Source organism: Ylistrum balloti, unplaced genomic scaffold, assembly GCF_031769215.1.
Source record: "Ylistrum balloti isolate Yb309-2 unplaced genomic scaffold, AGI_CSIRO_Ybal_v1 Utg371108, whole genome shotgun sequence".
Taxonomy (NCBI): domain Eukaryota; kingdom Metazoa; phylum Mollusca; class Bivalvia; order Pectinida; family Pectinidae; genus Ylistrum; species Ylistrum balloti.
Window position 1 is genome coordinate 308,114 of NW_026782609.1, and position 144,179 is coordinate 452,292.

At 37.4% G+C, this 144,179-nt stretch overlaps 5 protein-coding genes across 5 annotated transcripts; 2 read left to right on the forward strand and 3 right to left on the reverse strand.

The window, feature by feature from the left end:
* Positions 1–284: 284 nt before the first annotated feature.
* LOC132560756 (intraflagellar transport protein 70A-like) lies at positions 285–21,910 on the reverse strand. Its single transcript, XM_060225433.1, has 16 exons — positions 21,823–21,910; positions 20,283–20,348; positions 19,309–19,518; positions 17,357–17,413; positions 16,456–16,524; positions 15,596–15,767; positions 15,265–15,393; positions 14,435–14,637; positions 11,957–12,022; positions 7,931–8,050; positions 6,930–7,006; positions 6,214–6,424; positions 3,240–3,311; positions 2,096–2,199; positions 877–1,085; positions 285–595 (listed from the first exon to the last, which is right to left on the reverse strand). Exons 1-16 carry the CDS (start codon positions 21,874–21,876, stop codon positions 471–473), a joined length of 1,944 nt encoding a protein of 647 aa, XP_060081416.1. The 5' UTR covers positions 21,877–21,910; the 3' UTR covers positions 285–470.
* A 219-nt stretch (positions 21,911–22,129) lies between these two features.
* On the forward strand, positions 22,130–38,956 carry LOC132560755 (zinc finger CCHC domain-containing protein 7-like). The gene is made up of 10 exons (XM_060225432.1): positions 22,130–22,173; positions 23,439–23,903; positions 24,533–24,684; positions 25,569–25,742; positions 26,767–26,802; positions 27,094–27,183; positions 31,459–31,549; positions 31,956–32,150; positions 32,453–32,614; positions 37,749–38,956. The coding sequence occupies exons 2-10, from the start codon at positions 23,444–23,446 to the stop codon at positions 37,916–37,918; spliced, it is 1,530 nt and encodes a 509-aa protein (XP_060081415.1). The 5' UTR covers positions 22,130–22,173; positions 23,439–23,443; the 3' UTR covers positions 37,919–38,956.
* Positions 38,957–43,130: 4,174 nt separating this feature from the next.
* On the reverse strand, positions 43,131–67,098 carry LOC132560754 (inactive rhomboid protein 1-like). Its single transcript, XM_060225430.1, has 14 exons — positions 66,944–67,098; positions 66,157–66,490; positions 65,610–65,723; positions 65,292–65,398; positions 64,775–65,014; positions 63,761–63,872; positions 61,529–61,603; positions 60,858–61,019; positions 59,631–59,719; positions 57,198–57,264; positions 47,467–47,652; positions 46,435–46,535; positions 45,370–45,523; positions 43,131–45,182 (listed from the first exon to the last, which is right to left on the reverse strand). The coding sequence occupies exons 1-14, from the start codon at positions 67,096–67,098 to the stop codon at positions 44,739–44,741; spliced, it is 2,340 nt and encodes a 779-aa protein (XP_060081413.1). The 3' UTR covers positions 43,131–44,738.
* A 9,254-nt stretch (positions 67,099–76,352) lies between these two features.
* LOC132560740 (glycoprotein-N-acetylgalactosamine 3-beta-galactosyltransferase 1-B-like) lies at positions 76,353–81,639 on the reverse strand. Its single transcript, XM_060225415.1, has 4 exons — positions 81,534–81,639; positions 81,290–81,400; positions 79,549–80,213; positions 76,353–76,508 (listed from the first exon to the last, which is right to left on the reverse strand). The coding sequence occupies exons 1-4, from the start codon at positions 81,637–81,639 to the stop codon at positions 76,353–76,355; spliced, it is 1,038 nt and encodes a 345-aa protein (XP_060081398.1).
* Positions 81,640–94,270: 12,631 nt separating this feature from the next.
* Positions 94,271–102,942, forward strand: LOC132560758 (kelch-like protein 10). Its single transcript, XM_060225435.1, has 6 exons — positions 94,271–95,093; positions 95,393–95,540; positions 96,320–96,489; positions 100,759–101,030; positions 101,356–101,447; positions 102,546–102,942. The coding sequence occupies exons 1-6, from the start codon at positions 94,286–94,288 to the stop codon at positions 102,703–102,705; spliced, it is 1,650 nt and encodes a 549-aa protein (XP_060081418.1). The 5' UTR covers positions 94,271–94,285; the 3' UTR covers positions 102,706–102,942.
* The last annotated feature ends 41,237 nt before the right edge of the window (positions 102,943–144,179 follow it).

Consider the following 144,179-nt stretch of genomic DNA (forward strand, 5'->3'; position numbering starts at 1 on the left):
CTCAAGGAATAAAGCCGCTAGACTGCTGAAAACTTTCATCAATGTAGAGATGAACAGGCAAACAGAGAGGAAAATTACAGTAAACCCTAGTTTCGCATGTTGGGGACTAATAAAAAAAACAAATCTGCAGAATATGTTCATGTGCTTATTCCCCAAGCAAGACTAATAACCATGAGCTTTTCTCACAGTCAGGTTTGTGTGTGTTTGCTGATAACATACACTTGAATTTCACAATAAAAACACAACACACCTTTCAAACATCTAATTTAATTGATTTCCACATAAAAGATCACAAGAAAATCTCCATAGTTACAGCTGAACATACTTTATCACAGATACTTTTTTTAAACGTTCCCATGCTGTTGTGGAACGCCAACTTTTGACGGTGGCTAGGACAAAACAGTGTGTCTCTTACGGTAGAGTCTCTTGTATGAATGAACAATAAATAAACAGTACAGACAGACAACTATTCAGACTAACTGAAGCAGTAAGTTTTTCAGGATCCTAGCTTCATACGTGACAGTATTTTTGCCTGGGTGCATTGGTTCAGCTTCAAGGGGCTGTTCTATCATGGCTTTGACATCTCGGCCATACACTGAAAAAGCAATTAGTAACAGAAATTCAACACAAAGTTTTCAGGAGGCAAGATCCACATTTTCTTCTGACAAACCCATTTCTTTGTCAAGATAACCAAATAATTACACACTTGAAATGATTGAAGACAACAAAAATATTTGAGATGCCTCAAAAAGTCTGAGTATAAAAACTTCAAATCAGAACTTCTGACATATTTACATTATCTTTTCTTAATATTATTAAAGACAATTCATTATTGTATATGTACATTAACCATAAATCCCTGTTCAGAATACTCACTTTCACAACACTCCAGGAAAGCAACACACTCCTGGACCACAGAGTCCCTCATCATAATCATGTGTTTGGACATATTTTCTATCAAAGAAAGGAAGCAGCGTTTGGCATAATACCAAGTGTCTGTACCAAGCTTCTTCTGGTATGGTTCCAGACTCTTGATCACCCGAGAGATTCCAAATTCATAGTTTCCTTTAGCACAGTACAGAGTTCTGTAAGGAGAGGTAACAGTATCAACATCAGGTGAACAAATCAGCCATCTACATTCAATGGAAGATTTACACTAAACAAGAGCATATGTACACCTACTCAAGTTGTGTGGGTGAAAATAAAGGAATCAATCTACAAATATGGATGCCCTCTCCCACCCTTGCATATTTGTATTATTGTTTGATGAATTTTTCAAAGGTGTCACATGTGATCTTTGACGCTTTAATGTTGAGAGTTTCTCAAGATATGACATTAATTTTGAATGTGAAGCGACATGAGAGAATTGATCATGGTTAACGCTAAAAGCCAACCCCCAACCTCCCCTCCTTCCATCCCCAATAAAATGGCAGAAGGGTCTTAGATAGACATTTTCTCCTACATCCTATCTTTTTCATTTCAAAAATGGTCGTCAAGTGTTACCTTTGATCCTATAACCTTTACAAACCTACAAATGACCACTAAAATCTGATCAGTAAAGAACTTGTAATACCATTGTATTAATTAAAATTGTAGAGAAAGGTTCATTAAATGCATTAAGCTGTTGATTTAATAAGTGGTCAAGGGTAACCCTTGACCCTAACCTTGACTGATGACCACCAAAATCAAATTAAGTGTAATACTTCATGGTGTTAATATGAAACAAAACCTGCTGGATGAATCATGAGATAAATTGTACATGAGGGTTGTGTTATAGGCACACACAAACAAATTGAATTATTGTGTTATATACCCTCCTTAAATCAATCAAGGGTATAATATAAAATTTACAGATGTTTTAATTATTCCCTAATTAAATGTCCAACATGTCCGAATTTCTTCAGAAATGCAGCTCATTTTAAAAACTGTGGCTACCCAGTGGTACATACCCTATAACAAGATTTACGATACACAAGAGGAATTTTTCTTTTCTGGATCGTGTGGCTACCCAGTGGTACATACCCTATAACAAGATTTACGATACACAAGAGGAATTTTTCTTTTCTGGATCGTGTGGCTACCCAGTGGTACATACCCTATAACAAGATTTACGATACACAAGTGGAATATTTTCTTTTCTGGATCATCATAGGCCACTTGTTCCTCTTCCTTCTCAATCTTCCTCATCAGTTCTTCTGCCTGGAAAAGTATAGAAACATTTATTAAATTTGATTTACATTTCATGATAAAGCTTGATCAAAAACAATACATAAGAATTAACAAGAGATCCCAGAGGGATCTTGGCGCCCACCATTTGAGGATCTGTTTTCAGTTCTTGAAGATTTGTTTATTTTTTTTGTTTGTTACAGGTGTTGTAAATGTTCATGAACTGGTCTTCATTGAATGTACTCAATGATGGCACAAGATATTTTTATTAAGCACCTATTAGCAAATATCATTTGAAAAAGATCCCAAAGTATTATTAGATAGCAGTCAGTTACAGGTGGATAATGGACAATATGCTTGTGCTGTATTACTGTCGACATCCAAGATGGCTGCCTGTGGGCAACCTTGATTTCAAATCAGTCCAAAAAAGGTACAATGCACAACTAGGGACCAAGGGAAACCAACATCTATGAAATATCAGAAGGATCCACCCAGTACTTCCTCAGGTATAGCAGTAACAATCTTTTACTCTCAAAATCCAAAATGGCTGCCTGTCAGCCATCTTGATTTCGGATCAGTCCAAAAAGGTATAATGCACAACTTGGAACCAAAGGGAACCTGCATATGAAATTTGAGAAAGATCCATCAAGTACTTTCCAAGAAATAGCGGTAACAAACTTTTACTTCCAAAATCCAAGATGGCCACCTGCCGGCCATCTTGAATGCGAATCAGTTCAAAAAAGGTACAATGCACAACTAGGGACCAAGGGGAACCTGCATATGAAATTTGAGAAAGATCCATCCAGTACTTTTCCAGAAATAGCGGTAACAAGAATTGTTTACGGACGGACGGACAGACGACGGACCACGGACGCAGGGCGATTTGAATAACCCACCATCTATTAGATGGCAACAATTAATTTAATTACGAACAATCAGCTTAGTAACACCCAACATTTTTCTGATCTAAAGCATTCCTATCCATTTTAAATTAGTAGTAAAAAGAAGAAAGACATTCCAGTTAACATGAATAGTTGATTGAAAACTTGGGCATGAGAGATTCAATGACTTACCTCCTCATTCTGGCTGGTCATGATGTAGGATACACACAGGTTAGCCAGAACTATAGCGCTCACATTCAGGATCTGTCAAACATAAATCACTACCTATAGACATTGTCAAACACAAATCACTATCTATAGACATTGTCAAACACAAATCACTATCTGTAGACATTGTCAAACACAAATCACTATCTATAGACATTGTCAAACACAAAACACTATCTGTAGACATTGTCAAACACAAATCACTATCTGTAGACCTTGTCAAACACAAAACACTATCTGTAGACATTGTCAAACACAAATCACTACCTATAGACATTGTCAAACACAAATCACTATCTATAGACATTGTCAAACACAAATCACTACCTATAGACATTGTCAAACACAAATCACTACCTATAGACATTGTCAAACACAAATCACTATCTATAGACATTGTCAAACACAAATCACTATCTATAGACATTGTCAAACACAAATCACTATCTGTAGACATTGTCAAACACAAATCACTATCTATAGACATTGTCAAACACAAATCATTATCTATAGACATTGTCAAACACAAATCACTATCTGTAGACATTGTCAAACACAAATCACTATCTGTAGACATTGTCAAACACAAATCACTATCTGTAGACATTGTCAAACACAAATCACTATCTATAGACATTGTCAAACACAAATCACTATCTATAGACATTGTCAAACACAAATCACTATCTGTAGACATTGTCAAACACAAATCACTATCTGTAGACATTGTCAAACACAAATCACTATCTGTAGACATTGTCAAACACAAATCACTATCTATAGACATTGTCAAACACAAATCACTATCTATAGACATTGTCAAACACAAATCACTATCTATAGACATTGTCAAACACAAATCAGTATCTATAGACATTGTCAAACACAAATCACTATCTGTAGACATTGTCAAACACAAATCACTATCTATAGACATTGTCAAACGCAAATCACTATCTATAGACAATGTCAAACACAAATCACTATCTGTAGACATTGTCAAACACAAATCACTATCTGTAGACATTGTCAAACACAAAACACTATCTGTAGACATTGTCAAACACAAATCAGTATCTGTAGACATTGTCAAACACAAATCACTATCTGTAGACATTGTCAAACACAAAACACTATCTGTAGACATTGTCAAACACAAATCACTATCTGTAGACATTGTCAAACACAAATCACTATCTGTAGACATTGTCAAACACAAATCACTATCTGTAGACATTGTCAAACACAAAACACTATCTGTAGACATTGTCAAACACAAAACACTATCTGTAGACATTGTCAAACACAAATCACTATCTATAGACATTGTCAAACACAAAACACTATCTGTAGACATTGTCAAACACAAATCACTATCTGTAGACATTGTCAAACACAAATCACTATCTATAGACATTGTCAAACACAACTCACTATCTGTAGACATTGTCAAACACAAAACACTATCTGTAGACATTGTCAAACACAAATCACTATCTATAGACATTGTCAAACACAAATCACTATCTATAGACATTGTCAAACACAAAACACTATCTGTAGACATTGTCAAACACAAATCACTATCTGTAGACATTGTCAAACACAAATCACTATCTGTAGACATTGTCAAACACAAATCACTATCTGTAGACATTGTCAAACACAAAACACTATCTGTAGACATTGTCAAACACAAAACACTATCTGTAGACATTGTCAAACACAAATCACTATCTATAGACATTGTCAAACACAAAACACTATCTGTAGACATTGTCAAACACAAATCACTATCTATAGACATTGTCAAACACAAATCACTATCTATAGACATTGTCAAACACAAATCACTATCTATAGACATTGTCAAACACAAATCAGTATCTATAGACATTGTCAAACACAAATCACTATCTGTAGACATTGTCAAACACAAATCACTATCTATAGACATTGTCAAACACAAATCACTATCTATAGACATTGTCAAACACAAATCACTATCTGTAGACATTGTCAAACACAAATCACTATCTGTAGACATTGTCAAACACAAAACACTATCTGTAGACATTGTCAAACACAAATCAGTATCTGTAGACATTGTCAAACACAAATCACTATCTGTAGACATTGTCAAACACAAAACACTATCTGTAGACATTGTCAAACACAAATCAGTATCTGTAGACATTGTCAAACACAAATCACTATCTGTAGACATTGTCAAACACAAATCACTATCTGTAGACATTGTCAAACACAAAACACTATCTGTAGACATTGTCAAACACAAAACACTATCTGTAGACATTGTCAAACACAAATCACTATCTATAGACATTGTCAAACACAAAACACTATCTGTAGACATTGTCAAACACAAATCAGTATCTGTAGACATTGTCAAACACAAATCACTATCTATAGACATTGTCAAACACAACTCACTATCTGTAGACATTGTCAAACACAAAACACTATCTGTAGACATTGTCAAACACAAATCACTATCTATAGACATTGTCAAACACAAATCACTATCTATAGACATTGTCAAACACAAAACACTATCTGTAGACATTGTCAAACACAAATCACTATCTGTAGACATTGTCAAACACAAATCACTATCTGTAGACATTGTCAAACACAAATCACTATCTGTAGACATTGTCAAACACAAAACACTATCTGTAGACATTGTCAAACACAAAACACTATCTGTAGACATTGTCAAACACAAATCACTATCTATAGACAATGTCAAACACAAATCATAATCAGGCTTAAGATATTTGCAGTGTTTAGAAAATAAAATATGCCTTAAATATTTGATAACTAATTACTAATATCTTTTCTCATTTATCTTCATTCAAGGACAAAAGAATAATCCAGAGTACCAGAAATCTCTGAAGTAGCCATCGACACTTACATTGTCGTAATTCTTTTTCACAATCGGTTCATAAAAACCAGAGGATTCTTTGTATTTGTTTTCCTGCATAAACAGTACGTGGGCCACATTGAGCTTCCAGATGTCATGTTCATTGCAGAACTCCACAGATTTCCTGAAGATTTTTTCCACCTGTTGATAGTTCTCCATGTCCCAGTAGATCTTTGCCTGCTGCATCAGCACAGGAATGTACCTATAATACGATAATGGAGTCAAATACAGAATATGGAATGAATACAGGCTTGTCTTGTGTCATGTCATGGATCAGTTAACATAAATTGTTGTCTCATGTCAGGTCATGGGTCAGTTAACATAAATTGTTGTCTTGTGTCATGTCATGGGTCAGTCAACATAAATTGTTGTCTCATGTCAGGTCATGGGTCAGTTAACATAAATTGTTGTCTTGTGTCATGTCATGGGTCAGTCAACATAAATTGTTGTCTCATGTCAGGTCATGGGTCAGTTAACATAAATTGTTGTCTTGTGTCATGTCATGGGTCAGTCAACATAAATTGTTGTCTCATGTCAGGTCATGGGTCAGTTAACATAAATTGTTGTCTTGTGTCATGTCATGGGTCAGTTAACATAAATTGTCATGTCAGATTGTGGGTTGGCAAATATATTTGTCTAATGTCAGGTCATGGGTCGGTAAATGTATACTGTTGTCCTGTGTCGATCATGGGTTAGTAAAGACAAACCTTTCCAGTGCCTCATCATAGTCATTGACAGCTCTCTTCACTGCTTCATCATCATGGTTCTGTCTGGCCTCTTGGACCTACAACAAACAATGGTGACAGGTATCAGTGGTCAAAATGAGGTTTAATAATTTAACAGACCATAATGTACAGAGAGGGTACTCACAAACAAGCCCTATCCCTACTTGGTCAATATGTTTTCAGTAGGGAAAGGTTCTTATCTGCAGTAAAATGCAGTATGTTGATGTACTAAAACTCGGGTCAAGGTGAAACACCACAACGTAAATAATAATGTGCTGTCATGTGTGTGACTTTATATTAGTATATATAAACATGTGCTAAAACACAAATCAAAATATGTTTATAAATACTTGTGATGATGAATGTGAACCCTTTTCTACCTTAAGAATGCCTGGGGAATGCTTATCTTAACCAAAACATTGTTATGTAGTAGTTCTTTTGAATTTAATATAATGCTTTTTTTTATTCTGCTGAACACTTCTTACTTCATTAGTGGTATGGACTACAACAGGATGTCAGTGATTTCGTGAAGTTTATTTCTTGAATGAGACAGGATACTGATAATTCTTATAAATCAGAGTGAAAAACAGAATACAATTTAGTTTACAATATCCTTAATAAAGTATGACTGTCTCCAAGACTTCCCCACACTTGCCTTCGACTCGTCCACACTTGCCAATGACTTTTCCAACACTTGCCTAGCTAGTGATAAGAATGGCAGAACTGCCCAAGGCACTAATGCTATCTGATATGCCAACACACAGCAACACTATATTTACCATTTCCCAAGCTATCCCAATCTTTCCTTGAATCTGAATGGTAAAATCAGCACTATTGGGTATATGGGAAGCACAAGCTGGGTTTGATCAAACAATGCTGTCATTCTAAAAGTGTTGGCTACCAAATGCAATTGAGTGGTCTTTAAATGATATGTTTTCACACATAGATCTTTTAATGCATGCTACATACAATAATCAATCTACCTGTTTTGTCAACTTGCGGAGGGTTTCTGTTTGACTTGTAGCCATCTCATCCAGTTTTCTATAGGCTTCCTCTGGTGAGGTCTGCCTAGTTATCACAGCTTCCAGAAAGTCGTACATATACTGCAAGGAAGTTCATATAGTAAATAAGGAAAATCCATACACATTATTCTATAAATTGAATCTAGGTAGAAAATAACAATAGGCAAAAATTAAGTATTTTAAATGGCCATCTTAGATTTCAAGAATCTGCCAATCAAAATCATTCCTAAAAATGTGCATTAAAACCTCTAGTGTGATACTGTCTCCTTTCCATAGTAATCACTTCTTTCACTCCTCCCTACTATACATTAAATGTCCTGGTGTGATACTCTCTCCTTTCCTCGATAATCACTTCTTTCACTCCTCCCTACTGTACATAAAATATCCTGGTGTGATACTGTCTCCTTTCCATAGTAATCACTTCTTTCACTCCTCCCTACTAAACATTAAATGTCCTGGTGTGATACTCTCTCCTTTCCTCGATAATCACTTCTTTCACTCCTCCCTACTGTACATTAAATGTCCTGGTGTGATACTGTCTCCTTTCCATAGTAATCACTTCTTTCACTCCTCCCTACTATACATTAAATGTCCTGGTGTGATACTCTCTCCTTTCCTCGATAATCACTTCTTTCACTCCTCCCTACTATACATTAAATGTCCTGGTGTGATACTGTCTCCTTTCCCTAGTAATCACTTCTTTCACTCCTCCCTACTATACATTAAATGTCCTGGTGTGATACTCTCTCCTTTCCTCAGTAATCACTTCTTTCATTCCTCCCTACTATACATTAAATGTCCTGGTGTAATACTCTCTCATTTCCCCTAGTAATATCACTCCTCCCTACTATACATTAAATGCCCTGGTGTGATACTCTCTCATTTCCCCTAGTAATATCACTCCTCCCTACTATACATTAAATGTCCTGGTGTGATACTCTCTCTTTCCCCTAGTAATATCACTCCTCCCTACTATACATTAAATGTCCTGGTGTGATACTCTCTCTTTCCCCTAGTAATATCACTCCTCCCTACTATACATTAAATGTCCTGGTGTAATACTCTCTCTTTCCCCTAGTAATATCACTCGTCCCTACTATACATTTAATGTCCTGGTGTGATACTCTCTCTTTCCCCTAGTAATATCACTCGTCCCTACTATACATTAAATGTCCTGGTGTGATACTCTCTCTTTCCCCTAGTAATATCACTCGTCCCTACTATACATTAAATGTCCTGGTGTGATACTCTCTCTTTCCCCTAGTAATATCACTCCTCCCTACTATACATTAAATGTCCTGGTGTGATACTCTCTCTTTCCCCTAGTAATATCACTCCTCCCTACTATACATTAAATGTCCTGGTGTGATACTCTCTCTTTCCCCTAGTAATATCACTCCTCCCTACTATACATTAAATGTCCTGGTGTGATACTCTCTCTTTCCCCTAGTAATATCACTCCTCCCTACTATACATTAAATGTCCTGGTGTGATACTCTCTCTTTCCCCTAGTAATATCACTCGTCCCTACTATACATTAAATGTCCTGGTGTGATACTCTCTCTTTCCCCTAGTAATATCACTCCTCCCTACTATACATTAAATGCCCTGGTGTGATACTCTCTCTTTCCCCTAGTAATATCACTCCTCCCTACTATACATTAAATGTCCTGTTTGATACTCTCTCCTTTCCCCAGTACTCACTCCTTTCACTCCTCCCTACTATACATTAAATGTCCTGGTGTGATACTCTCTCTTTCCCCTAGTAATATCACTCCTCCCTACTATACATTAAATGCCCTGGTGTGATACTCTCTCTTTCCCCTAGTAATATCACTCCTCCCTACTATACATTAAATGTCCTGTTTGATACTCTCTCCTTTCCCCAGTACTCACTCCTTTCACTCCTCCCTACTATACATTAAATGTCCTGGTGTGGTACTCTCTCTTTCCCCTAGTAATATCACTCCTCCCTACTATACATTAAATGTCCTGTTTGATACTCTCTCCTTTCCCTAGTACTCACTTCTTTCACTCCTCCCTACTATACATTTAATGTCCTGGTGTGATACTCTCTCTTTCCCCTAGTAATATCACTCCTCCCTACTATACATTAAATGTCCTGGTGTGATACTCTCTCCTTTCCTCGATAATCACTTCTTTCACTCCTCCCTACTGTACATTAAATGTCCTGGTGTGATACTGTCTCCTTTCCATAGTAATCACTTCTTTCACTCCTCCCTACTATACATTAAATGTCCTGGTGTGATACTCTCTCCTTTCCTCGATAATCACTTCTTTCACTCCTCCCTACTATACATTAAATGTCCTGGTGTGATACTGTCTCCTTTCCCTAGTAATCACTTCTTTCACTCCTCCCTACTATACATTAAATGTCCTGGTGTGATACTCTCTCCTTTCCTCAGTAATCACTTCTTTCATTCCTCCCTACTATACATTAAATGTCCTGGTGTAATACTCTCTCATTTCCCCTAGTAATATCACTCCTCCCTACTATACATTAAATGCCCTGGTGTGATACTCTCTCCTTTCCCCAGTACTCACTCCTTTCACTCCTCCCTACTATACATTAAATGTCCTGGTGTGGTACTCTCTCTTTCCCCTAGTAATATCACTCCTCCCTACTATACATTAAATGTCCTGTTTGATACTCTCTCCTTTCCCTAGTACTCACTTCTTTCACTCCTCCCTACTATACATTTAATGTCCTGGTGTGATACTCTCTCTTTCCCCTAGTAATATCACTCCTCCCTACTATACATTAAATGCCCTGGTGTGATACTCTCTCTTTCCCCTAGTAATATCACTCCTCCCTACTATACATTAAATGTCCTGGTGTGATACTCTCTCTTTCCCCTAGTAATATCACTCCTCCCTACTATACATTAAATGTCCTGGTGTGATACTCTCTCTTTCCCCTTGTAATATCACTCGTCCCTACTATACATTAAATGTCCTGGTGTGATACTCTCTCTTTCCCCTGGTAATATCACTCGTCCCTACTATACATTAAGTGTCCTGGTGTGATACTCTCTCTTTCCCCTGGTAATATCACTCGTCCCTACTATACATTAAATGTCCTGGTGTGATACTCTCTCTTTCCCCTAGTAATATCACTCGTCCCTCTACATTAAATGTCCTGGTGTGATACTCTCTCTTTCCCCTAGTAATATCACTCGTCCCTACTATACATTAAATGTCCTGGTGTGATACTCTCTCTTTCCCCTAGTAATATCACTCCTCCCTACTATACATTAAATGTCCTGGTGTGATACTCTCTCTTTCCCCTAGTAATATCACTCCTCCCTACTATACATTAAATGTCCTGGTGTGATACTCTCTCTTTCCCCTAGTAATATCACTCGTCCCTACTATACATTAAATGTCCTGGTGTGGTACTCTCTCTTTCCCCTAGTAATATCACTCCTCCCTACTATACATTAAATGCCCTGGTGTGATACTCTCTCCTTTCCACAGTACTCACTTCTTTCACTCGTCCCTACTATACATTAAATGTCCTGGTGTGATACTCTCTCTTTCCCCTAGTAATGTCACTCCTCCCTACTGGTAGTCACTGTATACTATATATCAAAAGATCTACTTTACTTCCCCGTCCTACACATATTGTCTCTGAATAGGTTTCTTCTTTTCCTTGATCTATCTTTTCATTTAATAAACAACTCATCCCATTGTAGCTGTTTATAAAGTAAGGCGTGTGAACCATTTAAACAATGTGACACTCCTCATCCAAAGATCTTCTTAGTTAGAAAATATGGCATTTAGTAGCAATATACAAAAATATATGATTTATAAAAATGTGATACAATTCAAACACAAATTGAGTTAACACAGGCAAGTATTCCCTCCTGTACAGACAGAAAGATAAAAGAGATACATGTACAGGTAAAATACCTATAGAGTAAAATATTTACAGGGGACAAATTATAACAGGGAGCAAATACTTACAGGGGTCAGATACTTGTAGGTTAAATGAGCATTTTCTGCCAACACATCTGCAGCCAGGTCATAGTACTGAAATAAGTATAAAGTCAGTTATAGTGAATATCATCAACACCAGTATACAGTTATAGTCTATATCATCAACACCAGTATACAGTTATAGTCTATATCATCAACACCAGTATACAGTTATAGTCTATATCATCAACACCAGTATACAGTTATTGTCTATATCATCAACAGTTATAGTCTATATCATCAACAGCAGTATACAGTTATAGTCTATATCATCAACACCAGTATACAGTTATAGTCTATATCATCAACAGTTATAGTCTATATCATCAACACCAGTATACAGTTATAGTCTATATCATCAACACCAGTATACAGTTATAGTCTATATCATCAACACCAGTATACAGTCTGTTATAGTCAATATCATCAACACCAGTATACAGTTATAGTCTATATCATCAACACCAGTATACAGTTATAGTCTATATCATCAACACCAGTATACAGTTATAGTCTATATCATCAACACCAGTATACAGTTATAGTCTATATCATCAACACCAGTATACAGTTATAGTCTATATCATCAACACCAGTATACAGTTATAGTCTATATCATCAACACCAGTATACAGTTATAGTCAATATCATCAACACCAGTATACAGTTATAGTCTATATCATCAACACCAGTATACAGTTATAGTCTATATCATCAACACCAGTATACAGTCTGTTATAGTCTATTCCATCAACACCAGTATACAGTCTGTTATAGTCTATATCATCAACACCAGTATACAGTTATAGTCTATATCATCAACACCAGTATACAGTTATAGTCTATATCATCAACACCAGTATACAGTTATAGTCTATATCATCAACACCAGTATACAGTTATAGTATACAGTTATAGTCTATATCATCAACACCAGTATACAGTTATAGTCAATATCATCAACACCAGTATACAGTTATAGTCTATATCATCAACACCAGTATACAGTTATAGTCTATATCATCAACACCAGTATACAGTTATAGTCTATATCATCAACACCAGTATACAGTTATAGTCTATATCATCAACACCAGTATACAGTTATAGTCTATATCATCAACACCAGTATACAGTTATAGTCTATATCATCAACACCAGTATACAGTTATAGTCTATATCATCAACACCAGTATACAGTTATAGTCTATATCATCAACACCAGTATACAGTTATAGTCTATATCATCAACACCAGTATACAGTTATAGTCTATATCATCAACACCAGTATACAGTTATAGTCTATATCATCAACACCAGTATACAGTTATAGTCTATATCATCAACACCAGTATACAGTTATAGTCTATATCATCAACACCAGTATACAGTTATAGTCTATATCATCAACACCAGTATACAGTTATAGTCTATATCATCAACACCAGTATACAGTTATAGTCTATATCACCAACACCAGTATACAGTTATAGTCTATATCATCAACACCAGTATACAGTTATAGTCAGTTATAGTCTATATCATCAACACCAGTATACAGTTATAGTCTATATCATCAACACCAGTATACAGTTATAGTCTATATCATCAACACCAGTATACAGTTATAGTCTATATCATCAACACCAGTATACAGTTATAGTCTATATCATCAACACCAGTATACAGTTATAGTCTATATCATCAACACCAGTATACAGTTATAGTCTATATCATCAACACCAGTATACAGTTATAGTCTATATCATCAACACCAGTATACAGTTATAGTCTATATCATCAACACCAGTATACAGTTATAGTCTATATCATCAACACCAGTATACAGTTATAGTCTATATCATCAACACCAGTATACAGTTATAGTCTATATCATCAACACCAGTATACAGTTATAGTCTATAACATCAACACCAGTATACAGTTATAGTCTACATCATCAACACCAGTATACAGTTATAGTCTATATCATCAACACCAGTATACAGTTATAGTCTATATCATCAACACCAGTATACAGTTATAGTCTATATCATCAACACCAGTATACAGTCAGTAATAGTCTATATCATCAACACCAGTATACAGTTATAGTCTATATCATCAACACCAGTATACAGTTATAGTCTATATCACCAACACCAGTATACAGTCAGTAATAGTCTATATCAGAAACACCAGTATACAGTCAGTAATAGTCTATATCAGAAACACCAGTATACAGTCAGTAATAGTCTATATCAGAAACACCAGTATACAGTCAGTAATAGTCTATATCATCAACACCAGTATACAGTTATAGTCTATATCATCAACACCAGTATACAGTAATAGTCTATATCACCAACACCAGTATACAGTCAGTAATAGTCTATATCAGAAACACTAGTAGAGAGTCAATTATATTCTATTTCATCATAATCTTGTTCTGATTAAACACTTACTTCATATTTCACATATAGCAGCAACAGATTTCCAAATGTTTCTGGTGGAAAAGGATTCTGCTGTAAAAGAAATTGCATCTTCTCAAATCCCTTTGTTGGCGTCTGTTCCATGTTCATCAACGCCTGGTTGTGGAGTGTGACAGCATCCAGTTCCTCCTCAGACCGTGGGGGCATGTCTGTCAATGCCTCACAAGCTGCCTCAACTGTGTAATAAATTAATGAAATAATGACAGAATAGATACATATACAGGAAAATTGGTAAATATTAAATGACTTAACAGTTAAAATTACAGGCACAAAAGTAATATACAGCACACTGCCAGTTCATCCAACTTGTATAGCTTTCATTGACCTACTTTCTGGGTCCGTTCAAAGACTTGACAATGGTATATAGCAAACTGTGATGTCAGCCTATATATAATTCATGAAAGTTCAATCAAGTACCTTCACTGAGTAAGTAGTTATGGCCATGCCAATGACCTTTACAACAAGAACTTCACTTTGATCCTGTGTGTACATGGATGGACGGCCATTTCAGTGTAGGAGGGATCACATAAAAAATCCACCCATCACAAAATAAGTCAAGTGTGACAAATGGCCCTTTAACCTTAACTGATGACCACCTAAGATTACAGTACAGATCTTGATGTCAATGTATGTGTTATGTTGTAAACTGTAAATTGTGGTATATAGTGTAAATTACTTGCTTACTTATTGTAGTTTGAACTATGACTAACTAAACTTGCTTCCCCACATCAGAAGATGCTGGAATAAAATAATTTGCAAATTAGTATTTATGATAATTTGATGGAAAACCGAGAGACACTTACAGTTTTTCAGCTGGTACTCTATAGCAGCTTTGAGGTTGAAGGCTTCAATGAGGGCAGTTTCATGAAGTATCAGTGTATTTCCAACACTACGGACATCAATTCCCTCTGTTGTCATCCCCACACTCAGTTCTGAAAAATCATTCAAGACAGTAAGTGGTTTTAATTATATATCTTATTCAAACTTTGAAAAGAGATGCAATTTTCAGAACAATAATGATCTTGGAAAGAACAATACCATTCACTTCAGTTTGTTAAAATGTGTAGAACTTAAATTTTGGAACACCAAATGAAGAACAGAGATAAATTGGAAGTGACCATGTGAGAGATTTACCTGGATGTTCTCTGATGCCCTTCTCTATGATATCAGCGATGTGTTTGAGGGCAGGTGCATACTGTTTCAGCTGGTAGTGACACAGTGCTATGTTATAGGAGAGATCTGGACGATACCCTAGGATCTGCATGGCAGTAGTGAACTTCTGACAGGCTTCCTCAAATCTGTTGTCCTAAGGGTTCACAAGGATATAATTTATCAATTAAAAGTATCTCCTATTTCTGTCAGAACCACTAGATTACACCATGAAAGATTTCCTATTTCTGTCAGAACCATGAGATTACATCATGAAAGATCTATTTCTGTCAGAACAACTAGATTACACCATCAAAGATCTCCTATTTCTGTCAGAGCCATTAGAACTACGAAAGAAAGTTTTCAATACTTTCTTATTGGTTTGACATCCTTAGTAAACCACATTTTCACTACCTATTCCTATTTTGTGAACTTCTGTAATCAGATGCAGAACTTTGCTATAACTTGTTTTTAATATTTCAAAATGTCAAGAGATTCATGTATAATAAAACTGCGCTATCCCCTTCACAAGGTGAGCAGAATGAAAAATCTCTGATCATTTCTCTGAAAAAGTCTCTAGAATCTACAGTCAGATGTCTTACTGCATCACTTGTCTAAGATTAAGTCATTCTTCATAACAAATCTGAACTTCAGTTAAACCTCTAGTTACACATCTCACAGAAAATGTGGAGTCTAGTCAAACCTCTTAGGTCTGAAGATTTGAAACAAATGTAAGGGGTTGAGATATAAGTACGGGCAGCAGGGAGTTTATTTTCTGTGATCAGTAACAATCCTGGTCTTGTGTGGAAGTGACAACCAATACCCTTGATGTAAGTAAGACATACCTTGAAGAGAAGACATCCCAGATTTATCTCTGTGTCTGGATCATCAGCAGGACACTGCTCCACCAGACTCTGAAATCACACCACACAAAAATATCATCCAGGCTTCCTTTAATTACCTATCTTATTGAGAATGCCTAGTTACATACTGTTAAATCCAAAGTTATAAAAAAATTTTTGAATTTAATTAAGAGATTAACCAAAAGTTGAATTCCTATACAAAGTCAGGTAAGAATTATACTTTTAATAACAAGGGATATTAAACTTGAAATTCATACATTTGTTATACACCACATTTTCCGGATTATATACCACACATTTTTCCCTTGTGAGTCGGGTGTGCGGCTATGTGTAGAGTTCTTAATGACGACCTGGCCATCACATGCATTGATCGATAGGTCATTGGGTTATAGGTCAAATTTTAGAATGACCACCATGCTTGTTTTTTTATATGAATAGCTTCATGTATTTTGCAAGAAGAAATAATATGGGACTATAAGAATTTTGTCAGCATGCAAGGGCCTTCCTTCATATTTAACAGTACAGATACTGATGGAGAGATGTTTAGTAAACCATACTTAACATCTGGCCCTATATCTGTACGTAGACAATCTGTGAAGGCACCAAAGCCAAACAAGTTTGATATTTGTTATTTTACATTTTTTTAATTACAACAATAAAATAAAGGATTATCTGTGTATAAATCATTTGCAAACTTTAGTAAATGTTTCACTGACAATCTTGACAAACTGCCCTTCGGTGTATGTTACATCAAAGAACTTTGGTCAATGCAACAGTTACCACTTCATAAGAAAGGGTGTTGATCAAATAAAAAAAATCACCAAAAACTGGCTCTGTGGCTTATATACCAGTGTATAACCCAGAAATATGGAATGTTACTTACCTTAGAGCCAGGGAGATCCTCCTCTCCATACTTGATTGCTGCCTGGAGTTTTGTTATCTGTGAAAATAAAACAGGTTATCAGTATAATTGTTAATATATATACCAAATACATGAAACATATATCAAGTACAGAACATATGACTTCATCAAGGAACATTACATAGAAATCAGTATTCATCACATCTCCTGACACAGGAAATTTACGCAAAGAATTTGTACAAACTAATGCACATGCATGAAAAATAACATCTAAGAAAAACAACAGAACCACAGCATGAATATTCTTAATAGATAAACTATCTTGTACTTGTCTAGATAGAATTAATTTGTTAACAAGTTATTATATGCAAATATCCACATTTGACTGTTCACTCCATTAGTATGCTTCAAGATTTAATTATAAGTGATGGCTTTGGTGGGATGTTGGGACATCCAGCCTGAATCTAACACACCTGATTGGAAAGCAAGAGGAGATAATGGACGTTTGTACCAGAAACTTTAATGATATTGGATTTAAGACGGGATACAAGTTCAACATCTTAATAACAGCTTATATAATTTGAATTTCAAATAAATAACCACAAAACCAACTTAGATATACTGTAAATTTTATAGAGGTTATTACCTCCCTTTAATCAATCACAGGTATCATTTTAAGATGTGCCATCTCATTATAATATACATGCTTTATATGATTATTTACAACTTGAAAAGATTTATAAAGGATTATCCTGTTAACCTGTCCATTTGTACATTTCTGTACAACAAAATTCTGCTGAAATGAAAAGCACACTCTTAATAATGATCTTTGTGGGTGACAAGATTTTGTCCAAATACTCTCCTTACCAAAGTTTAAGTAGGGAGATATGAAATTTTGTTCAGGACAACTTTTCTCCTTACCAATGTTTGTGGAGCTTTGAGACATCTTCTCTCCTCTCTCTCTCTCATAGCCAATGTTGAGGTTGGGAGATATGGAGCTTTGTCCAGTATTAACCTTCCACCTTACCAATGTTAAGGTATGGAACTTTGTTCAGGACAAACCTCTCTTTTACTCATGATGTTTTGGAGGATATGAAGTATTTCTGAAATTGCCTCTCTTTCTCACTATAAACGTTTTATTTGAAATTTTTTCCTCATTTATGAAAAAGCCTGGTACATAATACCATCCCTGTCTAAATGACAAATGTAGGAACTAATGTGGTTTGGCATTGAACAAAGATCTCAAACTCTTTGTATAAACAATATATTCAGTAACTATGAATTTAAATTCTGAGTGTTAGTTTTTAACAAAATGGAAAACAAACACAAAAAGCAATGAAATACTGGTAGATGTAATTAAAATATATCAACACAAGTACCCAGTTAGGCACATTTTGAGGTTTTGTATATCAATAAAACAGTATTACAAGCCTCCCTGAAGCAAATAATTAGCTAACATCTGTTACAAAAGAAAAGTAATAATAATACAAAGGTACAGAAGTGTGGTCTCCCTTTCAAATTGTAATATTGGCATTCCTTTAGAAATCTCTGAATAATTATTTGCTGACAATGTTTTTTCCCTTCAGATTTTAAGAAACAAATTTTAACAACAATATCAATAGTAACAAAAACAAACTTGCCATATACTTAAATCCAAATTTTTGGTGCTGTAAAAGTAAGGAATGTAGTTTTATATCATAAAGTGTGTAAACACATTATTATCACAGAGAGTCAATACATTGTGTAAAGTATGGTAACACATACAGCTGCTTCACATAAAAGGACACCATACGTTTTGCTATACTCACACATTTCAATTAACCAAACACAGGTAGAAGTTACCCACAGGATGTTTCTACTTTCTAAGGTGAAAAACAGATTAGATTTATGCTTCAAGCAAACAAAAATAATCAACAAATGTAGAGTACTAGGCACTTCTAATGAGATATAATATGATAGTATACAGTGCCTACCTGTCCTTGATACTGAGGGTTGTCTATCTGGCAGGCAACCTTCATGGCCTCGGTGAAGAGACAGGCTTTGTACAGTGACTGAGCATAGTACAGTTTGTACTCTTCCACCTCTGGGTGCATGTAGCTAAGCTGTTCATAACAATCAGAAGCATTTACAAAATCCTGCATCTGGAAGTGGCAGTACCCAAGTAATGAGAGGGCGGCTCGAGACTGTGGATAAATAGTAACAGTATTAATATTCTTCATGTGCATCAGACATATCTCAAGTTTTGCTTCTATTGTTGGTAGAAATCCTATCCTGTATAAATGGTATAATTAGAACCTGGTATGTCTCTATTGGTGAGAATCTATTGTCTTACCTCCATGTCCTCTTATCATTGGCTTCACAATCTGGTCAACAATCTACTTATGAATTTAACGAGCTTTTACAGACCTTCAAAGCAATCATAAACTGTTCCCATCTCTGAGAAAAATTAGCCAAAAATGAGACCCAATGGGCCTGCATCACTCATATGGTATTCAATGCTTTCCACAAATACATCAACAATCCATCAATGAGAAGAAATATTTTGAAGGTTTTGACAATTCCACTGCTGCACCACATGTGGCTATTTCTTTGTGACCTTGAATATGAGTCCTGGAGCCCAGCTTCTAACCAAATATACTTCTTGACCTTTTAGTTATGTATATGAAGTTATTAGAAGGATCTAATCGATTTGACACCTGGTTCCTTGAATATGGGGTCCAGGCCATTTCTTTCAATAAACATGGTTGGGCTTTGTCTAAGGTACCTTCCAATCAAATCATGATTATAGGATTTTTGGTTATTGGGAAGAAGTTATTTGAGGGTTTCAATGGGCCAGATAAGCTCACAGAACTGTGTTTTTTTAATGAACATATATCAGGGTGGATTCACAGAGACTGAACTAGGATTGTTTTCCAAGTTACAAGTTTACTCTTTCTGGAGAACTCACCTTCTGATGGCTTTGTAATTGATTGTTAAGGATTTGCACTGCTTCATTGTAACGTTGTTCCCTGATCTAATTAAAAAACAAACAGCAATAGTGACATTCATAATATATAAATGATTACATGTCTAGTGTTTGATATTGCAACCAACATGAATTAGATACTTTCAAAGCTTGTGCATAAAATTTAGGGAAATGTCAAAATCTCAAAATCTCTTCATATCATATTTTATGTATATAGTGTTATATGTTGTATGTATGTGGGTGTTTTAAGAATAAAATAGATATGAATTGACATAATTTACAACAGTTTTAGAGCTGTGATTGGAACCCTGTAAAGGCCTTTATTTTGGTACTCTATATATCGAGGGCAATATTGTCTAGGTCAGTACTGCAAGTTAGTCAATTACACATTGGTGTGCTATGGTCACCTTAAGGGTATAAAATGTCTGATTCCTGCATTCCAAGTTAAACTAGAAACAGTTTTTCTATGAAGAAAGCAGGAAATACACTTTAACCACAATAACAAACAGAGGTTTGACTTAGATACATCTCTATCATCCAAAATTATATGATGAAGTTTTCAAATAAATATTGGTAGAGAAAGAAGATTTCACAGGTTACATATTTGAGTAAACATGTTTTTTTTTTATTTCATTCCTCAGAGAGGAAGAGGTTATTAACCCTTATATGAAACCTCTGTGAGTACTAAGCTACATGATGAATAAACTATTAATCATATCCTGTCGCTGTTGTCTTGACCGACACAACAAATACAAATGAATCATGTAATGACAGCAGGAAACGTCTCTCATTTTAGATATGTAATCATTTGTATCTATGGTATTTTGTCTTTTGTTGATATATACTGCTGGGATTGCACTTGTACTTAACTGGTTGATGTATTTCTTAATAATTTAATTTCTCTTTTTATTGTTGGTTTTCTGGGTAATAGTGGTTTTATGGGCAATATATTATCTAAAAGTTTTTATTTCTTAGTGCCATGGTTATCTTATTCCTTTACAAACGTGTAATAATTATTTCTTTTAATCAAACAGAAATTTGGTTGCTTTTGATCTTACCTAAGTGTGATATATATTTTAAATTGCAAGTAGTATCATTGGGATAAGACATTCTGGGTGAAATGTAGTTATTATACGACGAAAGATTTAGGAATTCTACATAAATGACTCCTGCTATTTTAGTAGTATAATGCTATATTTCACATACTGAACGTATGATTCCTGTAACAATATACAGTACATTTAATTTGTATATGCTAAATACTGTGTATACCTACAAAAACGTAGTCGGACAAACATGCATTACGTGCTAAATTCTGTTCATTCTGAGATTATGAATAAGTCTACTTTTTCATCGAATGGAATTATCATCATTATTATTATCATCTCTGAAATACAAAAATGTCGCTTGAAATAGTATACTTGTACAAGAGTCAAGACCTAGTAAACAGGGATATATAATTTACTGTTGTCATGATAATTTTAAAACCGAGCCAGAGCATTCACTACGCAATGCACGTTACCATTCCATATATAGTTGATGTGAACTCCCCTTCTTTCACCTGGAGATGCGCCATTATGTCTTAAGAATTTTTTGTGAACGAAAAGAAAGATGAATTACAGAGATACAAATATATAAACCTGTTGGAAGTTATCATTAGCAACTGCTTCTGGAATGCAGATCTGTGTTAAAATGGAATATCAGCTTTAGTACATTCCACTGTGAGACTCAAGCGTCCTATCGACCTGTATGATGAACATTCGGAGGGTCTCATGAACTTTCTATCATTTCATATGTAAAACATGAGACGTTCCTACCGCTAAAATCAACGTGAGTCTTTCTCGTGGCAATGAGAAAAATTTGTCAATTTGTGGTACGTGAAATATTGAAAGAGTGAAGGAATGTAAATATATACATGTTACCATATCATAGTGAATATCTGTAATATTTATATGATATGTATGTTATTGTGAGTGGGAGGGTGTATGATAAGATAGTTTGATCATCTTATAGTCGGGTGAAGTTCCACTATTTCCCACTCTTTGATCACCTGGACCTTGTCGTAGATGTCCAACATTTTGTTGACGTGTTTTCACATTGCACATGCCATGTATGATGGAAATAAGATATGTCTGCGTGACAAAATTATCTCTGCTATGACTGGCAGTTTATTTGGCAATGAAAAAAACATTTATGCATACATAAACTGTATGCGTAGTAAACCTACCAAATGCTATTCAGTGTGACATGTAAGGGGTTTGTTTTAAGTCACTTCTTGGGATTTGAGATATTGAATCCGTTACAAAGTCAAATATATCTTATACCAAGATTGAAATAAAACATTTTTGATATGTTAATCACCATCTTCCATACAACAACTTTGGAAACTTCAGATGTGTTTTTATCCCTGATAAAGGGACTTTGGCGTCCATCGACTGAAATGATTTTCGAGACACCAAAATTTACTCTACTGCTCGCGATTTTACTTTATAAATTTGTGTTTGTTTTTTGTTCTCTGTATGTATGTGATGTGATTTTTGTGACTAGATAAAGGGACAGGTTGCTTCGAAAATTTGACAATTCTCTTTATTAGGATTTATTAGTATAAATTATGGATGTAGGCTTTCTAAAAAAAACACCTCAATATCCATATCTCTTGTTTGTAGAGGTATTATTACTTCATTGATCATATAGCTAACATTTCCTCTCTGTCTTGACTCGGCAATAACCACTGGTCAATAATTACATTGCTACTGTTATACTATCAACAATGCTGTTCCCTATTGCTGTCTTATTCTGTTCAAATGTCATGTGTACCTGCCCCATGACTTTTGATAAGAATTCATGAATTGGTCTTGCTCTCTGAGCTTAAAACAGGATATTCAGTAAAAATAAGTTCTCCTTCATGCCTGAATGTGGGCTTTTCAATCAATTTTGATCATGTATTAAAGCAAATCATGATCCTGAAATGTTTGGTAACCGCAGGTTCATCTATTAAATAATTTGCCATTGACATCTTTGATGGGTTTAAGTTATACCTGGTCTTATGCTTAAGGGATAATGTTAAGCAATACAGTACATGCATATTTAAAGGCTCTTTAATCTGTATAGATGTAAATAAGATAATTTATTTTGCAGCAATCATGTTCTATGAGTCCGATCAGCACAGCTACTATGACAGCAATGAGTACAATGATGATGAAAACTCAGAAAGTGATAGAGAAGAAATAGAATCTGCATTGTATGCCCAAATCCACTTCCACCATGAGGAGGAGGATAGAAACTGTTCCTTTAGAGGCTACGCCACATCTATCCAGACTCGGTGTCCTGAGTTAACCCCAGTCAATGATGATCTGCAGGACACACTCCCTGAGTCTACAATTACAAAGTCCGGATCATCTTCAACACCCATATGTATACAGTCATCACCATCTACGAGTGCCGACAATATAGTGTTGTCTGAAGAAGAGAGTTTGCGTAATTCATCTGATTGGTCTGACTCAGACAGTGATTGTATGATCTTAGACGACCCTGTGTCTAACACTGGAGATATAAAGGTGCATGTTAAGGAAAACCAACAGCCCATTCTGCAAGCAATGTCAGGTATAGTAAGAGTTTATATTGTTTAGTTAACATCATAATTTGTCCCATGGTTTGGCTTGAGTCAATTATAATCAAAGTTAGATAAATTCACAATGTGGGATGATTGTTGGTTGATAGAGTAGAGCAAATCCCAAAAATATTGCTATTCCTTCACAAAAAATTGTCTTCAATGTTAATATTTCAGTTCTTTGTAGCATTTTTAGGTCATCTGACCGAAGGGTCTGATGACCTATTGCGATCGCCTTTTTCCAGCATCATATGTCGTCCGTTGTAAACATTTTCAACTTCTTCTCAAGTTCTACATGTCTCATTGAGCTGAAACTTACCTGAAATGATCGTGACATGATCCTAACCAAAGTTTGTTCATTTCGGGTTGGTCCGAAATCCAACATGGCTGCCATCTTGAAAACACATTTTCGACTTCTTCTCAAGTTCAAAATTTGAAATCTTGTATTTTATGTCAGATGACCGTTAAGGCCCATGGGCCTCTTGTTAGAATAAGCCTCATAAGAAGTATGTGTTGATGTAGTTCTACTATCTCCCCTTCTTTACTGAACCTTATCTAGATTCATATACTTAAAATGCTTATAATTGTTTTCATATATTTCTTTTAAACTGGATGTTTTCAGATAATGTTGCATGGAAGATCTCAGAAATGGATGAGACATCATACAACCACAAGTCTAACCCCACACCAAATCGTTACTACAACCCCATAACTGTACGATGTCACAATTGTAAGGAGATGGGACACATATCAAATGTTTGTCCCAAACCTAAGGTATGGAAACAGGATTCTCACATATAATTTATAGGACGATCCTAAACCTAAGGTATGGAAACACGATTCTCACATATAATTTATAGGACGATCCCAAACCTAAGGTATGGAAACACGATTCTCACATATAATTTATAGGACGATCCCAAACCTAAGGTATGGAAACACGATTCTCACATATAATTTATAGGACGATCCCAAACCTAAGGTATGGAAACACGATTCTCACATATAATTTATAGGACGATCCCAAACCTAAGATATTGAAACATGATTCTCACATATAATTTATAGGATGATCCCAAACCTAAGGTATGGAAACATGATTCTCACATATAATTTATAGGATGATCACATGTTTTCTAGGGGAAAAATAAAAATTAAAATGGAATTGGAACAATATAGCCATGGTTGCATTAATGTCAGCATCCGATTAGCTGGTTAGATAACACCACCATATAGCTACACTAAGGGTAGGGAGGGGCACCAATTAGCTGGTTAGATAACACCACCATATAGCTACACTAAGGGTAGGGAGGGGCACCAATTAGCTGGTTAGATAACACCACCATACAGCTACACTAAGGGTTGGGAGGGGCACCAATTAGCTGGTTAGATAACACCACCATATGGCTATACTAACGGTATGGAGGGGCACCAATTAGCTGGTTAGATAACACCACCATATGGCTACACTAACAGTATGGAGGGGCACCAATTAGCTGGTTAGATAAAATCACTATCACATATCAATCGATCAGTGAACACAGTCGATAATGTGAAGCTTTTATTTACCAAACTTTAATTTTGAAGAATGGTTCATTTTAGTGATTAAGTAACTATTTGATGACCTGATATTTAAAGTATTTTTTCTTTCACTCCAGAAAGCAGAGATTTGTCATCTGTGTGGAATGACTGGTCATTTCTTCCGTAAGTGTCCTGAAGGAATATGTTATAACTGTGAATCACCAGGGCACATCTCCCGTGACTGTCCTCAACCATGCAAGCAGCGTGGGCAGATCTGCTTTCGTTGCCTCATGCCTGGCCACTCCAAAAATGTACGTTTCACCACCATAACCACCAGTATCATCAAATCTTAATGCATATGTTTTTATGAATTGTTGTATATGTTTTTATGAATTTCACTGTATTTAACACACAAGATGTTTACCAGACCGTGTCCACCAACATGTCAGACATATATTGTTGAATTTCTACAGTAGGACAGTTATAGATCTGGTATAGATCTTTAATGAGAAACATTCGGGAGGCTATGAGATAAAGATTTACTCTCCTTCATGATAAGAATATTATATTTCTGGGTTTTTTTAAACATTGAAAAACTCCAATATGGGTTCATCCATCTATCTCAGGATATAGGTAATTAATGGTGTCATCAGAAAATTACTGTGCACAATGGTCTGAAATTAATGTTTGTCATATAACTTACTATTTTTGTAGTGTTATAGGCTTATTTCAAATATTATAAAATGTATGTAGTAACACTATTTTGACACCTTAACTACAAGCATGACACTACATTATTGTATCCACAGTAAAAAAAAACATCCTGCTGAGCACAAAATTCACCTTTTCTTTCAAATTGTATTTTTTTCTCTTATTTTCAAAGTATGAGCTACATGACAAAGCTTTTCCTAGAATTAGATATGACACTCACCTTGGCGTGGAATCTGTCCTATGACTTATTTCAGTAATAATTTAGGTTTATTCGTGTCCTGGCTACAACTCTTTGTGTATTTACTATTTAAAGAAAAGCCATTGTTTTAAAGCATATGACAGGAATCTTCTCCACCATTACATATAGATGTTGGATCTGTAAGATTTTATATTAAGTACATCTCTATAAATTATATTGGCTTTGTGTAGATTAGGACTTTCTTACCATAAATTGGCTTATCCTAATGTTCCTTGTTGGTAATATATGTATGGGATACAGACTGAAGTTTAAGAAATATTCAGAAGTTTGCTAATGATCATTGTCTTGGCTATTTATAATTTATGAGTATTTTGTAAATATTTATATTTGTATATGAGAAGAGCTCAAATTGTTTTTTATTTCAGGTATGTCCAGACATTTGGAGACAGTTCCATGTGACAGTAAGTCATGTTATTTCCTGTTTGGTTGTCGTGATATTCAAATGTTCTATCCTGTTTATCATAGTAACCACTGAGGTAGGAAAATTTGATACAGTCACATGGTGCTCATCAATAGGTTTATATATTTCTGTCCTATAAACATGTATAGTATATAAACTCTGATAACCTCTACTATCTTCAGTGAAATATTACTTTCAAAACAAAATGCAAGAGAATCATGATAGTTATTATGTATATTATTGAGGGAAATACATTTTGCTTATCAACAACTTTTCTACCTCATATTTTCAGACAAGTGGTGGACCAGTGCAGAAAATTAACATGAAACCAAATCCAAAAAGATTTTGCAGTAACTGTGCCTCCAGAAAACACTTTGGTTTTGTATGTATTTCATATGGTTAATTTGCATGTATTACACAGGTTAATTTGTTATTACACAGGTTAATTTGTATATATTGTACAGGTTAATTTGTATATATTGTACAGGTTAATTTGTATATATTACACAGGTTAATTTGTATATATTGTACAGGTTAATTTGTTATTGTACAGTTAATTTGTATATATTACACAGGTTAATTTGTATATATTGTACAGGTTAATTTGTATATATTGTACAGGTTAATTTGTTATTGTACAGTTAATTTGTATATATTGTACATGTTAATTTGTATATATTACACAGGTTAATTTGTATATATTGTACAGGTTAATTTGTATATATTGTACAGTTAATTTGTATATATTGTACAGGTTAATTTGTTATTGTACAGTTAATTTGTATATATTACACAGGTTAATTTGTATATATTACACAGGTTAATTTGTATATATTACACAGGTTAATTTGTTTATACAGTTAATTTGTATATATTGTACAGGTTAATTTGTTATTGTACAGGTTAATTTGTATATATTGTACAGGTTAATTTGTATATATTGTACAGGTTAATTTGTATATATTACACAGGTTAATTTGTATATATTGTACAGGTTAATTTGTATATTGTTAATTTGTATATATTACACAGGTTAATTTGTTATTGTACAGTTAATTTGTATATATATAATTTGTATATATTACACAGGTTAATTTGTATATATTGTACAGGTTAATTTGTATATATTACACAGGTTAATTTGTATATATTGTACAGGTTAATTTGTATATATTACACAGGTTAATTTGTATATATTGTACAGGTTAATTTGTATATATTGTATAGGTCAATTTGTATATATTACACAGGTTAATTTGTATATATTGTACAGGTTAATTTGTATATATTACACAGGTTAATTTGTATATATTGTACAGGTTAATTTGTATATATTACAGGTTAATTTGTATGTATTGTACAGGTTAATTTGTATGTATTGTACAGGTTAATTTGTATATATTACACAGGTTAATTTGTATATATTGTACAGGTTAATTTGTATATATTACACAGGTTAATTTGTATATATTGTACAGGTTAATTTGTATATATTGTACAGTTAATTTGTATATATTGTACAGGTTAATTTGTTATTGTACAGTTAATTTGTATATATTGTACAGGTTAATTTGTATATATTACACATAATTTGTATATATTGTACAGGTTAATTTGTATATATTGTACAGGTTAATTTGTATTATTACACAGGTTAATTTGTATATATTGTACAGGTTAATTTGTATATATATATTTGTATATATTACACAGGTTAATTTGTATATATTGTACAGGTTAATTTGTATATATTGTACAGGTTAATTTGTATATATTGTACAGGTTAATTTGTATATATTACACAGGTTAATTTGTATATATTGTACAGGTTAATTTGTATATATTACACAGGTTAATTTGTATATATTGTATATATTACACAGGTTAATTTGTATATATTGTACAGGTTAATTTGTATATATTACACAGGTTAATTTGTATATATTGTACAGGTTAATTTGTATATATTACACAGGTTAATTTGTATATATTGTACAGGTTAATTTGTATATATTGTACAGGTCAATTTGTATATATTACACAGGTTAATTTGTATATATTGTACAGGTTAATTTGTATATATTACACAGGTTAATTTGTATATATTGTACAGGTTAATTTGTATGTATTGTACAGGTTAATTTGTATGTATTGTACAGGTTAATTTGTATGTATTGTACAGGTTAATTTGTATGTATTACACAGGTTAATTTGTATATATTGTACAGGTTAATTTGTATATATTACACAGGTTAATTTGTATATATTGTACAGGTTAATTTGTATATATTGTACAGGTTAATTTGTATATATTGTACAGGTTAATTTGTATATATTGTACAGGTTAATTTGTATATATTACACAGGTTAATTTGTATATATTGTACAGGTTAATTTGTATATATTGTACAGGTTAATTTGTTATTACACAGGTTAATTTGTATATATTGTACAGGTTAATTTGTTATTGTACAGTTAATTTGTATATATTACACAGGTTAATTTGTTATTGTACAGTTAATTTGTATATATTGTACAGGTTAATTTGTATATATTACACAGGTTAATTTGTATATATTGTACAGGTTAATTTGTATATATTACACAGGTTAATTTGTATATATTGTACAGGTTAATTTGTATATATTACACAGGTTAATTTGTATATATTGTACAGGTTAATTTGTATATAGCTACACAATTTGTATATATTACACAGGTTAATTTGTATATATTGTACAGGTTAATTTGTATATATTACACAGGTTAATTTGTATATATTGTACAGGTTAATTTGTATGTATTGTACAGGTTAATTTGTATGTATTGTACAGGTTAATTTGTATGTATTGTACAGGTTAATTTGTATGTATTACACAGGTTAATTTGTATATATTGTACAGGTTAATTTGTATATATTACACAGGTTAATTTGTATAATTTGTATATATTGCACAGGTTAATTTGTATATATTGTACAGGTTAATTTGTATATATTACACAGGTTAATTTGTATATATTGTACAGGTTAATTTGTATATATTACACAGGTTAATTTGTATATATTGTACAGGTTAATTTGTATGTATTACACAGGTTAATTTGTATATATTGTACAGGTTAATTTGTATATATTACACAGGTTAATTTGTATATATTGTACAGGTTAATTTGTATATATTGTACAGGTTAATTTGTATATATTGTACAGGTTAATTTGTATATATTACACAGGTTAATTTGTATATATTGTACAGGTTAATTTGTATATATTGTACAGGTTAATTTGTATATATTGTACAGGTTAATTTGTATATATTACACAGGTTAATTTGTATATATTGTACAGGTTAATTTGTATGTATTGTACAGGTTAATTTGTATGTATTGTACAGGTTAATTTGTATGTATTGTACAGGTTAATTTGTATGTATTGTACAGGTTAATTTGTATGTATTACACAGGTTAATTTGTATATATTGTACAGGTTAATTTGTATATATTACACAGGTTAATTTGTATATATTACACAGGTTAATTTGTATATATTGTACAGGTTAATTTGTATATAATACTCAGGTTAATTTGTATATATTGTACAGGTTAATTTGTATATATTGTACAGGTTAATTTGTATATATTGTACAGGTTAATTTGTATATATTGTACAGGTTAATTTGTATATATTACACAGGTTAATTTGTATATATTGTACAGGTTAATTTGTATATATTGTACAGGTTAATTTGTATATATTGTACAGGTTAATTTGTATATATTACACAGGTTAATTTGTATATATTGTACAGGTTAATTTGTATGTATTGTACAGGTTAATTTGTATGTATTGTACAGGTTAATTTGTATGTATTGTACAGGTTAATTTGTATGTATTACACAGGTTAATTTGTATATATTGTACAGGTTAATTTGTATATATTACACAGGTTAATTTGTATATATTACACAGGTTAATTTGTATATATTGTACAGGTTAATTTGTATATAATACTCAGGTTAATTTGTATATATTGTACAGGTTAATTTGTATATATTGTACAGGTTAATTTGTATATATTGTACAGGTTAATTTGTATATATTACACAGGTTAATTTGTATATATTACACAGGTTAATTTGTATGTATTGTACAGGTTAATTTGTATATATTGTACAGGTTAATTTGTATGTATTGTACAGGTTAATTTGTATATATTGTACAGGTTAATTTGTATATATTGTACAGGTTAATTTGTATATATTGTACAGGTTAATTTGTATATATTGTACAGGTTAATTTGTATATATTGTACAGGTTAATTTGTATATATTGTACAGGTTAATTTGTATATATTACACAGGTTAATTTGTATATATTGTACAGGTTAATTTGTATATATTACACAGGTTAATTTGTATATATTGTACAGGTTAATTTGTATATATTACACAGGTTAATTTGTATATATTGTACAGGTTAATTTGTATATATTGTACAGGTTAATTTGTATATATTACACAGGTTAATTTGTATATATTGTACAGGTTAATTTGTATATATTGTACAGGTTAATTTGTATTAATAGTACAGGCTATTTGTATGTAGTGTACTTTATACTACATCTATATCCTGTCAATGTGTTCTTTATACCTACAGGAATGTGTAGAGAACCGGATGGAGAGGCATGAACATGGGAATTACCCATTTATATCGACTTACACACATATAGATGAAAGATTCCCGAAAGGTAAACATGCAGTTTTATAGCCACTTTTCCAAAGGCTTTACAAGGGGTAACCAGTTTCACCAGAGGTAGACATGTATATAGCTTTACAAGGGGTAACCAGTTTCACCAGAGGTAGACATGTATATAGCTTTACATGGGGTAACCAGTTTCACCAGAGGTAGACATGTATATAGCTTTACAAGGGGTAACCAGTTTCACCAGAGGTAGACATGTATACAGCTTTACAAGGGGTAACCAGTTTCACCAGAGGTAGACATGTATACAGCTTTACAAGGGGTAACCAGTTTCACCAGAGGTAGACATGTATATAGCTTTACAAGGGGTAACCAGTTTCACCAGAGATAAACATGTATATGAACACATAAAAACAATTTGCTGATTACTCTATATGCTTTGTTTATTATAGGTAAACCTTCAAGGATACATCTAAAAAAACCAAACAAGGAAAGGATATCTGTGAACCAGGAAAAATCAAATTGGGAAGTTATGAAAGCCAATGGTACATATAAAGGGAAAAAAAGGAAGCGCACAGAGGAGTCCGGACAAAAAAAAGAAACAGTGCAACGAAAACATAGGAAACGAGAAAGGAAACGAAACAGAGGTAGGGAACTTTTTCTGAACATTTTCTTTAGGTTGGTAATGTCAATAGAATAAAAGTTCTTATAACACAACCAGTATAAGAGTGTAAATCTTCAGTAATGGTTGTGTAATAAGAACTTTTATCCTAGAGGTAGAGAACACATGTTGGTAACTCATCCTGATTAATCTGGTGTCCAACTACAGACATCTGAAGTATTGTTTTCACAGTCCTCAGTGAGATTTGTTATGATTTGTGTTGATTTGAGAAAGTGATATCAAGAATGGCGAAGCTTAAATATGGTGTTTTTATTTTACGTTTTGTAGTGGAAGATGCACAGCAGGAGCCAAAAACACAAAAGAAAAAGAAAAATAAGCAAAATCGTAGAAATCAGGATGCAAAGACCAGCATTGTAGAAGGTGAGACAGAAAACCACACACAGACAAGCCAAGTGAAACAGAAGAACATACTAAACCGATTTAGCAAAGGTAGGATTTTATAGACATACTACTTCAAACCCAACATCCACATCATAAAATCTCCCCCACAACTGTAGCTTTACCTTAATATACTTCACATCCACTCTTACACCACCAAATCTCTCTGACATCTTAACTGACAGTTTACCTAAATACACTTCAAACCCAACTTCCACATCACAAAACCTTCCCCACTACTGTATCTTTACCTTAATATACTTCACATCCACTCTTACACCACCAAATCACTCCAACATTTTAACTGATATTTTACTTAATCCTACTTCACAGCAAATAACCTCCACCTCATCATAACTGATAACTTGACATTAGCTTTACATTAATACATTCATACATCAAATCTTATCTAGTCTTTACCAACAGCTTTACCTAAATCTGCTCCAGACCCACATCCATATCAAATCTTACCTAGTCTTTACTGACAGCTTTACCTAAATCTGCTCCAGACCCACCTCCATATCAAATCTTACCTAGTCTTTACTGAAAGCTTTACCTAAATCTGCTCCAGACCCACCCTCCACATCAAATCTTACCTAGTCTTTACTGACAGCTTTACCTAAATCTGCTCCAGACCCACCTCCACATCAAATCTTACCTAGTCTTTACTGACAGCTTTACCTAAATCTGCTCCAGACCCACCCTCCACATCAATTCTTACCTAGTCTTTACTGACAGCTTTACCTAAATCTGCTCCAGGCCCACCTCCACATCAAATCTTAACTAGTCTTTACTGATACCTCCACATCAAATCTTACCTAGTCTTTACTGACAGCTTTACCTAAATCTGCTCCAGACCCACCTCCACATCAAATCTTACCTAGTCTTTACTGACAGCTTTACCTAAATCTGCTCCAGACCCACCTCCACATCAAATCTTACCTAGTCTTTACTGACAGCTTTACCTAAATCTGCTCCAGTCCCACCTCCACATCAAATCTTACCTAGTCTTTACTGAAAGCTTTACCTAAATCTGCTCCAGACCCACCTCCACATCAAATCTTACCTAGTCTTTACTGACAGCTTTACCTAAATCTGCTCCAGGCCCACCTCCACATCAAATCTTACCTAGTCTTTACTGACAGCTTTACCTAAATCTGCTCCAGACCCACCTCCACATCAAATCTTACCTAGTCTTTACTGACAGCTTTACCTAAATCTGCTCCAGACCCACCTCCACATCAAATCTTACCTAGTCTTTACTGACAGCTTTACCTAAATCTGCTCCAGACCCACCTCCACATCAAATCTTACCTAGTCTTTACTGACAGCTTTACCTAAATCTGCTCCAGACCCACCTCCACATCAAATCTTACCTAGTCTTTACTGACAGCTTTACCTAAATCTGCTCCAGACCCACCTCCACATCAAATCTTACCTAGTCTTTACTGACAGCTTTACCTAAATCTGCTCCAGACCCACCTCCACATCAAATCTTACCTAGTCTTTACTGACAGCTTTACCTAAATCTGCTCCAGACCCACCTCCACATCAAATCTTACCTAGTCTTTACTGACAGCTTTACCTAAATCTGCTCCAGACCCACCTCCACATCAAATCTTACCTAGTCTTTACTGACAGCTTTACCTAAATCTGCTCCAGACCCACCTCCACATCAAATCTTACCTAGTCTTTACTGACAGCTTTACCTAAATCTGCTCCAGACCCACCTCCACATCAAATCTTACCTAGTCTTTACTGACAGCTTTACCTAAATCTGCCCCTGATCCGCCTTCCACATCAAATCTTATCTAGTCTTTACTGACAGCTTTACCTAAATTTGCTCCAGACCCACCTCCACATCAAATCTTACCTCGTCTTTACTGACAGCTTTACCTAGACCCACCTCCACATCAAATCTTACCTAGTCTTTACTGACAGCTTTACCTAAATCTGCTCCAGACCCACCTCCACATCAAATCTTACCTAGTCTTTACTGACAGCTTTACCTAAATCTGCTCCAGACCCACCTCCACATCAAAAAATCTTACCTAGTCTTTACTGACAGCTTTACCTAAATCTGCTCCAGACCCACCTCCACATCACATCAAATCTTACCTAGTCTTTACTGACAGCTTTACCTAAATCTGCCCCTGATCCGCCCTCCACATCAAATCTTACCTCGTCTTTACTGACAGCTTTACCTAAATCTGCTCCAGACCCGCCCTCCACATCAAAAAATCGAACAAATGATTTAAACACACACTTACCTAAATCTGCTCCAGACCCACCTCCACATCAAAAAATCTTACCTAGTCTTTACTGACAGCTTTACCTAAATCTGCCCCTGATCCGCCCTCCACATCAAATCTTACCTAGTCTTTACTGACAGCTTTACCTAAATCTGCTCCAGACCCACCCTCCACATCAAATCTTACCTAGTCTTTACTGACAGCTTTTCCTAAATCTGCTCTGACAGACCCACCTCCACATCAAATCTTACCTAGTCTTTACTGACAGCTTTACCTAAATCTGCTCCAGACCCACCTCCACATCAAATCAGTCTTTGACACCTAAATCTGCTCCAGACCCACCTCCACATCAAATCTTACCTAGTCTTTACTGACAGCTTTACCTAAATCTGCTCCAGACCCACCTCCACATCAAATCTTACCTAGTCTTTTTAGTCTTTACTGACAGCTTTACCTAAATCTGCTCCAGACCCACCTCCACATCAAATCTTACCTAGTCTTTACTGACAGCTTTACCTAAATCTGCTAGTCTTTACTGACAGCTTTACCTAAATCTGACCCACCTCCACATCAAATCTTACCTAGTCTTTACTGACAGCTTTACCTAAATCTGCTCCAGACCCACCTCCACATCAAATCTTACCTAGTCTTTACAGACAGCTTTACCTAAATCTGCTCCAGGCCCACCTCCACATCAAATCTTACCTAGTCTTTACTTACAGCTTTACCTAAATCTGCTCCAGGCCCACCTCCACATCAAATCTTACCTAGTCTTTACTGATACCTCCACATCAAATCTTACCTAGTCTTTACTGACAGCTTTACCTAAATCTGCTCCAGACCCACCTCCACATCAAATCTTACCTAGTCTTTACTGACAGCTTTACCTAAATCTGCTCCAGACCCACCTCCACATCAAATCTTACCTAGTCTTTACTGACAGCTTTACCTAAATCTGCTCCAGACCCACCTCCACATCAAATCTTACCTAGTCTTTACTGACAGCTTTACCTAAATCTGCTCCAGACCCACCTCCACATCAAATCTTACCTAGTCTTTACTGACACCTCCACATCAAATCTTACCTAGTCTTTACTGACAGCTTTACCTAAATCTGCTCCAGACCCACCTCCACATCAAATCTTACCTAGTCTTTACTGACAGCTTTACCTAAATCTGCTCCAGACCCACCTCCACATCAAATCTTACCTAGTCTTTACTGACAGCTTTACCTAAATCTGCTCCAGACCCACCTCCACATCAAATCTTACCTAGTCTTTACTGACAGCTTTACCTAAATCTGCTCCAGACCCACCTCCACATCAAAAAGTCTTTCTGACACCTCCACATCAAATCTTACCTAGTCTTTACTGACAGCTTTACCTAAATCTGCTCCAGACCCACCCTCCACATCAAATCTTACCTAGTCTTTACTGACAGCTTTACCTAAATCTGCTCCAGACCCACCTCCACATCAAATCTTACCTAGTCTTTACTGACAGCTTTACCTAAATCTGCTCCAGACCCACCTCCACATCAAATCTTACCTAGTCTTTACTGACAGCTTTACCTAAATCTGCTCCAGACCCACCTCCACATCAAATCTTACCTAGTCTTTACTGACAGCTTTACCTAAATCTGCTCCAGACCCACCTCCACATCAAATCTTACCTAGTCTTTACTGACAGCTTTACCTAAATCTGCTCCAGGCCCACCTCCACATCAAATCTTACCTAGTCTTTACTGACAGCTTTACCTAAATCTGCTCCAGACCCACCTCCACATCAAAAAATCTTACCTAGTCTTTACTGACAGCTTTACCTAAATCTGCTCCAGACCCACCTCCACATCAAATCTTACCTAGTCTTTACTGACACATCAAATCTTACCTAAATCTGCTCCAGGCCCACCTCCACATCAAATCTTACCTAGTCTTTACTGACAGCTTTACCTAAATCTGCTCCAGACCCACCTCCACATCAAATCTTACCTAGTCTTTACTGACAGCTTTACCTAAATCTGCTCCAGACCCACCCTCCACATCAAATCTTACCTAGTCTTTACTGAAAGCTTTACCTAAATCTGCTCCAGACCCACCTCCACATCACAAAATCTTACCTAGTCTTTACTGACAGCTTTACCTAAATCTGCTCCAGACCCACCCTCCACATCAAATCTTACCTAGTCTTTACTGACAGCTTTACCTAAATCTGCTCCAGACCCACCTCCACATCAAATCTTACCTAGTCTTTACTGACACCTCCACATCAAATCTTACCTAGTCTTTACTGACAGCTTTACCTAAATCTGCTCCAGACCCACCCTCCACATCAAATCTTACCTAGTCTTTACTGACAGCTTTACCTAAATCTGCTCCAGACCCACCTCCACATCAAATCTTACCTAGTCTTTACTGACAGCTTTACCTAAATCTGCTCCAGACCCACCTCCATATCAAATCTTACCTAGTCTTTACTGACAGCTTTACCTAAATCTGCTCCAGACCCACCTCCACATCAAATCTTACCTAGTCTTTACTGACACCTCCACATCAAATCTTACCTAGTCTTTACTGACAGCTTTACCTAAATCTGCTCCAGACCCACCCTCCACATCAAATCTTACCTAGTCTTTACTGACAGCTTTACCTAAATCTGCTCCAGACCCACCTCCACATCAAATCTTACCTAGTCTTTACTGACAGCTTTACCTAAATCTGCTCTAGACCCACCTCCACATCACAAAATCTGTCCTTTCAGCTTTCATTTCGCATTGCAGAATTGTCTAAATATATCTGATGTGTGATCATGTGATGTTGATAAATTTGGTTTTATTTAAAAACGTTAGAGGCCCTAGTACAAAATCAATTATATCATTATAATACGTGTCTCCATTTCCATAATCCTAAAATTATATTTCATTCAATTTTTCAGGAAAGAAGAACTATGTTTCCAAAGATAGTTGGCAGGCCTGTAACCCTCAGTATGAAAAGGACAGGACATGTTACAGTGATCAGGGTTTTAAAGCATCTTACAACAGAAAAAATAACTTTAACAGGGGTTTCAAGACATCATTCAACCAAAACATAATACCTCATCAGTAGGACTAGTCACAGTGTACGACTTGAGATTGAAAACAGGATTTCTTCAGGAAGGATTCAGGTTGTCCAAACTACAACATCAGACATTATCTTAAATATTTTAATATGTATGAGTCACACAACCTACTACATGTGTATAAGTCACACATCCTACTTCATGTGTACAAGTCACACAACCTACTACATGTGTACAAGTCACACATCCTACTTCATGTGTACAAGTCACACATCCTACTACATGTGTTCCATTCACATAACCTACTACATGTGTAGAAGTCAAACAACCTGCTGCATGTGTACAAGTCACACATCCTGCTACATGTGTACCAGTCATACAACCTACTTCATGTGTAAAAGTCACACAACCTACTTCATGTGTACCAGTCACACATCCTACTTCATGTGTACAAGTCACACATCCTGCTACATGTGTACCAGTCATACAACCTACTTCATGTGTACCAGTCACACAACCACCTACATGTGTACCAGTCACACAACTTACTACAACAGGTCTGATTGTTGAAGCAGACGACAGGTCTGATTGTCGAAGCATTACTTTTAAAGACTTTAAAAATGTGAAAAAAATTCTATCCTAAGGACTTAGCAAAGTGAGTTACAACTTTATTTTGATGGTTTTATACAAAATTAAAGATTGTATTAGCAGTCATGGGACATTTTGTTTAATAAGAGATGCAGAAAGTGTATCCTTTATAAGAAATACATGTGATTTTGTATTAAGTTATTTATTACTAAACCTTCCTCATTTGTCTAGCTACATGCAATGTAGAGTTTAACTCTGTGATCAGGTATTGTCTGGTGATAATATTTATTGTATGTCTGCACACTGAATCTGGATATAGAGGGTAGTCACTTACAGGGTATGTAAAATGGCTACATTCTGGGGCTCCACCTTCATTTTATATGTAGGTATCACAGGATCATGATTGAATAACATGAGTGACACTATGATGGTATTAAGTGTTAAATAGAAATATCTAACTTAATATGGTGTTTATTTGAATAAAAGTAAGAAGTTTATATTTCCACGTGTTTGTATTACATTCTGATAACTACTTATATCACTTGTTGTTGATTTTGTTGAAAAATCAATTTCTTCAGTTAAAATTGATAGCATAAATTTCTGACTTATAATCATCACACTTTATGTTAGAATGTTTGGAGAGATTTCGTTTTCTTTGTGAAGATCAAAGCTGGTCAAACCAACTTGTTACCCTGTTACTACACCAAAAAGATTTTTAGAAGACCCTTTTACTTCATTGACCCTTGTTTAAGACAAAATTCATCATGCTCTCTTGAAAAACTGTCTGGCTCATTATGTTAGCAGCATATTGATATTTATTAGCTAGTGTCCTTCCCTGACTGGGGTGCTGATGTGTCCTTCCCTGACTGGGGTGCTGATGGTTACACTAGTGTCCTTCCCTGACTGGGGTGCTGATGTGTCCTTCCCTGATTGGGGTGCTGATGGTTACACTAGTGTCCTTCACTGACTGGGGTGCTGATGTGTCCTTCCCTGACTGGGGTGCTGATGGTTACACTAGTGTCCTTCACTGACTGGGGTGCTGATGTGTCCTTCACTGACTGGGGTGCTGATGTGTCCTTCACTGACTGGGGTGCTGATGGTTACACTAGTGTCCTTCACTGACTGGGGTGCTGATGGTTACACTAGTGTCCTTCACTGACTGGGGTGCTGATGTGTCCTTCACTGACTGGGGTGCTGATGTGTCCTTCCCTGACTGGGGTGCTGATGGTTACACTAGTGTCCTTCCCTGACTGGGGTGCTGATGTTTATACTTAGACTTAACAAAGCTCTAATCTCTATGAAATAAATTCAGTTGTTTATTGATTGGCTAGAAAATTATACCTCATGTTATTAGAAACCATTCATAACCATGGTCTGAGACTGGTGCTTGTAGCCTTCAAAACCACCAAATGTTTCTGTGTAGAGGCTAGTGAACAAAGTATATAATCCTAGTAATTAAGTATAAGTCTAAAAAAATCATGCAGAGGATGATTCATGACATGTCAAAAAATCACTTTTTATCAGTTTCTTTGTAAAGATAATACCTGGTATGTATGTATTGAATTAATGAGTATATATAAAAATAATTCTTTGCAATACACTAATCTGGTTTTGAAATCCTTAAAGCCAAGCTTATTAACTTGTATAAAATACAAATGATAAAATTTTGTTTCAACATACACTAAAGTGCATTCCATCATATGGTATAAACATTTTCTGTCTCTCAGAAAACAACCAAATTAACATTGACACAATCGATCATCATGTTTCACCTCATGAAATAATCAAATCTTACACCAGCTCTTAAACCCTTTGGTTCATCTTTCTCAAAACTGCTGTCAAAATATAATGACTTTCTGTTGGTCTGCTCTGATGGTTTAAGAAACGATGTTAAGGTAACTGCTGCCTTGGTTGTGGTAAATACAATTTTTTGGATGCTGGCTACCAAACTACTGATGTCGGCTGTAGAAACAGCATCTGCTATATACTGCACACTTGAGATGTGAAAGCTTATAAGGTACCAAGTGCAATGATCTTCTCTGACTCTCTACAAAGTCTTAGCGTTAGAAAATGGGGGACTACGTCTTTGTTAAACAAGACATTAATACTACATCATAGTCATACCTCAAACTGTCATATAATATTTTGCTGAGTTTCTGGGTATAAGGGAATACCATGTAATTAAGAGCCAGATAATACCAGAAAGTTGCTTTAGTGCTATTATCTGTCAATTTTAAACTTTATTTCACAGAGTTTTAACGGTATGTGAACACAACATGGAAGTGTCAAAATGATTGGAATCAATATGTAGAAACATTTCATTTTATTTGATAAAACCAACTATCAGTTAATGATCTCCACTTTCATTTAGAGACGGGCACTGAGACATGATATTCCTTACCTGTCTGTGGATTATGTAATAGGAAGGAGTAATGAAAACCGTCTTGCCATGATTGACCCATCAATCTCTTAACCTTACACTCTACCACTTGAGATAAATGGAAATTCCCACAAGCTGGGCTACTAAGGCCACTGTACTTTCAACATTACTCCCCCTTTGAAAAGTCATCAACCCAAATGACAAAAACAACCCATGATTGATATCGCCAAGGAAGCATCTCAATCTCCCACAGCTTCTATTGGTCAATATCACCCAATCTGTAATGGGAAGGAATAATGAAAAACTTCCTGCCATCACCAGGGTTTAACCTTTGACCTTTCGGTTTATAGATGGACACTCTACCATTCTGGTTGTGGCAGGACGTTTTTCTTTACTTCTTCCTTATACATATTTGGTTGTGTTGACCAATCCAAGGGTAGAAGCTGTTAAACACATCCATATATCATTATTATTATCATTACATTCTTAACGCCAGTCAACACATAAAAGGTCATTAGGGTCATGAACCAGTTAGAGATGCAGATATCCAGAAGGAAATAACATCAAACGAACTAAATGGTAAAAGACAAATGCAGAAAATCTTGGATGGTTATATTATCACAAAAGATTGAATTAGTAAGTCATATCCTATAATACAAACCAACATCTTTCAGGTAACCTCGAATTTTATAAATCTCAACAGTTTCAAAAAGGGTCTTAAGACTTGTAATGTTAGGATAAAACATTTCTCCAGTAGACAGAAGGTCAATGCAGTCCAATAAAAAATGTTTAACGATGAATGGCTCATCACATGCTATATACACCAAGGATTATCTTTGCCTTTCAACATACATGTATATAAATGTGTAAGTTAAGCATGGCCCATCCGAAGACAGGCAAGGACAACTCAGTTTCGGTGCTTGTCTCTATAGCATGGAGACCATTCACTGTTGATTGGTTTTACGGAAAACAATTTATTATCGGTATATTGATTCCATTCCTCCTGCCACTGAGCTGTTACAAAATGTTTGATAAATGGTTTAAAATCAGTAAAATGAAGTTTAAAAACAACAGGTGGTAGTGATAAAGTTTCCTTTGCGGCACGATCTGCCTTTTCATTGTCTGGTATTCCCATGTACCCAGGAACCTAGCAAAAAAAATACCATCGTTTGAGGTAAGTTCATGATATGAAAACATTGTTGATATTTCTGTTGCTAAGACTTTGCAGTGTCTGAATAGATAACAGCTCTCATTGCTTTGTTAATTTGAACATATTTAAGGGTGAGGCAGATGGTTTGGGCTTCTTCAGAGAATATTGAGGCGTTATTGGGTAGCTGGCGTCCATAAGCTTCATCTTGTGTAACCATGGCTGTGGCAACCTTATTATTTTTTTAACCATCAGTATGTAATTGTAGAAAATTTTTATATTCTAACTGCAATTTTGAGAAGGATGAACGGAAGGTGTAACTGTCAGTGTCTGATTTAACCCAAAAAGTTAACTTCAGTTGAATTCAAGAGCCATGGTGGAATTTCTATCGTTCCAAATGATTGAATTAAGTTAATATCAATATTTGTGTTTGTAAAAGAGCAGAAATCCAAATACCGAATGGTAGAATGGTTTTTAGTTTGTTTAGAAACAACGCCTTGCTCCATCCAATAAGACAGGCTAGAGTCAACTGGCAGAACAAGGCAATCACCATCTATGCTGCTGACAGGATAAGGCACTATTTGGCCCAGGAGTCATCTTATGAAACTACCAAACATTTATAACAACCTGATAGATGGCTCCATCCCATGATGGGGATGTAGGTTGCCTCCTTACATTTCCAGACGTTTGTTGGCGAGATAATTTCTGCATAGAAATAGGAAGAGTTTGAAAACCGTAACTAACCAACCAATAACTGCACAGAAGAGCAGGTTACCAGAAGTATGTAGGTGTGGCTTATAGGCCTATAATGTTGAACATAAAATATTCACCTGATAAACCAAACAAAAACCGTTTAAGGGCTATGTAAAACTTGCCACATGCATAAATGATTTAATGACAAACAACACATAGAAAATCTACTTTTCCCTTTATTTAATCAATAGAAAATCAGTCCTAAAGATGGCAATGTTTTATAAAAGTCTGGTTTTGACACACTTTTATTTTATAATAAATATTATATATCACAGATTAGGAGTATACAAAATTAAGGTACACATTTTTTGGGTAAAATTATTTAGATATAATTTTCTTTTTCAAGTAGTAAAAAATGTTGCAGAAAATAGAGATTTGTCTGCAGATAAAATTAAACTCCATCCCAGAATTATAAAGGATATAAAAATTCTACAAAATATAAAATACAATATGTAAACAGTGATTGCTCTGACTGAAGATTGATATATAACAAGGTCTAGGTGGTAAGATGGTCAAATACACCAATACTACAATAGACTAGCTGTTAGATAAATGTAATATCAATTTTCTCTCATACTCGGAGATATTTAAAACATGAAATTTATCTAAAGTTACGGTGTTAACAAATCCCATGTTATTGTAAATGAGGACATGTAAATATACATGATGAAATATTATGCTAATTTTAACACATATATTTACTTCAATCAATTCTCAGCTCTGAACTTACAAATACAAAATCAGTACACATGAATATAATGTCGAGCTAGCTATAAGATGTAATAATATCTGCACCAAAATTAGATAATATACCCTGTACGTGATAGTAAATAAATTTTACCAATTTTCTATTGCTTAATAAAGTATAATATCACAGCAAATACGCATTATGCACATGAAATTAGTTATTGCTATGAAACTAGAATACTGACATGTTAAAAAAGACCCCACAATGTGTCCGGTTCTAAACCTGGACTTAACAGAAAGGTTAAAATGGTTTAGGAATACTGCTAACATGACTAATGGCACTGAATCTGTGTGTTTTGTGATGGACTCTACCTTGTTATTCCTATCATCTTTTATATCCTCCTGCTGCGGAGCAGTTCTTCATTCAATACAAATCAGCTTTGATAGAATGTTGACATTGACATCGGAGTATTCATACACTTTTTGTTCATTTTGATCTCTCTGGGTTAGATGTCATAAAGTATTATCATATTAAACATGTATATTGACCTTCGACCCAGTGACTTTGTCTTTTTGTAAACTTATTTGTCAACTTTGTTTCACAATGTCATAACAAAATATTTAACAGTAAAATATCATAAAAATTGATCTTGACCTTTGACTATGAGACCTTGAATTCCGGGCCCTAATAGGGAGCAGATCAAGCCATTACAGGTGTACAATGAACTATGACATTTGACATAAAAGTAAACCTACTTGTAGTACAAAAATATCTATATAGTGTTTCAGTAACTTACAACATCTGCCTGATCAAAAGGAAGTTGATCATACCAGATTCAACAGGTTCTGTGAGTTCAAACTGCTGAATCTCAATGTTAGAATTATCCAGACACAATCAAGTTTGTACTTCAATTCATAATACTATTGTATTAAATTTTTCTAAAGAAATTTTCAGTCCGACAATGGATAGTGAAAATAATACCCCGTATACCATCGTAACATAATATCTAACAAAAACTCTCACAAAATAATGTTGTAAATGCTTAGGATTTCAATTAAATGTATTAGATTTACATTCTATGTAAAACATCCACTATATATATAAATGGCTTTGTTCAACGAATAAAAATCTCATGGTCAGTTGAATTGCTCTGCTCTTGGCAAATACTTGCTTTTATTTTTGTTTCAACAATCAAGGTAGTTAAATACTATTGAGTCCACAGTATAACACATTTATACTGACAGTATAAGGCTTGACAATTTACAGCAGTATCTAGGTAAACGTGGACGGCATCACAGAAGCTGCCAGTAGTTACAGGTGAGAACTGTAGGTGGACTCACGATCAATGCCTACTTCCATGTTTTTACAGAAGTTTGTAGTAAATGGAATACAGTTGAAATACTGACAGCCAGGACAGTTATACAGGGGAAGCACATAAAACAGTACAATCAGAGTAATAAACAAGGCAATGGCGCCCCCTAGTGACAAAATTATCCCAATGATCTTCCTCCTCCTGTCCCACTGACCAAACGACACGTATGGTATGAGTGCAAAGGCTAGCAGGAAGCCAAAAAGAAAGCCGCTGACATGAGCCCAGTTGTCTATCCACGGCAACAATCCAAGTAGGAAGAGGAAGAGGATAAAACCACCAATCTTTAAGATGGCAACTATAGGTCGCTTCAGCATCTGTATATTTTGTAGGACCTCCACCAGGAGACAGGCCAAAATACCAAACTGGGCCCCAGCTGGTCCCACCTGTTGTGATGAAGAGTGGACATTAATACGTTAATAAAAAGTTGTCATTCTAACAAAGGACTGATGACAAATTTCAACTGTCAGTATAAGAGGGCAATCTAACAGACAAAATCTTTTTTGCAATCTATCTCCTAATTTAATGAAGAACCAAAAAATGAAACTGTAACCAAAATCTGATTCAACCTACCTCTACATGATAAGGTAAGAATATTGAGCTGGCAATGTTACCAGCGATTCCACTGCCAACATATATTATTGCCATCCTTATACAGCCAGTTAATTTCTCTATGTCTCTCATGATGAGGAACTGGAATCCTATGGTAATCACCAGATGGAAGACTCTGTAAAAACCAAATTAAGTACAATTTTATTACGGCCAAATCTTTGCTTGCAAAATTGTCATCTTGTGTTACATCACAAGAGAGTTTGATATTTCTAGGGATTAATCAAGACAGAAAAGGTCTTCCAGAAAATCTGTTGATAAATAACCCTTATTCTACAATCACTTGATAAATTACCCTTATTCTACAATCACTTGATAAATTACCCTTATTCTACAATCACTTGATAAATTACCCTTATTCTACAATCTCTTGATAAATTACCCTTATTCTACAATCTCTTGATAAATTACCCTTATTCTACAATCACTTGATAAATTACCCTTATTCTACAATCTCTTGATAAATTACCCTTATTCTACAATCTGTTGATAAATTACCCTTATTCTACAATCTCTTGATAAATTACCCTTATTCTACAATCTCTTGATAAATTACCCTTATTCTACAATCTCTTGATAAATTACCCTTATTCTACAATCACTTGATAAATTACCCTTATTCTACAATCACTTGATAAATTACCCTTATTCTACAATCTGTTGATAAATTACCCTTATTCTACAATCTCTTGATAAATTACCCTTATTCTACAATCACTTGATAAATTACCCTTATTCTACAATCTCTTGATAAATTACCCTTATTCTACAATCACTTGATAAATTACCCTTATTCTACAATCACTTGATAAATTACCCTTATTCTATAATCTGTTGATAAATTACCCTTATTCTATAATCTGTTGATAAATTACCCTTATTCTATAATCTGTTGATAAATGAATGTTACTCTAGGATCTGTTTATAACTGACTCTTATGCTATATGCAAACTGCTGATAAATGAACCTTAAAGTTGGGAGTCATTAGGACTGTCATATTTGTTCCCCAGGTATGCAAGTTTAACTTACCCTCCGTGTAAAAACATGGATGTCCATAGCCTATAGAACTGATCTGGTGCTGTGTCATCAGCGAAAGGAATCATTCCGCAGATTTGTGTTAAACAACTCACCTGGACAAATGACCAAAACCAAAAATGGCTGATTATAGACAAAAGTGACAAAGTGTTGGTGTAAAGTGGTGAAAGTATGATCATAAACTAGAAATAATGGCTGATTATAGACAATAGTGACAAAGTGTTGGTGTAAAGTGGTGAAAGTATGATCATAAACTAGAAATAATGGCTGATTATAGACAATAGTGACAAAGTGTTGGTGTAAAGTGGTGACAGTATGATCATAAACTAGAAATAATGGCTGATTATAGACAATAGTGACAAAGTGTTGGTGTAAAGTGGTGACAGTATGATCATAAACTAGAAATAATGGCTGATTATAGACAATAGTGACATAGTGTTGGTGTAAAGTGGTGACAGTATGATCATAAACTAGAAATAATGGCTGATTATAGACAATAGTGACAAAGTGTTGGTGTAAAGTGGTGACAGTATGATCATAAACTAGAAATAATGGCTGATTATAGACAATAGTGACAAAGTGTTGGTGTAAAGTGGTGAAAGTATGATCATAAACTAGAAATAATGGCTGATTATAGACAATAGTGACAAAGTGTTGGTGTAAAGTGGTGACAGTATGATCATAAACTAGAAATAATGGCTGATTATAGACAATAGTGACATAGTGTTGGTGTAAAGTGGTGACAGTATGATCATAAACTAAAAATCTTTTTATTACCATAAGTTGTCATACCATCACTGGTAAGGAAAATCACCACCTCACAAGGCTTTAACAAGTAGGTTTTCAAAAAATTGTTTATTATCCCCTCTCAAAAAACATTCATGCTTTGCTTTGGTTGACACAAAAGTAGTAAACTTCCCTACGATTTAAAATTATATTAAATTTCATTACACCACTTTTGTTAACACATCTTTTCATATATTTTAGTAATATTTGTTCTTAAGCTGTGTCACTTTAACACATTACCTGTGCACACAAGTATTTATCCTCATGATAATAGCCTTTGATAAAGTCACAGTGTTCTCTTGTCGTCATCATACACTCTCCCTGTATCCCATGGCAACAGGGTCGGCCGCTAATCTCACAGGTCATGTGACGTCCCTCACTCACAACTGTGGTGTCAGAGGATGGTCTACTTGTTTCCTCACAATACTAGAAAATATCAAACCAATCAATTAACAATGGTTTTCATGTCTTTGATAAATATAAAACAAAGCCTTCAGACAATCAGGGGAATGGACAAGATCAGGGGAATGGACAAGATCAGGGGAATGGACAAGATCAGGGGAATGGACAAGATCAGAGGACAAGATCAGGGGAATGGATAAGATCAAGGGACAAGATCAGGGGAATGGACAAGATCAAAGGAATGGACAAGATCAGGGGAATGGACAAGATCAGGGGAATGGACAAGATCAGGAGAATGGACAAGATCAGGGGAATGGAAAAGATCAGGGGAATGGACAAGATCAGGGGAATGGAAAAGATCAGGGGAATGGACAAGATCAGGGGAATGGAAAAGATCAGGGGAATGGAAAAGATCAGAGGACTGGACAAGATCAGTGGAATGGACAAGATCAGGACAAGATCAGTGGACAAGATCAGGGGAATGGACAAGATCAGAGGACAAGATCAGGGGACAAGATCAGGGGAATGGACAAGATCAGGGGACAAGATCAGGGGAATGGACAAGATCAGGGGACAAGATCAGTGGAATGGACAAGACCAGGGGAATGGACAAGATCAGAGGACAAGATCGGGGGAATGGACAAGATCAGGGGACAAGATCAGGGGAATGGACAAGATCAGGGGAATGGACAAGATCAGAGGAATGGACAAGATCAGGGGACAAGATCAGGGGAATGGACAAGATCAGGGGACAAGATAAGGGGAATGGACAAGAATGGACAAGATCAGGGGAATGGACAAGATCAGAGGAATGGACAAGATCAGGGGACAAGATCAGGGGAATGGACAAGATCAGAGGACAAGATCAGGGGACAAGATCAGGGGAATGGACAAGATCAGAGGGATCAGGGGACAAGATCAGGGGGGACAAGATCAGGGGAATGGACAAGATCAGGGGACAAGATCAGAGGAATGGACAAGATCAGGGGACAAGATCAGGGGAATGGACAAGAGGACAAGATCAGGGGACAAGATCAGGGGAATGGACAAGATCAGGGGAATGGACAAGATCAGGGGAATGGACAAGATCAGAGGGATCAGGGGACAAGATCAGGGGAATGGACAAGATCAGGGGAATGGACAAGATCAGAGGACAAGATCAGGGGAAGATCAGGGGAATGGACAAGATGGACAAGATCAGGGGACAAGATCAGGGGAATGGACAAGATCAGGGGACAAGATCAGGGGAATGGACAAGACCAGGGGAATGGACAGATGGACAAGATCAGGGGAATGGAGAAGATCCGGGAATGGACAAGATCAGGAATGGACAAGATCAGGGGACAAGATCAGGGGAATGGACAAGATCAGGGGACAAGATCAGGGGAATGGACAAGATCAGAGGACAAGATCAGGGGAATGGATAAGATCAAGGGACAAGATCAGGGGAATGGACAAGATCAGGGGACAAGATCAGAGGAATGGACAAGATCAAAGGAATGGACAAGATCAGGGGAATGGACAAGATCAGGGGAATGGACAAGATCAGGAGAATGGACAAGATCAGGGGAATGGAAAAGATCAGGGGAATGGAAAAGATCAGGGGAATGGACAAGATCAGGGGAATGGACAAGATCAGGGGAATGGACAAGATCAGGGGAATGGACAAGATCAGGGGACAAGATCAGTGGAATGGACAAGACACGGGGAATGGACAAGATCAGAGGACAAGATCAGGGGAATGGACAAGATCAGGGGACAAGATCAGGGGAATGGACAAGATCAGGGGACAAGATCATGGGAATGGACAAGATCAGGGGACAAGATCAGGGGAATGGACAAGATCAGGGGACAAGATCAGTGGAATGGACAAGACCAGGGGAATGGACAAGATCAGAGGACAAGATCAGGGGAATGGACAAGATCAGGGGACAAGATCCGGGGAATGGAAAAGATCAGGGGACAAGATCAGGGGAATGGACAAGATCAGGGGACAAGATCAGGGGACAAGATCAGGGGAATGGACAAGATCAGAGGACAAAGGGGACAAGATCAGGGGAATGGACAAGATCAGGGACAAGATCAGGGGAATGGACAAGATCAGGGGACAAGATCAGAGGAATGGACAAGATCAGGGGACAAGATCAGGGGAATGGACAAGATCAGAGGACAAGATCAGGGGACAAGATCAGGGGAATGGACAAGATCAGAGGACAAGATCAGGGGACAAGATCAGGGGAATGGACAAGATCAGAGGACAAGATCAGGGGACAAGATCAGGGGAATGGACAAGATCAGGGGAATGGACAAGATCAGAGGACAAGATCAGGGGACAAGATCAGGGGAATGGACAAGATCAGGGGACAAGATCAGGGGAATGGACAAGACCAGGGGAATGGACAAGATCAGAGGACAAGATCAGGGGAATGGACAAGATCAGGGGACAAGATCCGGGGAATGGACAAGATCAGGGGACAAGATCAGGGGAATGGATAAGATCAAGGGGCAAGATCAGAGGAATGGACAAGATCAGAGGACAAGATCAGGGGACAAGATCAGGGGAATGGACAAGATCAGGGGACAAGATCAGGGGAATGGACAAGATCAGGGGACAAGATCAGAGGACAAGATCAGGGGAATGGACAAGATCAGAGGAATGGACAAGATCAGGGGACAAGATCAGGGGAATGGACAAGATCAGAGGACAAGATCAGGGGACAAGATCAGGGGAATGGACAAGATTAGGGGACAAGATCAGGGGAATGGACAAGATCAGGGGACAAGATCAGGGGAATGGACAAGATCAGGGGACAAGATCAGAGGAATGGACAAGATCAGGGGACAAGATCAGGGGAATGGACAAGATCAGAGGACAAGATCAGGGGACAAGATCAGGGGAATGGACAAGATCAGAGGACAAGATCAGGGGAATGGACAAGATCAGGGGACAAGATCAGGGGACAAGATCAGGGGAATGGACAAGATCTGGGGACAAGATCAGGGGAATGGACAAGATCAGGGGACAAGATCAGGGGAATGGACAAGATCAGGGGACAAGATCAGGGGAATGGACAAGATCAGAGGACAAGATCAGGGGACAAGATCAGGGGAATGGACAAGATCAGGGGACAAGATCAGGGGAATGGACAAGATCAGGGGACAAGATCAGGGGAATGGACAAGATCAGGGGACAAGATCAGGGGAATGGACAAGATCAGGGGACAAGATCAGAGGAATGGACAAGATCAGGGGACAAGATCAGGGGAATGGATAAGATCAAGGGACAAGATCAGAGGAATGGACAAGATCAGGGGACAGGATCAGGGGACAAGATCAGGGGAATGGATAAGATCAGGGGACAAGATCAGAGGACAAGAACAGGGGAAGGGACAAGATAAGGGGACAAGATCAGGGGAATGGACAAGATCAGAGGACAAGATCAGGGGACAAGATCAGGGGAATGGACAAGATCAGAGGACAAGATCAGGGGACAAGATCAGGGGAATGGACAAGATCAGGGGACAAGATCAGGGGAATGGACAAGATCAGGGGACAAGATCAGAGGAATGGACAAGATCAGGGGACAAGATCAAGGGAATGGACAAGATCAGAGGACAAGATCAGGGGACAAGATCAGGGGAATGGACAAGATCAGAGGACAAGATCAGGGGACAAGATCAGGGGAATGGACAAGATCAGGGGACAAGATCAGGGGAATGGACAAGATCAGGGGACAAGATCAGGGGACAAGATCAGGGGAATGGACAAGATCAGGGGACAAGATCAGGGGAATGGACAAGATCAGGGGACAAGATCAGGGGAATGGACAAGATCAGGGGACAAGATCAGGGGAATGGACAAGATCAGAGGACAAGATCAGGGGACAAGATCAGGGGAATGGACAAGATCAGGGGACAAGATCAGGGGAATGGACAAGATCAGGGGACAAGATCAGGGGAATGGACAAGATCAGGGGACAAGATCAGGGGAATGGACAAGATCAGGGGACAAGATCAGAGGAATGGACAAGATCAGGGGACAAGATCAGGGGAATGGATAAGATCAAGGGACAAGATCAGAGGAATGGACAAGATCAGGGGACAGGATCAGGGGACAAGATCAGGGGAATGGACAAGATCAGAGGACAAGATCAGGGGACAAGATCAGGGGAATGGACAAGATCAGAGGACAAGATCAGGGGACAAGATCAGGGGAATGGACAAGATCAGGGGACAAGATCAGGGGAATGGACAAGATCAGGGGACAAGATCAGGGGAATGGACAAGATCAGGGGAATGGATAAGATCAAGGGACAAGATCAGGGGAATGGATAAGATCAAGGGACAAGATCAGAGGAATGGACAAGATCAGAGGACAAGATCAGGGGACAAGATCAGGGGAATGGACAAGATCAGGGGACAAGATCAGGGGAATGGACAAGATCAGGGGACAAGATCAGGGGAATGGACAAGATCAGGGGACAAGATCAGAGGAATGGACAAGATCAGAGGACAAGATCAGGGGACAAGATCAGGGGAATGGACAAGATCGGGGGAATGGACAAGATCAGGGGACAAGATCAGGGGAATGGACAAGATCAGAGGACAAGATCAGGGGACAAGATCAGGGGAATGGACAAGATCAGGGGAATGGACAAGATCAGGGGACAAGATCTGGGGACAAGATCATGGGAATGGAACAGATCAGAGGAATGGACAAGATCAGGGGAATGGACAAGATCAGGGGAATGGACAAGATCAGAGGAATGGACAAGATCAGGGGAATGGACAAGATCAGGGGAATGGACAAGATCAGAGGACAAGATCAGAGGAATGGACAAGATCAAAGGAATGGACAAGATCAGGGGAATGGACAAGATCAGGGGAATGGACAAGATCAGGGGAATGGAAAAGATCAGGGGAATGGACAAGATCAGGGGAATGGAAAAGATCAGGGGAATGGATAAGATCAGGGGACAAGATCAGTGGAATGGACAAGACCAGGGGAATGGACAAGATCAGAGGACAAGATCAGGGGAATGGACAAGATCAGGGGACAAGATCCGGGGAATGGACAAGATCAGGGGACAAGATCAGGGGAATGGACAAGATCAGGGGAATGGACAAGATCAGGGGACAAGATCAGGGGAATGGACAAGATCAGGGGACAAGATCAGGGGAATGGATAAGATCAAGGGACAAGATCAGAGGAATGGACAAGATCAGAGGACAAGATCAGGGGACAAGATCAGGGGAATGGACAAGATCAGGGGACAAGATCAGGGGAATGGACAAGATCAGGGGACAAGATCAGAGGACAAGATCAGGGGAATGGACAAGATCAGAGGAATGGACAAGATCAGGGGACAAGATCAGGGGAATGGACAAGATCAGAGGACAAGATCAGGGGACAAGATCAGGGGAATGGACAAGATCAGGGGACAAGATCAGGGGAATGGACAAGATCAGGGGACAAGATCAGGGGAATGGACAAGATCAGGGGACAAGATCAGAGGAATGGACAAGATCAGGGGACAAGATCAGGGGAATGGACAAGATCAGAGGACAAGATCAGGGGACAAGATCAGGGGAATGGACAAGATCAGAGGACAAGATCAGGGGAATGGACAAGATCAGAGGACAAGATCAGGGGACAAGATCAGGGGAATGGACAAGATCAGGGGACAAGATCAGGGGAATGGACAAGATCAGGGGACAAGATCAGAGGAATGGACGAGATCAGGGGACAAGATCAGGGGAATGGATAAGATCAAGGGACAAGATCAGAGGAATGGACAAGATCAGGGGACAAGATCAGGGGACAAGATCAGGGGAATGGACAAGATCAGAGGACAAGATCAGGGGACAAGATCAGGGGAATGGACAAGATCAGAGGACAAGATCAGGGGACAAGATCAGGGGAATGGACAAGATCAGGGGAATGGACAAGATCAGGGGAATGGATAAGATCAAGGGACAAGATCAGGGGACAAGATCAGGGGAATGGATAAGATCAAGGGACAAGATCAGGGGACAAGATCAGGGGAATGGATAAGATCAAGGGACAAGATCAGAGGAATGGACAAGATCAGAGGACAAGATCAGGGGAATGGACAAGATCAGGGGACAAGATCAGGGGACAAGATCAGGGGAATGGATAAGATCAAGGGACAAGATCAGAGGAATGGACAAGATCAGAGGACAAGATCAGGGGACAAGATCAGGGGAATGGACAAGATCAGGGGACAAGATCAGGGGAATGGACAAGATCAGGGGACAAGATCAGGGGAATGGACAAGATCAGGGGACAAGATCAGAGGAATGGACAAGATCAGAGGACAAGATCAGGGGACAAGATCAGGGGAATGGACAAGATCGGGGGAATGGAGAAGATCAGGGGACAAGATCAGGGGAATGGACAAGATCAGGGGAATGGACAAGATCAGGGGACAAGATCTGGGGACAAGATCATGGGAATGGAAAAGATCAGGGGAATGGACAAGATCAGGGGATAAGATCTGGGGACAAGATCATGGTAATGGAAAAGATCAGGGGAATGGATAAGATCAGAGGAATGGACAAGATCATGGGAATGGACAAGATCAGAGGAATGGACAAGATCAGGGGAATGGACAAGATCAGGGGAATGGACAAGATCAGGGGAATGGACAAGATCAGAGGACAAGATCAGAGGAATGGACAAGATCAGGGGACAAGATCAGGGGAATGGACAAGATCAGGGGACAAGATCAGGGGAATGGACAAGATCAGGGGACAAGATCAGGGGAATGGACAAGATCAGGGGACAAGATCAGGGGAATGGACAAGATCAGGGGAATGGACAAGATCAGGGGACAAGATCAGAGGAATGGACAAGATCAGGGGAATGGACAAGATCAGGGGAATGGACAAGATCAGGGGAACGGACAAGATCAGGGGAACGGACAAGATCAGGGGAATGGACAAGATCAGAGGAATGGACAAGATCAGGGGAATGGACAAGATCAGGGGACAAGATCAGGGGAATGGACAAGATCAGAGGAATGGACAAGATCAGGGGAACGGACAAGATCAGGGGACAAGATCAGGGGACAAGATCAGGGGAATGGAAAAGATCAGAGGAATGGACAAGATCAGGGGAATGGACAAGATCAGAGGAATGGACAAGATCAGGGGACAAGATCAGGGGAATGGACAAGATCAGGGGACAAGATCAGGGGAATGGACAAGATCAGAGGAATGGACAAGATCAGGGGAATGGACAAGATCAGAGGAATGGACAAGATCAGGGGACAAGATCAGGGGAATGGACAAGATCAGGGGAATGGACAAGATCAGGGGAATGGACAAGATCAGAGGAATGGACAAGATCAGGGGACAAGATCAGAGGAATGGACAAGATCAGAGGACAAGATCAGGGGAATGGACAAGATCAGAGGAATGGACAAGATCAGGGGAATGGACAAGATCAGAGGAATGGACAAGATCAGGGGACAAGATCAGGGGAATGGACAAGATCAGGGGAATGGACAAGATCAGGGGAATGGACAAGATCAGGGGACAAGATCAGGGGAATGGACAAGATCAGGGGAATGGACAAGATCAGGGGAATGGACAAGATCAGGAATGGACAAGATCAGGGGACAAGATCAGAGGAATGGACAAGATCAGAGGACAAGATCAGGGGAATGGACAAGATCAGAGGAATGGACAAGATCAGGGGAATGGGCAAGATCAGAGGAATGGACAAGATCAGTGGAATGGACAAGATCAGAGGAATGGACAAGATCAGGGGAATGGACAAGATCAGGGGACAAGATCAGGGGAATGGACAAGATCAGGGGAATGGACAAGATCAGGGGAATGGACAAGATCAGGGGACAAGATCAGGGGAATGGACAAGATCAGAGGAATGGACAAGATCAGAGGAATGGACAAGATCAGGGGAATGGACAAGATCAGGGGAATGGACAAGATCAGGGGACAAGATCAGGGGAATGGACAAGATCAGGGGAATGGACAAGATCAGGGGAATGGACAAGATCAGGGGACAAGATCAGAGGAATGGACAAGATCAGGGGAATGGACAAGATCAGGGGACAAGATCAGAGGAATGGACAAGATCAGGGGAATGGACAAGATCAGGGGAATGGACAAGATCAGGGGAATGGACAAGATCAGGGGACAAGATCAGGGGAATGGACAAGATCAGGAAAATGGACAAGATCAGGGGAATGGACAAGATCAGGGGACAAGATCAGGGGAATGGACAAGATCAGGGGACAAGATCAGGGGAATGGACAAGATCAGGGGAATGGACAAGATCAGGGGACAAGATCAGGGGAATGGACAAGATCAGGGGAATGGACAAGATCAGGGGACAAGATCAGGGGAATGGACAAGATCAGGGGAATGGACAAGATCAGGGGACAAGATCAGGGGAATGGACAAGATCAGAGGAATGGACAAGATCAGGGGACAAGATCAGGGGAATGGACAAGATCAGGGGACAAGATCAGAGGAATGGACAAGATCAGGGGAATGGACAAGATCAGGGGAATGGACAAGATCAGGGGACAAGATCAGGGGAATGGACAAGATCAGGGGAATGGACAAGATCAGGGGACAAGATCAGGGGAATGGACAAGATCAGGGGAATGGACAAGATCAGGGGAATGGACAAGATCAGGGGAATGGACAAGATCAGGGGAATGGACAAGATCAGGGGACAAGATCAGGGGAATGGACAAGATCAGGGGAATGGACAAGATCAGGGGAATGGACAAGATCTGGGGACAAGATCAGGGGAATGGACAAGATCAGAGGACAAGATCAGGGGAATGGACAAGATCAGAGGAATGGAAAAGATCAGAGGAATGGACAAGATCAGGGGAATGGACAAGATCAGAGGACAAGATCAGGGGAATGGAAAAGATCTGGGGAATGGACAAGATCTGGGGACAAGATCAGGGGAATGGACAAGATCAGGGGAATGGACAAGATCAGGGGAATGGAAAAGATCAGGGGAATGGATAAGATCAGGGGACAAGATCAGGGGAATGGACAAGATCAGTGGAATGGACAAGATCAGGGGAATGGACAAGATCAGGGGAATGGACAAGATCGAGGGAATGGATCAACTGTAAAGGAGACAGAATCACAGAAGTATGGAGTGATAGTTTTATTTTTCCTTTACATCAAATCTATTTAAATGATTACATATTCTAATACCAAGTGAACAAGAAATGGTATCAAGGTAACATACTGCAAACTGTTAATAGTTTCCAACTTCTCACCTAAACTAAAATACCAAATATGGACGAAGATCATGATAGAGTGGAGGTATGATGCCATTCTTAGGATGTGTCAGTCCCATATCCTACACTCACACATAAAATGTGGGACTGGATTTGCCTGATCTAAAATATCTGAGATTAAATGACACACTAACTACCAACAAATCAGCAGTTCTCTCTGGACATACTCTGAGGAGATCTAAAACGACTAAATGACCTTAACTGGACCATCATATTTATCTTCAGAATCAATGTTACGGATGAAGAAACTTACCGGCCACTTTGTGATAGAGTTTTTGTCCCACACAAACGGTTCAACTGAAGCAGGTTTGGTACAGTAGCTAGAAAACAGAAAATTTCAGTAACACACTTCTCTGTAACAATCTGACTACATGTCCCCCATCCCTACCCAGAGATACTCTGACATCCCTACCCAGAGATACTCTGACATCCCTACCCAGAGATACTCTGACAGCCCTACCCAGAGATACTCTGACATCCTTACCCAGAGATACAGAATCCTCACATTGTATAATGTCAGTCCTCTCACCACATCTGTGATATTATAAAATTTATTTGTGTCCCATCTTCACACAACATCTGTGATATTATAGAACTTATTTGTGTCCCATCTACACACCACATCTGTGATATTATAAAACTTATTTGTGTCCCATCTTCACACAACATCTGTGATATAAAATTTATTTGTGTCCCATCTACACACATCTGTGATATTATAAAACTTATTTGTGTCCCATCTACACACAACATTTGTGATATTATAATACTTATTTGTGTCCCATCCACACATACTTAAGACCAACACCCACACATACTTAAGTCAAATTGAAATTTGAAATCAATTTTATACAAAGGGACGAATGAAAAGTTAATATGTAAGATTCAAAATTATGCTAGACATAAGTCAGATGTTTCACCATAATGTATCTGCCTATGTTAATTTAGTACTGACATCTACTGGGAACATTTATGTATTGACCAGTGGCCAGAGGTATTCTGTCGTTACTGATCTACTACACATGTTCATGTATTAGTTTGTTCCCTGATTATTTAAGTCAGTTACCTAAAGCCTATCTAAGCAGTTTGTATGATAATCAGTGTAACATTATCTTGTTGTAAACAGCCGAATCTATCGCCATTTATGTGTGCAAGACCTTGTTGACAACTCATGTATACTTCAATCCATGTTTACCTGTTAGCTAACGTGTATTAGTCCTTCATCAGTTAATTAACATGGCTAGTATAAATACAACCACCTTTCTAGCCAGTATGTATCGCTTCCTGAAGGCATGTGAGTGTTCCATCTCTCCATAGCCTACATCACAATAAATCTTCAACACTCGAACAGCGTTTGGACTTCTTCATCTCCACTCATCACCACACAAGAACAAAGTATCATTTTACACACCCAGAACATTGTAACGGTTACTTAGGACCCCCTCCACACACCACATCCAGAAAATAGTAGTGCTTATTTAGAGTCCAACCCACACATACTTAAGAATCCCACCCACACATACTTCAGACTCACACCCACACATACTTCAGACTCACACCCACACATACTTAAGAATCCCACCCTCACATACTTCAGACTCACACCCACACATACTTCAGACTCACACCCACACATACTTCAGACTCACACCCACACATACTTCAGACTCACACCCACACATACTTCAGACTCACACCCACACATACTTCAGACTCACACCCACACATACTTAAGAATCCCACCCACACATACTTCAGACTCACACCCACACATACTTAAGAATCCCACCCACACATACTTCAGACTCACACCCACACATACTTCAGACTCACACCCACACATACTTCAGACTCACATCCACACATACTTCAGACTCACACCCACACATACTTAAGAATCCCACCCACACATACTTCAGACTCACACCCACACATACTTAAGAATCCTACCCACACATACTTAAGAATCCCACCCTCACATACTTCAGACTCACACCCACACATACTTAAGAGTCCCACTCACACACCACACCTGGACATTGCTGTACTTATAATGTGCCCCGCCCACTCACCACACCCAGGACATTGCAATGGTCACTTTGGGTCCCTTCCACACACCACATCTAGACAATAGCAGTGCTTACTGTCCAACCCACACATACTTAAGAGTCCAACATATCACATCTGGGACATTGCTGTACTTACTTTGCCTCCCTCCCCCAACACACACAACACACCATGGACATTGCTGTACTTACTTTGCCTCCCTCCCCCAACACACACAACACACCATGGACATTGTGATACTTACTTTGCCTCCCTCCCCCAACACACACAACACACCATGGACATTGCTGTACTTACTTTGCCTCCCTCCCCAACACACACAACACATCTGGAACATTGCTGTACTTACTTTGCCTCCCTCCCCCAACACACACAACACACCATGGACATTGTGATACTTACTTTGCCTCCCTCCCCCAACACACACAACACACCATGGACATTGCTGTACTTACTTTGCCTCCCTCCCCCAACACACACAACACACCATGGACATTGCTGTACTTACTTTGCCTCCCTCCCCCAACACAACACACACAACACATCTGGAACATTGCTGTACTTACTTTGCCTCCCTCCCCCAACACACACAACACACCATGGACATTGTAATACTTACTTAGGATCCTGTCCACACACTGCACCTGCTACAAAGCCTCCCTTTCCAGGATGCGTTGAATTCCATTTCATGAAAGTGTTTAAAGTTGGCTGAAAGAAATTATGACACCAACTTAAATTATAATATTGTCTTGGTGCATAACTTTTGCTTGTTTTCATCTGCTTCATTGTATGAAAGGAAACAACAGTTGATAGCAAAAGCAATGCCTCAGTTCTTATCACAAGTTTACATTATTTTCTGTTTTTGGAAAATCTGACTTTTAAAAAGAATTTCATTTATACTATACAATGTAATGAAGGCAATCTAAAAGCAAAAGGTAAAATAATCAGTAATGAATAAGCTGACTTACATTACCAAGAATTAAATGTTGAAGGAGTGCAGGAGTAGGGGATGACTTACATTACCAAGAATTAAATGTTGAAGGTCAGTGCAGGAGTAGGGGATGACTTACATTACCAAGAATTAAATGTTGAAGGTCAGTGCAGGAGTAGGGGATGACTTACATTACCAAGAATTAAATGTTGAAGGTCAGTGCAGGAGTAGGGGATGACTTACATTACCAAGAATTAAATGTTGAAGGTCAGTGCAGGAGTAGGGGATGACTTACATTACCAAGAATTAAATGTTGAAGGTCAGTGCAGGAGTAGGGGGACTTACATTACCAAGAATTAAATGTTGAAGGTCAGTGCAGGAGTAGGGGCTGACTTACATTACCAAGAATTAAATGTTGAAGGTCAGTGCAGGAGTAGGGGATGACTTACATTACCAAGAATTAAATGTTGAAGGTCAGTGCAGGAGTAGGGGATGACTTACATTACCAAGAATTAAATGTTGAAGGTCAGTGCAGGAGTAGGGGATGACTTACATTACCAAGAATTAAATGTTGAAGGTCAGTGCAGGAGTAGGGGCTGACTTACATTACCAAGAATTAAATGTTGAAGGTCAGTGCAGGAGTAGGGGATGACTTACATTACCAAGAATTAAATGTTGAAGGTCAGTGCAGGAGTAGGGGATGACTTGGATTACCAAGAGTTACAGCACAGGACTGGGAGAATGGAGGTGGCCTACAAGAGTTACAGTACAGGACTGGGAGGAGGGAAGTTGGTCTACAAGAGTTACAGTACAGGACTGGGAGGAGGGAGGTGGTCTACAAGAGTTACAGTACAGGACTGGGAGGATGGAGGAGGTACAGCATTGCAAACTTCAATCCTACTATATACCTCATACCTCACACAAGTCCTTAACTGTCTGTGTACAGCCAGAGCCATCATCTCTCACACAACAACCAGAAGTATTTTCCTCTACTCTGTCCTTCCTGATGCCTTCCCAAATATTTTCATCACGTCTCATACAAGGGGAGTACTTGGCTCCAAGATGGATCAGATCAGCCTATCAATATTTGGAATCATTTCAATAAGACCAAAGTTGTTGGTACCCCAACATGTAATAAAAAAGTGACTTTTATTCCTATTTACAAATCAACTCAATCTCTTTACATCTTCTCTTTTATGGTTTTTTAAGAAAGTTTTATGATTTGCTGCAATGAAGTAAAGCTGAATGAAATGATTCTCATTCATCGGATTCCTGTTCCAAGGTCATTATGACATAAACCAGACAATGTATCAAATGTTAAGCTGTTATTCTACAATAATCTCCTGGTCTTGGATCACGACATTCACTCGATATTTCAAAATTTGAACTGAAGTAAAAAATACAATATCAAGAGTAACGGGTATATATCATAATGGCTCCTGATTCAGATTCCTGTAATATCAAGCTGATTTGTGAAGTTAACCATCTTCTCACAAATTTGTTTTCATTGCTTTAGTTTATGAAAAGTTTATCATTGAAGTTAAAAGGAGATGTACATGAAGCCTTGATATACAAATATAACTTACCTGGCGAGGTCCAATCCACAAATTGTCATTCTCCACAAAACGAATGTTCTCTATAGCCAAGTTAGGCATCATCACCTAAAAATAACAAGGCAACTGGAAAATAAATGATGCTGGTAGAACTAGGATACAATCAGGTTATATACCTTGTCGGTAATAACTTTTTAACTGATGACATCACAACAAAGGGATGATAATCATATTCACAGGCTACAATAATTATATTGTGGTTTCATGTAATCAATGATAAAGTTTTCTCCCATAATTCACAGATTTGCCTCCTGTTTTACCTGTACAAGATTTCTCTGATATCATTGTCATCTTCTAGGGAGTGGTTTCTGTCACTCCATGGGGAGTGGTTTCTGTCACACCATAGGGGGTGATTTCTGTCACTCCATAGGGGGTGGTTTCTGTCACTCCATAGGGGGTGGTGGTGATTTCTGTCACACCCTAGGAGGTGATTTCTGTCACTCCATAGGGGGTGATTTCTATCACACCTTAGGAGGTGATTTCTGTCACTCCATAGGGGGTGATTTCTGTCACAACCTAGGGGGTGATTTCTGTTACTCCCTAAGGGATGATTTCTGTCACACCCTAGGAGGTGATTTCTGTCACTCCATAATAGGTGATTTCTATCACTCCATAGGAGGTGAGTTCTGTCACTCCCTAGGGGATGATTTCTGTCACAACCTAGGGGGTGATTTCTGTCACTCTATAGGGGGTGATTTCTGTCACTCCATAGGGGGTGATTTCTATCACACCTTAGGAGGTGATTTCTGTCACTCCATAGGGGGTGATTTCTGTCACAACCTAGGGGGTGATTTCTGTCACTCCATAGGGGGTGATTTCTATCACACCTTAGGAGGTGATGTCTGTCACTCCATCGGGGGGTGATTTCTGTCACTCCATAGGGGGTGATTTCTATCACACCTTAGGAGGTGATTTCTGTCACACCTAAGAGGTGATTTCTGTCACTCCCTAGGAGGTGATTTCTGTCACTCCATAATAGGTGATTTCTATCACTCCATAGGAGGTGAGTTCTGTCACTCCCTAGGGGATGATTTCTGTCACACCCTAGGGGGTGATTTCTGTCACTCTATAGGGGGTGATTTCTGTCACTCCATAGGGGTGATTTCTATCACACCTTAGGAGGTGATTTCTGTCACTCCATAGGGGGTGATTTCTGTCACAACCTAGGGGGTGATTTCTGTGACTCCATAGGGGGTGATTTCTATCACACCTTAGGAGGTGATTTCTGCCACTCCATAGGGGGTGATATCTGTCACTCCCTAGGGGATGATTTCTGTCGCACCCTAGGGGGTGATTTCTGTCACTCCATAGGGGGTGATTTCTGTCACTCCCTAGGAGGTGATTTCTGTCACACCCTAGGAGGTGATTTCTGTTGCTCTATAGGGGGTGATTTCTGTCACTCCATAGGGGGTGATTTCTGTCACTCCATAGGGGGTGATTTCTGTCACAACCTAGGGGGTGATTTCTGTGACTCCATAGGGGGTGATTTCTATCACACCTTAGGAGGTGATTTCTGCCACTCCATAGGGGGTGATTTCTGTCACTCCCTAGGGGATGATTTCTGTCGCACCCTAGGGGGTGATTTCTATCACTCCATAGGGGGTGATTTCTGTCACTCCATACGAGGTGACTTCTGTCACACCCTAGAAGTGATTTCTTTATCACCACATAGCATGTGCTGGCATTCTAAACCAGAAGTTAACCAGAGCTACTTCTACACATGCCATTATTAGAACATTTGGACCCTGAGCAAATAAAATATGACGATAGCAAACTAATCTTCCCCTACATTGAGGTTGGGACATTGAAATCTCCAACCCTTGTTTTAGTCGCTTCACCCTCAGCACAGCCTCGGGTTAGACAACCAGAAATATCAATTCTCAAGATGGAGAATTTTCTGTAACACCATCAAGGTTGGAGAAGATTCTATTACTCCACTGCTATCCTTCATTACAGATGATAAATCACAATGAAAGTTTGTCTTCCATTTGTTTTACCATTAGACAATGCAACACTTGTCCTAATGTCTCTGCTATTAAGCATTAAGCTGTATTTATGTAATAGCTTTCCAGAATTTCCCTATCAAACATATCAATACATTCCCATACAGTTTATAACATGATCTGTACTTCCACTACCATTCACTACAGGTTTATATAAACACACTGACATGTTTACAATTTTTATTGATTTATATAAACTTACGTATTCAGTTTTCACTGTTTCCCCAGTTCCTATTGGTGCGATACCATACACTGCCACGGATACAATGAAGCACAGGATCTGGACTATGGTCACCCAGTAAGTGAAGTAAGGCCTGTAAAAAAGTTGTATATCAAGTATCTATATCAGGTTAGTGTAGATGTATATCATGTATCTACATCAGGTTACTGTAGATGTATATCATGTATCTACATCAGGTTAGTGTATATCATGTATCTACATCAGGTTACTGTAGTTGTATATCATGTATCTACATCAGGTTACTGTAGTTGTAGATCATGTATCTACATCAGGTTACTGTAGTTGTATATCATGTATCTACATCAGGTTAGTGTAGTTGTATATCTTGTATCTACATCAGGTTAGTGTAGATGTATATCATGTATCTACATCAGGTTAGTGTAGATGTATATCATGTATCTACATCAGGTTACTGTAGTCGTATATCATGTATCTACATCAGGTTACTGTAGATGTATATCTTGTATCTACATCAGGTTACTGTAGTTGTATATCTTGTATCTACATCAGGTTAGTGTAGTCGTATATCATGTATCTACATCAGGTTAGTGTAGTCGTATATCATGTATCTACATCAGGTTACTGTAGATGTATATCATGTATCTACATCAGGTTACTGTAGATGTATATCATGTATCTACATCAGGTTACTGTAGATGTATATCATGTATCTACATCAGGTTGCTGTAGATGTATATCATGTATCTACATCAGGTTACTGTAGATGTATATCATGTATCTACATCAGGTTAGTGTATATCTTGTATCTACATCAGGTTAGTGTAGATGTACATCATGTATCTACATCAGGTTACTGTAGTTGTATATCATGTATCTACATCAGGTTACTGTAGTTGTATATCATGTATCTACATCAGGTTACTGTAGATGTATATCATGTATCTACATCAGGTTAGTGTAAATGTGTATATATCTAAATGATTGATGGTTTTTGCTGTATTGAAGATTTGTTACCTGTGATCATCAAAATCATCAATCTGTGACTTGACGTAGGAGTTAAGTCGATCACTTCTGTAACTACGGTTAAAAAGTCGGCCAACAAAACCCATTCCAATCTGTCTCTTGTCATGGTCTTCCAGGTCTTCTCGAACCACATTGTCAATTCTTTTCATGCCAAAGTGAGGCATACCTTCATCCAGCTGATGACTTTTGGACATTCCATACCGGTGTGCTGGCCGCCATCCCTTACTATGTCTGTAGAAGAACATCAGGACTTTGCATCTCAATTTTAGTACTTTTTTCAACCTGATTTTCACAATACCTTACATTTCAACTTAATTGCTGATTATTTTTTTCTCTATTTATTACTTATCACCTTTAACACAACCATTTAAATCGACACCATATAACGTTTTTTCCTTTCTCTTTTTGCCAAATTTCAATTATCTTAAGTTGACAAAGAAAAGTGAATGTTAAAGTAAACTGTTTGAATAATTATTTAGTGTGTATGGGTTGTCATACAGAAACTTACATTTCCATCTCAGCATCTTCACCTATCTTTTCCATCCTCATCTCTGGGCTGAAGGCAGGCTCATCATAGAAAACATCATCAACTAGACTGAAGGCATCATCATAGGACTGAAACAGACCACAATTACTGGTACAGAACTCAAACAATATCATTGCAGTGAAACAGACCAGGAATCCTTATACAGAACTCAAAAAAATATTGATTCAACTACCAGTTTTTCAAAACCTGGTCACAGAGGGGACATATTGACTCTTGCACAGAACTGACCAGAATTTAACAAAGCATAGCTTTGAGTAATATCTTTGACCAAATACTTACATGATAAATCATGCTTGCTGAAAGGTCATCTGGGTACTCTCCTGCTAGACTAGCAGGAGCAAAACTCCTCTGACGCTGTACACTAGGCTTGCCACGTAACTTCTTTCTAGCTCCCTATAATTATAAAGAAAATATTACAATCTATGTGTGCATTTTCATACCAAACATCTTTAAACATTCAATTTATTAAATCAACATTTATTAACCAGTATATCTTCTGCATTTCCTTACCATTAACCCCCAAGGTGGAAATAGAGGTGAAGAGGTAACATCTTACTTCTGACTTTAAGTCACAGGGGGACTTGTAACAGGACAATGTCAATTGTTGATACCATTCTACTTGGCAAAACATAAACATGGTTCCATGTTTTGTTATGGATTGGCTTAATGCCAAATTTTCGTATACCCAGGTAATTATTTTCCCAGGACAATATGTAATCCTTACATTGTGCTTAAGTTATTAGCATATTTGAATAAAAAGATATGTTTCAATTTTACAGGTCACATGTGGCAATTTCGAAAAACAAATGAGAAAGATATCACTCACAGCAATAGTTTTATAAGTCATCTTGACAACTGAGTCTTTTCTTGGTCTTTTGGGAGGACCTCTTGATCTGGCATATGTGCTTGTGCTTGAGAGGGGAGTTGTTCTTCTGGATGAATACTCGCTGTGTCGAGTAGGATTACGAAGAGGATCATAAACATGTGGCACAGTAGGCATGTCCCCCAGAACATCATCATCTGCCTGGTCCTTTCCAGGCATCTTGTCATCACGAAACTTGCCACGATAAAACCGCATTCGTCTGTTATTCCATCGCTGGGACCTGGTAGCATCCTCCTCTCCAACACCAAAGAAGTCTGCAATGCTAGTCTTGATCTTTCTGTGGAAAAAAAAGAGAATGGTTGCTGTTACAATTATACTGGATTCTCAAGCAACAAAGGCAAAAAATATCTTCAGTGATAAGTAGATTGCAAAATATCTAGTATATCTCATATATAGATTCCATTGTGCTAAGCCGCTCAAGAGTGGTAAATACTTACTGACAGTACAATATCAAATTTGATGTATGAAAAGTTATGTTCAGATAGAGTGGTAAAGAAATAATGCTCCAAACAATCAAAATGTCTTCAAACTGTGACTTGAAAGTGGAAAGCTCTTAGGAATCACAGGACTACTGCACTGATACACAATGTTTTGTATATTTCCATTGCTGAAGATCTCCAGGCAGTAATAAATTAACTACATACAATGCACATTGTACTTCCTACCAAACAGTATTCTCAACTTGTATTATTTGTGACAATGTTAAGGCCAGGTAAGGCGAGTGTCTTACCTGCCAACTTTAGACATGGTGCTGGGCTTCTCCTCCTCATCATCAGCAACCCCTCGAGCTGGAGCACTGGCTGTGGTCATTCTGGATATCTGACGGTCATATGTCATACCCGTAGTATGGTCATAAGTATTCTGGCGACGATAGTTTCCAGGCATCTTGCTAATCTGAAATAATCATCTGTGAATTTTAACTTTCAGTTTGTACACATTCTAAAGTGAAAACTGAAGATAATGCAGAGCATTAAGACATCATGAGAGGATATATACTACTGTCTGCATTCGTGTTGTGCAGTAGATAAAAAGTGTCTTTGGTCTTCAGACTTTCAAGAGCTTTAGATTTGGCAGTGATGAACTCAGATAATTGTGTAAAATAAGGTGGCGTGGATGGGCAGACATTTATTGTTATATCTGAAGGCATTGGATTTGCATCAATGTTTATAACTAGAATAATAAGTCCACTTATGTCGATGGGAGTATTTTATAGGTATACATAACTTGCAAGTACCTGACATGGTATTCAAGTTCAGAATTAAATTTTTGGACCATGAACGAAGTCAAGAAAATTAACTGAAAAAGGGTTAAGTACAAAGAATATAAAGTAAAATAAGAAAAATGTGAAAGACAGGCACGTCACTGTAGATATCAAGATATTGTGCAGGTTATGAACTGATTAATTCAGGTCGTTCAAGTGACAATTCAGCACAGCTCAGAGCAGAAATCGAGAGACAGAAAGTCTCCAACGCAAACTTAGTCTACAGACGAAACTGAAATTAGTATTAGGCATACTCTACATTACAGATAACACTCACATAGCTTGTCTATAAACACGGAAGAAGGATTTTCTATCACTTACATGCAAATTCTGTTTACTTCCGACGGCTCGTTGATAAGAGGAAGTAAAATGTGAGCATGCGCAACAGTAGATCTTCCGGAGATAGCAAGAGAGGATCTATCGCATTGACAACTTTATTATTGAGTTTAAATGCATAATGTTCGATTCACGATATCATTGATTTCCGAAATTAACACGATGGATAATAATAATAACTAATCTTACCTGTTAGGAATACGGTTTGTCCTGGACCGTACACCGGAAATAGGTATTACAGAAAAAAATAAACGAAGGAATAATTCGAACTTTGAAACTTAACACTACTAGTAACGTGTTATTGGCGAGATTCATAACATATGGGACATGAGTGTGGACTTCCTGTGGAGAACATGCCAGTATTTGTGTATATAAACATCTATTAGTTAAACGTAACAGTTTACATGTACGTCATACGGAAGATTAAGCTCGCTCACTTAATTTGCATATCCGCCTTCTTGGTTTTTTAATATACTAATATAAACGTAAAGTAGGAGACCAAAGAACCGGCGCATTCTTAAATTAATGGGGCCAAGCACATTTTCACCTGTTACTTGTTACACCTGACACCGTATCGTATGCATTGATATAAACAAAATAACCATTATGTTTATTTCACAAAACTGCGTTATATAATCTTTTTCGCCATGTTACAAAATGGCACGATATAACCGACGACTTTGGATGACATTACTGGGTTGTAATCTTCGACAACGACAAGTTTCACCGTATGTAATATACAGAACCGACTCGATATTTTCAGGTTTCAATACCGAAGAAGAACCAGATTTAAAGGTTTTTGAAACATTTGAAATGGTTAATAATGCATGTTTGCTCAAAAGTTGAAGGGTAACTAGGCTTATAACCTTCCTGAACGGTATGATGAAAACAATCATCATCAGGTATTCCGAACCCATTGTCACCGTTGTATCGGTCTTCCATAGTTCAAATGTAAATGTGACTGACGAATTTGTTTTGAATACTACTGAACTGCCATTGTCGATTAAATATTTTGAAAATACATGTTCATGCATTAAACTACACTGACTTTTTGTTCACAAATGAAAATAATTTAAGTTTTTTGTCTTTACGTCTAAAAATTGGATACAGAGTCAAACAATAAGAAAAATATGTTTGTAACCCCCCCCCCCCCCCCCCACCCCCAGTTTTCATATTTGCCGCCTCTCAAGATTTGATGACGTCAAAGATAGTTTGACGTCATCATCTCATGAATATTAATGAGTTGAGCGAGCATATTTCTCCACATGTGTACCCCAAGTGTACAAGCACAGTTAAAAATAGTATCACGGACGTGTGGATGTAGATCCGAAGTCCTATGTAGTACACGTGTCCTGAGATCTAAAGTGAAGATGTCATCTCTGGAATGTACTGAAGTTGGTGTTGATATTGACGGAGTTCAATCCAACAACATCAAAACACAGAGCGAAGCTCATTTGCCACAATGACATACTGTTCATCAAGTATAATGAAAAATAAAGTACACGAAATGTTGGCTCATTCGTTAATTAGCACATATAGGAAACTCAGACAATTTCTAAAGTTCAACTTTTGTTCTGGTTATAATGTTTTAAAAGATGATACGACAAAAATCATCTGACTACACCATTCTATACATATTGTTACCGTCCATCTCCTGACTACACCACTCTATACATATTGTTACCGTCCATAACCTGACTACACCACTCTATACATATTGTTACCGTCCATCCCCTGTCTACACCACTCTATACATATTGTTACCGTCCATCCCCTGTCTACACCACTCTATACATATTTTTACTGTCCATTCCCTGACTACACCACTCTATACTTGTTGTTACCGTCCATCCCCTGACTACATCACTCTATACTTGTTGTTACCGTCCATCCCCTGACTACACCACTCTATACATATTGTTACCGTCCATCCCCTGACTACACCACATTATATATATTGTTGTCGTTAATCCCCTGACTACACCACTCTATACATATTGTTACCGTCCATCCCCTGACTACACCATTCTATACATATGATTATCGTCCATCCCCTGACTACATCACTCTATACATATTGTTACCGTCCATCCCCTGTCTACACCACTCTATACATGTTACCGTCCATCCTCTGACTACACCACTCTATACATATTGTTACCGTCCATCCCCTGACTACACCACTCTATACATATTGTTACCGTCCATCCCCTGTCTACACCACTCTATACATGTTACCGTCCATCCCCTGACTACACCACTCTATACATATTGTTACCGTCCATCCCCTGACTACACCGCTCTATACATATTGTTACCGTCCATCCCCTGACTACACCACTCTATACATATTGTTACCGTCCATCCCCTGTCTACACCACTCTATACATGTTACCGTCCATCCTCTGTCTACACCACTCTATACATGTTACCGTCCATCCTCTGACTACACCATTCTATACATATTGTTACCGTCCATCCCCAGACTACACCACTCTATACATATTGTTACCGTCCATCCCCTGACTACACCGCTCTATACATATTGTTACCGTCCATCCCCTGACTACATCACTCTATACATATTGTTACCGTCCATCCCCTGTCTACACCACTCTATACATGTTACCGTCCATCCTCTGACTACACCACTCTAAACATATTGGTACCGTCCATCCCCTGACTACACCACTCTATACATATTGTTACCGTCCATCCCCTGACTACACCGCTCTATACATATTGTTACCGTCCATCCCCTGACTACATCACTCTATACATATTGTTACCGTCCATCCCCTGACTACACCACTCTATACATATTGTTACCGTCCATCCCCTGACTACACCACTCTATACATTTTGTTACCGTCCATCTCCTGACTACACCACTCTATACATATTGTTACCGTCCATCCCCTAACTACACCACTCTATGCATATTGTTACCGTCCATCCCCTGACTACATCACTCTATATACATTCTTACTTTCCATATTATTAATGTATAAATTACACGTTGTCATTTAACGCTTCAAGTAAAACAAACAACGAAATATGAACCAGAGACATATAAGACAGGGACTGGAAACGTTTCTTTGTGAAAGTCAATCTGGTGTAATCTGATGTGTTTGTCCAACTAGCATGTATGTAAATCCAATCACCTCAAAACGAGTCAATTTTAGAAACCTGTTCAACCGTTCGGCATATTTCGCTGGGCGTGGTATGAATTGGCAGCGTAGTCATTTTGCTTTGATATGGTATGTGATTCACTATAGGACAAGCCCTAAAACCGTCGCCAGGCTTCAAATATCGTTAAATTGTCAAATCTTATTTAGTCGGATCTGTCAGCGAAACCTTGCTGAATCCCTATGAATTAGCTTCAAAAAAGAGTTTGAAATATGTTTTCAAAGCGGCGACCATACTGAATATTGGCCCGACCTGACAAATATCAACACTTGGTGCAGATTCTTTAGGGATTATTTCTGTACGTTTAAACTGAATCCTTCTGTTAAAATTTGAAATGATGTTTGAAGAAGGTATTGTTCAGAAAAGTCATGATTGATGTGTTCGTCGTCAAAACATACGTAGTGACAAAGAAATACGACTGTCGACAATGTGTTCCTCGTCAATACATACGTAGTGACACAGAAATACGACTGTCGACAATGTGTTCCTCGCCAATACATACGCAGTGAAACAGACATACGATTGTCGACAATGTGTTCCTCGTCAATACATACGTAGTGAAACAGACATACGACTGTCGACAATGTGTTCCTCGTCAATACATACGTAGTGACACAGAAATACGACTGTCGATAATGTGTTCCTCGCCAATACATACATAGGGACACAGAAATACGCCTGTCGACAATGTGTTCCTCGTCAATACATACATAGGGACACAGAAATACGCCTGTCGACAATGTGTTCCTCGTCAATACATACGTAGTGACACAGAAATACAACTGTCGACAATGTGTTCCTCGTCAATACGTACGTAGTGACACAGAAATACGCCTGTCGACAATGTGTTCCTCGCCAATACATACATAGGGACACAGAAATACGCCTGTCGACAATGTGTTCCTCGTCAATACATACGTAGTGACACAGAAATACAACTGTCGACAATGTGTTCCTCGCCAATACATACGCAGTGAAACAGACATACGATTGTCGACAATGTGTTCCTCGTCAATACATACGTAGTGAAACAGACATACGACTGTCGACAATGTGTTCCTCGTCAATACATACGTAGTGAATCAGACATACGACTGTCGACAATGTGTTCCTCGTCAATACATACGTAGTGACACAGAAATACGACTGTCGAAAATGTGTTCCTCGTCAATACATACGTAGTGACACAGAAATACAACTGTCGACAATGTGTTCCTCGCCAATACATACGCAGTGAAACAGACATACGATTGTCGACAATGTGTTCCTCGTCAATACATACGTAGTGAAACAGACATACGACTGTCGACAATGTGTTCCTCGTCAATACATACGTAGTGAAACAGACATACGACTGTCGACAATGTGTTCCTCGTCAATACATACGTAGTGACACAGAAATACGCCTGTCGACAATGTGTTCCTCGTCAATACATACGTAGTGACACAAAAATACGCCTGTCGACAATGTGTTCCTCGCCAATACATACGCAGTGAAACAGACATACGACTGTCGACAATGTGTTCCTCGTCAATACATACGTAGTGACACAGAAATACGACTGTTGATAATGTGTTCCTCGCCAATACATACATAGGGACACAGAAATACGCCTGTCGACAATGTGTTCCTCGTCAATACATACATAGGGACACAGAAATACGCCTGTCGACAATGTGTTCCTCGTCAATACATACGTAGTGACACAGAAATACAACTGTCGACAATGTGTTCCTCGTCAATACGTACGTAGTGACACAGAAATACGCCTGTCGACAATGTGTTCCTCGCCAATACATACATAGGGACACAGAAATACGCCTGTCGACAATGTGTTCCTCGTCAATACATACGTAGTGACACAGAAGTACAACTGTCGACAATGTGTTCCTCGCCAATACATACGCAGTGAAACAGACATACGATTGTCGACAATGTGTTCCTCGTCAATACATACGTAGTGAAACAGACATACGACTGTCGACAATGTGTTCCTCGTCAATACATACGTAGTGACACAGAAATACGACTGTTGATAATGTGTTCCTCGCCAATACATACATAGGGACACAGAAATACGCCTGTCGACAATGTGTTCCTCGTCAATACATACATAGGGACACAGAAATACGCCTGTCGACAATGTGTTCCTCGTCAATACATACGTTGTGACACAGAAATACAACTGTCGACAATGTGTTCCTCGTCAATACGTACGTAGTGACACAGAAATACGCCTGTCGACAATGTGTTCCTCGCCAATACATACATAGGGACACAGAAATACGCCTGTCGACAATGTGTTCCTCGTCAATACATACGTAGTGACACAGAAATACAACTGTCGACAATGTGTTCCTCGCCAATACATACGCAGTGAAACAGACATACGATTGTCGACAATGTGTTCCTCGTCAATACATACGTAGTGAAACAGACATACGACTGTCGACAATGTGTTCCTCGTCAATACATACGTAGTGACACAGAAATACAACTGTCGACAATGTGTTCCTCGTCAATACATACGTAGTGACACAAAAATACGCCTGTCGACAATGTGTTCCTCGCCAATACATACGCAGTGAAACAGACATACGACTGTCGACAATGTGTTCCTCGTCAATACATACGTAGTGACACAGAAATACGACTGTCGATAATGTGTTCCTCGCCAATACATACATAGGGACACAGAAATACGCCTGTCGTCAATGTGTTCCTCGTCAATACATACATAGGGACACAGAAATACGCCTGTCGACAATGTGTTCCTCGTCAATACATACGTAGTGACACAGAAATACAACTGTCGACAATGTGTTCCTCGTCAATACGTACGTAGTGACACAGAAATACGCCTGTCGACAATGTGTTCCTCGCCAATACATACATAGGGACACAGAAATACGCCTGTCGACAATGTGTTCCTCGTCAATACATACGTAGTGACACAGAAATACAACTGTCGACAATGTGTTCCTCGCCAATACATACGCAGTGAAACAGACATACGATTGTCGACAATGTGTTCCTCGTCAATACATACGTAGTGAAACAGACATACGACTGTCGACAATGTGTTCCTCGTCAATACATACGTAGTGAAACAGAAATACGACTGTCGAAAATGTGTTCCTCGTCAATACACACACAGTGAAACAGACATACAACCGTCGATATAAGCCAGAGGTTATAATTACCTGCAGACAAAAACACAACTCAACATACTCAGTGATTTTCCATCAATTTATTGAAATGTATATTAACTTATGAATTATTCAACAAGGAAGTTATTTTGAATAGAATTGTGCTCATGCTCTCTTCTATATATAATCAAAATTAAAACATATTTCCATAAACACAGGCATTCGAACTGAACACTTGTCAGATCATTTGTCTTTGTACCTGTTAGTACTGGCTCAATGGCAAGAAATCAGTCAGTGGTTTTCTAATTAAAATCAAGGCCAGCGTTAACATTGTGGAGAGTAATCCTTGTGGCTACAAACTCTTTAATGGCAAGTTATACAATTCCAAATTCCCTTTGATACCTAGTTCCAAGACCGATCTTTGTCCCTGTCGCCGCACGATAAGTTTTTTGTCTTCAATTTTCTGCCTTTCTCATATAGTGTATCACGTAGTTACATTGTACAACAATTAAAGCCTATACAACACGGACGACGGACAGATCGAGGAAGAACGTTTTGAAAAGTTTACTGTCAAATAATTTATCATTGTTACTGTCTCACCTTGAGTCTCATGATTGTTCAACATCAACGTCAACAGTGTTGTAAGATATCCAACCTTATTCGTGCCGTTGTCAGAAAAAAGTAACTGAGGACAGAAAAACTCCTTTGAAAGAGTTAAAAGCCGTACGGACGAGTTTAAAATCAAACGAAGAAGATAAAATGTCGTTCATGTAAGATCAAAGTACTAAAAATAGAAAGCCGTACTAAAGGGTAAAAAGTCATACAAAAGGGTAAAAAGTCATTCAAACGGAAAAAGTCTTACAAACAAGATAATGAGATGCGCTGGAACAATGGTGGATGATATCTCACTATTACGTCACTTTCGTACTCCTGAATGTATCCAACCACTCTTATACAGTTTACACAACTATCACACAAATTATACGGACATTGATTCGACGAGTTATCTATACAGACATTAATCAACACTTACTGCTTCCTGTACTGATTTGATCAGATGAGCAAGCCTTATACTTGTGGAGACATGATAAGCCATATTATGCTCCTGTCGTGAAACAGGAGACACCATGTTGGTAATACGTTACAGAAAATAGCAGATTACAGTAAACACCACATCAAAGTAATGTCTTAGGAATGTCATAGTAGCAGTCAACGTCATAGTAACAGTCAATGTCATAGTAACAATCAACGTCATTGTAACAATGTTAAAATCGACATTAAACAATATGTCACAGTAAACGTCATAGTAACAGTCAACGTCATAGTTACAATGTTAAAATCGACATCGAACAATATGTCACAGTAAACGTCATAGTAACAGTCAACGTCATAGTAACAGTCAACGTCAGAGTCACAATGTTACAATCGACATCAAATGGTATGTCACAGTAAACGTCATAGTAACAGTCAACGCCATAGTTACAGTCAACGTCATAGTTACAGTCAACGTCAGAGTCACAATGTTACAATCGACGTCAAACAGTACGTCACAGTTAACGTCATAGTAACAGTCAACGCCATAGTAACAATCAACGCCATAGTTACAATCAACGTCATAGTAACAATGTTACAATCGACATCAAACAATATGTAACATTAAACGCCATAGTAACATTCAACGTCATAATAATAGTCAACGTCATAGTTACAGTATGCCAAGGTAAACATCGATACAATAATAATATAATAAAGTACTTCACAATCAACGTCATCATTATAGTTTGTAACGATAAATATCATAGAAACGGTCACGCCATAGTACCAGTTACGTCATAGTAACAGTCAAGTCATAGTAACGGACACGTCATAGTAACAGTTACGTCATAGTAACAGTCACGGCTTGGTAACAGTTACATCATAGTAACAGCACGGGAAACGTAAAAACACATTTAGCTGGAAACTTTGATGTATAAAAATACTGTCATAGAAAACTGATTAAATGTCATCAGAAATGATATATCAACAACAGGTTACAACAAGTGTCAGTTATAATCAGATCTTATCACAATTAATGACTGATTCATGTACACAGGTGAATCCAAATGAAACATGAGGCATGACGTCACGTCTGATAAAATATGTTGTACTGTATACATGTACGATATAAAAATTTGTGAATCTATCAATTCATCTCACACCTAGTTCACTGTTTGTCTATTGGTAAAAAGTAATTCGCATTTTTATCTATCCGATGGAGTCCGAAGGGTCGGAGGTGGTATACTAGATAGTCCATCAGGTACATGTCAGCCGGACTCATGTAGTGGAACGACACGCTGTAGTCACTGCAGCAACCCAGACCCTGTAATGTAAAAACCAGGACGGAGATTAGTAACTCCTAACCAGACCCTGTAATGTAAAAAACAGGGCTGAGATAGTAAGTATCAACCCAGACCCTGTAATGTAAAACACAGGACGGAGATAGTAACTCCTAACCAGACCCTGTAATGTAAAAACCAGGACGGAGATTAGTAACTCCTAACCAGACCCTGTAATGTAAAAACCAGGGCTGAGATAGTAACTCCTAACCAGACCCTGTAATGTAAAAAACAGGGCTGAGATAGTAAGTATCAACCCAGACCCTGTAATGTAAAACACAGGACGGAGATAGTAACTCCTAACCAGACCCTGTAATGTAAAAACCAGGACGGAGATTAGTAACTCCTAACCAGACCCTGTAATGTAAAAAACAGGGCTGAGATAGTAAGTCTCAACCCAGACCCTGTAATGTAAAACAACAGGATAGTATCTCCTAACCAGACCCTGTAATGTAAAAACTAGGACGGAGATAGTAACTCCTAACCAGACCCTGTAATGTAAAAAACAGGGCTGAGATAGTAACTCCTAACCAGACCCTGTAATGTAAAAAACAGGGCTGAGATAGTAACTCCTAACCAGACCCTGTAATGTAAAAACCAGGTAACTCCTAACCAGACCCTGTAATGTAAAAACCAGGGCTGAGATAGTAACTCCTAACCAGACCCTGTAATGTAAAAAACAGGGCTGAGATAGTAACTCCTAACCAGACCCTGTAATGTAAAAACCAGGGCTGAGATAGTAACTCCTAACCAGACCCTGTAATGTAAAAACCAGGGCTGAGATAGTAACTCCTAACCAGACCCTGTAATGTAAAAACCAGGGCTGAGATAGTAACTCCTAACGAGACCCTGTAATGTAAAAACCAGGGCTGAGATAGTAACTCCTAACCAGACCCTGTAATGTAAAAAACAGGGCTGAGATAGTAAGTATCAACCCAGACCCTGTAATGTAAAACACAGGACGGAGATAGTAAATCCTAACCAGACCCTGTAATGTAAAAACCAGGACGGAGATCAGTAACTCCTAACCAGACCCTGTAATGTAAAAAACAGGGCTGAGATAGTAAGTCTCAACCCAGACCCTGTAATGTAAAACACAGGACGGAGATAGTATCTCCTAACCAGACCCTGTAATGTAAAAACTAGGACGGAGATAGTAACTCCTAACCAGACCCTGTAATGTAAAAAACAGGGCTGAGATAGTAACTCCTAACCAGACCCTGTAATGTAAAAAACAGGGCTGAGATAGTAACTCCTAACCAGACCCTGTAATGTAAAAACCAGGGCTGAGATAGTAACTCCTAACCAGACCCTGTAATGTAAAAACCAGGGCTGAGATAGTAACTCCTAACCAGACCCTGTAATGTAAAAAACAGGGCTGAGATAGTAACTCCTAACCAGACCCTGTAATGTAAAAACCAGGGCTGAGATAGTAACTCCTAACCAGACCCCGTAATGTAAAAAAGAGGGCTGAGATAGTAACTCCTAACCAGACCCTGTAATGTAAAAACCAGGGCTGAGATAGTAACTCCTAACCAGACCCTGTAATGCAAAAACCAGGGCTGAGATAGTAACTCCTAACGAGACCCTGTAATGTAAAAACCAGGACTGAGATAGTAACTCCTAACCAGACCCTGTAATATAATACACAGGACGGAGACAGTAACTCCTAACCAGACCCTGTAATATAATACACAGGACGGAGATAGTAAGTCTCAATACACACCCTGTAATATAATACACAGGACGGAGATAGTAACTCCTAACCAGACCCTGTAATATAATACACAGGACGGAGATAGTAAGTCTCAATACACACCCTGTAATAAAATACACAGGACGGAGATAGTAAGTCTCAACACAGACCCTGTAATATAATACACAGGACGGAGATAGTAAGTCTCAACACACACCCTGTAATATAATACACAGGACGGAGACAGTAACTCCTAACCAGATCATGTAATATAATACACAGGACGGAGATAGTAACTCCTAACCAGACCCAGTAATATAATACACAGGACGGAGACAGTAACCCCTAACCAGACCCAGTAATATAATACACAGGACGGAAATAGTAACTCCTAACCAGACCCTGTAATATAATACACAGGACGGAGACAGTAACTCCTAACCAGACCCTGTAATATAATACACAGGACGGAGATAGTAAGTCTCAATACACACCCTGTAATATAATACACAGGACGGAGATAGTAACTCCTAACCAGACCCTGTAATATAATACACAGGACGGAGATAGTAAGTCTCAATACACACCCTGTAATAAAATACACAGGACGGAGATAGTAAGTCTCAACACAGACCCTGTAATATAATACACAGGACGGAGATAGTAAGTCTCAACACACACCCTGTAATATAATACACAGGACGGAGACAGTAACTCCTAACCAGACCATGTAATATAATACACAGGACGGAGATAGTAACTCCTAACCAGACCCAGTAATATAATACACAGGACGGAGACAGTAACCCCTAACCAGACCCAGTAATATAATACACAGGACGGAGACAGTAAGTCTCAACACAGACCCTGTAATATAATACACAGGACGGAGATAGTAACTCCTAACCAGACCCAGTAATATAATACACAGGACGGAGACAGTAACCCCTAACCAGACCCAGTAATATAATACACAGGACGGAGATAGTAAGTCTCAACACACACCCTGTAATATAATACACAGGACGGAGATAGTAACTCCTAACCAGACCCAGTAATATAATACACAGGACGGAGACAGTAAGTCTCAATACACACCCTGTAATATAATACACAGGACGGAGACAGTAACTCTCAACACAGACCCTGTAATATAATACACAGGACGGAGACAGTAACTCTCAACACAGACCCTGTAATATAATACACAGGACGGAGATAGTAAGTCTCAACACAGACCCTGTAATATAATACACAGGACGGAGATAGTAAGTCTCAACACAGACCAGACCATGTAACAATTTTGCTTCTACTATACATACTCATACCTTTTGGACTTTGTGGAAGGTATGGTTGTAGAACCAGCCGGGGTAGTTTCCTTGCAGGTGGGCGATTGGCGTGAATGGATGAAACGACTCGCGTCCATTGACATCCAGGGAGTCCCCCACTTTGATTTCCAGTCTTTGCATACACTTGCCTATCTCTGCGTCCTCTGCTCCACCATCACGTCGACACAACAGCGGGTTACGAAGACCAACTTGCACAAATTTCTTTAAAGCTTGCTGACTGAGGACGTAACCAGCACCCCCACTGAAATATCCTTGTTTTACTATGGCCTTGAACCTGTGACCAAAATACACCAAGTCCTTAGGATTGTGATGTGACAAAAAGAAACGTAAATTTTCTACGATGACGTAGGTGTCGTCATCAGCCTTGAGAAACCAATCGAAGGAATTGCCGTAGTTTTCGTAGCAGTAAGTAAACGCCTGTACCGTTTTACCAGTGAGATGTTGCCGACCCTCTGACACATTAAGTCCGATCGTGGGGAAACTGTCGTTTGTCACACTACTGAAGAAGATGTATTTATTGCAGCGTTTTGCCCAAGTCGTCCTGACGGCCAAGCCCTTCCTGTCGAGATTGGACGGTGACGTCATTACCCAGCACAGCACGCGCACTCTGTTGTAGAGTTCATCGGCCTTGGTGCTATCATCGTCTACAACAATACATTTTATTGTTATTATTTACTGGTCAAAACAATACAACAAAATTTACAACACAGGTAATTATTCCTATCACCACGCCGTCCAAGATTCCCCAACTGGACTGGAACTACCATTTACATACCAAGTTGTGACTATTTAATTTGCTCTTATCTTGAAAATGACCATAGAGCCCAAATGTCTCATTCATATGTATTTCTTGTCCAGTAGATGAGGTGTCCAACACTTATTAGTATATAAGGTTCGGCAATCTGTCTTCCAAGAATGCACATGATTACGGTCACACAGTACAGTCAGATTCTTCTTCAAATCTGTCGACATATTACCTAGGTTTTCAGTGTATGGACAATGTCTAGCTTCTGGCTCCAAATGGTATATGGACGTTGAACAACTCGATGGGAGATTCCTATATTGTGCCAGGCTGCCCAAAGCTGTGCCTCAGCAATCCTGAGAGAGCGGCTCGGAAGCCCCATGTTAATGAAATTCCAGCACCTTTCAGTTACATGCATTGAATTGTTTCTCTATAGAGTGTTTCGAAGCCGCTTTAGACACCGCCTCAAGTGAAATGGTTTCTTAGCCCTTTTCCATCGTAATTTTTCATATTTGTAGAAACTTGGAAGGGGTCACTATTACTCGCTTTCATGGTTATTGAAATAAAAAGGTCTTCAGGTGCTCTATATTGTGTTCTTCTGAAGTCTGAGGTGGCCTTATGTTACCTCGATAGTCTAAAACGTCCATGACGACTGGTAAAATTATGATTATTCAACCTCAACCTTACAGACAGACAAGGCTGGTTATTTACCTTAACAGCAAAATCAGAAAGCCTAGTGCCCACCCAAAGTCACTTACCAGTATGACCTTCTAACATAGGTACCTGTCCCAAAGTCAGTTACCTGTATGACCTTGAAAAATAGATACCTATCACAAAGCCACTTACCTGCATGACCTTGAAACATAGATACCTATCCCAAAGTCACTTACCTGTATGACCTTGAAACATAGATACTTATCCCAAAGTCACTTACCTGTATGACCTTGAAACATAGATACCTATCCCAAAGTCACTTACCTGCATGACTGTGCGAGTCCATGTTGACAGGCCGGTCCTTATCCCGGAAGTTCCTATTTTGAATGTCTTGATACAAATCTTCTTCATCTTCGTCGATTTCTACTATTCCCTCTGTAATAATAACATGGATTTGTAACAACAATAACCAGAATCAAGGTAATGGTTAACCTGGGGATTTGTCTTGTATTGATCTACAACCCGCGGGCATCAGAAAATCGGTGAGACACGGAACTTTAAGACTTACCATCAATAAAGAAAGTGTTATACGTCATAAGTAGCGTGGTCAGGCAGAAGCAGAGACAAACCAGCATAAACAGCTTCGAAACTCTGTCCTCAGCCATGGTGCGCATGTTCGACAAGTTTTCATCACGCAAGACATTACATGATATCACTTCATATCATCAAGTGCAGCTGCTGCTGAAAGCATAACACGATAACTTTACAGAAAATATCATACAGTACCGTAAGTCTACCGCATCAACACACAGTAATTACCACACAAAACCGCAAGTCTACCGCATCAACACACAGTAATTACCACACAAAACCGCAAGTCTACCGCATCTACACACAGTAATTACCACACAAAACCGCAAGTCTATCGCATCTACACACAGTAATTACTACACAAAACCGCAAGTCTACCGCATCAACACACAGTAATTACCACACAAAACCGCAAGTCTACCGCATCAACACACAGTAATTACCACACAAAACCGCAAGTCTACCGCATCTACACAGTAATTACCACACAAAACCGCAAGTCTACCGCATCTACACACAGTAATTACCACACAAAACCGCAAGTCTACCGCATCAACACACAGTAATTACCACACAGTACCGGAAGGTTTGGACATCAACACACAGTAATTACCACACAAAACCGCAAGTCTACCGCATCAACACAGTAATTACCACACAAAACCGCAAGTCTACCGCATCTACACACAGTAATTACCACACAAAACCGCAAGTCTACCGCATCAACACACAGTAATTACCACACAGTACCGGAAGGTTTGGACATCAACACACAGTAATTACCACACAAAACCGCAAGTCTACCGCATCAACACAGTAATTACCACACAAAACCGCAAGTCTACCGCATCAAGACACAGTAATTACCACACAAAACCGCAAGTCTACCGCATCAACACACAGTAATTACCACACAAAACCGCAAGTCTACCGCATCAACACACAGTAATTACCACACAGTACCGGAAGGTTTGGACATCAACACACAGTAATTACCACACAAAACCGCAAGTCTACCGCATCAACACACAGTAATTACCACACAAAACCGCAAGTCTACCGCATCAACACAGTAATTACCACAAAAAACCGCAAGTCTACCGCATCAACACACAGTAATTACCACACAGTACCGGAAGGTTAGGACATCAACACACAGTAACACAGTACCGGAAGGTTAGGACATCAACACACAGTAACTATCATACAGTACCGAAAGGTAAGGACATCAACACACAGTAACTTTCATACAGTACCGCAAGGTAAGAACATCAACACACAGTAAATATCATACAGTACCGAAAGGTCAAGGACATCAACACACAGTAACTTTTATACAGTACCGGAAGGTTAGGACATCAACACACAGTAATTACCACACAGTACCGGAAGGTTTGGACATCAACACACAGTAATTACCACACAAAACCGCAAGTCTACCGCATCAACACACAGTAATTACCACACAAAACCGCAAGTCTACCGCATCAACACAGTAATTACCACAAAAAACCGCAAGTCTACCGCATCAACACACAGTAATTGCCACACAGTACCGGAAGGTTAGGACATCAACACACAGTAACTTTCATACAGTACCGGAAGGTTAGGACATCAACACACAGTAACTATCATACAGTACCGAAAGGTAAGGACATCAACACACAGTAACTTTCATACAGTACCGCAAGGTAAGAACATCAACACACAGTAACTATCATACAGTACCGAAAGGTCAAGGACATCAACACATAGTAACTATCATACAGTACCGGAAGGTCAAGGACATCAACACACAGTAACTATCATACAGTACCGAAAGGTCAAGGACATCAACACATAGTAACTATCATACAGTACCGGAAGGTCAAGGACATCAACACACAGTAACTTTCATACAGTACCGGAAGGTAAGGACATCAACACATAGTAACTATCATATAGTACCGGAAGGTAAGGACATCAACACACAGTAACTATTATACAGTACCGGAAGGTAAGGACATCAACACACAGTAACTTTCATACAGTACCGCAAGGTAAGGACATCAACACACAGTAACTATCACATAGTACCGGAAGGTCAAGGACACATTAACTATGATCACCTAGGTACTTTGCGGAGACATGAGGCCATCAGACGTTGTTACAAATGTTTCAGTTTGGAAGAATTCACTGCTGGTAAGACTCTACACATTCATTCCTAATTGTTCTGGAACTGATCCATATTTATTGATTAACTCAAAGATAAATTACGTGATAAGCAGTTAAATGTGAACATGAATGTTTGGTCTATGTAACAACATCATACAATACATTTAGTACGGGGTGTAGATCTGCATCCGACATCAATATGGCGTAATATAGATAACGATATTTAAATGAGGTGTTTAAACACAAATCTGATTGGTTAACATTAGTGTGTTAATGTCCTTCACAATCAGCCAGATCGTGATGCTATATACACATACGACACAGGTGTAGGAAATAGCACACGTCACTGTATATAAAACACGTTTGATTGTCTAAATTTGTACATACAGCACCGACACTCTACATTTGTACAAACCTATCGATTCTCGTATATTAATTAACTTTCTTTACAGAAATCGACAAAATCCTCATTGATTCTACAGGTGACTTACAAACTTACCGTCCTGTTCCGTACTCAGTCTAACACATTGATATGTTCGTCGTGGCAGCCATTTTCCCCATTCACAGTGAAATGACAGGTAGATAAGAATTGATCTCGAAAAGTATGCGTGTATTGTCAACAGGTGTACAGAACACGTGTGTACACTACCCACACCCAAACACACAGTACAGGAATGCTGTATAGCAATAGATGTTACCCACTGCACCAAACGTCGTCTGCTGAGAGAGGATAACATTTACCTGTCCTACTTCCTGTTTCTGTCTTAGAAGTCCGACAATGTGATTTGACGTGAACCAAAAGTTCACGCTTCAGTACATGCTGGTCTATTCAAATTTTGGTGGTGTGTGTTTACTATTCTTATCGCTCAGTGAGCAGCTGAAGAGTAGTTTTGAGAAGTGGTTTCCCGGTATAATAAGCTGGTTACCGACATTAACTTATTAAAAGGTTGTCCGGAAATGTTTCCTTTATCATAGAGATAGGGAAATCGTGTTTGTTTCGAAATATCCTACTTCACTTGTAACTAAGGAAATTGAAGAGTTGTACTTTAAGCCCGAGGGAACAAGTTCTTATATATAAAATTCAAGCTACCAATCCCAGTAAACACTAATGATATGGACACAGGTAGCCTTATCACCTTCTAAAACGTCACAAAAGATCATACTGCCTACGGCCTCTGGAAACAATGTCGATAACTGAAATGACCATTTAAATGCTGTTCAATATGTCATAGTTTGTTTTATGTGTTCTATGTATTTATTGCGTTTCATGGTTTGCACGCGAGTAGTTACGATGCGTTATGGTTTGTACGTAAGTATTTACAGCGTGTGTTGGATTGTATTATCATTCTCTTTATTTCCTCCTTTAAGAAGATTTCACAAAAAGAACAACATTAATTTAGTGAAAGAGAACGTTGAATTGGCATGCAAATCAAAATTATTACCAAGATATTATAACATTAGGATAATTATGGTAATTAAGTCATTCCAAAATCACATCGGAACATTGAGGTACATCATTTTTGCAATACAGTGATCATTATAACATAAGTATAATAATGATTAAATAGTTACAAAATACAAAAGTAACATATAAGATGCATCATAATTACATTACTCACACATATATATATTGTACTTAATGATAATTCTTTAGATGTAATTTGTATCATATACATTTTAGCAATAATATGATTTACGCATTTTTGAAACATAATGGACTGAATTAAGGTAAAACTGTGATATTTCTTTTAAATTCAATTCATACATTACTTCTCCACCAATCAAGATATGGAATAGGTCAAAATCTGAGTGATTATGTAAATATACGCTAAACTCGTGATCACTGATACTGATCATTTGACACCATAATTGATCTCGAATTTCTTCAGTAAAATTGCATTGTAAGACTATATGAGTATACACATCTTCATACGTTTGGCCACATCTGTGACATAATTCAACTGTGTTTACATTTCTGATGGACACAATAAGTTTCATGATACTAACTATGGATTCCTTATTCTGAGGAAACTTAATTAATAGCTTCCACAATATGTGGGGAGCTAGTTTATTATGAATTAATTTAAAACTATAGAACTCGCGGTCATCATCCATTCTTTCTTTCCACGAGTTTTCTTCGTATGAATGAACAGTACATTTTACTTTGTTCTTCCATTTACTTTTTGAAGGGAATCATCCGCGTGCTTAACATTCTTTTACCATTTCATACAGATCATATTTTCTCAAAACTCGAACAACATCATTCATGAATCCGCGATCATTCAAATTACTTTCATGCATATTAGTGCTTACATCCGCCATAAAAAGGCGAGTAAAACATACAGTACAAGACACACTCTCTTTCCCTAAATTACACAATCTTCCAAAAAATGTTAGCTTCCTAATATCTATATATGACTCTAAGCTAAGCCAACCAAGCAAGCTGCTACACATATCCGTTCGAGTCCTTATATGGAACCCCCTGAATCGATTTGAGAATAAAACGTTGAGTTCTTTCTAACATTAAAACTTCTGCTTTTGCAAGACACCATAATTCACAGCCATATAGGGCTGTTGGATAAATTCTTGTTTTAATTATTTTACTTCTAGTAAATCATTAATGAAGACGAGATACATTTTTGCAGATAATGCGCTCCCCTGTAAGATCCCCCTTTCCATCTTTATCCATCTTGATCTTAAACCATTAGATAAGACTACTTCTTATGTCTGTATATATTGCTTTCAAAATGTGCCATGACTTAGCAGTTATTCCCAATTGATATAACTTATAAAGTAAACCGTCATGCCAGACAGTGTCAAAAGCTTTGTTACTGTCTAAAAAGGCTACAAAAACGTTTTCTTCCCTTTCTACATTATAATGTATACATTCCAGCAGGTTAAAAGAGGTTAACAAACTACAGAGCCCTTTTTAGTAAGCTGATTGTTGCTTATTTGGAAAAGAAACAGAAGAAAGAACTAGTTCCAGTCTATTCGCTAATATCATTTTGAACACTTTAAAGATGACTGGTAGAAGAGTTAACCCCCTATAACTATTAGATTCATCCTTAGGTTTAGGATGACCTTTGTACATTGTGATAATAGTCCCCTTCTTCCATCCATATGGTATATATTGACTCTCAACTACTGCATTGAATAACTTTGATAAATGAGCAAAAAGGTCTGAGTTTTCCAATTTCAAGTGCTCATATACTAGACCGTCTATACCTCCTGCCTTATTTGATTTTAGATTCCTGCAGATTATTTCGATTTCAGCTTGCGTGATTGGATCTTTTAAGAATCTCTCATCTTCCAAATCTTTTCTTTCTGTTTCTTTCACTTTACTTGATATATGGATCCTAAAGTTTTCATCAAATATGCTATTAGAATCATCTTTAAAAATTCTCTCAAAATGAGAAGCCCATTTATTTGCAATAATTTCCGGGTCTCTGAAAGTTTTTCTGTCACATCTAAATTCAGTTTGGCAACGTCTTTGTCTTGTCGTTTTATTTCTGATTAAATGCCAAAAATGTTTCTGATCTATGTCATTTGCTCGCTCAATTTCTTTTAATTGATCAGACATGTACTTATCGAAAGCTTGTCTAAGGTTTCTCCTGAATTCTTTCTTCATCCATTTATATTCTTTAAAACTGTTCGAACAATCTCTAGGTCTACCTTCAACAATCCATTTTTGTCTGCTACTTTTCATATTGCTATGAAACTGTGATAACTGATTATTCCAGTATGGTTTTAAGTAGGGTTTGTATTTCGACACAGGTACAAATTCTATGGACGAATTATATATTGCACTCACAATATCACAATAATATTTCTCAATCACATTCTCACTTAGACTCATATTCTTATACTCAATATTCTCAGCTCCTACATTGGATCGTATGTGATTATTTACAGCGTGGTTAGGATTGCACGTGACTATTTACAGCGTGCTTTGGATTGTATGTGATTATTTACTGCGTGGTTAGGATTGTATGTGATTATTTACAGCGTGTGTTTTATTGTATGTGATTATTTACAGCGTGTTTTGGATTGTATGTGATTATTTACAGCGTATTTTGGATTGTATGTGATTATTTACAGCGTATTTTGGATTGTATGTGATTATTTACAGCGTATTTTGGATTGTATGTGATTATTTACAGCGTGTTTTGGATTGTATGTGATTATTTACAGCGTGGTTAGGATTGTATGTGATTATTTACAGCGTGTTTTGGATTGTATGTGATTATTTACAGCGTGGTTAGGATTGTATGTGATTATTTACAGCGTGTGTTTTATTGTATGTGATTATTTACAGCGTGGTTAGGATTGTATGTGATTATTTACAGCGTGTTTTTTATTGTATGTGATTATTTACAGCGTGGTTAGGATTGTATGTGATTATTTACAGCGTGGTTAGGATTGTATGTGATTATTTACAGCGTGGTTAGGATTGTATGTGATTATTTACAGCGTGTTTTGGATTGTATGTGATTATTTACAGCGTGTGTTTTATTGTATGTGATTATTTACAGCGTGGTTAGGATTGTATGTGATTATTTACAGCGTGTTTTGGATTGTATGTGATTATTTACAGCGTGTTTTGGATTGTATGTGATTATTTACAGCGTGGTTAGGATTGTATGTGATTATTTACAGCGTGGTTAGGATTGTATGTGATTATTTACAGCGTGTTTTGGATTGTATGTGATTATTTACAGCGTGTTTTGGATTGTACGTGATTATTTACAGCGTGATTTGGAATGTATGTGATTATTTACAGCGTGTGTTTTATTGTATGTGATTATTTACAGCGTGGTTAGGATTGTATGTGATTATTTACAGCGTGTTTTGGATTGTATGTGATTATTTACAGCGTGGTTAGGATTGTATGTGATTATTTACAGCGTGGTTAGGATTGTATGTGATTATTTACAGCGTGGTTAGGATTGTATGTGATTATTTACAGCGTGGTTTATTTACAGCGTGGTTGTGTATGTTATTTACAGCGTGTTTTGGATTGTATGTGATTATTTGTATGTGATTATTTACAGCGTGTTTTGGATTGTATGTGATTATTTACAGCGTGTTTTGGATTGTATGTGATTATTTACAGCGTGTGTTTGGATTGTATGTGATTATTTACGTGGTTAGGATGTATGTGATTATTTACGTGATTATTTTTTGTATGTTACAGCGTGTTTTGGATTGTATGTGATTTGTATTGGATTGTATGTGATTATTTACAGCGTGGTTTTTGGATTGTATGTGATTATTTACAGCGTGTTTTGGATTGTATGTGATTATTTACAGCGTGTTTTGGATTGTATGTGATTATTTACAGCGTGGTTAGGATTGTATGTGATTATTTACAGCGTGGTTAGGATTGAATGTGATTATTTACAGCGTGGTTAGGATTGAATGTGATTATTTACAGCGTGTTTTGGATTGTATGTGATTATTTACAGCGTGTGTTTTATTGTATGATTGTATGTGATTATTTACAGCGTGTTTTGGATTGTATGTGATTATTTACAGCGTGTTTTGGATTGTATGTGATTATTTACAGCGTGTTTTGGATTGTATGTGATTATTTACAGCGTGTTTTGGATTGTATGTGATTATTTACAGCGTGTTTTGGATTGTATGTGATTATTTACAGCGTGGTTAGGATTGTATGTGATTATTTACAGCGTGGTTAGGATTGTATGTGATTATTTACAGCGTATTTTGGATTGTATGTGATTATTTACAGCGTGGTTAGGATTGAATGTGATTATTTACAGCGTGGTTAGGATTGTATGTGATTATTTACAGCGTGTGTTTTATTGTATGTGATTATTTACAGCGTGGTTAGGATTGTATGTGATTATTTACAGCGTGGTTAGGATTGTATGTGATTATTTACAGCGTGTTTTGGATTGTATGTGATTATTTACAGCGTGTTTTGGATTGTATGTGATTATTTACAGCGTGGTTAGGATTGTATGTGATTATTTACAGCGTGATTTGGATTGTATGTGATTATTTACAGCGTGTTTTGGATTGTATGTGATTATTTACAGCGTATTTTGGATTGTATGTGATTATTTACAGCGTGGTTAGGATTGTATGTGATTATTTACAGCGTGGTTAGGATTGTATGTGATTATTTACAGCGTGGTTAGGATTGTATGTGATTATTTACAGGATTGTATGTGATTATTTACAGCGTGTTTTGGATTGTATGTGATTATTTACAGCGTGTTTTGGATTGTATGTGATTATTTACAGCGTGTTTTGGATTGTATGTGATTATTTTACAGCGTGTTTTGGATTGTATGTGATTATTTACAGCGTATGTGATTATTTACAGCGTGGTTAGGATTGTATGTGATTATTTACAGCGTGTTTTGGATTGTATGTGATTATTTACAGCGTGTTTTGGATTGTATGTGATTATTTACAGCGTGGTTAGGATTGTATGTGATTATTTACAGCGTGTTTTGGATTGTATGTGATTATTTACAGCGTGTTTTGGATTGTATGTGATTATTTACAGCGTGTTTAGGATTGTATGTGATTATTTACAGCGTGTTTTGGATTGTATGTGATTATTTACAGCGTGTTTTGGATTGTATGTGATTATTTACAGCGTGTTTTGGATTGTATGTGATTATTTACAGCGTGGTTTATGTGATTATTTTGGTTAGGATTGTATGTGATTATTTAGCGTGGTTAGGATTGTATGTGATTATTTACAGCGTGATGATTATTTACAGCGTGTTTTGGATTGTATGTGATTATTTACAGCGTGTTTTGGATTGTATTGTATTTGTGATTATTTACAGCGTGTGTTTAGGATTGTATGTGATTATTTACAGCGTGGTTAGGATTGTATGTGATTATTTACAGCGTGTTTTGGATTGTATGTGATTATTTACAGCGTGTTTTGGATTGTATGTGATTATTTACAGCGTGTTTTGGATTGTATGTGATTATTTACAGCGTGTTTTGGATTGTATGTGATTATTTACAGCGTGTTTTGGATTGTATGTGATTATTTACAGCGTGGTTAGGATTGTATGTGATTATTTACAGCGTGTTTTGGATTGTATGTGATTATTTACAGCGTGTTTTGGATTGTATGTGATTATTTACAGCGTGTTTTGGATTGTATGTGATTATTTACAGCGTGTTTTGGATTGTATGTGATTATTTACAGCGTGTTTTGGATTGTATGGATTATTGATTATTTACAGCGTGGTTAGGATTGTATGTGATTATTTACAGCGTGGTTAGGATTGTATGTGATTATTTACAGCGTGCTTAGGATTGTATGTGATTATTTACAGCGTGTTTTGGATTGTATGTGATTATTTACAGCGTGCTTAGGATTGTATGTGATTATTTACAGCGTGTTTTGGATTGTATGTGATTATTTACAGCGTGGTTAGGATTGTATGTGATTATTTACAGCGTGTTTTGGATTGTATGTGATTATTTACAGCGTGTTTTGGATTGTACGTGATTATTTACAGCGTGTGTTTGATTGGGGGGACACACTTTTCACTCAATGCGATTCGTTTATGAAGTTGCACATAACCTTTAAAACTATCACATCGTATTGCCAATTTATAGCATTTCTGTACACCTACAAATACTAAATAATACCAGTAAGAAGCTGATATCATCCTCGTCATAAACTTGTTGAATGTTATTGCAAAGACCAACGACCCCGTTGTGTAGATGGAACATATCCCTAACATACAGAAAGCTCTCCATGTCCTTGTGCAATATATTAGTGTATGTGTGCATTTGTTAAAAAGAAAAGGAACGTAATTGTTTTGCTTGTTCCTTTGTGCTCCTCAACTGATGAAGGTCGGGAAAATTAAAAAAATCATTATTATTTAAAGGACATTCACAAATGAAATTATTCTTTATAGTTAAACAAATTAGAAATCCAAAATGAAATTTTGAAAATTTAATGAAATCAAAATGCGAATTGAGTCTTGAGGAAAATGGAACTCTGACAACAAATACAGAAGAGTTAGCTCCCCTGTGCCGTTTGTACTCGAATTTATTTGGAGGTATTTTCGAAGCCTGTGATAATGTTCATTGACATCACTGTTGAAACAAACTAGACATGTCACCATGGAATTACATTGAAGCAATTAAATGTTATTATCTTTTTCTTTTTGGGTGAGTAAACTTTTGGGGCGATATAGCTTTTAAGGGCGAAATGGTTTGGAACGATATAGCTTGTAAGGACGAAATGGTTTGGAACGATATAGCTTCTAGGGGCGAAATGGTTTGGAACGATATATGTTATAGGGGCGAAATGGTTTGGAACAATATAGCTTGTAGGGGCGAAATAGATTGGAACGATATAGGTTAATGGGGCGAAATGGTTTGGAACGATATAGCTTGTTGGGGCGAAATGATTTGGAACGAAATAGCTTGTAGGGGCGAAATGGTTTGGAACGAGATAGTTTGTAGGGACGAAATGGTTTGGAACGATATAGGTTGTTGGGGCGAAATGGTTTGGAACGAAATAGCTTGTAGGGGCGAAAGGGTTTGGAACGATGTATGTTGTAGGGGCGAAATGGTTTGGAACGAAATAGCTTGTAGGGGCGAAATGGTTTGGAACGAAATAGTTTGTAGGGACGAAATGGTTTGGAACGATATAGCTTGTAGGGGCGAAATGGTTCGGAACGATGTAGCTTGTAGGGGCGAAATGGTTTGGAACGATATAAGTTGTTGGGGCGAAATGGTTTGGAACGAAATAGCTTGTAGGGGCGAAAGGGTTTGGAACGATGTATGTTGTAGGGGCGAAATGGTTTGGAACGAAATAGCTTGTAGGGGCGAAATGGTTTGGAACGATGTAGCTTGTTGGGACGAAATGATTTGGGGTTATGTGAAAAATTTTCGGCGGGATGGTTGCCAATATGGGGCGAAATAGTTTACAAAGTGGGATGTAATGAATACAAGTTTGGGCGAAATGGGTATGGGGACATGCTCGTGGAATATGCAGAGAAATGTATGTATTAAACTAAACGAGGAGGAGTTTTCTAACATCTTTCGGCCCTCCGATTTATTCTGACAGAATGTTGACAAAGACAATTTCACTGTTGATGGGTTTGAAATTTTCCCGCCATTTCGAAGATCTAAAATGAAAAATATGACATAGTTTGTATAAATCATGGTTGAAGCCATATATTAGTCCAGAGTATGTAACAGCAAATAGCATAATTTTGGTTAAAATTAATGGTAAACTTTTTGAGGATAATGGAAATATAGTAGGACGGGTACTGAGACATCACAGCAGGACGGGGACTGAGACATTACAGCAGGACGGGGACTGAGACACCACAGTAGGACGGGGACTGAGACATCACAGCAGGACGGGGACTGACACATCACAGCAGGACGGGGACTGAGACATCACAGCAGGACGGGGACTGAGACATCACAGCAGCACGGGGACTGAGACATTACAGCAGGACGGAGACTGAGACATCACAACAGGACGGGGACTGAGACATTACAGCAGGACGGGGACTGAGCGTTACAACAGGACGGGGATTGAGACATCACAGTAGGACGGGGACTGAGACATTACAGCAGGACGGGGAGTGAGACATCACAACAGGACGGGGACTGAGACATCACAGCAGGACGGGGACTGAGACACCACAGTAGGACGGGGACTGAGACATCACAGCAGGACGGGGACTGAGACATCACAGCAGGACGGGTACTGAGACATCACAGCAGGACGGGGACTGAGACATCACAGCAGGACGGGGACTGAGACATCATAGCAGGACGGGGACTGAGACACCACAGTAGGACGGGGACTGAGACATCACAGCAGGACGGGGATTGAGACATCACAGCAGGACGGGTACTGAGACATCACAGCAGGACGGGGACTGAGACATCACAGCAGGACGGGGACTGAGACATCACAACAGCATGGGGACTGAGACATTACAGCAGGACGGAGACTGAGACATCACAGCAGCACGGGGACTGAGACATCACAGCAGGACGGGGACTGAGACATTACAGCAGGACGGGGACTGAGCGTTACAGCAGGACGGGGATTGAGACATCACAGTAGGACGGGGACTGAGACATTACAGCAGGACGGGGACTGAGACATCACAACAGGACGGGGAATGAGACGGGGTTCGGAGTTAGACATTGCTTTGACGCCTAGTTTATACGATATCAATAAGATGATACGTTAATTGACCCACAAATTCTGCATATTTTGCTTCCTCATTTCGTCTCACTTATGACGTCACATAAATAAGCAATTGTGACGTCACTGAGTAACCTGCATTGTCCGCTGCTTGGCGACTTCAATCGGTGTACGATGGATTCGTTCTTTCCTGTTGGTTGAACGATGTCTTGAAAATATTTATCAACACGCATATTATGGAAGTTGATGAACGTCAACATACAGAGCAGCAGGAAGGGCCGTTAGAATCGCAGTCGTGCACTGTTTACGAGGAGCTTCGGCGATGCGGGCAGCTTTGTGATGTTGTTCTCAAGACTGAGACACGCGAGTTTCCGGTCCATCGTGCGGTCATGTCGGCTTGTAGTACGTATTTTCGCTCCTTGTTCACGCAAGAAGTATGCAGTACTGACCAAAGGGAAGTGGTCATTCCTGGAATAACGGCAGACATCATGGATATTTTCGTAGAATATGCTTATACCAGAGAAGCTAATATCACGGCGGAGAACATAGAGAGACTCCTGCCGGCCGCCGACCAGTTCCACGTCAATGGACTTGTGCGTGCCTGTTGCAAATTTTTGGCTAAATCCCTGGAGGCAGAAAACTGTATAGGTATTTACAATTTTGCCAGGACATACTTCTGTCACAACCTTAAGAAAGCTGCGTATCGGTATTTGATGTTCAATTTTAGTGATGTAGCAACAAAAAGTGCCGAATTCCTCCAGTTGACATTTGATGAAGTTTCCAGCATCATAGCATCCGATGATCTAAACGTGAAAAACGAAGAAATGGCCTTTACAGCATTAATTCGATGGATTGACCACGATTCCTCGAACCGGAAATGCCACATTTCAGCATTGTTAAAAACTGTCCGATTAGGACTCCTTTCCATACAGTACTTCACAGAGAAAGTTAAAAGTCATCCATATGTGAAAGAAAGTGACCTCTGCAAACCCGTAGTGATAGAGACTCTTAAGTTCCTGTACGATTTGGACATGAACGACAAGGCATTGGACCTGGCCAACCCCCTGGCACGCCCACGGATACCACATGAGGTGCTGTTTGTTGTTGGCGGATGGAGCGGTGGATCCCCAACTAATGTGATAGAGACGTACGATCCCCGCGCCGATAAGTGGATTGTTTGTGATACTGCAGATACGTGTAAGTTTGCCTGTTGGCGCTTGTTTATGATTATACGACGGTAAGATATTATGTAACCTTGGTAAATACTAGCCACAATATACCACATTTATAACACATATTAATTATCTACTAGAGACATCTTGTACGAAGAATGTCGTTTCGTTTTCATGTGGAACATAATGACTACAAACTGTCAATCAGATCGAAATAACCTGTATAACCGATCTGACTACCTGACTAGATGAAGTCCCTCATCAACCCCCCCCCCCTCGCTCCTAGAAGAAGATAGTCTATATTGTGTTTTTTATGTGTTTAAGTTCACCGAGCCTACCACGGGACTGTTACCATGCACAGACTGATCTATGTCATAGGAGGGTTTGATGGAATCGAGTACTTTAACAGTGTCCGATGCTTCAATCCGATGACAATGAAGTGGTCAGACACTGCCAATATGCACTCCAAAAGGTTGGTATGATGTCGTTACAGCAAACTAATACTATTTTCATGATAACGTGAAAACATCTTGACCTGGTAATGTGCTTCAGTCTACAATAAGAATATTTACTCAGGAAGAACACCCATATCGTCATCATGATGTTTGTTCATCGCCATGTGTATGGTATCGTACTGTAAATAGTTTTTTTAAAAGTTTTTTTTTTTTTATTTTTCCAAGTTACTTCGTACATTAAATAAAAACCATACACACTCTCTTTCACACAAAAATAATATACATACATAATGATGATGATGATGATGATGATGATGATGATGATGATGATGATAATGATGATGATGATGATGATGATGATCACATGACTACAAAAGTATAATTTAATAGGACCGAATCGGTGTGTTAACATACTGTAAACATACTGCTAGATACGGTCTCTGTCACTCAGCTGATGGAGCATGCTTTGGTTCAGTTGGTAGTGCTTGGCAATTATCACGGGTTCGATTCCTGGTTTGATCGGAGCACATGGCTGTAAAACCTCCCTGTTCTCTCACACCTATCATCGTACGAACGTGCTCCAAGAAAATCGAGATACATTGTATTGTATCAAGCAGTTTATAATCCATCACTGGTGTCGTAATATACCCACAGCCTCGTACAGTTTTCTGTCTGTACCACGTGGGTAGTGATATGTGTTTCTATCTACCTACGGTCCTATGTGTCGTTACGTGAACTTTACATAGATATAATAAAACCCTTACGTATATCACAGACCTGTATCCCCTTTTTCTAGGTGTTACGTGAGCACGGCCGTACTTGGTGACAGTATCTACGCTATGGGAGGCTACAATGGACATGATAGGCTGAAATCTGTGGAAAAATATAATCCGGCTAGCAACCAATGGTCTATAGTAACTCCGATGGGCCACGAGCGCAGTGATGCCAGCGCCACATCTCTAGAAGGTAATACTGACTTGTTGTTATCCCTAAATCCAAGCAATTCTGAAAATGATGTACAGATATTTAATTATGAGGTTGAATTGCACAGTAGTAAAAGGTTGGGTAGAATCATGTACCAGTCGTCAGATTCCCACTTAAAGAACCTTACAACTGTACCGCTTGTTTCCAATATAATCATGTACCAGTCCTGAGAATCCGTCTTTAGGGAATATCATTGTTAGGTTTCGGTAGAACCATGTATCAACTACGAGCACATTAGCCCCATTTATTTTCAGGACTTAAAATTCACCAAATCTTGCTATCTATCAGATTTTCTATCATGTTCTGGCTATCACAAATACTGGGGAAAGGTTGTAGCCATGGCCCACACTCGGCGTTGAGTGGTACAGCATTTTGGTTGCAGTGATAAGGCAATTGACCAGTTGTATTAAAAGTCATTAAAATGAAACTTGGTCAATATCCGATCGTCCCGGAAGCGACCGACCACGCAAAACGAACGCTTCGGATGACTGTCGTATATGATAAACGCAGTAGAGACGACAAGTACATTGTTTGTATCTATCGAAACAGTTCACCACAGGTTGACATCATATAGATCGGAAGGGCGGCGTCCCTACACTGGACAAACCTGGTACGACGTGACTCGCCATGACAGGTCCCGATTTCACTGTCGTTGGACCTTGCGACAATAGAAGGAACAATGTTCTGTTTTCCGTGTCCTGATTTTGTCTGCAGCACGACGACGGAACTCGAAAAGTGTGAAAGCGGGGAGGGAGCATTTTGCGAACTGCTACGTCGCAGAACGTGACCGCTTAGCGACGGAAGTGTAAAATCATACCAGACGTGGTAAATGACAATTTAGCCGGCAATTAATATCGAGTTGCGTCAGCAGAACTTTCCTGTGAAGGTATTAGACTGGCCATTATCCAGACTAGGTTTTCTGATAAGTTTCTGCCCCAAGAAATTTGTTTGCAATAGCTATTTCCGGTCTTCGGTAAACGTGCGTTCATCCATATAAAACTCGCGTATTTCACCATTTCAATCACTGTTTCAGTGTATTCTACATCATAGATGATTTGAAAGGCAACATCCTCAATACCCCAGGGTTCATGCTGACTATCGTTCTCTGCATCCCTCGAAAATGGCAGAATTGAAGTTTCCATGTGTGACCCCACATGAACAAGACCAGTTTGATCCTTTGATGTACATCACATATATTTCGAGGTCGCGTAACAGTATATTGTAATGGCTCCGAAGTTGGGTGTAGTTAGGCTCTAGACCAATCAATTCAATTGTGCCTTCAATTTTGATAGTGAGCGTAACCCCTGGGGTATCGAGGATGGAAATGTTGCTATTACGCATGTTTTAGCTTTCTTGCGCAACACGTGAAAGTGCAAGAGTTTCCCAAAGGCCTGACCGATAAATTGAACACAGTCTCTCCTCTAGTTATATGCCAGAGATCCCTATGACGACCCTGCTGTACTGCTAACCTAACACACGGTGTTCATACCCAATGCTAATGATATTATATATGATACTGACCCCAATGTCCTTCAATCTCGAAGCAAACCAGCTTTCCAAGCTGTTTGACAGCAGTTTTTGTCTGAATTTATCAATTACTTTATTTGTACATGATTGATGAGGATTTATAAAGTAGTGCTACCTTACTTTACAGCGGTATAATGTTCAGTGGAACGAAGTCTGTAGTGATAAGTTCTAATGTGAGATATATGATATAAAATATCATTCTCTCTCGAGGTTATCGTCGTCATTTCTGGGAAATATTCAAATCAGTCTTTATAAAACTTTTAGAAGTAACTTATCATTTCTAACCATGAGACACAGTATTGATTTTGTAGCTAGATCAGAAAGAAAACTATTCCCAATAGACATCGATTTTTATATTATGTACCTAGTATACTGTACTGTGTAGACGTCACATTTTACTTCTCTGTTATCTGTGTGATAGCAAGCATTACATAACTTATATGACTGCTCTTAAAATACATAATTGACTTAAGTTCCCATCTTTTAATTGTGACGTCATAACTTAATGGCGTCATGTAGATTGTGACGTCAACAAAAAAGAGAGTGATTTTATATCACACTTATGAAGTGCTGTTTTCACAAATGCTTGCAATCGATTATATTTCATCTGAGATTTATGATACTCATCTTGAATATTTCGCCAGAGGATTCTTAAAAGGAAAAAAATTAAAACTTCTGTCATAAATCTTACATGAAAGGTACGTGAAACTTATTTAAGCACCCCCCACCCCTTTCCCAATTTATGCTAAAACTCTTTGTCTTGTCTTATTCTTTCAGCTTGACAATTCTAAAATCCACCTCTGTGGGATGTAACAATCCTGCTTCCACAGATACATTCAAGATTCAAACGTAAATTATTGACCTACGTGTTTAAACATACATTTCTTATGCAAAATATCAGTTGAAACGTTGTTAATTGTTTCCTTTCTTGTAAGATATAAATATTTTCGGAATTCCGTAGTATCTACATTGTATATTTGTGTAACTGTAATAAATTCTGAATCTGTGTGGATTTTTGTTTGTTTGTAAGTAAAATCTGAGTCTGTATAGGTAACGGTTTGTTTGTAGTTAAGATCTGAGTCTGTATAGGTAACGGTTTGTTTGTAGTTAAGATCTGAGTCTGTATAGGTAACCGTTTGTTTGTAGTTAAGATCTGAGTCTGTATAGGTAACCGTTTGTTTGTAGTTAAGATCTGACTCTGTAGATAACCGTTTGTTTGTAGTTAAGATCTGACTCTGTAGATAACGGTTTGTTTGTAGTTAAGATCTGACTCTGTAGATAACGGTTTGTTTGTAGTTAAGATCTGAGTCTGTATAGGTAACGGTTTGTTTGTAGTTAAGATCTGAGTCTGTATAGGTAACGGTTTGTTTGTAGTTAAGATCTGAGTCTGTATAGGCAATCGTTTGTTTGTAGTTAATATCTGAGTCTGTATAGGTAACCGTTTGTTTGTAACTCTGTAGATAACCGTTTGTTTGTAGTTAAGATCGGACTCTGTATAGGTAACGGTTTGTTTGTAGTTAAGATCTGAGTCTGTATAGGTAACGGTTTGTTTGTAGTTAAGATCTGAGTCTGTATAGGCAATCGTTTGTTTGTAGTTAAGATCTGAGTCTGTATAGGTAACCGTTTGTTTGTAGTTAAGATCTGACTCTGTAGATAACCGTTTGTTTGTAGTTAAGATCTGACTCTGTAGATAACCGTTTGTTTGTAGTTAAGATCGGACTCTGTAGGTAACCGTTTGTTTGTAGTTAAGATCTGAGTCTGTATAGGTAACGGTTTGTTTGTAGTTAGGATATGAATCTGTATAGGTAACCGTTTGTTTGTAGTTAAGATCTGAGTCTGTATAGGTAACCGTTTGTTTGTAGTTAGGATATGAATCTGTATAGGTAACCGTTTGTTTGTAGTTAAGATCTGACTCTGTAGATAACCGTTTGTTTGTAGTTAAGATCTGACTCTGTAGATAACGGTTTGTTTGTAGTTAAGATCTGACTCTGTAGATAACCGTTTGTTTGTAGTTAAGATCGGACTCTGTAGGTAACCGTTTGTTTGTAGTTAAGATCTGAGTCTGTATAGGTAACGGTTTGTTTGTAGTTAAGATCTGAGTCTGTATAGGCAATCGTTTGTTTGTAGTTAAGATATGAATCTGTATAGGTAACGGTTTGTTTGTAGTTAAGATCTGACTCTGTAGATAACCGTTTGTTTGTAGTTAAGATCGGACTCTGTAGGTAACCGTTTGTTTGTAGTTAAGATCTGAGTCTGTATAGGTAACCGTTTGTTTGTAGTTAGGATATGAATCTGTATAGGTAACCGTTTGTTTGTAGTTAAGATCTGAGTCTGTATAGGTAATCGTTTGTTTGTAGTTAAGATCTGAGTCTGTATAGGTAACGGTTTGTTTGTAGTTAAGATCTGAGTCTGTATAGGCAATCGTTTGTTTGTATGATAGAAACATTTTTCGCGGAGTTCCTGGTGTCTGTAGGTAAGATCTGTTTTTATTTTCGGATTCTCTTTTGTCTGTAGGTAAGATCTATTTTTATGTTCAGATTCTCCTTTGTCATGCAGATTAGATCTATTTCTATTTTTTTCGGGTTCTCTTTTGTCTGTAGGTAAGATCTGTTTTTATTTTCGGATTCTCCTTTGTCTGTAGGTAAGATCTACTTTTATTTGTGGACTTCCTTGCTTCAGTAGGTAATATCTATTTTTTATTTGTGGACTTCCTTGCGTCTGTAGGTAAGATCTATATCTGTGGCGGATTTGACGGTCGAGAATGCCTACATACGGCGGAGTGTTACAACTCAACCACTGATCAGTGGACGGCCATCACGCCCATGCGTAATAAGAGGAGCGGTGTTGGTGTCATAGCATATAACGATCAAGTCTACGCGTTAGGAGGTTTCAACGGGTTTTCGCGGATGAACACAGCAGAACGCTTCGATCCAGTGTCCGCCAAATGGCAAACCATTTCTGAGATGTATAACCCACGAAGTAATTTTGGAGTAGAGGTATGCTACATCTGATATCCGAGACAAGGTATTTGTCAACTTTCCTACTATACAAGAAGGTTGACAGGAAGATGGAATTCTTTCTAATGAATCACTTCCGGACACGAGAGCAAAGTTATTTTGATAGGGTGTTAAAATAATCCTTTCTCTTAATTGTCGAAAGATCTTTGGCGACAGTGTTACCTTCCTGCTTTTAGTTTTTGTCAGAGTTATCGCCCTTCCAGGTGAAATCTGTGATATTTCAATTAGAATAAATTTGATTTTCATACTTCACACTTCCGGTGAAAGTTTTAACAATGAGACCTATAAGACGTGCTTGTTTCAGGTGATCGATGACATGATCTTTGCTATCGGAGGATTTAATGGCGTCACTACTATATTTAGTGTTGAGTGTTTCGACAGTTTATCAAATGAATGGTAAGTTTTGAGTTTATAACGCATTATCACCACCAAGCGATTCAACAGCAACGGTCACTTACGGATGTCAAGGGAGATTATAACAGAATGAAAACAATGAACTGACGAAAGTAGAAATCAAATAGAGGAAGAATGAAGATCAGAATTGTTTCACGGGACAGTAGTTATTTACTGTCCTTAAGATTTTATTTAATTCAATTCAACTTAACGGGTTATACATCCGCTATTACGGCCTTTCGGCTTGCAACGGACAATTCCTTTCAGTACCTGTTAATCTCCTACCCACAACACTAATACGCTTGTGTGTATTGATTTGTTTCCAAAACCTAAACAAGCTTTTACTTAAAATGTCATTTTTGTCCGATTTTATGTCGAAGCGATAAATCATATAAATTGACCGCCATGACTTTAAACTTACGGCTCTTTCTAACTTCGTAAATGTCACGGTAACAATTCTCCTGTTTTCATGAATAAGACAAAGTTTCACTTTCTCCTTACCTAATTACTGATTATTAATTTATCATTTGTGTATGCCATCCGAAAGTACTCGCATGTTGTTTTCGCTAAGAAAGGAGATTGGCACGGTAGTCGTTCACCGTGTTTTGTTTCATGGTTAGCTGAGCTTGCGGAAAACGATGCTATTTTACAGTAAATATGCGCTATTTCACCGATCAATTATTGTTTTTATACTTTTGAATGTACTCCAGCGGGAACATATTGGCCTTTTGCAGCTCTAGGCAACACAATATTTCAATAAAATCTTCATTGTTTTCAGAGCTGCAACATTGTAACTACGCGATTTTGTCAATATCCGCAAAATTGTCCGCAAGGCAGCAGTTGTCTCTTACGTTCTTCGCATTTTCCGCTAAAGTTGATATAAAAAGATTGTGTCCTTAACCATAAATCTGTCAGATCGTTATTTAAAGACCACGCGCAGTCAACGGATCTAAAAGTGAAATGAGAGGACTTGAACTATCAATGTTACCATTTTATGATATATATCACCCTAGTATAATAAAAATGAGACGTGTACAGTCTCCTTTATTCAGAAGTTTTATAGAATAAGTAATAAGTATATCAAATATATTTCGATTGTAGGTTTGATGCCACAGACATGAATCTCTACCGAAGTGCTCTCAGCGCATGCGTTGTCCGCGGACTACCCAACATCCAGAAGTATATTCATTGTCATAAAAAGACGAACGAGGAAACAGAATCCGGGGAGGCCGAGGGTACGACTGGGGGAGACGAGATTTAGGGCCCTGCTGATGTAAACATTGATAAAACTTATCGTTTTAATATAAAGGTATATTACAAACTGTTATGGCGGTGGAAGGCTGGTGATTTATACCTTCAGCGTACTGTTAATACTTTACTGAAATGGTTTTATTTCATATTGTACACCTGGAGCCCTTGTAGTTAGATACCGGATGTGTGTTTCAGTGACTACCAAAAATTAAATATCGAGATCTAGACATGTCTTGTTAGAAATAAAAACTCAGCAAATCCGCCATAAGTGTCATTTTATTGTCAACATCGTTATTTTGGTCCCGAAATGGTTCCAGTGTGTGTAATACATAGTGGTTACCTCCCTTTAAACACTAGCCCTGCCTTCGTGGTATAATCTTTGGTTGTTACAAATAGCTTGGTTTCTCCATCCTGAGTTAGATTATGTATGAACTGGTGCTTATTGATAAAGAGAACAGGACCAAGACAGTAAAAGATTTAACAAGTAAGGCAAGATTATTTCTCTGTGAGAACCTCCCGATCTGGTCACGTGGATAACAATCACGTGTAACGAAAATAACAAGTCAAACCTAGGGAAGTTTGATAACTCCTTACCGCATGATTTAGATTAGATGAAGAAATAAACATTTAGTAGACGATAAAACTCAGTATGTTTTACCTACATATAATCTTAAAGTTCAGGTGACATTTTAAATATTTCGGTTTACAATAAGCAGAGACGTATATATCACATATATACGTCTCTGCAATAAGCCATACGAGGGTGAAAAACATTCCAGGTATTGTCAAATCTATGAAATAGTAACTTTATTACAAAAATATACCAAAATTCAAAACCAGTCGGCAGTAAAATAGTTTATTAACCACCTCATTTTGTTTTGTTAACTCCCTACTTCCCATCAATAAAGATATACTGGTTTAATAAAAAGGAGGGCTGGAACGTAATTAGAAAATCACAAGATTTCTTAATTTCAGTTCCAAACAATTTTATTAACATATGAATACAAAGGCTTTAAAGATAAGGCAGGTCATTTCCCACACATAATATCAGTGGTACAAGACAAAATAGACTGACATACAATACAGTCATTATAACACACACATTATAACACAAGGGAGGCAACTCCTATCGACCTGAATTTGGTTTTGTTGAAATATGATATTTGAACTCAAAAACGTACTATTGGATCATATTCATATTTTAAAAATTTCCACTCAAAGACAAGAAAAATGTGTAATTCTCACTAGGCTATATATTTGTAAATTTGTGTTGAGGTTGGATTTCTTCACCCCATCAGATACAGGTAACAATTTCATTATCAGAAATGTCAACAAATATTTACATAATGTGATAAAATATATCAATTACGTATACGCTTACTTATTTGCTTCTATACCGAATTAAATATTAACATAAACAACACATGTGATCTATCACCCACACTCCCCAGTGATAGTATTGATGATAACTATCATTTAGTGTTACTGAATAAAACAGGTAAAATTAAATAAAAACAAATCATAACACAGCTTTCAGTATCGAATTACAAAATGTCCACACTTTGTATTTCAAGTTATTTTCCATTTGGAAATCTGAACAGAAAGACTTATACACAGTTGCAATAACATGTTATCAATTTACATACAATATTTATCAATATTTATTTAATATTTATCATGATTTTTTCGATAAACGAAACGTTTTTGTTTAATTCTTAATGATAACCTTGATGTTAAATTTGATTTTCTGCAATTAAACAATTCAGAGTTTAACATTACAGAAGAAGAGGCATGTCATGCTCTTAGAAATACGAAAAATTAAAAAAGTCCGCTGTCGGAATTACACTGGAAATTTTTAAATGGTTTTAGAATCAGTAAGGTCATCTGATGGTAACATCAATCACGTGACAACATAGGTTAACCGATGAAAGGTATCAATGCCAGATGGAAAGATAACAAATAACCACTGACACAGTCTGACGGACGGGACACAATATGGTGACCCGTTTAGGAACATCCAACTCGATCGCGCGAAGTCTTTCTATGTGCGTTTTTTTTTCTCGAAGAAGAGGAGGCGTGATTCTTGCAATGTATTATAAATAAATCTAAATTATAATTGCGTAGGATCCCAACTTCCTCCTCCGCCTTTCGCACGACTGGTCCTCTTCTGCGACGTGCCTACTCGGGGCTAGGTTAGGGCTAGAATTAGCCCTTGGGATTGTCTTCAAAAGTATGGTATAAAACCAGGTGTGGTAGGTATACACAGCCCCTCTCTACCTCATCTCTGTATCTCTCCTTTCTCTTCATACTATTTCTCTCTACCTCATCTCTGTATCTCTCCTTTCTCTTCATACTATTTCTCTCTACCTCATCTCTGTATCTCTCCTTTCTCTTCATACTATTTCTCTCTACCTCGTCTCTGTATCTCTCCTTTCTCTTCATACTATTTCTCTCTACCTTATCTCTGTATATCTCCTATCTCGTCATACCATTTCTCTCTACCTCATCTATGTATCTTTCCAAACTCTTCATACTATTTCTCTCTAACTCATCTCTGTATCTCTCCTGTCTCGTCATACTTTTTCTCTCTACCTTATCTCTGTATCTTTCTTTTCTCTTCATACTATTTCTCTCTACCTCGTCTCTGTATCTCTCCTATCTCTTCATACTATTTCTCTCTACGTCATCTCTGTATCCTACTCTCTCCTGTCTCGTCATACTTTTTCTCTCTCTCTATCTTTCTTTTCTCTTCATACCATCTCTGTATCTCTCCTATCTCTTCATACTATTTCTCTCTACCTCATCTCTGTATCTCTCCTTTCTCTTCATACTTTTTCTCTCTACCTCATCTCTGTATCTCTCCTTTCTCTTCATACTATTTCTCTCTACGTCATCTCTGTATCCTGCTCTCTCCTGTCTCGTCATACTATTTCTCTCTACCTCATTTCTGTATCCTACTCTCTCCTTTTTCTTCATACTGTTTCTATCTACCTCATCTCTGTATCTCTCCTATCTCTTCATACTGTTTCTATCTACCTCATCTCTGTATATCTCCTATCTCGTCGTACTATTTCTCTCTACCTCATCTCTGTATCTCTCCTGTCTCTCATCTTTTTCTCTCTACCTTACTGTATCTTTCTTTTCTCTTCATACTATTTCTCTCTACCTCATCTCTGTATCTCTCCTATCTCTTCATACTATTTCTCTCTACGTCATCTCTGTATCCTACTCTCTCCTGTCTCGTCATACTTTTTCTCTCTACCTTATCTCTGTATCTTTCTTTTCTCTTCATACTATTTCTCTCTACGTCATCTCTGTATCCTACTCTCTCCTGTCTCGTCATACTTTTTCTCTCTACCTTATCTCTGTATCTTTCTTTTCTCTTCATACCATTTCTCTCTACCTCGTCTCTGTATCTCTCCTATCTCTTCATACTATTTCTCTCTACCTCATCTCTGTATCTCTCCTTTCTCTTCATACTTTTTCTCTCTTCCTCATCTCTGTATCTCTCCTTTCTCTTCATACTATTTCTCTCTACGTCATCTCTGTATCCTGCTCTCTCCTGTCTCGTCATACTATTTCTCTCTACCTCATTTCTGTATCCTACTCTCTCCTTTTTCTTCATACTGTTTCTATCTACCTCATCTCTGTATCTCTCCTATCTCTTCATACTGTTTCTATCTACCTCATCTCTGTATATCTCCTATCTCGTCGTACTATTTCTCTCTACCTCATCTCTGTATCTCTCCTGTCTCGTCATACTTTTTCTCTCTACCTTATCTCTGTATCTTTCTTTTCTCTTCATACTATTTCTCTCTACCTCATCTCTGTATCTCTCCTATCTCTTCATACTATTTCTCTCTACGTCATCTCTGTATCCTACTCTCTCCTGTCTCGTCATACTTTTTCTCTCTACCTTATCTCTGTATCTTTCTTTTCTCTTCATACTATTTCTCTCTACGTCATCTCTGTATCCTACTCTCTCCTGTCTCGTCATACTATTTCTCTCTACCTCATTTCTGTATCCTACTCTCTCCTTTCTCTTCATACTGTTTCTATCTACCTCATCTCTGTATCTCTCCTATCTCTTCATACTATTTCTCTCTACCTCATCTCTGTATATCTCCTATCTCGTCGTACTATTTCTCTCTACCTCATCTCTGTATCTCTCCTATCTCTTCATACTGTTTCTATCTACCTCATCTCTGTATCTCTCCTATCTCTTCATACTATTTCTCTCTACGTCATCTCTGTATCCTACTCTCTCTCTCCTTTTTCTCTCTCTTATACTTTTTCTCTCTATTTCTCTCTACCTCTCTCTGTATCTCTCCTATCTCTTCATACTATTTCTCTCTACCTCATCTCTGTATCTCTCCTATCTCTTCATACTATTTCTCTCTACCTCATCTCTGTATCTCTCCTATCTCTTCATACTATTTCTCTCTACCTCATCTCTGTATATCTCCTATCTCGTCATACTTTTTCTCTCTACCTCATCTCTGTATCTCTCCTATCTCTTCATACTATTTCTCTCTACCTCATCTCTGTATATCTCCTATCTCGTCGTACTATTTCTCTCTACCTCATCTCTGTATCTCTCCTATCTCTTCATACTTTTTCTCTCTACCTCATCTCTGTATCTCTCTTATCTCTTCATACTATTTCTCTCTACCTCATCTCTGTATCTCTCCTATCTCTTCATACTATTTCTCTCTACCTCATCTCTGTATCTCTCTTATCTCTTCATACTATTTCTCTCTACCTCATCTCTGTATCTCTCCTATCTCTTCATACTATTTCTCTCGGCTCTTTTTCCTATCTTTTCTCTGCCTCTCAAAAGCCGTTAAATTGGACGCGAAACCCGTTCAATAAAACAAATTAATTGACTTCCTTAATTTCCAGGAATTTAAAGACAAACACAACATCATATCTGGCTTTCTTACTACCACATCCTGACTAATTATATAAAGGTATAAACAGCACACAAACAATAAAATAATGATAATCAGTCTTTTCCATTCATTCTCACTAATTCAGAATTAAAAACATTAAGGGGCAAAAGGAATTTTGCAACATACTTTGTCTAAATAACTATTTATTTACCGAGTAAATAGGGTGACATTTAAATAAGATAATGAAACTTGGAGGAGTATATATAGACCCCTTTCAGAGTTACTAAAACATCAAAATACCATAAACTAACACATATTAACAACAAATCCATATTTATTTTAAATTGGATTTGTATAACAAAAACAGAGACAATAGTACATGTGTATCGCATCGAAGAACAATGGTTTGGGAGCTTGGAATATTTTCTCGGTGCTCTTTTGATTATGTTTGCCTTCACTAAGCAAACTTTAATCTCCGGTATTCATAAAAATAAGAATATATAAAATAGAGAAGCTTATTTAGTATTACATATAATGAAGCGATATATCAATGGACCAAGATGGGTTTTATAAATCCTGTTATTGCAGGCTTTAAAATCATCAAAACATTAAGTAAAACTAATGAAAATATGATAAATAAATCTTAATCTACACTACAAACTCATGTACCCTATAATTAAATTGTACTTTATCTATGTACACTACAAACTCCTATACCTTATAATTAAATTGTACTTTATCTATGTACACTACAAACTCCTATACCTTATAATTAAATTGTACTTTATCTATGTACACAACAAACTCCTATACCTTATAATTAAATTATACTTTATCTATGTACACTACAAACTCCTATACCTTATAATTAAATTATACTTTATCTATGTACACTACAAACTCCTATACCTTATAATTAAATTGTACTTTATCTAAGTACACTACAAACTTCTATACCCTATAATTAAATTGTACTTTATCTATGTACACTACAAACTCCTATACCTTATAATTAAATTGTACTTTATCTATGTACACTACAAACTTCTATACCCTATAATTAAATTGTACTTTATCTATGTACACTACAAACTCCGATACCCTATAATTAAATTGTACTTTATCTATGTACACTACAAACTCCTATACCTTATAATTAAATTGTACTTTATCTATGTACACAACAAACTCCTATACCTTATAATTAAATTATACTTTATCTATGTACACTACAAACTCCTATACCTTATAATTAAATTATACTTTATCTATGTACACAACAAACTCCTATACCTTATAATTAAATTATACTTTATCTATGTACACTACAAACTCCTATACTCTATAATTAAATTGTACTTTATCTATGTACACTACAAACTCCTATACCTTATAATTAAATTATACTTTATCTATGTACACAACAAACTCCTATACCTTATAATTAAATTATACTTTATCTATGTACACTACAAACTCCTATACCTTATAATTAAATTGTACTTTATCTATGTACACTACAAACTCCTATACCCTATAATTAAATAGTCCTTTTTCTATGTACACTACAAACTCCTATACCCTATAATTAAATAGTCCTTTATCTATGTACACTACAAACTCCTATACCTTATAATTAAATTGTACTTTATCTATGTACACTACAAACTCCTATACTCTGTAATTAAATAGTCCTTTATCTATGTACACTACAAACTCCTATACCCTATAATTAAATTGTACTTTATCTATGTACACTACAAACTCCTATACCTTATAATTAAATTGTACTTTATCTATGTACACTACAAACTCCGATACCTTATAATTAAATTGTACTTTATCTATGTACACTACAAACTCCTATACCTTATAATTAAATTGTACTTTATCTATGTACACTACGAACACCTGTACCCTATACCCTAATTGTAACCGCTAGCTGATAGTTTGGTAACAATGAATAGAAAATGTCCAAGTTTTTATCTTGGGGAACTTGTTCCAGTCGGGCATCTCTCGTATTTTTATAGAAATCACGACGTAATAAGTTTGACTTTAAAACAGCAATGTGTATGTATCAGGTGATCAGTTCAAGGATTCATTTCAGTAGCTGTATTAAGATACCCTCGTGTCTGTTTACTTTTTATCTCGTATTCTAGATGTGGAGATTGAATCAGAAACAAGGTAAGAGATACATTTTGTCTTCATTTTCCTCCAAACACTAATGATGGGTACAACGTACCCGATAATTTGTATTGTTATAGGACTGGTAAATGTATCTATACTTTAGCTGAGAGTTTTTATAGGACAGAGGATCACACTGACTCTTAATTAATAATTGTTTCATACAACGTTAATCAAATCAATAAATATCTTACTTTACTCCCATTCATAGGGTGGTGAAGTGTGATTTGATGATTTACAACTATGGATTTTGTTTCCAGATAAACTCGTCGTGTAGTACTTTCCTTGAAATCCGTTATAGATACATATACTGACAAACATCGACACAGAACACGTTGTAAGTCAATGAAAGTTCCTCATTAAATCGTTATTTCTAAGGACTATGTCGGAAGACGCCTCCTTAAAAATTGAATTGTCGAATTTATCGCTAATCGATAGGGTTAAGGTGAATATACGTCATAGTGAAATTGACAACATTACCGTAACATTACTTGTTTACAAAACACAAGAGAAATTAATTATAAAATTAAAAAAAATATGAATAAAAAAAAGATCACAGAGCAACTGTTAGTTTTCTCCTCAGACATCTTACGTAATGCACAACAATCGCACCTTCCGAAATAATAATAAAAAAGAAACAGAAACAGGACGTATTCCGGAGTGTAAATCACGCATACCGGTCCCGTTTTAGTTCTTTTTTTGGTAAATAGACTATTACTCACAAACCAGTGCTAAGTTCTACATATAATAAGGAAGGGAAACTCGCCACTCTTATTTTGTTATTGTTTTCGCCTTACAGTTTATGAGTATAAATCATTAGACTATTCAAGTTAAACAGGGCCTGGTACCTTTGTAATGATTTGGTAATGACACATTTAAACCGCCGTAATTACAAACGTACAGTATGCACACGACCAGTAATTATCTCCCATCTGTGAAATTCCATTAACAACATTTCAATGGTATTTGATTCTATGGTGTCACGTGCAAAACATCACTATCTGCACACTTACGTTGGTATTGTGACAACAATTAAAATTTCTCTGATTTACAATTTACTATTAAGACGCCAAGTAGACAGGTAGGAGATGTAGAGGGTAGTTTACGACTAACAAATCAGTTTTAGAAACATTTCCAATGCGAGTACAATAGAGGAAGACAGAGTTGCCGATTGTATGGCATATGTGTGCCATCTGCGCGTCAGAAGTTAACTAAAACATAGCATTGTGTTATCTCGTAAAGACGTTTTAATTACTCACACTCAAAAGCCCCTGTAAGGTTGTGGTAGAGCGTCCGCCGCTGTAACACAATAAGGTCCCGCCCCTACCCGCCATGAGGACACGTGACACACTCATCTGTGTCGTTTCTATCGCAATTCCTTATCACGAAATATTAGCTTGATATCAGAGAGACTACAGTAACCGCAAACAGTCTATCGTTACACGATGTTGGGGAAAATGGCTAACTACACAACATCATTGTATTTGTCCACGGATGAATCGTTAGGGAGAAAAATTGGACTGATGAAGCACAAAGAGAGGTTTAAAACCAACGCACGCTTTAGTTCAAGCAGAGAGCATTTATTAAACAATGGGAATTCTTTCAACTGTAGACACAGTAGTTACGTCGGTCTATTGTAGTCATTTTAGTTACGTCGGTCTATTGTAGGCATTTTAGTTACGTCGGTCTATTGTAGTCATTTTAGTTATGTCGGTCTATTGTAGACACAGTAGTTACGTCGGTCTATTGTAGTCATTTTAGTTACGTCGGTCTATTGTAGGCATTTTAGTTACGTCGGTCTATTGTAGTCATTTTAGTTATGTCGGTCTATTGTAGACATTTTAGTTATGTCGGTCTATTGTAGACACAGTAGTTACGTCGGTCTATTGTAGTCATTTTAGTTACGTCGGTCTATTGTAGTCATTTTAGTTACGTCGGTCTATTGTAGTCATTTTAGTTACGTCGGTCTATTGTAGGCATTTTAGTTACGTCGGTCTATTGTAGGCATTTTAGTTATGTCGGTCTATTGTAGGCACAGTAGTTACGTCGGTCTATTGTAGTCATTTTAGTTACGTCGGTCTAATGAAGGCACGGTAGTTATGTCGGTCTATTGTAGACATTTTAATTACGTCGGTCTAATGAAGGCACGGTAGTTATGTCGGTCTATTGTAGACATTTTAGTTACATTTTAGTTATATCGGTCTATTGTAGGCATTTTAGTTACGTCGGTCTATTGTAGGCATTTTAGTTATGTCGGTCTATTGTAGTCATTTTAGTTACGTCGGTCTATTGTAGGCATTTTAGTTACGTCGTTCTATTGTAGGCATTTTAGTTTCGTCGGTCTATTGTAGACATTTTAGTTACTTGGTCTATTGTAGACACAGTAGTTACGTCGGTCTATTGTAGTCATTTTAGTTACGTCGGTCTATTGTAGGCATTTTAGTTACGTCGGTCTATTGTAGTCATTTTAGTTATGTCGGTCTATTGTAGACACAGTAGTTACGTCGGTCTATTGTAGTCATTTTAGTTACGTCGGTCTATTGTAGGCATTTTAGTTACGTCGGTCTATTGTAGTCATTTTAGTTACGTCGGTCTATTGTAGTCATTTTAGTTACGTCGGTCTATTGTAGGCATTTTAGTTACGTCGGTCTATTGTAGGCATTTTAGTTATGTCGGTCTATTGTAGGCACAGTAGTTACGTCGGTCTATTGTAGTCATTTTAGTTACGTCGGTCTAATGAAGGCACGGTAGTTATGTCGGTCTATTGTAGACATTTTAGTTACGTCGGTCTATTGTAGGCATTTTAGTTACGTCGGTCTATTGTAGACATTTTAGTTACGTCGTTCTATTGTAGGCATTTTAGTTACGTCGGTCTATTGTAGGCATTTTAGTTACGTCGGTCTATTGTAGGCACGGTAGTTATGTCGGTCTATTGTAGGCATTTTAGTTACGTCGGTCTATTGTAGGCATTTTAGTTATGTCGGTCTATTGTAGACATTTTAGTTATATCGGTCTATTGTAGGCATTTTAGTTACGTCGGTCTATTGTAGGCATTTTAGTTATGTCGGTCTATTGTAGACATTTTAGTTATATCGGTCTATTGTAGGCATTTTAGTTACATCGTTCTATTGTAGGCATTTTAGTTACGTCGTTCTATTGTAGGCATTTTAGTTTCGTCGGTCTATTGTAGACATTTTAGTTACTTGGTCTATTGTAGGCATTTTAGTTACGTCGGTCTAATGTAAGCACGGTAGTTATGTCGGTCTATTGTAGGCATTTTAGTTACGTCCTTCTGTTGTAGGCATTTTAGTTACTTGGTCTATTGCAGGCATTTTAGTTACGTCCTTCTATTGTAGGCATTTTAGTTACATTTTAGTTACGTCCTTCTATTGTAGACATTTTAGTTACGTCCTCCTAGTGTAGGCATTTTAGTTACGTCCTCCTATTGTAGGCATTTTAGTCACGTCGTTCCGTTCGATTGTAGGCATTTTAGTTACGTCGTTCTATTGTAGGCATTTTAGTTACGTCGGTCTATTGTAGGCATTTTAGTTACGTCGGTCTATTGTAGGCATTTTAGTTACGTCGGTCTATTGTAGGCATTTTAGTTAGGTCCTCCTATTGTAGGCATTTTAATTACGTCGATCTATTGTAGGCATTTTAGTTACATTGTTCTATTGTAGGCATTTTAGTTACATTGTTCTATCGTAGGCATTTTAGTTACGTCGGTCTATTGTAGGCATTTTAGTTACGTCGGTCTATTGTAGGCATTTTAGTTATGTCCTCCTATTGTAGGCATTTTAGTTACGTCGGTCTATTGTAGGCATTTTAGTTACGTCGGTCTAATGTAGGCACGGTAGTTATGTCGGTCTATTGTAGGCATTTTAGTTACGTCGGTCTATTGTAGGCATTTTAGTTACTTGGTTTATTGTAGGCATTTTAGTTACGTCCTCCTATTGTAGGCATTTTAGTTACGTCGTTCCGTTCTATTGTAGGCATTTTAGTTACGTCGTTCTATTGTAGGCATTTTAGTTACGTCGGTCTATTGTAGGCATTTTAGTTACGTCGGTCTATTGTAGGCATTTTAGTTACGTCGGTCTATTGTAGGCATTTTAGTTAGGTCCTCCTATTGTAGGCATTTTAATTACGTCGGTCTATTGTAGGCATTTTAGTTACATTGTTCTATTGTAGGCATTTTAGTTACATTGTTCTATTGTAGGCATTTTAGTTACGTCGGTCTATTGTAGGCATTTTAGTTACGTCGGTCTATTGTAGGCATTTTAGTTATGTCCTCCTATTGTAGGCATTTTAGTTACGTCGGTCTATTGTAGGCATTTTAGTTACGTCCTCCTATCGTAGGCATTTCAGTTACGTCGGTCTATTGTAGTCATTTTAGTTACGTCGTTCTATTGTAGGCATTTTAGTTACGTCGGTCTATTGTAGGCATTTTAGTTACGTCGGTCTATTGTAGGCATTTTAGTTACGTCGGTCTATTGTAGGCATTTTAGTTACGTCGTTCCGTTCTATTGTAGGCATTTTAGTTACGTCGTTCTATTGTAGGCATTTTAGTTACGTCGTTCTATTGTAGGCATTTTAGTTACGTCGGTCTATTGTAGGCATTTTAGTTACGTCGTCGGTCTATTGTAGGCATTTTAGTTACGTCGTTCTATTGTAGGCATTTTAGTTACGTCGTTCCGTTCTATTGTAGGCATTTTAGTTACGTCGTTCTATTGTAGGCATTTTAGTTACGTCGTTCTATTGTAGGCATTTTAGCTACGTCCTCCTATTGTAGGCATTTTAGTTACGTCGGTCTATTGTAAGCATTTTAGTTACGTCGTTCTATTGTAGGCATTTTAGTTACGTCGTTCTGTTGTAGGTATTTTAGTTACGTCGTTCTATTGTAGGCATTTTAGTTACATCGTTCTATTGTAGGCATTTTAGTTACGTCGGTCTATTGTAGGCATTTTAGTTACGTCGGTCTAATGTAGGCACGGTAGTTATGTCTGTCTATTGTAGGCATTTTAGTTACGTCGGTCTATTGTAGGCATTTTAGTTACGTCGGTCTAATGTAGGCACGGTAGTTATGTCGGTCTATTGTAGGCATTTTAGTTACGTCGGTCTATTGTAGGCATTTTAGTTACTTGGTCTATTGTAGGCATTTTAGTTACGTCGTTCTATTGTAGGCATTTTAGTTACGTCGTTCTATTGTAGGCATTTTAGTTACGTCGTTCTATTGTAGGCATTTTAGTTACGTCGGTCTATTGTAGGCATTTTAGTTACGTCGTTCTATTGTAGGCATTTTAGTTACGTCGGTCTATTGTAGGCATTTTAGTTACGTCGGTCTATTGTAGGCATTTTAGTTACGTCGGTCTATTGTAGGCATTTTAGTTACGTCGGTCTATTGTAAGCATTTTAGTTACGTCGTTCTATTGTAGGCATTTTAGTTACGTCGTTCTATTGTAGGCATTTTAGTTACGTCGTTCTATTGTAAGCATTTTAGTTACATCGTTCTATTGTAGGCATTTTAGTTACGTCGGTCTAATGTAGGCACGGTAGTTATGTCTGTCTATTGTAGGCATTTTAGTTACGTCGGTCTATTGTAGGCATTTTAGTTACGTCGGTCTAATGTAGGCACGGTAGTTATGTCGGTCTATTGTAGGCATTTTAGTTACGTCGGTCTATTGTAGGCATTTTAGTTACGTCGGTCTATTGTAGGCATTTTAGTTACGTCCTCCTATTGTAGGCATTTTAGTTACATCGTTCTATTGTAGGCATTTTAGTTACGTCCTCCTATTGTAGGCATTTTAGTTACGTCCTTCTATTGTAGGCATTTTAGTTACGTCCTCCTATTGTAGGCATTTTAGTTACTTCCTTCTATTGTAGGCATTTTAGTTACATCGTTCTATTGTAGGCATTTTAGTTACGTCCTCCTATTGTAGGCATTTTAGTTACGTCGGTCTATTGTAGACTTTTTAGTTACATCGGTCTATTGTAGACTTTTTAGTTACGTCACCAACTTGTAATTATATTTACCTATATCAATGTTTACTATTTGGTTTAAAAAATACTATGGTTTTGTAACCATGTTGTGTTTAATACATTGTCATCCATAACATATGTACAAACATAGAGGAAGAACATTGAAAATTAAAAAATACAATAAACACAAGGTGAATGGCTCAGTATTTGAATGTGATATTCGCAGAGTGAGAATTGATATGGTGAAGAGGGACCTAAAGCAACCCAAGCATCGATCCTATTGAAACCCTGTGTTAAAAGATTCACATTTAATTCATGGTATTGAACATCTCCTACGATATGGGGGAAGAAGGTTGTGTTTATCCAATGGTGCCCCAAACTGTACTCACATCCAGGATGTCCGACATCTACACCCTTACAAAACAATTCTTTTCTTATCATTGATATTTCAATCTATAAAGAGGAATCATTGTTATATATTATACATACGTACGGGAAACCACAATAAACAGTGTACCTTTATAATGTCACTGCTATACTTGTTTAACCAGTGATTCTAATCACTTTGCATTAACTGTGCAGTATAACCTAGTACAAGCTAGCACGTGTAATTAGTAACATATTAAATAGTTAACGGTTGGTGCACTTTCTCACATTTTCTGCACCCTGAACACTTTCACATTACAGTGTCACTGTGATTTGTTTGGAATCCGTTTAATTCCGTTAAATGTCGCTCCAGAATAACTGCTTTTCTTCTTAATAAGGATGTATTGAACATATTTGCAGCTCGCTCGTCTGTTCAAAATTAATACACGCATTAAGATAGTAAAATTCAAACTGGAAATTAAACCGAAACGAAAAGTCGATAAACCAAACGTGATAAAGAGCGATAAAAGGAGATTAGCCTGAGAGACAAGTTTAGTATGCTCTCCCCTCGACTCTAATGTCTCCCCTCAACATTTCATTCTTCAATAAATTGATGATGATGTCGCCTTCCTCGCGAAAGCGAGTCGAATTTTCCGGAGACGTTTTTGGAAATAATGGAAATAAACACGACTATCTGTTTTACTTTAGTTGAAAAGGTTAATTCATTTTCTTTAGCAAACCACATGTTGTCTCGTATTTGTCTCAAGCTGGATAAATCTAATAAACGGTAGCAGAGGGAGGAATCCTCACCGTGTTGTCTATATAAAAGTAAACGGATTTATATCAAGTAGACATATTATGGAATGTGAGTGACATATTATGGGATGTGACTGGCATATTATGGGGTGTGATTGATCCCAATAGAGTACAGGTTTATTTCATCAGCACACAAACGACGGAACGCATCGACCAAGACGAATACTGGGGTTCTCCCCAGTGACTCCGCGCGACTCTGGGCTATGATGGTTTCTGTCCGTTATATCAAGATCTACGGATACCGCATAACAAATTTGTCTTAGAAAACATAATAATAGCCAAATCAATAATAATAAAGTTGGTAAATTTCTAATTTGTAAAATGCCGTGTTGGTCAGGGTCGAAAAGTGCCAGTTGATAGCAGGATCCGCTTAAATGTAATACCATTTGTTTGTGCCGGAATGATAATGGGGTGTGGCAAAGCCCTGTAAATACACTAAACTCGTTAATTTTCTGGAAAATTAGAGCGTTAATTTGAGAATATATTTGGCGACAGGAGTCGTGTAAACTGATTGGTATCGACGTATTGTAACTTGTGTGTAGGCTGACACCAGGCTACCGTTTGAAATAGCTACTCATTGCTGTAACGTAGACAACTCAATCCCCCATCCATCCTGGCCAATCACTGCCACACCCATCCTTTCTCTCCTCTCTTATGGCTCATACACCGTCGATTAAGGAGCTAGATTTTCACATGTAAAAACAATGAGTTGATGTGAGAAATATATTTCATTGTTTGCTAAAACTAGTCTGTGTCATTGAATAATAGGAAATGTTGGGGTTTTCATTTTTAATTCATGTGTGCAAGAAACCTCCACTAACTCACATAATATCAATTTATACAAATCTATAAATATTTATGTTTCTAAAATATAACGGTAATCTGTATCTATACCGACCGATTTCAATGTTTCTGTAATGTAACGGTATTATATTTATACCTACAGATAGATGTCAATGTTTCTGTAATGTAACGGTATTATATTTATACCTACAGATAGATGTCAATGTTTCTGTAATGTAACGGTATTATATTTATACCTACAGATTGATAGATGTCAATGTTTCTGTAATGTAACGGTATTATATTTATACCTACAGATAGATGTCAATGTTTCTGTAATGTAACGGTATTATATTGATACCTACAGATAGATGTCAATGTTTCTGTAATGTAACGGTATTATATTTATACCTACAGATAGATGTCAATGTTTCTGTAATGTAACGGTATTATATTTATACCTACAGATTGATAGATGTCAATGTTTCTGTAATGTAACGGTATTATATTTATACCTACAGATAGATGTCAATGTTTCTGTAATGTAACGGTATTATATTTATACCTACAGATAGATGTCAATGTTTCTGTAATGTAACGGTATTATATTTATACCTATAGATAGATGTCAATGTTTCTGTAATGTAACGGTATTATATTTATACCTACAGATAGATGTCAATGTTTCTGTAATGTAACGGTATTATATTTATACCTACAGATAGATGTCAATGTTTCTGTAATGTAACGGTATTATATTTATACCTACAGATAGATGTCAATGTTTCTGTAATGTAACGGTATTATATTTATACCTACAGATAGATATAAGTCATTGTTTCTGTAATGAAACTGAGATATATTTATACCTACAGATTGATAGATGTCAATGTTTCTGTAATGTAACGGTATTATATTTATACCTACAGATAGATGTCAATGTTTCTGTAATGTAACGGTATTATATTTATACCTACAGATAGATGTCAATGTTTCTGTAATGTAACGGTATTATATTTATACCTACAGATAGATGTCAATGTTTCTGTAATGTAACGGTATTATATTTATACCTACAGATAGATGTCAATGTTTCTGTAATGTAACGGTATTATATTTATACCTACAGATAGATGTCAATGTTTCTGTAATGTAACGGTATTATATTTATACGTACAGATAGATGTCAATGTTTCTGTAATGTAACGGTATTATATTTATACCTACAGATAGATGTCAATGTTTCTGTAATGTAACGGTATTATGTTCTGTAATGTAACGGTATTATATTTATACCTACAGATTGATAGATGTCAGTGTTTCTGTAATGTAACGGTATTATATCTATACCTACAGATTGATAGATGTCAATGTTTCTGTAATGTAACGGTGTTATATTTATACCTAAAGATAGATGTCAATGTTTCTGTAATGTAACGGTATTATATTTATACCTACAGATAGATGTCAATGTTTCTGTAATGTAACGGTATTATATTTATACCTACAGAGATATGTTTCAGATAGATGTCAATGTTTCTGTAATGTAACGGTATTATATTTATACCTACATTGATAGATGTCAATGTTTCTGTAATGTAACGGTATTATATTTATACCTACAGTATTATATTGATAGATGTCAATGTTTCTGTAATGTAACGGTATTATATTGATACCTACAGATAGATGTCAATGTTTCTGTAATGTAACGGTATTATATTTATACCTACAGATAGATGTCAATGTTTCTGTAATGTAACGGTATTATATTTATACCTACAGATTGATAGATGTCAATGTTTCTGTAATGTAACGGTATTATATTTATACCTACAGATAGATGTCAATGTTTCTGTAATGTAACGGTATTATATTTATACATACAGATTGATAGATGTCAATGTTTCTGTAATGTAACGGTATTATATTTATACCTACAGATCGATGTCAATGTTTCTGTAATGTAACGGTATTATATTTATACCTACAGATAGATGTCAATGTTTCTGTAATGTAACGGTATTATATTTATAGCTACAGATAGATGTCAATGTTTCTGTAATGTAACGGTATTATATTTATACCTACAGATAGATGTCAATGTTTCTGTAATGTAACGGTATTATATTTATACCTACAGATAGATGTCAATGTTTCTGTAATGTAACGGTATTATATTTATACCTACAGTTGATAGATGTCAATGTTTCTGTAATGTAACGGTATTATATTTATACCTACAGATAGATGTCAATGTTTCTGTAATGTAACGGTATTATATTTATACCTACAGATAGATGTCAATGTTTCTGTAATGTAACGGTATTATATTTATACCTACAGATAGATGTCAATGTTTCTGTAATGTAACGGTATTATATTTATACCTACCTACAGATAGATGTCAATGTTTCTGTAATGTAACGGTATTATATTTATACCTACAGATAGATGTCAATGTTTCTGTAATGTAACGATATTATATTTATACCTACAGATTGATAGATGTCAATATTTCTGTAATGTAACGGTATTATATTTATACCTACAATGTTTTTGTAATGTAACGGATAGATGTCAATGTTTCTGTAATGTAACGGTATTATATTTATACCTGCAGATAGATGTCAATGTTTTTGTAATGTAACGGTATTATATTTATACCTAGAGATTGATGTCAATGTTTCTGTAATGTAACGGTATTATATTTATACCTGCAGATAGATGTCAATGTTTTTGTAATGTAACGGTATTATATTTATACCTAGAGATTGATGTCAATGTTTCTGTAATGTAACGGTATTATATTGATACCTACAGATAGATGTCAATGTTTCTGTAATGTAACGGTATTATATTGATACCTACAGATAGATGTCAATGTTTCTGTAATGTAACGGTATTATATTTATACCTACAGATAGATGTCAATGTTTCTGTAATGTAACGGTATTATATTTATACCTACAGATTGATAGATGTCAATGTCTGTAATGTAACGGTATTATATTTATACCTACAGATAGATGTCAATGTTTTTGTAATGTAACGGTATTATATTTATACATACAGATTGATAGATGTCAATGTTTCTGTAATGTAACGGTATTATATTTATACCTACAGATAGATGTCAATGTTTCTGTAATGTAACGGTATTATATTTATACCTACAGATAGATGTCAATGTTTCTGTAATGTAACGGTATTATATTTATACCTACAGATTGATAGATGTCAATGTTTCTGTAATGTAACGGTATTATATTTATACCTACAGATAGATGTCAATGTTTCTGTAATGTAACGGTATTATATTGATACCGTACAGATAGATGTCAATGTTTCTGTAATGTAACGGTATTATATTTATACCTACAGATAGATGTCAATGTTTCTGTAATGTAACGGTATTATATTTATACCTACAGATAGATGTCAATGTTTCTGTAATGTAACGGTATTATATTTATACCTACAGATAGATGTCAATGTTTCTGTAATGTAACGGTATTATATTTATACCTACAGATAGATGTCAATGTTTCTGTAATGTAACGGTATTATATTTATACCTACAGATAGATGTCAATGTTTCTGTAATGTAACGGTATTATATTTATACCTACAGATAGATGTCAATGTTTCTGTAATGTAACGGTATTATATTTATACCTACAGATAGATGTCAATGTTTCTGTAATGTAACGGTATTATATTTATACCTACAGATAGATGTCAATGTTTCTGTAATGTAACGGTATTATATTTATACCTACAGATAGATGTCAATGTTTCTGTAATGTAACGGTATTATATTGATACCTACAGATAGATGTCAATGTTTCTGTAATGTAACGGTATTATATTTATACCTACAGATTGATAGATGTCAATGTTTCTGTAATGTATTATATTTATACTACAGATAGATGTCAATGTTTCTATATAACGGTATTATATTTATACCTACAGATAGATGTCAATGTTTCTGTAATGTAACGGTATTATATTGATACCTACAGATAGATGTCAATGTTTCTGTAATGTAACGGTATTATATTGATACCTACAGATAGATGTCAGTGTTTCTGTAATGTAACGGTATTATATCTATACCTACAGATTGATAGATGTCAATGTTTCTGTAATGTAACGGTATTATATTTATACCTACAGATAGATGTCAATGTTTCTGTAATGTAACGATATTATATTTATACCTACAAATTGATAGATGTCAATGTTTCTGTAATGTAACGGTATTATATTTATACCATATTGATAGATGTCAATGTTTCAGATAGATGTCAATGTTTCTGTAATGTAACGGTATTATATTTATACCTACAGATAGATGTCAATGTTTCTGTAATGTAACGGTATTATATTTATACCTACAGATAGATGTCAATGTTTCTGTAATGTAACGGTATTATATTGATACCTACAGATAGATGTCAATGTTTCTGTAATGTAACGGTATTATATTTATACCTACAGATTGATAGATGTCAGTGTTTCTGTAATGTAACGGTATTATATTTATACCTACAGATAGATGTCAATGTTTCTGTAATGTAACGGTATTATATTTATACCTACAGATAGATGTCAATGTTTCTGTAATGTAACGGTATTATATTTATACCTACAGATGATGTCAATGTTTCTGTAATGTGTATTATATTTATACCTACAGATAGATGTCAATGTTTCTGTAATGTAACGGTATTATATTTATACCTACAGATAGATGTCAATGTTTCTGTAATGTAACGGTATTATATTTATACCTACAGATAGATGTCAATGTTTCTGTAATGTAACGGTATTATATTGTAATACCTACAGATAGATGTCAATGTTTCTGTAATGTAACGGTATTATATTTATACTACAGATAGATGTATGTTTCTGTATTATATTTATACCTACAGATAGATGTCAATGTTTCTGTAATGTAACGGTATCATATTTATACCTACAGATAGATGTCAATGTTTCTGTAATGTAACGGTATTATATTTATACCTACAGATTGATAGATGTCAATGTTTCTGTAATGTAACGGTATTATATTTATACCTACAGATAGATGTCAATGTTTCTGTAATGTAACGGTATTATATTTATACCTAAAGATAGATGTCAATGTTTCTGTAATGTAACGGTATTATATTTATACCTACAGATAGATGTCAATGTTTCTGTAATGTAACGGTATTATATTTATACCTATAGATGTCAATGTTTCCTACAGATAGATGTCAATGTTTCTGTAATGTAACGGTATTATATTTATACCTACAGATAGATGTCAATGTTTCTGTAATGTAACGGTATTATATTGATACCTACAGATAGATGTCAATGTTTCTGTAATGTAACGGTATTATATTTATAGCTACAGATAGATGTCAATGTTTCTGTAATGTAACGGTATTATATTTATACCTACAGATAGATGTCAATGTTTCTGTAATGTAACGGTATTATATTTATACCTACAGATAGATGTCAATGTTTCTGTAATGTAACGGTATTATATTTATACCTACAGATAGATGTCAATGTTTCTGTAATGTAACGATATTATATTTATACCTACAGATAGATGTCAATGTTTCTGTAATGTAACGGTATTATATTTATACCTACAGATTGATAGATGTCAATGTTTCTGTAATGTAACGGTATTATATTTATACCTACAGATAGATGTCAATGTTTCTGTAAAGTAACGGTATTATATTTATACCTACAGATTGATAGATGTCAATGTTTCTGTAATGTAACGATATTATATTTATACCTACAGATTGATAGATGTCAATGTTTCTGTAATGTAACGGTATTATATTTATACCTACAGATAGATGTCAATGTTTTTGTAATGTAACGGTATTATATTTATACCTACAGATAGATGTCAATGTTTCTGTAATGTAACGATATTATATTTATACCTACAGATAGATGTCAATGTTTCTGTAATGTAACGGTATTATATTTATACCTACAGATAGATGTCAATGTTTCTGTAATGTAACGGTATTATATTTATACCTACAGATTGATAGATGTCAATGTTTCTGTAATGTAACGGTATTATATTTATACCTACAGATTGATAGATGTCAGTGTTTCTGTAATGTAACGGTATTATATTTATACCTACAGATAGATGTCAATGTTTCTGTAATGTAACGGTATTATATTTATACCTACAGATTGTTGTCAATGTTTCTGTAATGCATCGATTTTATATTTATACCTACAGATAGATGTCAATGTTTCTGTAATGTAACGGTATTATATTTATACCTACAGATAGATGTCAATGTTTCTGTAATGTAACGGTATTATATTTATACCTACAGATAGATGTCAATGTTTCTGTAATGTAACGGTATTATATTTATACCTACAGATTGATGTCAATGTTTCTGTAATGTAACGGTATTATATTTATACCTACAGATAGATGTCAATGTTTCTGTAATGTAACGGTATTATATTTATACCTACAGATAGATGTCAATGTTTCTGTAATGTAACGGTGTTATATTTATACCTACAGATTGATTGATGTCAATGTTTGTACGATATACCACTTGATATTGTGTTTTGGTATTTACACTAATTTGTAGTTTAAGGTGATGAAGTAAGGATGTGCTCTAGTAAAAGAACATGAATAGAAACATGTGTTTAGGTCTGTGAAAAATAATGGAGAGTGTGCTCTGGTGAATCAGACGAAGGGGGTTGTGCTGTGGTCTTAGAGGATGAAAATGAAAAGAGAATATGTTCTGAACTGAGAGGATGAAGGAAGTGTATGACCTGGTCTAGTGGATGAAGGAAGGTGTTCTCTGATCTTGGATGATGAAAATGAAAAGAGAATGTGTTCTGAACTCAGAGGATGAAGGGAGAGTGTGACCTGGTCTAATGGAGGAAGGGGGATGTTCTCTGATCTTGGAGGATGAAGGGAGGCTGTGCTAGCTAATATCGCAATTTCAGAAATCAGAGATCATCACCACTTTAAATTCACCCATGTTTTATTTTTATTTTCATACTCAAATGAAAAGATGTGTACACGAATGTTCAATTATCTAAAACCTTGCATCATTTATTGAGTCTCAACTAATATCAGTTTTTAAATCCTTGATTAAATGGAATGTGTCTTGTTGAGAAGAGCTGTTTAGCGCTATCCATACTGTATTGGATTTGCTGCCGTACTCTATGATACTTGTATGGTACACAATTAAATGGAGTTCACTATGTAAGGTATGATGACGTTGAACCTGCTACTGGATTCAACGCGCCGTAAATCCATCAGATCTCAGCAACATCTGACGACAGTATTTAAATCACTTTACAACACAAGGGTGTTAGAACAATTGTCTTGACGTCGATATGCGGCCTCATAAGGCATATTTCTAATCGTCAGCAGTTTTAATGTACGATCCTCTGGGGCTGTAAATAAACCGCTCAGAACAACAGGATATTTATGTCGACAGTGGTGATGACACGAATGCGTGTTCCTCTCTAGTCCTGTTTATATGCAAAAACAAATCGTAAAAATGCAGATTCGCTCTTGCATTAGGCTATGATAAATAGTCATGCAGAATTTATATCATCAGAGACTGTCAAAATAAAAATCTTTTCCATGTAAGAATATGTCAGAGGGATGGAGATGGTGTTGGATGCCGACACACAAACACCCAGATGAGAAATGTCATTGAACATCAAGATTAAATAGAAAACGGGACAAAGGAAAACGTTGATGAAGCAATTTTACTTGGTCCAGTGATGGAATCCATTTTTTCTAGTTGTAAGTAAGCTGTCTGGTCCCTTAAAAGGGGTCATGTAGCCCCTTTAATTCATTACCGTGCCTCGCGTCGTTCGGGATTTGCAATCTTGAAGCTAATGTGTTATATTCTATAGTGTGTGGTTATAAATGTGAACCGTATTAATTCACTTTGCTGTGTAGAATGATCGAAGTTAGCACAGTGTATATAAATCAGGTGCCGAGCTACATCTTTTTTCTTTGTTCATTTCTGAGGAATCCTCGTCGCCCCATCGACTGAGAGCCTTAGTTGTCAATGCATCAATTGATTGGGATGTTTTACCTAATGTTTTGTGCATATTGAAGTGACAACTTTATATGGGGCGGACGTAAATAATAAATGAATAAAACGTCTAGGAGAACATCCTCTCGGTTCGCTAAATTCCTCGGTAATATGACCGGCAATTAAAAGGGTGTTGCTCATTTTGAATGGTGGCTGTCTATATGCTACTGGTCAATACGGGCTGATGGCCACAGTGTTATGGTATGAGCAGCTACAGGCTCTTTAATGCCAAAGTTGGCTCTGGATCTTATAGATCTGTGCTGAAGTTTCTCTCTCAAATGAGAATAGAACATCAAATATACACGAACTGGAAGATGAAAATAAAATGAAATAGTATAGAATCGCCTAATACAAGACAACACTGGTGTAATTACATTGGTTTCGTAAAGAACAAGTATTATCACATTGTTTTTGTAACAAACAGATATCATCACATTGTTTTTGTAACAAACAGGTAGCATTACATTGTTTTTGTAACAAACAGATATCATCACATTGTTTTTGTAACAAACAGGTAGCATTACATTGTTTTTGTAACAAACAGGTAGCATTACATTGTTTTTGTAACAAACAGATATCATCACCTTGTTTTTGTAACAAACAGGTTGCATGACATTGTTTTTGTAACAAACAGATATCATCACATTGTTTTTGTAACAAACAGATATCATTACATCGTTTTCGTAATACAAACAGGTATCATTACATCGTTTTCTTTACAAACAGATATCATTACATCGTTTTCTTTTCAAACAGATATCATTACATCGTTTTCTTTACAAACAGATATCATTACATCGTTTTCGTTACAAACAGATATCATTACATCGTTTTCGTTACAAACAGATATCATTACATTATTTTCGTTACAAACAGTTATTTCATTGTTATAATGACGGAGAGAATTATCCATGGAACACATAAATTTTTATCACTCACCAATGGCTGACTTTTTAAATTCATCGATATAAAATCTGCGTATGTATTTATAATCAATAATTCATTTTTCGAATCAAATATACGTATTCTGTTTCATCCCTTAGTACCAATAATTTCGAATAATTGCTGTCAGCAGTCCATTGGTTGTCACTATAGTAATGTATTGTGTCATTGTTAACAAACAGATATCACAAAACTTTGACAGTGTGGACACTTCGGGGGTGGAGTCACGTTGTCTTCAGATAATAGTTACTGATATCATTTTTTTATTGTAAATACATATCGGACAATGGAGAAAACCCAACCATTTAAATAGTAATGAACATCAGATAAGAAAGTAAAAATGAACGACAGACCTGTAGTAAATACATGATAGAATAGGTAGGTGACTAATACAGTATGGCTGTATCATTACATAGTATTACAGTAATGTATACTGTACGTTTGAACATCAGAACTTTCATGTTTTTATTCTTCTACCAACAATTAAATGAAGGACTAAGCCCGGTATTTTACCTGATGATCAACTTTTCAATGATTTCAAAATTATTTCAAAAGCCTCAAGAGATATCTATGTGGAAAAAATGGTTTCGTTATTCTGACAAGATCAAACGCCATCAGTACACAATGGAAGTTGTCAACTGTCAATTTCCCTATCTTATCACCAAACAGGGCAGCAAAGCGGAGTAAACATTTCCAGTATATCATAAAGCAATTTTAGTGTAATCTACTGACCTAGTAATCTATATGAAGCGTAATTAATTCTCCGTAGAAAAACATCATACAGATATGCAGGGACAATTCTATCAGAAAACAGTCATGTTTCCTTTGTGTTAAATGCTCACGGTGGGAGAAGAAATAACGAAGTAGATCTGTACTATACAAGAGTTCGCTGAAACCTCTTCCCCATTTTGGCCACAAATTAAAAGCCGAGCATCTGGCTGCGAGTCATTATTTACATGACACGAGGTCCGCTCTTCTGTGTTTGGAGGTAGTTTTCTGTGGTTATCATCTCGAGGAAGCTGTCGTGTTATCACAACTCTGACCCGAGTTAATTCATCACAGTAAAATTCCTTGAAAACAGACTGTCAAAGCAGATGCCAAGAAAAAAACAAGACAAATATTTGTTGTATAGTGGTTGTTCTGTTAATATTTCTGATTGAAAGTGGCCAGTGATGTTTCCGTTTGGTATTGATCTCTTAGTAGAGAGAGAGGCGACATATCTGATCTGCCGTGTCAAAAGATACGACTTTCTTATTTGAATTCACAAATGGAATTTCTCTCGGTCCTGACAAATAACAATTCGCAAGTGTTGTTACTTCAATATCATGTATGAAATGTAATCAAATAACAAAATATTAATATGATGAAAAGAAGACTTTGATAAGAGGGCCTTGATAAATGCCGAGCCGGATTAGAGGACATCGCTGTCACAGTTTGGGATCACTATCAGATCCACGTGTATTTCTCTTGTCTGATTTGAACAAATAATGAATTTCATGTAAGAAAATAATTGAATATTTGCTATCTTAAGTGAATTTGGCGACCAAAGATTGAATACCGTCTCAAAGATTATTTTGATTTTGAAAAATGTTCAATGTGAAATTAGTATCAAAAGATCAAGATGAAATGTTTCCATCACCACTGGTGAAACGGAACAGTCACTGGTCGAAGCTACGTGTAAGTTCCAACACGTTAAAAAATGCACCGGTTCCTTGTCGGCGTCATTGCTATTTCACGGTATGAAACATTGAATTTGAAATTATGTTTTTGATAACAGATTATTTGTGATGTTGCGTCTTTGTTCTGTATATTCACATAACGACCATTCATTACCCGTCATTAAACTTTACCTGGTTTTTAAAGGAATGTCCCTTTACGATAAATTTTGATCAACACATTTCTTTTCATTTTGCTTGCATTCACGTAAATAATAGCAATTCATTTTCTTTTGTTTCGAATTGGACAAACAATTGACTGATGTGAAATAAATGTATGCAATTTCTTAAGCATAAGTCATTACCAGCAATCAAAGGTAATATCACCCCGTAAAATCCCGTTGTTGATTGAAACGATTTGCCCAAGTGTCATATGACTCCATGTTGCAATCGAGATGAGCGGGCCGATAGACATTCGCATATCCGTGACCAGAAAGATTTAACAGGTATAGTGCATCGAAACTGAATCATTGATATTGCTTTCTTCACTTGATAATATATACATCACATCTTTACTGTATACTGGTCTGAGCAACTATTCCGAATGGTTAAAGCAAGATGAGACAGTATTAATGGATGTGTTTTCAGTGAGTTGACTCATTAAGTGGATGTTTGATCAGAAACTACGACGACTCCTTAAAAAGGTTGAGTCAAAGGCTATTTACGGGAAGATGGAGACAACAGTAGAGTGACTCGTTAAGCGGGAGTAAAGAAATTGTTTGGTTGAGTTGTGAATCGGAAATGAAGGGGATATTAGAACGACATATCTATAAGTGTAGTGAAACAGAGTAAGTGCTAGGTTGACTCGCTCAGAGAAGACGGAGTTAGTGTTAAGTTGACTCGTTCAGAGAAGACGTAGTGAAACACTGAACAGTGCCATTGATTCCGTGACATAGTCTCCTAGCGTCAATGATCCGATGACACCGTCTCCCAGCGTCAATGATTCCAAGACAGAGTCTCCCAGCGTCAGTGATTCGGTGACACAGTCTCCCAGCGTCAGTGATTCGGTGACAAAGTCTCCTAGCGTCAATGATCCGGTGACACAGTCTCGAAGCGTCAGTGATTCGGAGACACAGTCTTTCAGCGTCAGTGATTCGGTGACACAGTCTTTCAGCGTCAGTGATTCAGTGACACAGTCTCCCAGCCTCAGTGATTCGGTGACACAGTCTCCCAGCGTCAATGATTCGGTGACACAATCTCCCAGCGTCATTGATTCGGTGACACAGTCTCCCAGCGTCAGTGATTCGGTGACACAGTCTCCCAGTGTCAATGATCCGGTGACACAGTTTTCCAGTGTCAATGATCCGGTGACACAGTCTCCCAGCGTCAGCGATTCGGTGACACAGTCTCCCAGCGTCAGTGATTCGGTGACACAGTCTTCCAGCGTCAGTGATCCGGTGACACAGTCTTCCAGCGTCAATGATTCGGTGACACAGTCTTTCAGCGTCAGTGATTCGGTGACACAGTCTCCCAGCGTCAGTGATTCGGTGACACAGTCTTCCAGCGTCATTGATCCGGTGACACAGTCTTCCAGCGTCAATGATTCGGTGACACAGTCTCCCAGCGTCAGTGATTCGGTGACACAGTCTCCCAGCGTCAGTGATTCGGTGACACAGTTTTCCAGCGTCAATGATCCGATGACAGTCTCCCAGCGTCAGTGATTCGGTGACACAGTCTCCCAGCGTCAGTGATTCGGTGACACAGTCTCCCAGCGTCAGTGATTCGATGACACAATCTCCCAGCGTCAGTGATTTTGTGACTACTTAATAAGGAAAGAGGCCAATTTAAAATGAATTGTTTATGCTATGTAGAGTTTACTCGTCTTTTCAATGACGAAGGATTCAGTATCAAAACGACGTGTTATTGGAATGTGTCTTCTGTTCAGTACGACATGCACCATGTTATTACTCAGTCTAGACTCTCAACTTACACTCCTGTTAACAGAAACCGTTTTTCATCTTTTTAAAACAAAAATTCGATACAACTACAGAAAACGGCTGTGAGACATAAATGTCTCCACAACCATATGTACCGCCGTTAATTACGTAATATATTGGTGAATCTGACGTCCGCTGGGTCCGTCTGGTCTTGGTTTTTGGTATACTTCATATTCTCTGTACTAGAACAGATCTCGACGGTTACAAACAACACCAAGTCAAGTATAAAATTCAATTTAGAACATTTAGTAATACAACAAAACAGACATTTCATATTATATGTAAAATTCACACTCTCATACAAGGTTTATACTTGGAAACACATCGCCGCAGAAAGAGAACCCAAAGGAATACATTGGAGATTATTGGTGAGTATTTACATTTCCGATGCGTATTCCCTATTTGACTTTACCAACAGAAGTCTGGTGCTTCGGAAGCACTGTGTACACTTCCGGTAAAAAACTAGTATGAAACCGCGATAATTGTTCTAATGTTTTGAATTTTGTGAATTAATTTTGTGTTAACTAGAAAAATCCGAGCAGTATGTAAATGTAAATATAAATATCTAATGTTGTTTACTGGTGGGTAAACTGCATTTTGTTGTTTACTGGTGGGTAAACTGCATTTTGTTGTTTACTGGTGGGTAGACTGCATTTTGTTGTTTACTGGTGTGTAGACTGCATTTTGTTGTTTACTGGTGTGTAGACTGCATTTTGTTGTTTACTGGTGTGTAGACTGCATTTTGTTGTTTACTGGTGTGTAGACTGCATTTTGTTGTTTACTGGTGGGTAAACTGCATTTTGTTGTTTACTGGTGGGTAGACTGCATTTTGTTGTTTACTGGTGTGTAGACTGAATTTTGAACAGGTAATTCAACATAACGCGCGTCATCTAAGATATCTGTTAAAATACAGTTCACACACAGGTAAACCACAAAGCAGGATAATTAATTTCATAGTTATATTTCTGATTAATATTAGATAAATACTTTAAGGATTAACAGAGTGTACACGAGATCACTTATTACACTGAAAATTAATTAAGATTCTTTCAAATCTTAATGACTTTCCATCCTATCTCCCTATAGTAAGCCTAGGTTGACAACAAATTCTTTTCTCTGTAGAATTGGTCTGGTTAGCTCACCTCTCTGTATTTTATGTAACTCTGAAAGAGAAACTATTACTCATATTTTATGGAATGTAATGAAGTACAGAATTTACTTCAAAGTTTTGAAATACTATTACAGGCATTACTAATCCTTTTTCAATTAATAAAAAATCTTTCTTCTTTGGAATTTTTTCAAGTTCCCATATCAATAGGGTAGATAATGAAATTATAATTATAATGAAGCAGTACATATATAGAATGAGGTGTCTGCATAATTCTTTGCATATAAACTCATTAGTAAACTCCATTAAAGACAATTACAAAGTCCAAAAATGGTGTAAAATGGAGTAAATGGAAAAGGTTAATTGACATGTAGTCGGATTCTGATAAATTCTACTTGTAAATTTTATCCTCAAATATATAATATATATTTATACGAAAGTAGAATGTTTCCAAACCCTTGACAAGGCCATTCTTATCCTCTCAGTCTTCCATCCATTTCTTTCATCTTTTTTCTTAAATGCTTTTCCTATTTCTCACTGTTTTTTTCTGTCTAGTAAATTATGTGCAATACATATCTGACAAATTTGTTGGCATCTGTTTTTTTTTTTTTTTTTTTAGTCAGCATTTCTGATATTAAATACACCATCTCTTGAAATCTTTGGTTACTGCTCCCTGGAGTTGATGTATGCTGTTAAGATTACTGAATTTTGTGAGGTGTGAAATGGTGTGGATAGTGATGTAGTGAATGAGAATTATGATTGTGATGATGATGAGGGTATAATGGTGGTGGTGGTGATAAGGATAATGATAATAATGAAATGGTGATGATGATCTTGATTTGTAATGATGATGATGATGATCAGGGTGTGATGATGATTATGATGATGATGGTGATGGTGATGATGGTTGTGGTGATGATGACAATGATCTTGATTTGAGATGATGAAGTTGGCGGTGGTAGTGGAGGTGATGTGATGATAATGATGATTGATACATAATGATGGTGTGATGAGGATGATTATAGTGATAAGTGTGATGATGATGAGGATGGTATTGAATTGTGATGATGATGATGATGATGATGATGATGATGATGATGATGATGATGATTAGGATGGTGATTGTGTGGTGATGATGATAATGATGATGTGTATTGTACATTAAAATGGAAATAAAAAGATAATTACAAAAAAAAAAAGCCAAGGTTGACGAGAATATTGGAGACTTGAAATACATTAAAGTAAGTAATCAAAGTATGGGTGATGTTCTTTTTATACGAACACCTAAGTATCTAAATAGTTACCTCGGCAGCAGATTCCAAAATGATATACGGTGTTAGTGTCAGACGAGAATAACCTCTCGGTGGAGGCGTGTAACCGCTCTCACTGAATATCCGCAGTTACCGACTGTTCTGATAGTCAACCAATCAAAATGAGGAATACAAATCAAGTAACCAGGACATAAAAAATACATACATACGATAAAATCAGAGAGATCCGAACGCAAATCTAATAAATAGCGCGTTCCACGATATAGCAAACGTTTGACCGTTTACAACTTTCAGTTGTTAGGAATTGGGCACTTATCGAGATAAAAGGTTTGGCGAATTAACGACAGAAATCCTTCTTCTTGAGAAGGAAAAAGGATATGGATGTTTTAATTACATAATTTCAGAAAACCGAAGTAAGAAAAGACATCACGACAGTGACAGTAGATCGCGATGGTAACCGATCGTAATATATATAAATGGCCCTAAACTTGTACGGACTAGGTTAAAATACATGTACAAAATCTAGAGATCATCCTTTAACTAAACAGCAATTGATAAATGTCTGTACACTGTACATTTCGATACTAGCTGTACCTTTATAATCAAAAGATATAAGTTTGTCACTGTCATCCATAAACATGTGGACTATTGTATACTATATACATATGGATGAGATCATTACGTATGTAAAATGATACACATCGATCTTATAAATCCATGGACCGCCGACTCATCCCAGGTGTTATCATCGTTACCATTTGTTTTGGTTAACACTATAGCCTTTCTCCTCTGTCAATAAACAGCCGTAGGTGAAAGTTCAACTTTAAGTATGTCCTAAAATCGTGTTTGATTTTTTTCATTCATTTTTTCTTTATATGTAAGCATGCATTCTATGAACGCACAATCTGAAAAAAAAAATTCATAGTAAAATTTAGTATTCAGTTGTCTGTATCAGCTGCGGTGAAATAGTAGCCACCATACACGTTCATCTCTTCCGGTACACTGGACACCGTTTCCGCCGAAGACGGGAACCAATCAACACCGACCTTACGTTTGTTTATCGAGTTATGTAAATAATGACTTGATAGGGCCGGGGCACAGATTTCCGCCATCATTCAAATCCTGTAAATGATAGATGCAAGATGCGTAATCTGTACAATTCGTCTTCCCTGCAAATTAAATTCATATTGCATACGTCCGAGAAAGGCGCTCCGTGAATCTGGCCTCGCTAATCGATCACTCTCTCCAACACTCCGTAAATCGGAGGCGAGAGGAGGGACCGTAACATCTCGGGAGACAATTTCAAGTGTTTTGCGCCCAATTGATCCAAAAAAGGCAAAATGAAAAATCCCGTTTAACTTTATTCAATTTTAGAGATGTGTGTGTGATGGGGAGACGAGAGCCACGCAGGGTGTCACTGACACTGATAGACTTCCAGCCTTGAACGTGATCAGATCTTCAACTCAATAATTGTCAAAGTAATTGAGTGACCATACATATTACTTGGCAGCCAGCACATTCATCATCGTATACAAAGTGCTGATTCTATTTGTCCAGAGTGCCGAAATCCCAGTTACATATGCCGATGGTTGGATTGGATGTCGACACTTAAGAGAAATACGTACCCTGAAATGCATACAATCTCAAGTTCAACTGCTTGTAAACCACCGACAACACTTGGTAACAGACTACATACATACAGATAATTGATTCCTGTTAAACCATATCCATTCCACGTGTAAACTATCGATATACATATAAATTAATCTTACAACATTGATACCTCCCGAACCATGGTTAATACATCGAGGTAATCCTAAAAACGGCAAAACTGGAAGCGAATATCAATTTAATTCATCTAAAAAAGGGTGATAATATCATAACAATAACACAGTGTAATCACCCTATATATATCACAGTGTAATCACCCTATATATAACACAGAGTAATCACCTTATATATATCACAGTGTAATCACCCTATATATATCACATTGTAATTACACTATATATATCACGGTGTAATCACTCTATATATATATCACAGTGTAATCACCCTTTATATATCACAGTGCAATCACCCTATATATATCACAGTGTGATCATCCTATATATATCACAGTGTAATCACCCTATATATATCACAGTGTAATCACCCTATATATATCACAGTGTAATCACCCTATATATATCACAGTGTAATCACCCTATATATATCACAGTGTGATCACCCTATATATATCACGGTGTAATCACCCTATATATATCACAGTGTAATCACCCTATATATATCACAGTGTAATCCCCCTATATATATCACAGTGTAATCACCCTATATATATCACAGTGTAATCCCCCATATATATCACGGTGTAATCACCCTATATATATCACAATGTAATCACCCTATATATATATCACAGTGTAATCACCCTATATATATCACAGTGTGATCACCCTATATATATCACGGTGTAATCACCCTATATATATCACAGTGTAATCACCCTATATATATATATATATATATCACAGTGTAATCACCCTATATATATCACAGTGTGATCACCCTATATATATCACGGTGTAATCACCCTATATATATCACAGTGTAATCACCCTATATATATCACAGTGTAATCACCCTATATATATCACAGTGTGATCACCCTATATATATCACAGTGTAATCACCCTATATATATCACAGTGTAATCACCCTATATATATCACAGTGTAATCACCCTATATATATCACAGTGTAATCACACTATATATATATATCACAGTGTAATCACCCTATATATATATCACAGTGTAATCACCCTTTATATATCACAGTGTAATCACCCTATATATATCACAGTGTAATCACCCTATATATATCACAGTGTAATCACCCTATATATATATATATCACAGTGTAATCACACTATATATATATAACAGTGTAATCACCCTATATATCACAGTGTAATCACCCTATATATATCACAGTGTAATCACCCTATATATATATCACAGTGTAATCACCCTATATATATCACAGTGTAATCACCCTATATATATCACAGTGTAATCACCCTATATATATCACAGTGTAATCACCCTATATATATCACAGTGTAATCACCCTATATATATCACAGTGTAATCACCCTATATATATCACAGTGTAATCATCCTTTATATATCACAGTGTAGTCACCCTATATATATCACAGTGTAATCCCCCTATATATATCACAGTGTAATCACCCTTTATATATCACATTGTAATCACCCTATATATATATATATCACAGTGTAATCACCCTATATATATCACAGTGTAATCACCCTATATACATCACAGTGTAATCACCCTATATATATCACAGTGTAATAACCCTATATATATATCACAGTGTAATCACCCTATATATATCACAGTGTAATCATCCTTTATATATCACAGTGTAATCACCCTATATATATCACAGTGTAATCACCCTATATATATCACAGTGTAATCACCCTATATATATCACAGTGTAATCACCAGTGTAATCTATATATATCACAGTGTAATCACCCTATATATATCACAGTGTAATCACCCATTATATATATATATATATATCACAGTGTAATCACCCTATATATATATATATCACAGTGTAATCACCCTATATATATATCACAGTGTAATCACCCTATATATATCACAGTGTAATCACCCTATATACATCACAGTGCAATCACCCTATATATATATATCACAGTGTAATCACCCTATATATATCACAGTGTAATCACCCTATATATATCACAGTGTAATCACCCTATATATATCACAGTGTAATCACCCTATATATATATCACAGTGTAATCACCCTATATATATCACAGTGTAATCACCCTATATATATCACAGTGTAATCACCCTATATATATATATATATCACAGTGTGATCACCCTATATATATTACAGTGTAATCACCCTATATATATCACAGTGTAATCACACTATATATATATATCACAGTGTATTCACCCTATATATATCAGTGTATTCATATTATATATAACACAGTGTAATCACCCTATATATCACAGTGTAATCACCCTATATATATATATATCACAGTGTAATCACATATATATATATATATATATCTCAGTGTAATCCCCCTATATATATCACAGTGTAATCACCCTATATATATCACGGTGTAATCACCCTATATATATCACAATGTAATTTCTCCCGACATCCCAGTGTTATAACACTATGGTCATCATGGATATCACGATGTTATCATCCTACATATATTATAGTGTTATTAACCTGAATATGTCACAGTTTTATAACCCTACCGATTTTACAGTGAAATCCATCACACTGTTTAAGTAGACTTGAACAAATAGGTTCTTGATGGATTGCTTCCGGGTCTGTGCCAACCATCAAATTTTAGACATACAATGATGTAGTTCTGTTAAATGTTTATTATACTTCTGGTTCATTCATTTACAAGTGTCAGATTCTAAATTGTTTCATCACTATTTTTTACAGACTGGTGTAACTATTTTTTGTTTTCCACCAATGTCAGTAAAACATTTATACAATAGTAGAACAGTTTAAACATGACATACACCTCGTCCCTAACAATGAATTACAAGCTGTTAGTACACGTCATTATTAAGGATAGATAACATGGTGGGCTGTTTGAAACGCCATAGTTTTGAAGACTTGAGATAAGCACGTGATAAACATGTCATCAACAATACTTATCCGTCTCCTGCTGTACTGAATATATGTAAATGGGCACATCTGTAATTAAGTTTGGAACGAAACTAGCGGCAGTATTTTATAGATTCTGGAGAAGTCTGTTCCGTCATACTTCATTAATACTCTATATCATCCTTAGAGAATTAAGCACTTCTAAATCTATCCTCGCAAAGTTATATGAAATGTTGTGTATCTGTACTCTAGAAAATTGGTTTTCGGTGAAGTCTACTATTGTTAACTTCCCATCGTTATAACAGAGAAAATCAATGTTCATCACACATCATCGGTCGACTTAAGCTCCCACCAAAAGGCCCTAGCTCCACATATCGTGCAAGAAGATTTCCCTATGTTGTCCCAAACAGCAACCACTTGCGAACGTAATTTGCACCGTGGAGATTAAAAGTGTTTAAAATATGAATGGAAATAAGAATAGGATGTGACGTGTGGTGCTCGCCGTTATCTGTCGGGACTAGCTCTCACATGCTGTTTATTCAAGCCAGTAAACACATTTGTGACATGATTGGATTAACGCATTTCCCCAGAAATTTCGCAAATATTTTTAATGTGTAAGGAATGGTAATGTCTGTCCGATTAAAGCACACTTGACTGACCAAATTCACGCGCTGGGTTCGCTCCATTCACCCTCGGACGCGTCACCTGCCACATCGTATCGCTTAAGTCGCACGTATTTTTTGCATGATGAAATTCGATATATCTGTATGATTAATCATTATACAGGGAGATGTCCGTTTGAATAGCGCTGGGATTAACCATCTAATCATCGTTATTTACGTCCAACTCACTGTAGACGGTCCCATTACAAAACTTGCCAACTTATTCTCTGTATAATATCGTATGTGGTTATGGTGGTGTATTGGTGCGTACAGCACATTAAGTAATTTAAGGAAATATTGTCGTCCGTTCCAATCTGGAGACAGTCTCATTAATACTCAGATCTTAACTGATGTCAATCACTGGTATTTACACGTGGCTAACAACAGCATGGTGTGCTCGTGCCTCCAGACACACGACAGTATCAGCTTTCCCACCAGTCAAATGGAATACGTTTGTCAAAATATCAACATTGAAGGAATCGCGCATTAAGGTGTAAAATGTTTCCATATATATGAATAATCAACTATAATATAATGTTTCATGCTCAGTATGTAAAAAATCAAAATGTAAAAAATGGCATTTTTGCACAAAGATAGGACCAGGAGCTGACAAAGGAATGTTTAATTGTACGTGTATTCATCCTCAGAAACAGCCATTGGTTAACGGTACCAGTACTGTCGCCATAGTCACTGTCTACCTGTCTAGCTGTACTGTCGCCATATTCACTGTCTACCTGTCTTGCTGTACTGTCGCCATAGTCACTGTCTATCTGTCTAGCTGTACTGTCGCCATAGTCACTGTCTATCTGTCTAGCTGTACTGTCGCCATAGTCACTGTCTATCTGTCTAGCTGTACTGTCGCCATAGTCACTGTCTACCTGTCTAGCTGTACTGTCGCCATAGTCACTGTCTACCTGTCTAGCTGTACTGTCGCCATAGTCACTGTCTACCTGTCTTGTTGTACTGTCGCCATAGTCACTGTCTACCTGTCTAGCTGTACTGTCGCCATAGTGACTGTCTACCTGTCTAGCTGTACTGTCGCCATAGTCACTGTCTATCTGTCTAGCTGTACTGTCGCCATAGTCACTGTCTACCTGTCTAGCTGTACTGTCGCCATAGTCACTGTCTACCTGTCTAGCTGTACTGTCGCCTTAGTCACTGTCTACCTGTCTAGCTGTACTGTCGCCATAGTCACTGTCTACCTGTCTAGCTGTACTGTCGCCTTAGTCACTGTCTACCTGTCTTGTTGTACTGTCGCCATAGTCACTGTCTACCTGTCTTGCTGTACTGTCGCCTTAGTCACTGTCTATCTGTCTAGCTGTACTGTCGCCATAGTCACTGTCTACCTGTCTAGCTGTACTGTCGCCATAGTCACTGTCTACCTGTCTAACTGTACTGTCGCCATAGTCACTGTCTACCTGTCTTGCTGTACTGTCGCCATAGTCACTGTCTACCTGTCTAGCTGTACTGTCGCCATAGTCACTGTCTACCTGTCTAGCTGTACTGTCGCCATAGTCACTGTCTACCTGTCTAGCTGTACTGTCGCCATATTCACTAACTACCTGTCTAACTGTACTGTCGCCATAGTCACTGTCTACCTGTCTAGCTGTACTGTCGCCATAGTCACTGTCTACCTGTCTAGCTGTACTGTCGCCATAGTCACTGTCTACCTGTCTTGCTGTACTGTCGCCTTAGTCACTGTCTACCTGTCTTGCTGTACTGTCGCCATAGTCACTGTCTACCTGTCTAGCTGTACTGTTGCCATAGTCACTGTCTTGTTGAACTGTCGCCATAGTCACTGTCTACCTGTCTAGCTGTACTGTCGCCATAGTCACTGTCTACCTGTCTTGCTGTACTGTCGCCATAGTCACTGTCTACCTGTCTTGCTGTACTGTCGCCTTAGTCACTGTCTACCTGTCTAGCTGTACTGTCGCCATAGTCACTGTCTATCTGTACTGTCGCCATAGTCACTGTCTACCTGTCTTGCTGTACTGTCGCCATAGTCACTGTCTATCTGTCTAACTGTACTGTCGCCTTAGTCACTGTCTACCTGTCATGCTGTACTGTCGCCTTGGTCTCTGTCTACCTGTCTAGCTGTACTGTTGCCATAGTCACTGTCTTGTTGAACTGTCGCCATAGTCACTGTCTACCTGTCTTGTTGTACTGTCGCCTTAGTCACTGTCTACCTGTCTTGTTGTACTGTCGCCTTAGTCACTGTCTACCTGTCTTGTTGTACTCTCGCCTTAGTCACTGTGTACCTGTCTTGCTGTACTGTCGCCTTAGTCACTGTCTACCTGTCTAGTTGTACTGTCGCCATAGTCACTGTCTATCTGTCTTGCTGTACTGTCGCCATAGTCACTGTCTACCTGTCTAGCTGTACTGTCGCCATAGTCACTGTCTACCTGTCTAGCTGTACTGTCGCCATAGTCACTGTCTTGTTGAACTGTCGCCATAGTCACTGTCTATCTTAGTCACTGTCTACCTGTCTTGCTAGGATATTAAAAGTACATCAAAATCCTAAAACATCTCAAAGTTAACAGAGACAAACAGCAGCGACGTTAGAAGGTTGACGGACTAGCATTAACATGTTGAGTCGTAAGGAAATAAGGGGTAAAAACTGCGTAGTTTTCTGTGTTATCAAAAGGAAGCTAAGTAATAAATTGAAAGTTTGGTAGTTTTACCACGTACATATGTACCAGGTAATGTTGGTTTTTAGACCCAAAAGGGTTCAGATAAACTATTGCTTTCGTACGTCGTTGTCTGCCGTCCGGTTCGACGTTTGTAAATATTCCTTTAGATGCTACACCTCCTTAATACCTTGATGGATATCTACTAAATTTGGTCTGATGCATCATTGAGTGAGGACAATCCTTTCTTAAGTTCAGAATGTTGATTCGAACTCTAGGGATCTGGGCCCCTATAGGGGATGTTATAGATAGATATTTTATGAAAGATACTCCTCCTCCTTCATGCTTTGGTGGATTTCAGCCTGTGTTGGCCTGATTTATCAGTTCGAAATGATTTATGAAATTCGGAATTTTGCTTTCACTCTAGGGGGTTAAGGAGCGGGCCTTAAAGGGAAGAGTTAGTTGGAATTCGTGTTAATTGCTACTCTTCCTCATTGACTTGGTGGATTTGAAGAAAATAGGGTTTGGTGCATCATTGGGTCGGAGCAATCAATTCTTTAATCCCCAAATTTGATGACACCTCCTGGGACAGGATAATGTCCCCCAAAAGGGCATCTTAAACTAAAATTACACTAAAACTACTCCTCTCACATGCCTTGAAGAATTGAGACCGAATAATTTTGAATTGTCTCTAAGGAAAAATAATCGAGTCTTAAATTCATGAAGGTGATTCGACCCCTAAGTCTTCACCTCAACACAAATTTTCAAATGATATATTCCTCGATGCTCAAATGAATTTCAGCCAATTTGTGTCTTCCTCATTTACTCCGTCATTGACATTTCCTGGAATTTTTGGCCGGTTTTATCATGTTTAGATAGCGTAAAGAGGCTCATTCAAACGTGGACTGAAAATATTCTATAACATCCAGTCCAATCCAATAAAGTCATATCAGGCCTACATATATCAGCCCCACCCCCTAAAGTGATATCAGGCCTACATATATCAGTCCCACCCCCTTACGTAATATCAGGCCTACATATATCAGTCCCACCCCCTAAAGTGATATCAGGCCTACATATATCAGCCCCACCCCCTAAAGTGATATCAGGCCTACATATATCAGTCCCACCCCCTAAAGTGATATCAGGCCTACATATATCAGCCCCACCCCCTAAAGTAATATCAGGCCTACATATATCAGCCCCACCCCCTAAAGTGATATCAGGCCTACATATATCAGCCCCACCCCCTAAAGTGATATCAGGCCTACATATATCAGTCCCACCCCCTAAAGTGATATCAGGCCTACATATATCAGCCCCACCCACTAAAGTGATATCAGGCCTACATATATCAGCCCCACCCCCTAAAGTGATATCAGGCCTACATATATCAGCCCCACCCCCTAAAGTGATATCAGGCGTACATATATCAGTCCCATCCCCTAAAGTGATATCACGCCTACATATATCAGCCCCACCCCCTAAAGTGATATCAGGCCTACATATATCAGCCCCACCCCCTTAAGTGATATCAGGCCTACATATATCAGCCCCACCCCCTTAAGTGATATCAGGCCTACATATATCAGCCCCACCCCCTTAAGTGATATCAGGCCTACATATATCAGCCCCACCCACTAAAGTGATATCAGGCCTACATATATCAGGCCTACATATATCAGTCCCACCCCCTAAAGTGATATCAGGCCTACATATATCAGTCCCACCCCCTAAAGTGATATCAGGCCTACATATATCAGTCCCACCCCCTAAAGTGATATCAGGCCTACATATATCAGCCCCACCCCCGAAAGTGATATCAGGCCTACATATATCAGCCCCACCCCCTAAAGTGATATCAGGCCTACATATATCAGCCCCACCCCCTAAAGTGATATCTGGCCTACATATATCAGCCCCACCCCCTAAAGTGATATCTGGCCTACATATATCAGTCCCACCCCCTAAAGTGATATCAGGCCTACCCCCTTAAGTAATATCATGCCTACATATATCAGGCCTACATATATCAGTCCCACCCCCTAAAGTGATATCAGGCCTACATATATCAGCCCCACCCACTAAAGTGATATCAGGCCTACATATATCAGCCCCACCCCCTAAAGTGATATCAGGCCTACATATATCAGCCCCACCCACTAAAGTGATATCAGGCCTACATATATCAGTCCCACCCCCTAAAGTGATATCAGGCCTACATATATCAGCCCCACCCCCTTAAGTGATATCAGGCCTACATATATCAGCCCCACCCACTAAAGTGATATCAGGCCTACATATATCAGTCCCATCCCCTAAAGTGATATCAGGCCTACATATATCAGCCCCACCCCCTAAAGTGATATCAGGCCTACATATATCAGCACCACCCCCTAAAGTGATATCAGGCCTACATATATCAGGCCTACATATATCAGCCCCATCCCCTAAAGTGATATCAGGCCTACATATATCAGCCCCACCCCCTAAAGTGATATCAGGCCTACATATATCAGTCCCACCCCCTAAAGTGATATCAGGCCTACATATATCAGTCCCACCCCCTAAAGTGATATCAGGCCTACATATATCAGCCCCACCCCCAGAAGTGATATCAGGCCTACATATATCAGCCCCACCCCCTAAAGTGATATCAGGCCTACATATATCAGTCCCATCCCCTAAAGTGATATCAGGCCTACATATATCAGCCCCACCCCCTAAAGTGATATCAGGCCTACATATATCAGCACCACCCCCTAAAGTGATATCAGGCCTACATATATCAGGCCTACATATATCAGCCCCACCCCCTAAAGTGATATCAGGCCTACATATATCAGTCCCACCCCCTAAAGTGATATCAGGCCTACATATATCAGTCCCACCCCCTAAAGTGATATCAGGCCTACATATATCAGTCCCACCCCCTAAAGTGATATCAGGCCTACATATATCAGCCCCACCCACTAAAGTGATATCAGGCCTACATATATCAGTCCCACCCCCTAAAGTGATATCAGGCCTACATATATCAGCCCCACCCCCTTAAGTGATATCAGGCCTACATATATCAGCCCCACCCACTAAAGTGATATCAGGCCTACATATATCAGTCCCATCCCCTAAAGTGATATCAGGCCTACATATATCAGCCCCACCCCCTAAAGTGATATCAGGCCTACATATATCAGTACCACCCCCTAAAGTGATATCAGGCCTACATATATCAGGCCTACATATATCAGCCCCACCCACTAAAGTGATATCAGGCCTACATATATCAGTCCCACCCACTAAAGTGATATCAGGCCTACATATATCAGGCCTACATATATCAGCCCCAC

Bases quoted from the DNA above. Each gene is read 5' to 3' on its own strand.
- LOC132560754 (XM_060225430.1), bottom strand. From the start codon at position 67,098: ATGCCTGGAAACTATCGTCGCCAGAATACTTATGACCATACTACGGGT. The intron at 63,873-64,774 runs GTAACAAATCTT...ACTTTTTTACAG, and splicing joins GATGATTTTGATGATCACAG to GCCTTACTTCACTTACTGGG. The intron at 57,265-59,630 runs GTAAGTATTACA...TCTGTTTTCTAG, and splicing joins GTGTGTGGACAGGATCCTAA to CTACTGTACCAAACCTGCTT.
- LOC132560758 (XM_060225435.1), top strand. From the start codon at position 94,286: ATGTCGGCTTGTAGTACGTATTTTCGCTCCTTGTTCACGCAAGAAGTA. The intron at 95,094-95,392 runs GTAAGTTTGCCT...TATGTGTTTAAG, and splicing joins TTGTGATACTGCAGATACGT to TTCACCGAGCCTACCACGGG. The intron at 95,541-96,319 runs GTTGGTATGATG...CCCTTTTTCTAG, and splicing joins GCCAATATGCACTCCAAAAG to GTGTTACGTGAGCACGGCCG.
- LOC132560740 (XM_060225415.1), bottom strand. From the start codon at position 81,639: ATGCGCACCATGGCTGAGGACAGAGTTTCGAAGCTGTTTATGCTGGTT. The intron at 80,214-81,289 runs GTAAGTGACTTT...GTATTGTTGTAG, and splicing joins GGACTCGCACAGTCATGCAG to ACGATGATAGCACCAAGGCC. The intron at 76,509-79,548 runs GTATGAGTATGT...TTTACATTACAG, and splicing joins CCTTCCACAAAGTCCAAAAG to GGTCTGGGTTGCTGCAGTGA.
- LOC132560756 (XM_060225433.1), bottom strand. From the start codon at position 21,876: ATGGCGCATCTCCAGGTGAAAGAAGGGGAGTTCACATCAACTATATAT. The intron at 19,519-20,282 runs GTGAGTTCTCCA...ATTTATCCACAG, and splicing joins AATTACAAAGCCATCAGAAG to TCTCGAGCCGCCCTCTCATT. The intron at 12,023-14,434 runs GTAAGTGTTTAA...TACTTATTTCAG, and splicing joins TGCTATATGTGAAATATGAA to TACTATGACCTGGCTGCAGA.
- LOC132560755 (XM_060225432.1), top strand. From the start codon at position 23,444: ATGTTCTATGAGTCCGATCAGCACAGCTACTATGACAGCAATGAGTAC. The intron at 24,685-25,568 runs GTATGGAAACAG...CTTTCACTCCAG, and splicing joins ATGTTTGTCCCAAACCTAAG to AAAGCAGAGATTTGTCATCT. The intron at 31,550-31,955 runs GTAAACATGCAG...TGTTTATTATAG, and splicing joins AGATGAAAGATTCCCGAAAG to GTAAACCTTCAAGGATACAT.